This window comes from Haemorhous mexicanus, chromosome Z (genome assembly GCF_027477595.1).
Source record: "Haemorhous mexicanus isolate bHaeMex1 chromosome Z, bHaeMex1.pri, whole genome shotgun sequence".
In the NCBI taxonomy this organism is placed as follows: domain Eukaryota; kingdom Metazoa; phylum Chordata; class Aves; order Passeriformes; family Fringillidae; genus Haemorhous; species Haemorhous mexicanus.
The window spans coordinates 34,832,307-34,976,485 of NC_082381.1; the positions used below are offsets into that span (position 1 = coordinate 34,832,307).

A 144,179-nucleotide genomic window follows, 5' to 3' on the forward strand; every position below is an offset into this window, starting at 1 on the left:
CTTGAAGGATATATATAAAAACCAGAACTGCTCAGCTAGGTTTGTACACTCATTTTGCACTTCAAAAGTGAGCACATTTGCCTTAGGAGCACTGCTCCTGAATCAGAGAATCAGAGACTCACAGAATAACCCGAGGTGAAGGGACTCCTAAGGATCATCAGATCCAGCTCTTCCTTGAAGGCAAACACATTTTGGCTTTCAACACAGCTGCTACAAAAAATCACACTACACCTTCCAAACCAGCCTACTTATAACCAGTCCAAAGCAAGGAGGGATATTAAAATAAGTGAACTTTAAAAATGGTGGACAAATTACTGAAACAAAGGATCCAACACTTTTAGTAGGATTTCAAAGCACTGAATAAGCACAGAGGCTTGTGTTGTTCTATCCACTGATGTAAGCATATGAAGACTCTGCTTTGTGGAGAAGCTCATCCAGCAGCAGTTTGTTCCTTTTTTAATACTTAAGTCTACTTTTTTTGCCTTATCTGAAGTATATAGTTAATTCTGTAAAAATGATGGCTCTGACTTGTGAAACACCAAATTAATTTTAGAGATTTTGCAGGTAGAACCTTTTATTTTACAAGTTAAAATGAATTAATGCTTGGGTTCTTTAAGAAATGCTTTGTCTCATTGAAAAAATATTTTCCTTACACAGAGTCTTAATTTTAAACTATTTCAGTTTAAAACCATTATCCCTTGCCTTAATGCTACAGGCCCTATTAAAAAGTCTGTCCCCATCTTTACAATAACTCCCCTTTACAGAAAGGTAAATGCCAGGGAGATGCCTTTGGCCAAAAACCTACTTCCTTCCTTAGGAAATCTTTTCAGTGGTGTTTTCAAGGTTTTCCCTAAGACTGACAACTAAAAATATTTTTAGGATGACAGGTAAAAGTTACATGAAACCATGAAACCAAGAACATAAACTGCCAGCCAAAGCAGTATTATGAAACTTCCATATATGAGATTTGAGAAGGACATGCAGATGTGTCACATTATTTGATTGCAATCTACATCCATGACACAATACTGGCGTCACAGGGAGGATTTAATCTGCCTCAGGGTTGTTCAGTTTTTCCTATCTTTTTGACATGCATGCACCATGTATTAAACCTGCTCATTATTCATCATCACATCATTACATTTTCAAATTCTTATGTATTCCAGTCGATTTTTTAAAAAGAATTTTTATTCATGTTTGTTTGATCTTTTGTTGTTACTCTCTGAGCAGATATGAGGGAAAATATTTTCTAGTACATACAGCTTTATATAATTTTGGTATTTTTTAAAAATCAACAAAAAATCCCCACAATATCTATCAGCTTACTTCTTTCCCTATGAAAGGTACATAAATACCAAAACAACAACAACAACAACAAAACAAACAAAACAAATAAACAAACAAACAAAAATCCAAGGCCTTCAATTACAGAAGAAAACATCAATTCAATATTTTCAAATGTTACTGGATGGAATATATTAAAGAAACTATAAAATATTTCTGAGGATCAATAACCTAGAATATAGAGAGTTTTGACAGTTCTGGTGCATGAGCCTAGACATACAGAATATAGCACTGGTGTCTAAACAATTGATTTGAGCTTAATAAGAAATGAGACTAATTTGCTCCACACTCAATTAGTAGAAGCATTTAAAAAAAGAAAGAAACCAGAATCCACAGTTCCATGTAATTTATTCCTCATTTTCATTTCTAAGATTTCTAGTGTACCTAGCAATAAAAATTTGAAGTGGATAAGATGGTAATTAGGTTTTGTATGGATTTTCTTTATCTAAGAGTATTGGAAAGCTACACTGCCAGCTGATGGGATACTACAGATTACGCATAAGGTGCACAATGGGAAGAAAGTGATCATTGTGAAAAGTGATCACATTTATTTGCTTCATGCCTGATTTAAACAAAAGATCCTACTCATTGCTTTCTGGAACATAATAGACTGTAGTACAGCATGGCAGACTTTAGTCTGGCAGAGGAAGCAACAAATGAATCCAGGGTTTTTTGTGTTAATAATTGCTGGTTTCCAGCAAGAGATTCTCTTAGACACCTCACTGCCAGTAATAATAAACTGTGCATTTAGTCCTTGTTTAGGTTTATGGCAAAATTTTACTTCTAAAGCAATGTAAAAGAAAACATATACCTCATCAAATTAGTCTGCCTTGCTATTTAACATCATCTGTAACAATCTTCTGAGAATCTGACTGAAAGCCTGGAGTTTCTCTACATGATGTCCCTTGAAAAACATCACAGAATTCCTGCCGTGCAAAATTAGGCTTAATCTTAATTATCTTACTGTCTTTTTCCTGAGCTTAATTAACTTTTATGAGTGCTTTTCTACAGTGCAATGAATACTAAAAGCATTCCATCTTATTCAGCATTTCATAATTTCTTTTCCTTCAGTTCTAGGACAAGAAAAAGCTCAGGTATGAAATCTGAAAGAGAGCTCTAGCGAAAAATTTAAGAATTTTCAGCCATGCATGCAAATAGAAGGGGAGAAATCTGCAAATGTTGAGAGATAATCCATCCTATCCTCTCTTTGACTGACTTTAAATATTTAATTATCTTGTTAAGTAAATTCAGATTATAATATTCAAATCCTAGTCATTGCAGGTCATGAGGCTGCTTTAGGTGAAGAACAAATTGTCTACAGTGCACACAGCTCAAATAATTTTAGAATAATATAGCAGCTAATTTGCATGACCAAGCCTTCTCCCTTAGTGCTTATTCAAATTTTTGTATGATCTGGACCCTTTTATCACAAGAGAGAACAACACTGAGAAGACTGAGCATGTATTGTAGCATGTCACTTTCCTTCTGCTTGAATTTCACTTTGTTTCTCTCAGATTATAAAAACCATTTCTATTCTTTGGGGAAAGAAGACACAAAGGCTGTTTACTCCATTTTTTTTGCCCATTCATGAGAAAAAAGATGAATTTTATTTAAACTGGCTGTCTAAAAATCCAATAGATTTTTCTTAATTAAAAGAATACTTTCTTCCAAGATCAGACAATGTCCATTAGCCCTTACAGAGCATTAACTACAGATTGCTCTCTTCACCTCTACCATACCAGCCACCCAAGAAGCAGGGTGGCTTTGTCTCTAGGTATGATCAGATCAGGTACTCTGTGAATGACTGGCTGATATGCAGATGTTCAAGTAAGCTGCTTTTTAATAACACCAAAGGCAGAACAGACAAATGAAAATCTAGTGAGGGCACCAGGCACCCTCTATTTAAAGGTCTAAGGGCTACCATATTTTTCAGAATATTTGTTTGACTTCTTAGGATTTAATTCTGACACTAGTTGTCAGCATCAAAGACAGATTCAGATACTTAAAATAACCAACACCAGAGAAAAAGTAATTAGTATCCATCCAGAAAACAGGGAAAATCTAAACTATGCTTTGCATTTCCACTTTACCCATGGCAGACACAAAAAACAACAAAAGAGCTTAGCAATAACTTCATCAAAGTGAGCAAGAAAGGTTGATTATCATAAATAACTAACTGAAAGTTAGTTCATGATGGGGTAATCACTCTGTGCACTTGGTCATCTCCTCTGTTAACCTGGACACAAAGTACCCTTTATACAAAAAACTAATGCACTCCATGAAAAATGAAGAGAGCCAAAGTTCAGGACATTTCACTTCATGAATTTGTTTCCATTTGTATTTCAGTCTTTTTCATAAATCAAAGTCTCCTGCTTGTGAGCTGAGAAGTCACACTGGGCACTTTCAGTGTTTATGGACCACTTCCAAGCAATGCTGTCCCAAGCTGTCCATGTTTTTTTGTGGCAGCATTCAGAAGGAAGATACAATGAGGGTATCTCGATGTCCTGAACAACTTGTACTCTTTCCTTCAGCATCAGGGAGAGAAATTAGGCACGAACATTGTAACTCCGCACTGTCACACAGGATGCACACAGTACAGATCATCAGTACAGCCCACGAGTGTGCAATTGCACAGCTGCAACATCTCACCTACTCCTTGAACTTCTTGCTAATGCTTTCCTACACACTTTCAGGTATTCTATCTTTCTTGATAAGAAAGGAGCAAACTGAGTTACCAACCAGAATGCTTGCAAAAGCCGGTCAAAAAAAGAGTGATAATACAACCCATTATAATAAACAACAAAATAAAGAAAAAAAACACCTAGACGTCTACTAGAGTAAGTTTTACTTATATTTTCCACGTCAGCTTCTACTAACATCAATACTTAAACAACGGGTAACCAGTCTATATCATCACTAAGTTCCCCATTTTACTCTCCCTCCTCCAAAACACCAGAAAAGAAGGGCAATGGCTACTTAACAGAACCAAAGAGCAACCCCAGCTGGGCAAACAACCTCAGAAGCAAGAAAACCAGGCTCCCAGGACTGGCACCAACACACCCAACTCTGACACCTGGGCAGTATATGCAAGAGGAAGGCCCACCAGGAAAGGAAGCAACAATTGCTGTTCCCTCTTGTGAGATGGCCCCGGAGCTGAAGCTAAAAATAGCTTTGAGCGACCTGTTATGCCTGTGTCACTGGTCCATGGCAAATGGGCAGTTTCAACATGTGGCCTATAAATTTAGGAAGGTTGGCCATCTTACTTTTCAAGCTTCAAGCACAGTCTAAACTGGAACAGTTTAATCTGATTGCTTTGGAAATGGAAGTGCCTTTTCCTTCAAGGCAAATCCCTCTTAGATTTGAAGAACCAAATCTAAGAGCCCAGAGCTCAGAATAACTTACTGGTCACCAGTTCTAAAAGGTTCTGTTAAGCCAGGGCTGCTCACACTGCTGTGACCTCTTTTGTGTCAATACAGAAACACCAAAACTTTGAATTTTAGGGCAGCAGAAAGGACTTATTTCTATTTAAGTGACAAGCTGGAGGTGAAAGGCTGACCACATGAAGTTCAAAAGGAAAAGCAACAACCTTCTTAAGTGGTTTAAGATTTGACTCACAGTTTCACCAGCTTGTGGACTTATAAATTTTTCAGCTCACAGAACAATTGTATTAATTTCCACTAAACCAGATGTCATTTTTATTAAAAGATCAACCAAAACATTTCTCATTTCCTAGCCTTCTAGCACTAGTGAAACGGTCTAAGAAACTACTGCCGAGGCAAAAGGTCTGTAAACTTATCACCTTAGTGTATCTATTGTCTTTTGAAGTGAGCAACGTGCTCTGTAATTCAGCTCTCATTGACAGATACAGAGAAACATATCCCCGCGCAAACACTCTCAATGTCTATTTTAAAATTATGAGGGAGGGAATTTTGTATATACCTAGCTATTTTGAAATTAAGAGTCTGAACAGCCAGAAAAATTCTATGCACAGATTCATATCCTCATTCAGTTATGGAGAGCAATTGGCAAATAAATGAAGTGGAAGAAATCATAGATATTCAACAGGTTGCCTTTGCTCAAAGACAAAAAGTGGCTGCATGTTAGAAGTGAGAATGTGGGTTTCACACCCATGCATGCTCATGTACAAAGCAGTATGTAATTTTCTGCTGTTTCTCTGTATGAAGCAGGTGATTAAGAGTGAACAGATTGAGAGACAACTGTCATGTAGGCTAAGTGTTAAAAGAAAGCAAGCTCATGTTATCCCAACTGCACCACCATAACACTTTCAACTACTACTTGCTTGCTAAAATGAAGCAAAATGAACAACTAGAGAAACAAACAAGAACTGAAATAAACTCTCATAGGTAACCCTTGGTAACAGAAACTCAAAGATCTTTTAACTAAAAAAAAGTTTCTAGCAAGTTAGAAAAAATCTGCTCATGTCTTGAAATGCAGTGAGTTTCTAGGCATGCTTCATGATGACTAGAAAATATATTAGTTTTATTTGATCTAGATGAATGGGGGAAAAAAAAAAATCCCTTCATCTGCTGAAGCCACTAAAAGCTTATTGATAGGTTCAACTGAGCCACTTCCATATTTTCTCTACTTTGCTTAATATATATCTTGGCAGTCAGCAGACATGACAAAATACAGTTTTAGAGAAGGCAGGGAAAAGCCAATACACTGCTAAAGAAAAACATACATCAGCACTTCAGTCAGCCTATTTTCTGAGCTTTTGCTTCTTCCTCAGTGAGTGTCCTGACGATTTTCTAGTTGTGTCTTTATGAAAGCCATCATTCAAATTAGTATGAATTTAACATATTAACATATGTACACACTTTGCTGCTCTAGCAATTCCCAGATTTCTTCCTGTTTTTTAAGGGGGTTTGAGATTACAGTTCCCAGAAGACACAGAAGCACTCCTTGACACAAACATGAATGTAATGCACAAACACATCCATGCATAATACACATAATACAAATGTCCATTCCTTTATTCTTCCCTTCCCACCTTGCCTCCATTGCTGCACAAGTGAATAACATTACAGATTTCAATACACTTTTGCATACAGCAGTTTCATGTAAAGATATTCCAATGGTTTCACAAGAAATTAAAAAATATCCAAACCAGGAAAGTTATTAGAAGGACATGTTTCTATAAAAAAAGCATTCTCTCTGAATTCTAACACCTGTGGGGTTTTTTAAGATGGCTTTGTATCCAGACCCTGGGTATAAAGAGCAAAGTCACTAATACAAATCAAATGCAGGACCGTTTTTTCATGTAGTCAAGATAAACATGTATATTTTTATATATACATAAATTTATTTATATCTGTATATATCCCGATTATATTAAAAAACAGTGCTGTCTATAATTTATATAGATTAGTTTGCTATGTAGTAGATAGCAAGGACAGAGGGGCTTCTGTGCTTCATGTTTTAAATACTTTTATTTCCAGCCACTCTGACTTCTGTAGCCATAGGGACAGGCTTACCACATCTTTGTCTGGGAGAGCACTGGGCTTTCCAAACTCTGCAAATTATACTCCTGCACTTGATAACAGTAGCTGAATTCAAAATCATGAAGTGAACAGCTGAATATTCTTTTATTTCTTTTTCATTGCTTGTGTGGAATTTGCAGGAAACATGAATACCTATTTTTCTGCCCTTCTTACTCCACAGCAATAACAAGATATCCTTTAAACACATTTTACACAAACAAGGAAATAATTCAGTCATATATTCGCCTTTTTCCAGTGCAATATTCTTTAGTACTCTGTTACAAACAGATTTGACATTGGGCCCTGAAAAAATAAAAGGACAATTCTATTTATATTATGTGAAAAATAAACACAATGGTATAGAACGCTACTGTATAGATTATGACTTGATACCTGCTGGATGGGAAATCTAGTACAATATGTCTCTTTTTTTTAGAAAAAAACACCAATAAAAATTGGAGCTTTATAATATCACAAATATGCATACTTGCTTTACATCCAAATTATGGAACAGGCCAAGTAACCAAAAAGTGCTAAATAATACAAGCTAAAAACAAAAAAGATGATGCCAAAAAAATTTAATATTCATTTGGCTGGCAAGGTCAAAGTTCACACTGCTAGTTGTCACAGTGCTTTCTGTGACCACTAGCAGTGTCACCCAGGCACAAATATGATGATAGTGTGCAATTTCCATGTTTAACTGTAGAAAAGAGCAGGATATAGGCTAGGTCTTCCCAAACAAAGCTGGGGGGGGGGGGGGGGGGGGGGGAATTTAAATACAAATATGAGAAAGAAACTGTTTCAAAGTGACAGAGAATAAAGGTGGAAAGTGACAAAGCGACTTAGATGAAGATAAAAATAACATTTCTGGTTCTTAGGAAGGAAGGCATGGGAAAAAATCAATAGCCTTTAGGTAAGCAGACTTCTATAACTTTACAGCATGGCTGCTGAGCTCTAGCGGGATGGATGTCTAGATAAGAGAAGGGAATGAGTAGAGCTGGTGACCTTTAAAGGGCATGGGTGCAAATTATCACAGTTCAGTGGAAAGACAAGTAAGGCTTGGGAAACATCAACTTGGTTACTTCAGTTTTTCAGTGATTTCAAAAAGACAACCCACAGTAGAAATTAGCTTATATTATTCCTTATTACCACTAGTAATTTAAAAGAGACAAAAAGAGAAGAAAATATAGAAAGGTCATTCTTTGAAGATTTAAGGATAAATTAAACTTATTTGGTAAGTAATTCAATACAAAGACAAGCACCAAAAGAGCTGCCTTTATATACAGTGAAAAGGAAGAACCGCTCTGCAGTTCTCAGTGACTGACATATTCAATACCAATTTGCCTCCTTCCTCACTTGGGGAAGGGTTTAACATGACCAGTGTTTAACATGACCAATCCAAGTGACAGAAAGGTAAAAACTCCAGCAGGGCAAAGAGCATGTTGGATGTTTTGAAGCTGGCAGTGCTGCTGAAATACACTATTGCACAGACTGAGGCCAGTGTCTCTGTGAATAGTGGAGCCAACCTCACAGACCACTCAAGCTGAGGGCAGAGGAGAGGAACCTGCCTCCTTGCCAGCAATGGGCAGCTTATTGGCCCACCTTGCAGTCCTAAAACAAGTGTTTGTAAAAGGCCAAAGGAAGCAATTCAAGAACAAGTCAAAAGTTATGCTTCAGGTTTCTAAAACACCTGGACAAGCTCTAAAAACTGACAAGACAACAGAAAAAACACTTGGTGACAACTTTTAAACAGGAGAAAAGAGAGGGTGGAGTTTACCTCTGAAAAAAAAAGAACAAAAGAACAACAAAGCTCAAACACCACAGAGGTGCAAATAGCATCACATTATTTGCACTTCTCTTCCTTTCAGGGCATAGATCCTCCTGAATGGGGAGTAAAGTATGTGTTAATACCTTGACTTTAAGCTTTGATTACAAAGCCGTTCCAGATTATTTTCTTGTAAGAATTAAAAAAGCAAGTTAAGAGAAAGCGGGATGTGGGACAAGTTGAATAGCAGAAGTATCAGCAGATTATTGACAAGCCGGATCAGGGTATGGAGTGAGGTTTTACAAGAGTCTATCCCAAGCCCAAAACTATTCCATATTTCTTTACCAACCTTGTTGAAAGAAACAATAGGTATGGTAACAAAATTTATTACAGGTAATATCAATAAGGAGCAGAGTTAGAATTCCAAATCATAGTTAACTGAATTCTTACTGACTGCAACAGAAATAAGGCACTGCTCAATAACGGCAAATGCCAAGCTATACATTTAGAGGTAATCCATTCAGACACAGGAAAACATATTACTCTATGCATAGCTGGAGCTGCAGAAAGAGATCTAGGGGTTAACCAGTGTATTTTGTGACCCAAGAGGAAATGCATAATTGGAATAGATTTTGTCAACTGTGTGAACTTCTTCATTAATTTAAGTGACTGAGTTGCCCTCAGCTAGAGAGTCATGCCCAGTTCTGGGCACTCATTCAAGAAAGAATGTGAACCAGCTGGAAAAGGCAATAAGAATAATAAAAGGCTTGTAATATTCAGTCTAGAAGGATGAAGAAGAAAGTGGCCAAAAAACCCCAAATGTACATCAGAAGAAACAGATGCCACTGTCAACAGAAAAGAGTGGTCCTAGAGGTTTAAAGCTCTACTTACATGCCAACAAAAAAATCTTAACATCCTAGACTTTTAGAATGCAAGACAGCACCTAGAACCATTCTAATTTGACAGCAGACTGGGCACTACCCTATAGCAGACAGGTAGTAAGAGGATCACATTGATCCCCTAATTAAATCCAAAATAATATAATCTAGTAAAAAGAGTCGGAATTGGGAGTAGAGGTGAGTATCTGTCCTACAGAAAGTGTTATATGAATTATTTTAATTACATTTTGTTTGGTTGGCATGGCTACCAAGGTTTTGGTAGCAGGACTGTAGAGGCGTGGTTTCTGTGAGAGGCTGTGAGCAGCTGCTAGGAGCTCCACATATATCCAACAAAATTGGTTCCAGCTTGCTATAAGACAGCCACTGTCACTGCACCACTGGCAAAGGACAAGTCCAACAGCTGCAATGGTAACACCACTGCAATAATGTAGTGGAAAGAGGCGCAAAATGCTTCTCAATAGCAGCTGGGAAAGAAAACTGAGAATATCTGAGAGAAAAAAATCTTTCAGCCACCAAGGTCAGTGAGTGGGATGAGATGCTTCAGGGGACAGAGCAGGTTCCCCAAGACTGTGGTGAGTCAGGCTGTGCCCTGCAGCCCTTGGAAGTTCATGGGGGAGCAGAGATCAACCTGCGGCAGAGATCAACCTGGAGGAGCCCAAGTCAGAGCAGTTAGATGCCTAAAGAGGCTGTGACCCTGCACTGGAGCAGGGTCCTGGCAGCACCTCTGGTCTCATAAGGAGAGGAGTTCATGCTGGAGCAGGTGAGCTGGCAGGACTTGTCACCCAGTGGAGCAATCTGTTTCTGAAGGGCTACACCATGTGGAAAGGGACCCACACTGGAGCAGTTCATGAAGAACTGCAGCCTGTGGGAAGGACCCACACTGGAAAAGTTCATGGATGTTCATACATCTTCCCCCACACCAGAGGAGGGGGAAAATGTGAGGAGTACTCAACCCCCTCTGCAGAGGAAGGAGCAGCAGAGATAACTGTGATGAACTGCAGTCTCCATTTCCTACACCTCTGCAGTCTCCATTTCCTACACAACTGGAGGGGAAAAGGTAGAGATAATTGAGATTAAAATTTAGCCCAGGATGAAGGGAGTATTGTGGGGGAAGGTGTTTTACAATTTAGTTTTTATTTCTCATTACTATACTGATTTGCTTGGCAAGAATTTATATCAATCTCCTCAAGTCGCTTTTGCCTGTGATGGTAATTGCTGAGTGATATCTCCTTGTTCTTATCTGAACACACAAGCCTTTTATTACTTTTTCCCTGCCTTGTTCAACTGAGGAGGGGAGTGACAGAGCTGCTTGGTGGGAGTCTGGTAACCAGTCACAGTCAAAAGCACCACAACAGTCAAAACGTCTCATACTGCAGGGAACCCTCTTTTCCTTTCCGATTTTCAGTGACTTCTCCGTCCAAAAAGTGTTTTGCTAACATTTAAGTCTCAGTAGACTACCAATTTATGGCACATATTCTTTGCAAATTGGATATAACCTCTGTTTTCTGGAGCTGAATCATGAAAAGAAGGAAAGACATGATGCAGTTCCATGTTAGCATTTGTAAACTTTGCCATTAGAGGACAGTATTAAAGAAACAGAAGACACCTGATCAGTGTCTCGCTTAAAGCTACACATCATTTGAAGCACAACAATTCTGTCTCATGCCAGGCCATTATCTTTGCTAGAATACTATGTATTGCTCGTGGTGGTATTTCTCACTTAGGCAGAATATTCAAATGTGATGCCAGAAATGCAGCAGTAGATGGCACAATTACACAGTGATCTGGGGGAAATTTCAGGTTCCTTCATCTCTTTGGCTAAGTCAAGCAGACCAAATATTAAAAAAATTTAAAATGCCCTATAAATAAAATAAGCGAAAATGCCCCCTAAATAAAATGCCCTATACCTAAAACATTTTGTTCTCCAACTGAGGAATGATGAAGGTGGCTGACCAACTGTAAGAGCAGAAACAACACAGAGGAAACTGGAACTGTGTTTTCTTGTAAGAAAGTTGAGCTCTAGGCCCAAGTTCCTGTAATAGTGTCAGAATCAAGCTGGAATTCAGTGTTTACATTCCCTTCTTTAAACTGAAAGCAATAAAAATTTCAGAAAAGAAGTCCATTGAGTTCTTATGTAGTTATGTAGATAATGTGGTTGACATTACTTACTCTTGCTTTAAGACTATTTTCCTCCATATTTTAAGAGAAGGCTGGTTGGATGTTACAGCTTTGCTGTTTTTTAAGGAATCATAAATCAATTTTTAATTAACTGTATAACAGAATTTTTCCCTTGGACTTCACAGCTATCACAGATTTTCAATAATTTCATGTGAAGCTATATTAAGTTACAGTAAAATCCCTCACTGCATTTCAGGCTACGATTTCAAAGTGATAAGTAGATATTAAAGCATGTGAAAAATGACAACATAAACAACCTAATATAACAGCTTCTGAGCCACAGGCAACAGTAAAACCAAATTTCTGCTACCAGTAGGGGTTAGCAGTACCCTAAACATAACTGAATTGCATGGTGCCTGTTTCCTTCATCCTTACAAATGTTTCAAGGTGCTTGCTGTCTTGCAAAACACTTTGATTTTTCTATAGTGCAGAATAAACTGCCAAGTAGATATCAGCATTATCTTGCTCATATATAGTTCTCATTCACTGAATTGCAATCTCAGAAGGAATCAAAACATGTAAAGAAAATATCCTCAAAAAGCTGTAGCATCAGTGTAGCTAATGGTTCTAATATATGACCTGGAGTGCTAATATAGCTCTAATATAGCACCTGGAGTGCTCCAGAGACAACATCAATCTGTGTTAGTAACCTAGATTCCCTCCTCGGGATCACCATGTCTTGCCTTTCTTCAGCTATCTTTACTGCTGCTTTTCCTCATTCAGAGAAATAACACTGAAAGACATATTGTCTAGCAACTTTTCTATAATTCATATGTAAGTTTTGAAGACTGTGAAATAATATGACATTCTTACAGTCAGGTTAGGCAGAGACAAATATCAGCACCTCCTCCCTATTTCACTGTATCTCCTATCTCTTGCAAGCAGGAATAATTGCACTCAGAATTTGGGTTCTCTTCCTTGTGGCACACTGGGTACACACACTTTTCCTATCCCAGAGAGATTGCTGCAGTCTCCCAGGAGTTCCTCTGTCTTGTGGAAGAGCCTTTTATAGCACCTTTAGCCAAAAATGCCCGTAACAGTGGAAAGAGTTGGATCTCCTTATCTAAGACTTCACTAAGGAGGATTCAAGACTTGGCAAAAGAAAATATTCTTCCAGTTCCCCATATCTGTTCATGTTTTTGCTTATTTCAGTTGTGATAGAAGCAAAGATGCTCAGGTGGACAAGTTTTTTCTAGCTTGTGAGCAGCAGTAGCCTTGATTACAGAATCAAATTTCTTTCTATAAGACAATCATTTAAGTGGCTTGGGATGCTGATGCTCATTGAATAGAAAGTACTCAGCACTATAATGTTGCTCTTACTACTCAGCACAGACTTACATTTTAGTATATTACTCACATTTTATTCTGAATACTGATCCTGAAATCAGCTCAGCTTGTTAGACCCTGGTGCTAAAATCATGGTTGTGGGTACAGCTGTGCGTCCCTGAATGGGACAAGAGTGGGACTTGATGGTCCTCATTGGTCAATTCCAACACAATATTCTGTGATGCTGTGGCCTGCTAATGTCTGTGTGAAACTCAGGTGTTTGTCACCCATTGCATTGTCCTAGTGTGCTCCTCCAAACACTCCACAAGGTAAAGGAGCATTATGATTCACTTGCTTTTACTGATGATAAATGAAAGCATGGAAGTCAAAGTTAACATTATGATGACAAACTTGTTCAAGTCAGTACAATGTGATTTTTCAAGTCTTTGGGACAGAATTTCCATTTACTATAGCTTAATTGTGAAATCTCAAGTATGGCAACTGGAATGCTCAGGGTTAGAAGTACCATGCAAATAATTAATTAAGGTTTTGGCTTGGAGCTCTGGTTTTTGGATTGTTCTGTTTGGTTTGTTTGCAGGAGTTCGGCTTGAGTGACCTATAAAAATTTCAGTAACTTTGTGCAATGAAAATTAAATTCTCAAGGACAAGTTTCATCTGTCTTAGTTTTAAGACCTCTCTTCTCTACGTCAGTCATCAAATACTCCTTTCTACATATCATTCAGTCTCCACAAGCCTTTGGAAGCTTTGATCTCATACTCCAAATGTTTATTACAATTTTCTTGTTAACTGCTGTTCAGTACACTGTGCAAGCAGACTGACTGTTCAAAATACAGTAGGAAGAGGACCCTCTGAGAGACTGTCCACTTACTTACACATGAAGATGTGTTATATCATGCTGGAAACTGTAGTATTTCCAAATCATCTTTTAAGAGTGCTTGGGAATAATTCACCTACCCCCTTATGCTACTTTACAGCATAAGCCTTTGTACTGCATGTTAGAAATTATGAAATGAACAGTTCCCCTGCATTTGTCTCCCAGCCTCAAACTATTTCAAATGCATATATCCAAACAGACTAAATTAATTATTCCTAAACAATTGAGGGCATGATCACAGTGAACAGCACTACTGCTGCTGGAGGAGGAAAATTCAGTGTGGCATGATTGCAAGGGACCCCAGACCCTGCAGATTCTATGCTTATACTCAAGTCAAATCAAGTGGCACCTTTCAAGGATCCAAGTTTTTTAAAGAAAACAGCCTGCTTTGGAAAAAATGTTTCACAACAGAAATGTGTTGTGTGAGTGTTTCTGTCCTTTGTCCTCCATCACCACTGTTTATCCTGTAAGTTGAAAGAAGTTTCCTAAATAAAAGAAAAATTCATAATTAAGCTCTCTTCTCACAATTATTTTCCTTTGCAGGAGATGGAAACTGGACAAGTTTTATTCCACACATAATGAGGATACTATGGCCTTCTCCCACACTCTTGCAGTATTTTTTCTTGGAGAATCCATTCTAGTTAGTGGGATTTTCTGCTGTTTTATTGGGGGGGGGAGTTTGGTTTGGTTTGTGTTTAGGTTTTTTTAAAAAACTGAAGCCACCTAGCTTTTAGCTTTTGTACTTTGATTTCTGTTACTGCCCTGGCTGAATTCTTCTTTACCAAAGGCAGATGTTATCAGGCTGTGTCTTACAAGTGTTCTCTGAAAGTTGTCAGGCACATTTACATATTTATCTAGTAACAGGTGTTATCTTGCCTAAGGTTTTTTCTTGTAACATCTGTCCCAATTCCCTACTTGATCGTAAGAGTTAAGTCCTGCTTGCCTCACAAGTTATAAAATTGCTCTCTGGAAACAAATAAACTTTTCTTTTGTGGCAGTGGATTCCCACAATATTACTAAAACTACTGTTCTGTCAGGACACTGGACAATGCACAGCTGATATTGAAACAAAAACAAAAACCAACCAACTAAAACCCCAAACAAACAAACAAAAATGTTAAAAACTCTGCACATTACACACCACATTAAGCCTGAGGAATTCTCATTACATTTAAGAGTAACCTTATGACAGTTGTATTGGAGTCCCTGATTTTTTTCCATACTAGGTAAACTCAGCTAAGGTTTGCAAATGTAAGTACTGATGTAAGCTTTTTCCACCCTATAAGTAAGAGTGTGTCTCTTTCGCTAATTGTAAGGCCCAACAAAATTTTTTTCTGGACAACAGCTTAGATCTCCACGTGTTTATACACTACAATTTCATGGACTGTAGCATTCCACATCCTCAAATCTCTACAGTTTCAGGCACTATCTACTTTCAGAAATGGACCAAACCCACTATCTGCCAAGTTGTAGCTGTTTTGTAAAGCACACATGGCTTTTCAGAGTTTCGATTCAGTATCTTTTCTTTTCTTGAATACATGTTGCAAATGAAATCAACTGCTTTAATCTCACTGCAGCTCCATCTGATCGGTAAAATTATATCCTCCAAGTTTAATTTCAGAAAAGAACACCAAATTTTTCAAGTTTCTATGTTTACATACAAAGCTGGCTCTACAGAACAGATCCTTTCATGTACCTGAAAGCCATTTCAGAATAGGAAGCCCCTCAGATATATCATGTCACCACAGCAAATGCTTCCTGAAAACCTGCAATACCACTTGCTACTTATATTTTCAGGGTCAAAAATTATTATTATTATTATTATTATCATCATCATCATCATCACCACATGTCTTAGCACACTACCAGGTGCGCTATGCAGTAATTATTCAGAAATAAGATGGTTCATGCAGTTCTGATTTCAGACACTTCTAAGGTAGGAAAAGCAAGCTTTCACACCTCAGATGCCGATGATCTGCACCTCTACTGAAGCAGCAGTCAAAGAATCAGCCTGCAAATACTCAAGAAGGAATACAAACCACTCCTGAGGAGAGGACTGCCTCCCCAGAAAGCAAGACAGTGGAGCTACTACTATTCATGTCTTTCATTTTTGAAAACCTGCTAATTGAGTATTGTGCCACTCAATAAAGAGATATAGAAACACATGCTGTGAACATGATAGGCCTTTTTCTGTCTCAGGTTTTGTGGCACCTGCAGTTTTAAAAGCCCTTGAATATCATGATCAAGATTAATTCAACTGGTGCTTCATAAATGCAAGGGAACAATTCCTTCATACTTTTGCAACAAACTGTAGCTCTCCCGTTTTGGAGCCCAACTTTTCATCTTCACTTTCTTGTGATATTTTTTGACTCCATTACAAAAAACTAGCATAAAAATTAAGTTTTAAAATCACTTTATTGAATGAAGAGTTTGTTGTTACAGTACTAATTTGGGAAAAGGATTTGAAAATACTCCGCAGCAAACAGACACTTCACAGAATAATGAAATAATATAATACAGATGCAATACCATTAGCAGATCAGTTCAGAGCTACTGAAGCTTAATATGGTTATTAAAATTATATTATCATTATGAAGTAGTAAGTTTCAATACAGCATTAGGACTTGTTCATCAAGTAGCAGCTGCAGAAAAAAGACTTCAAGATTGTGGCAGAGTGTACAGGTGCGCTTCTGCATGTGTGAATGGTCCAAAATATAACATTCACAAATTGAGTTCTCCTGTTGGAAGTGCTTAATTTAGAATGTTTATAAGACATAAAAGATTTTGTCAACTTGCTTTCTGAATTTTAAATATAAAATGAAAGCATAGGATTAATCCCATGCAAAGAAACTGGAGGCAGACACTGCATTCCTCTCATTTGGATTGTTTGCAAAATGCACTTAATGCTTTAATTCCAGTTGTTCCTACAGAGTAGATATGGGGAGGCTGCTGAAATCTGGAAGCATCACAGGACTAAAGGAATGCTATTGAAATCACAGAACTCTTGAAAGGCTCAAAGGAGAAGGAACAGGAGACATCATAGCTGAGTCCTCACACCTTTCTACACCTGCAGTCAGGCACAGCAGATCTGCAAGCCTCTGGGCCTCTTCTACCTCCCTTCAGGCACACATTCCTCCCCATGGTTGTCCGTTCTGGCAGCAGCTCCTGCTTTGGCAATGCCAGGGCCACTGCATGCCCAAATCCCAGATGTTCCTCCTAGCCTGACTTGCCCATACAGCATAAATACCAATGTCCAGGCCAAGAGTCACCCCACAACTCTAGCAGGCTGAGCACTGGCTGAAGACCTGTTCATCACAGCTCTTACTCAGTAGGTTCTCAAGCAGGACCTTCAAAGCCACCACTTCAGCAAAAATGACAAGGACATTTCTGCATAGGGAGAAGGTGCCCAACTGGTTAACTTTCACAGTGGGGCACTTGAGACCTAATGCTGCAGTCTTCCCTCTTTGTCCCTGGCCAACATCTCTAACAGTCAACAGGACTCTGCACTGCCCTGATATGGCCTACAGCATTTCACAGCAGTTGGATTTACTGCTCAGCTCCTGAGTCCAAACACCTGCAGCTCAGGAAATGAAAAGTGATAACTGCTATTTATCATTTTCCCCTCTTGCTGCTGCAGCAAGCCAGGACACAAGCTCCAGGCTGCAATGTCACCACCACGGAGCATCATGGTGACATTTGAGAACTTCCCTTTGGAACCTGCAGCCAGCCAGTGCCAGCTCCTTGGCATTTGCTGTCTGGCAGGACCAAGCCCAGCTGCCTAGGGAAATGCCTATGGCTAGGAATCACTCTGCTCTAATGCTGACAAGAGAGTTTGAACGGGAGCCATCTCCAGGAGAAACATGATCTGCTTCTGCCCAGGATGAGTCCTTCAGCTGAAAGAGCTAGCTTCTCCTGTCCTTCCAGAATGTGACAAGAAAGCACCTTGTAAAGCTGGTCTAGCATCCCTCAAGGAAGAAGAGCATTTCCAAACATGCACTGATAACCAAAGTACCAACAGAATTCATCCCCTTTATTAAAGAGGAGTGCTCTGCTGAAGCTGATGATTTTACCTTTCCAAACAGAGACATACATACACACACAACCCCCTTCCTAGATTCATATGCATACACACATTTGTGGGTTCCCCAGGAACTAGCATGGACCCTCTTATCTCACATACAGACTCACAGAATATTCTGAGTTGAAAGGGACCCTGCAAGGATCATCAAGTCCAGCTTGCAAGTAAATATACAGGGATTGCATCCACAAACCTTGATGTTATTAACACCATGTTCTGACCAAATGAGCTGATCTCCTCTCTGTATCCCTTCATAGATGTCAGCCTTCTTTTAATCCTGCATCACCTGAGGCACAAGGTGAAGTGTCTGGAAGTTGCAGCTCTGATGTGGCACAACTGCAGCCCTGTAACTGGTGCCCAAGGGGGCCCAACCTCTTGCCCTCATACTTTCCCAACAGTGCACCAAGGCATGGGGCTAACAGACTTTTAGGATCTCAGCATCTTTTTGCAACAGTCATTTCCTTTGCATGTTTACAAGCACAGCCCCCCATCCTGTGACCCTACCTAAAGCAACATGCTCAAAGTTACAGCACTTGGGCATCTGATTAAGTCAACCTGGAAATTTTCTGATTGTTCTGTGATTTAGGGTGTGAAAGTATATGTGTTCTCCTTCTATCTCCTTTTATTTTGTTGAAATCTTATCCTAGAAATATGAAGATTCAAGAATGAGAACAGTACTTTGCTAGCAAGCCTCCACTGTTTGTGCCCTAATTTCTAATAATTGCAAAAAATTAAATCCCATCCCTGATCATCCAAGGTATAGAACTATTTGATGAGGAAAACAAATGTATTTCAATTACACAATCCATACATTTTTGTACACTGTTGAAAAACCTTCTTCTTTTAAATTCTTTATCTTTTCTTTGTCAGTATTAGCTGTATTTTCAGATACAGAAACATTTGACAGGTGTTGCCAGCCATTAGTTCAGTTTAGAACAGCATTTCGAACTCTATATGTGAAATTGAAGAGACTATTGCTCTGTTAATTACAGCAAGAGCAAAGAACTAAAACAACTATACAGAGACTGAATGAGAAATCAAAAATAAAAGCTGAAGCCTCACAGGATAGGCACGCATTTTTGATACTGCGTAGCCCAAAAAGCAACACAGGACTCAGTGCAGCCTTTGCTGTGTACTCTCCTCATAAGCAACACAGGCCAGGACAGCTTTGCTTTCTTCACTACACTCCTTGCACATTTCACCAGAACACTCTTCAACCTTTTAAAGACTAGGTGTTCTGAACCCTGGAATAACAGCAAGGCATCATGAATTTCACATACCAGCCGAAGCTCCTCTGAGGATAAGTGAACACAGGCATGTTCAGCTAGCAGTTTTATCTAGCTTTATAACAGGCCTTGGAGATTACACATCACCATCTGTGCACTTTGGATTGAATTTCCATGGTTTGGGATGAGCTGAAAGACCAATTTGCCAATGGCATACAATTGCCTGAATTTTGATTGACTGGCAGATGAGGGAAGAGTTTTGTATTTACTACAACAAAGTACATTCAATAAGTAACATTGGTAGCATTACCAAAATTAATAGTTCCATCTTGCCAATGGTACTCTTGCTGAAAAAAGTGTGCTGACACCCTTCTGCCTTCCTGCACACAAAGGCTTCATACAACAAATTCAAACATAATAGGAAATCAAAACACCTCCAAGTCCTTCTTAGCACACACTAACTCATCTAGTTGTTACCATAACAACAACAATGAAAGATACACTGGGTGAGACTTTACTTTTAACACTGAAATATCTGAAGAACTACTTTCCACGGGAAAAAATCAAGAGGATACTAGATATTCTCCTCTTCAGTGGCAAAAGGACTGCAACCTCTCACAAGCTGAAAAGCTGCTTGAAGAAAGAAACCTACAAGATGCAATTTAACAGAGGAAAAGAATATTCTAACAGTCAGATTTGGAAAATTTGAAGCAAAGCTTCTTCTTCTAGCTGTGTCAAGGTCAAAGGAGCTGTGACAGAACATATAATGTCCACTAAAAAGATACTTAGTCCTGTATTTTTATGTAAATAAATAATGAGATTTAGCATATGATGAAAGAGACCTTAAGCACACTCACTCTTTGTTTTAATTTCTGCAATACTGTTTCTCAAGACCACAAAGTTTGTTCATACAAGCAAAAGCACAAAATGTGTAGTTTAAATATAATGTGTAGTTTAAATATGATGTAAATACAGGCAATCAGCTATTCTAGCTATCCAGAACCCTGACTGTGGACTTTGTGGCTACTTGAAGGGAAGAGGCAAAACTACTCACTGTGTAGAGAAATTGGGCAGAAAACTTTAGTTTTCTGATTAGAAAATAAAGTCAAACACTGTAGAAGCCTTCAAAAGTCATGAGTTCAGAAACAGATAGATGTAGGTGAAAAGCAGGTAACACATTCAGCTCATTTAATGGAAAAAATTATATTTCTATTTTTTCTACCTCTTCTATCCATCTCCTTCAAGGAAGTGTAATTTATAAGTTTTTTTCAGATACTTTTGGTCCTAAAGAATCTAAAAGTGAGTTTGGGGTTCTTTTTAGCCAAGGGGTGAGGAGTTCTTTTGAAAATGCAAAAGCCAAAATAGAAAATCACACAAACATTTTTCCCTCCCATAAAGAATTCTAACGAAGAATGAATGAATTCATTCTTGCAATGAATTTTCAGAATTTTTACATGTAGTCATGTCCCCATATAATTTCAAGTACCCAATTAGTAGCCCTTGCTATCACCAACCAGCACAATATGTACCTCTATGTCAGCTTTAGGACTGTGTGTGCTGGTTTCAGCTGGGTTAATTCCCTTTCCTTCACAGTGGCTGGTGTGAGGCTGCATTTTGAATTTGATCTGAACACAGGGTTAATAATACAGAAATATTTTTTTTTTTTTTACTGCTGAGCAGGACTTACACAAAAAGCCAAGGCCTTTTCTACTGTTTGTACTTCCACTGACCGGGAAGTTGGGGGTGCACGGGAGGTTGGAAAGAGACAGCTGGGACAGGTGATCCCTTTCTAGAGGGACCAAAGGGATTTCCAGGCCTTCGTGCTCAGTACATAAGGCTGGAGGGAAGAAACAAAAGGGGGGAACATTTTTCTACCCAAGCAAGTGTTACACATGATGGGGCCCTGCTCTCCCAGAGATGGCTGAACACCTGCCTGCCATGGGAAGCAGTGAAATAACTTCTTTTTTTGCTTTTTTGGTGAATGTGGATTTTGTTTTCCCGAATAAACCATTTTTATATCAAGTCACAAGTTTTCTCACCTTTGTCTTTCTGATTCTCTCTCCACTGTCTGGTGGGGGATGAGTATGTGGCTGGCTGGGGTAAAACCACAACACTGTGATACTCCTCCTTCTCCAGCTTCAAGCGAGGTTTCACTTAGTTACACAAGCTCTATGTTTCCAGCTGAATATTGCTGTTAAGATTTTTATGCAAGTTTGCATCCAGAGGTTCAGTCTGTCAACATGTTCTTCCACTACCATACTCCTTCGTCTTTAGTACTAAGGGGAGCTACAAAGGAAAGAAGCAATATCAAAACTAATGCATCTGCGCATTTGAAGAAATCTGAGACAGATATTTAATAACAGGTTAACAGGTAATAACAGGTTAAGAGCTTCACACTACTAAGTATATCGGTTCTTAAGTAAGAAATTCTTTACTGTGTCGTGGCAAGGCACTGGAACAGATTGCCTAGAGAGGATGTGAATGCCCCATCCCCAGAAGTGTCCAAGACCAGGTTGAAATGGGGTCCTAAGCAACCTGATCTTGTGGAAGATGCCCTGCCTGTGATGGGAGGGTTGGAAACAGATGGTCTTTAAGGCCCCTTTCAACTTTTCAATGATTCTGATTCTATAAATTCTTCATCTTAACTTTTGTAACCTCCCTCATAAATAACAAATGACAAACATCCTGATCACAAAATAAGATACAAGTTATGTATCAGGATCTCACAAATATTCATGCCTATATATTATCTGTTATCCAATAATCACAAATGTAGAAAACACAATATTGACACATGACACAGACAACATTGAGTAAAAAGCCACATAATAAACATGCTTTTTCTAGAAAGGAAAAATTTATGAAACTTCCTTCTGTTTATATAAGTTTCTTGATTTTGCACTAAAACTAACAAATGACACACAAAAAGTAAACTATTAAGCACCTCTTTTGACACCTGCCTGCCTTTGGATCTCAACTTTCTTGTTTGTTTCATCATTCTTGACTCAACCACTTAAAGTAGCTTTAACTTAAATTCTTGCTAGAATAATCTACATTTAAGGCACTTTATGAGAGTCAGAAGGGTGAATGACTCGCAGTGGAAAAAGTTTTTTTTTTGAAAGAAAGACCATTGGTGAAGAGCTCTGTTAATACTCATAAATGCACTGCAAAGATAATCAAGAGCATTCTCAAGGAGGGAACATTTCAAAAGGGTGTTTCTAACTGTTATCTGAATAGGTTTTTTTGACAATTAAATTAATCAATGAATTCTTAAAGATCCTGAACTCACCCCAAGCTGTAGAAAGTCATGCACTAAATTTCTGCAGAATGCATTCCAAATTCACTGCAGGATCCGGAGCCTATCCTTTGCATCAGGCCCCATCCCAGGCAGGTGGGAACTGGTAGCTGCAGCACCAGCCAGAAGGGTGCGGGTGGGGCGGGGGTCCATGACTGCGGCTCCTCGAGAAGAGAAAAACAAATGCCCCCGGCACAGGCCACCAGGGTGGTACGACCCGCTAGATGGTGCTGTTTGACCACATATTTTTGTACCTTTGTCTGAAAAAAAAAAAAAAAAAAAAAAAAAAAAGGACAGGAAAAAAATCATGTAGGGCTACAATTTTTTGTAAAAAAAAAAAAAAAAAAAAAGAAAAAAAGAAAATAGCATAAAGTTTCAGGAAAAAAAAATTAATCAGCTTTGTCCTCATCATTCATGTGAATGGTACTGATCTCCATCAAATCTCTTTCTTTAGGCAACATTAGATCAGAAATCTAAACTTCCTAGTGGGCTTAGAGACATATTCTCTCTTTTTTAACTGTTGTTGTCTAAAATAATGCAATTCATAGGTTGCTCTAGTGATAATGTGTATTATTCAACCATATATTAAATTATAGCCTGTAAAAGACTTCCATTTTATTAATTCAAAGAAATAGTAGGTTTAGAAATAAATAAAAAGCAAAACCTTTAAAGGAAAAGAAAAACCTAGATTGTAGGAAACAGAGCATGACCTTCTGTTTTCCTCAACCTTTTCCAGTGTGCTCACTGACAAATATCGTAAGTTCACTGCACAGAAAGACCAAGTTTAGTTTTTCCAAATGGCTTATTCCACTTTATCTACACTTCAAAATAACAGTCTATAATAGTCTAACAGTTCCATAAACGTTGAGTCCCATAAAGCCTGCCAGGAAGGGGGCAGGGGGGGAATCATGTAATATCTTCAGGAAATTTTGGTGTAAAAATGGCAGCTAACCCACAAAGGATGGTAATTTTCTCTTGGAAAAATAAAGTTATACACACACACACACAAAACTTGTGACATGTAGGATAAGGAGGCAAGAAAAATGGGTTGAGCCAAAAGGAAATTTTACTGAAGGGGGCAGGGACAAAGTATGTAAAGCACTAAGCCATTAATATACAGCACACTGTAAAAGAAGAATAAGAGTGATAATGGGGACAGTGAAAGTGTAATCACTAGCAGATTCAATAGAATTTAGAAAATAGGTTGCTTATTGCTGGAGGCCTAAATAAAGTTCACAGAGTAGCATTCAAGGATCACATTACAATTTACTTTTCCTGGTTTCTCATGAAAAGCTCAGAAACAAGGCTGAACTCAAAAGTTAGCTTCAACATCTTAGATAAATAACAAATCCACTGCTTACCTGAGTAACAATACACAGGAAACAAATATGCTGGTGAAAACTGCTTATATATGCAAAGTCACCATCATGCCTCTGGAACCTAGTATAAAACAGTGACTTTTAGAGCATTTTTAAAGACATTGTTTTAGAGACAAGACAAGAGGACACAGCCTTAAGCTTTGCCAGAGGAGGTTCAGGATGGACATGAGGAAGAAGTTTTTCACTGAAGGGGTTTTTAAGCATTGTAGTGGACTGACCAGGGAGGCAGGGGAGTCATGGTCCCTGGAAGTGTTCAAGAAGAGACTGGACATGGCGCTCAGTGCCACGGTTTATTTGTTGTGGTAATGTTCAGGCACAGGCTAGACCTGATGATCTTGGAGGTCTTTTCCACTGTCATGATTCTATGATTCTATCACACAGGATTTACATAGCCTTAGAATGGTGGGCACAAAACACAAGCTTAAACTATGCAACATTTTGTTTATAATTCTGATTATAAACCAAAATTGATTCAAAGTGTGACTGCAGAGGATTAATTTAGTCTTTCAGATATAAAGCTGACAATAATGTTAAAGTTACCCAGAAAACTAGGAACTGAGAAAATGTTTTTGATATTTTCTTTCATTAGCACAAACAACTTACTATCAGATTAGATTATTCAGCAAATTAATTGGCATTATTTATTATAATTTTTAATTTCTAGTCATTAAAACAAACATCAGTGAAGTTAAAGATGTTAAAAGACTTGAAGCATTGTTTCCAGTTTTACTGGAACACTGGGCTATGTCTTGTATTTAAGCATAGCCTTTGTTCTCTGCTATACTACCAGTAACAAATTGATAGCTTGGCGTAGCAAACTGACCTACAAAACATAGGTTTCAACATAAAAGATTTTTCTGCACAAATCAACGACTTCTTATGCTATTAGTTTACCAGGTAGCCTGCCACATATTTTATTGTTCACTGTCGAATACAGTGAGTACAGAGAGTAATGAGCTGATGAAAATTTCAATTCCTCTAATTTTTAACAATAAACTATGTTACCACTGAAAGGTAAAAAAGGATTGCTATGTAATGCTAGATCTAGTAAAGATTTTAAAAGTGCTTCTTTATATTTTCAAACATATATCTTGATATACTAATTACTGATAAAAATTTCTAGGTATACTAATACTGATAAAAAGTTGTCAACTTTGCTGCACTAATCCGTTTTAAATTTGTTCACCCTCATTCAAGGGTTAGGAAAAATTGCTGTAAGAACATTAAAAAAGATTTGTAAAAAAGGTTGCTAAAAACCAAAACCAGTTAACCTAAACCCATCTGAGGAATGCATGCAGGCACACACACAGACTAAAATTACCATGTTTCAGTTCCTTGAAGTGATACTATCTACTGCAAACTGATCCAAAGCATAGCTTTATGTAATTCATCTAAAGTGGAATGGTTTTCAAGGACACAGTCCTTTATTGCTGGTCAAATTGAAGAGATGAAGTTTTGAAGGCTCTCCCTACCCCACTTATTTGAATGACATGGGCTGCTTGAATAGGCTTTTTAAACACTCAGCATTAATTGGTAACAGAGACTAGATTGAAATCAGTCGAGTTCTTTTAACCTTTCCCAAATACCCTCACATCTTCAAGTTTCACTTAATGTAATTGTAAAAACAGGTCTACTGTTACTCAACTCTCAAGGGTGGCATTAACTTCATTAGGTGCTGTTTGTACAATGTGTTAAGCTCCTCATTAGAACATTCACAGAGGTATTTTAGACTAATGAGGCTCTATTGTTATAACCTATCCCTGCTTAATTGCAATTTCTTTATAAGTAGCTGATGTGGTGCAAACTCTCTTAAATGGCAAATACTGGTACAACAATCAGTTTTAATTGATGTGTACATTAAAATAAATCTTCCCATTAGGCTGCAGGCTGTATGCCTATTAGCCTCAGAGAATAAAAAAGTATTTTTTAAAGAGAAAAAAATACGTGTGTCCAACCATGGACTTCACCCATTTGCAGAAGGGTGCTGCAGACTCCTTCCTTCTCTACAGCCCTACACAGCATCACCAGATGGGCCCTACAGCTACCAGTGAGATAAAAACATGGAATCATTTAGACTGGAAAAAACCTCTAAGACCACTGAGGCCAGCACTGCCAAGTCCACCACTAAACTATGTTCTCAAATGCCACATCCATGAGTCTTTTAAATACCTCCAGGAATGACAGATTTCAGCTCACCACATCTGTATTTTACAGCAGCAGCCTTCATCATCACTCTCAGTTCAGTTGATTCACTGCCTTCTATCACACTAGAAGAGATACAAACCCAGAGGTCAGGATAGACATTCTCTCACAGGACCTAAACTGTGGTATGGGAACTGTGCTTATGGTGATAAAAGGGACAGATGAAATCACTCAGCTTGCAAATGCCTCAAAAAATGCTCCACACAGGACAAGTATATGCAACAAATCACTTGGAATGAAATAAATTAAGCAAATCAAGGCAAAAACAAAAGCAAAATCAAATAAAGCAATATGCAGGCTGCAAGTAAGAATTCTCTTTCTGAACAATGCCAGTTCTGTGGTCTTCTGTCCTCTTCATGCAGGAAGGATGTCAGGCCTAAGTAAATTTAAATCATGACAAATATAAAACCTCCAAGGGAAAAGAAATACACCTAAGTTTTAGTTCTTTTGCACTGGCAAAACTCCTTCAAATTATAATTTCTGGGCAAAAAAGTCTTTTGATTTTAACACAGAGAAAGACAATAGTTAAAGCTATGTCTGTGTATACAGGGATAGAAATTAACCTCTGAAAAGGCATGAAAACGGAAAATGTATCTTTTAAAACCAAATATGTCTTTTTATTTCACTTTCAGGAAGCACTCTACTGCACAATCACATAAGATTAATCTTGTATCTCTAATCCTTCCACCTATTGTTTGTGTTAAATAAAAATATATGGTAAGAGGTAGGAAGGGACCAAATAAACAAGTGGGGGCAAATTCTGCATGGGACTACATGAAGGCAGTAAACCACCACTTTTCTTATAGAGAACAGACAAACAGGTTTGAAGTGCTTAAATTTCATGGATCTGTTTACTTTCCTCCTGGTCTAGTCTAATCACTTCCTAAGAAAATCAAAGCAACCAAATCCATGAGTTGTTCAGATCATCTTTATGATTACTGTAGGCAAGTTTCTATCCAGTGAGGGTTTTCCATATTCCTACCTGCAAATTAAGTTCAGTGTTGCAGCACAGGGATGTCTGACCCTGTGACTGGATCAGAATTCTGATGACACTTCCATTCACCTAGGTGAGGTTTTGTACAATACCTCAAATGCCATTCCTGTTTTAATTATTTGCTGCATGGATACATTAATAAAGCTGTCCCTGTTGGCTTCCTATAACCATGTTGTTGCTTTGCTGACAGCTGTATTACCAGGTGCTATCTCTTTAATGTTATTAGGGTCTTATGCATCTTCTTGGTGCTGCTACTCTAGCTGAACATTGCTGGAATTTCCTATTTTATTTGCTAATGTCTTTGCCCATGCACAGCTTGAGAGGGGGTGTCACTATACAGTCAGCAATGACATTTCACATGATACATACAAATATCTCATTTACCAAATGAAATGTTTAATAAAGCAGAGGTCTAGCCAGGAGGCAGCTAGCTCACCACAAAGATGACAATAGTATGGATAAGCAGAAATTTCCATCATTTCACAATGCTATTCATTGAATTGATTTCTGCCTTTCATGTCAGCGGACACCAGCTTAGAAAAATAGTTACTTCTCACTCCTAGCAACATTTTACTCTAGGTCTGTCAGTAATCTTCATCATTAATACAGAAAATTTGAATACATGACCTGGACAAACTCATCAGATTTAGCTGTGCAAATAAAGATATTAACATTAGTATTACAGTACGGAAGAGACTAGATCAATTCACAATTTTTAGTGGACTGATAACACAGCAAGAGTCTAGATACCATTTAGAGAATGGAGAACACAGTCATTTACAAAGCTGAATTTATTTAACATTTTAAAGCATATCCTAAAAAGTGCCAGTCCTTATTAATAGGAATGGTATTTCAGTCAATCAAATGAAGTGGTTTTTTTCTTCTTAATAACAAACTCAAGTCTCTCACACAGAGCAACAAACTCGGGGTTTTTGTCTCAGACACTTTTTGTCTTACTTCTCCTTATCAGCCTCAGGTGCTCAAGATTTAAGGCTTGAATTTGTAGATTTCAGTGTTTCCTTCTGTTGAAAGAAAATTTGGCAAAGTCTCATCTTCTAAGGTAAAGTTGCCTTTCATAACCCCACCACATCAGACTGTCTTCTCCACCCCAGTGGCTTTCTCCCATATTTGTTGGGGGAGGGTTTGTTTCTTTAAAAAGCTTTTGCTGCCTGGAAGTAGAGGCTTCCAAACACAAATACAGACCTCCAAAACTTGAGCATATGGGAGTTCCAGGATGAGAAAGGAAACTGGACATTCATGCAGTGGAGTAACTGAAACAGCATCTACTAAGGTGACCACCATGAGAGGGAGCAGAAAAGACATAGTTGAAAGAGCATGTTCTAACAACAAGATTTTTGAAGAGTAAAACAGTCACTGGCTTCCACAAATATGAACACCGCACCATTGGTTTAATTCCTGTGTACCTCTAGGCATAATTCTTCAATGCTACATGTTCTTCTATAATCCTCACTCCACCTGACCACCAGTTTTCTGTCCCCTTGCTCCACAAACTTGTCTGTGATTCTACACATGAGTTCTGTCCCGTGAAGCATTTAGAGTAGCACAGGAGGAGGCACAGCAATTCTACATATCTGTCTGTAGCATCCTACATTCTCAACACAGCATTTGTGTAAGTTCAAGCAGGAACAGGCACAACTGAAAACCCACTACATGCAAACTGAGTGTCACTATTGCAAATAAATCACATATTAGAACAGATTAAACCCCAGTTCAAAAGGGAAACCAAGAAATCTAAAATCAGAAAAAGGAATGGAATATTGGAAACTAGATATAAAACTTACCTAAAAATGTCCAAACTGATTTTAGAGTGACCAACATAGAACCCATATTTCTTTCTGGAATTATTTGTGGGAAGGTGCACTTTTCATATGTCAAATTAAGAGGAAAAAAATATTAGTTTTTGAATAGACTTGGTCCAAGCAGGGAAAAAAATAAGACAATCCTAACCACGAAAGACAATGTTGGCTTTGAATCAGAGCAGCTGCTTCTGTATATAGTCCAGAAAACAAAAATTATGAGAGCTAAACCCATAAAGCAAGAACTCACCTCCCCATTATTCTAGGCATCAAAACAGACTAATTATGCAGTCCAATTTACAGGCCAGTAAATTCTGAAACTTAGAACAAACTGATAAAATGACCATTCATTGATTCCCTACTCCTTATTAAAAAATCTATAAGCTTCTGTGGCCACATTCCAGCCAAGACATAAGCTCTTATAAGATTGTAGATAATAACATTCACTACCATCTCAAGTCTCTCGTATGACCTTCAGCCACAAGTTCAGCAGCTTGTTTATTGCTCATTTGGTTCATCCCTCGATAGTAATAAAATAGAATGTTTTGCTCAAAATATATTTCCTGACATCTCTTTACAAACTCTGTCTAACAGTATCTCCCTGTGTGATCACTTCACCTTGCAAAATCTAGGCAGTTTTTTTAGCAGTCACCTATCACAAGTCCTTCCTAGCATAAATGAAATCTCTTGCTCTGAATGCCCAGATTTCACCACTTTTTTCTTCCTATCCCATAACAGGAGACCATTTAGTACAGACAAAAGAACTTAAAATGTGTGAAACAAAATTGGCATTGTTAATATATTTTGGAATATCTCTATTTTCAAAAGAAATACTCCAGGGACTGAGAAAGCAAGAATAATCTACCATTTGTTTTCTTGAAGTATTTCACTTCATTTTGACAGGAAAAAAAAAAAGGAAAAAAAAAAAAAAAAAAAAAAAAAAAACAAAAAAAAAACACCACGGTAGTCATGAGTACCAAAAAAAAAGTACACTTTTCCAGACAATTTCTAACCTTTTAGTGACAACTGCAGCAGACTGAAAATAAAATTGTATGAGGTTCAAGGACACCAGCCACATTTTTTTCCTCCCTGCCTGCCTATCAGAAATAATTGCAACAGTCCTAGACTCCACAAGATATAGTCTAGCAGATAAGCGATAACAGAGTGTCAGTGACAAAGGTTAGAATTAAAGGGTATAGTTTGATTATTGAGAAAAATAAGGATACACTTGGGGCAATATGAATATAGAGTTCAAGAAAAGTAGATTAAAGGAAGAGGAATTCAAGAAATGAAGGGGAAAAGTTGTTTTAAAGTTGTTTTCATTGTATGAGACAGCAAGAGATAGAGCAAAAAAAATTTACTGAAGCTTACAAGCTACTGAGCTACCAGTTTCTTCAGAACATGAAGAACAATTCTCTGGGGAGAAGTCCATGTAGAGCAGATAGCCACACCATCAGGAGTATCAACTTCTTCCCACACCTGATCCATCGCATCAGAAAGAGAAAAGATACTGGTGTCTGTTAACTACTGCTAAGAGATCTGAAGTGAGCAGCTACAGAAAGTAAGTTCTGTATCTGCCCCACATCTCTATCGGTGACATTTCTGTAGGTATGTAGACCTCCCCTGAAAATAGTTATGAATATCAGAAAGACATGGAGTGATTAACTGCTTTTAAATTTGCCTAGTGGTTATAAACTACATGGTTTTCATATCCTTGCATCAAAATAGGGCATTCCCAAAGATTACAATACAGCATAGATCCACACGGAATAAAAATTGCATGAATCCAAGTCTTATCATTTATACAGGTACCATCAGGTCAGCCCTTCTGGCCCCCTAACTACAATCAACCATCTACTATTGTTCAGCCCTAAAACGATCTCCAAAACAGCTCAAGATCACAGTTGTGCAACGCACTAGAAATCAGTTTGTGTGGGCCTGATAATAAGGAGAGAAAATAATCTCTTGAGCATATGGTGACAGCAGTACCATCACTGTACCTTCCTGTTCCCACTAGAATTGCATCTAGTAGGCCTGCTCCTTTTCACCAATCCAGGGAACAATCTGCACAAAGACCTTGCTGCAACAATCAAGGCAAAGACCTTATTAAGACCTCTTAAGCAAGAGCCATGAGAGTCTCAGGGCACAGTCACACAAACCTGTTTTTCTTCACATGGCCATACATAACACTGATTGTCACTGCAACAAAGCTCTGAGGTGGAATTAGCTGTGTTAGGTTTATGGATGGACCTCATTCATATGATTCTGTAATTCTGTGTAGTCCGGCCTCAGCTGACCTAAACTATCTCAGTAACACCAGCTGTGTAGGCAGGGGCATTTAACTTCCCAGCCTAGTCCTTGACCTGGTTAGCATTGCACTAGCATGGCAAACCTAGAAGCCCTTCAGCACAGGCATATGCAAGTAGCCGTATAATTACAGGCTGGAAAACACACACTTAGCACTTACTATTGTGGTATAGGATGGAAAACAGTAGTTTAGAAGCAGGAACAGTACCCTGCACGAAACTGCAAAACTTGACTGTTTTGTAGAACAGCAAAGATGCATAAAATTGGAGGAAGGAATAATGTCATAGTTTTTCCTTGCTAAGAATGTTCCTGCAATTACTCATTTACTCACTGTACTTGCTCTTTAACATAGAGAAAGAGCACAGTTGACATTCTGACTCTTAATGAAGGGATTTCATTACATTTTACTGTACAAATAGATTGCTTTCAAAGATAAATACATCATATTAATGATTTACAAGCTCACTATGTCACTTAAGTTTTCTAAACAGTTTTAAGAATGTTTCTTTCTTTGAAAAAAATAAAGACTTCCTATCCTAAGTGAATAGGTATGAACAACACAACAGAGTCAAAGCAAATTCTTCTTGTGATTAGAGAAGGAAAAGCTTTTGTATTTGTTGAAGGTTATATCACTTGTTTTATGGAAGAGTAATAAAGTACAGAGACTTTGCCTAGTTAGGCAGCCCCATGTTTGCAGCCTATGATCATACAGGATCAAGAACAGAGTAACAAAAAGGCCTAGATAGCAGGAAATCAAACGAGTACAGCATAGTCACTCAAGGAGGCATTAATTCAGAATCTAAGTAGCTTAAATACAGCTCCTTAAGTACAGGTTTCACAGGGAATACTTAAAGATGATGAAAAGCATATATTTTATTTCTTTTCTGGTTTTTTTATTCAAACTCTTCTCACATTTATTTGGAATTTTTGCTCCAAGGAAGCAGTTGTTTCATCTTTACCTTTCTTAGCTATTATGCTAATCACATATTTCAATAGTCACTGTTTCACACATTCATAGATTTCATTACAATTTGCTTAATACTGATCACAAGCAAATTTTATATTAAAAAAAAGGTCTAAGCATTTAGTTATGCAAAGAAACCAGAAACAAAAGAAATTAAAAAAGAGAAAAAACACATTAGTTTGATTAAATGTCTTTGCATTTACAAATAAATCTTGTGAATAATCAAAATGGATTTGTACTGTTTCACAAGCTGTTTATAGATGCTGAGAACAGAAAGAGTGTATTACATTAAACATCTTGGGTCAGTCTCATAGACAAAACTCCATTACCATGCAGGTCCAAGATGAAGTTTAACAGAATTTCTAAATGCTTTGAATGTTAAATCAGTACTATAAGAGGATTTGCAATATAAAGATTTCTGATTATTTCACTCCCCAACCAAATCATTATAGTAATCTTCAACAAACAGAAAACCATGTAAGTTTGTAGTTAATGTTTGCCAGTTTATGGAAAAACTGGTTAGACAAACTGATTTTGTCCAGTTGGGTTCCTGTGCATTGAGAATTAAATGACTACCTGTATTTAAATTGAGCTGCAAAGATTTGACTTTTATAGCACCTACACGCACACATGTGGACCAACTTGTCACTGGAGAAGTGCAATATAATAATTTTGGCATGCATGAATATACACAAATTTGTTATTCAAACTTGGACACTTAGAGATCACAAAGTAAAATAGATCACAAAGTAGAATTTATGACAGAATATGTTTCAGCTTTAGGTACCAACCTGAAAACAAAACATAACTTGAAACAGAGTTCATGTTTTACACTCCTCAATTCATCCAAATGAGTTATTGTTATTTATAATTAAATTTCAAAGACACAGTCCACCTAGATTTGATAATTTTTGTTCTCAAGTAAACTTCTGAAGTGCTGCAGATAAAAAAGAAAACTCCCTTATGATGTCACAACACTACGTTACTCATTAACTGATCCTTAAACCTAGTTTGAGCTGGACTCACACCAAGACAGCACTTCCTACAGCAGAGAAAGGCTGTGTGTTTCACGGATCGCTCCAGAATTGAACTTACCTAAGTCTGCAGTTAGCTCCATTAAAATGCTGAAAAAAGGAAGCTCCTTGGAGGACTCAGTTTTTCTTTCTGAAAGTCAGAACAGCTTCCGAAAATCAAGTAATGACACCCCAGCCAGTCCTGCGGAGAGTGTTGGATCAGTATTTATAAGGTAAATCCCAATATAATTGAATATTTTGCATGTGCTCGATGATGGGGGAAGAGGGCAGCAACACAGGAGGGCACTGGGACAAGTGCACTAACAAAAACACCTAGATAAGGAAGCCTAATATGAAAAGGAAATGCTCACAGGTAGTAATTTCATGTATGCTACTGATTGAACTGGGAAGGGGAGCACCACTGTAAAGGAGAAACTTGTGATGGAGGACAGAAGGGTACTTTTTTCTCCTTCCTTATCTATTGACACTGAAAAAGGGCTTTGAATGTGTATAACACTATATACAAATAAAACTCAAGTTTTAAAGTGGCCTCTATGGGGTCACCCAAATATCTGTTATATTTGATCTCTGTACAAAACAAATGCAAATTTTGTTAGATCGAGGAGTTTAACAAAATATTTTCATGTGTGTTTTGGCCTAAAGGAACTTCATAATGTTTATTAAACTAATTTTCAAGAAAAGTGCCACCTTATTCACTAAAAATATTCAAGGAAGTAGAAAACTTGCTGAATGAATACTGGTAAAGGGTTTCCTGATAAAACATTGCAAAAAAAAAAAAAAATTAGGGGAAAATATGCTTTCTTACTTTGGAAGAGTGGATTTGTTGAATTGCAAATTCCCTCCATGGTGGAATTCATTGCAACGCAGAGTTCTGGATAAATCATGCACATTTTAGACAGCACATAAAAAAATGAGGGAAGGCAATGTCAGAGGGCTACTGGCACTTAGTGTTTATCCTTCATAATCTACTGCAGGAGCAGGACAAGTAAACACCCACAGTACTTATGTTAACCCATCATGAATAAAATAGCTTAAAAAGCTATTCAAAATACCATTAGACATTTATTGGTTCTTCATCTGCTTGAAAATTCTTTGCCAAGGGCTGGTCCTTAATTGTGCATGGTGCCAAACAACCCTGAAGAGTCATTTGGAACCTCTACATAGTCTTTGTGTGGCTGAATTACATTTCTTTGTGGCTGTGCACAAATTCTTTTTATGGGATGACAGATCTTATCACTAATTGGGTCACCCCTATAAAAGAGCCTGTTGGCCTAATTTTTCTCTTTTGAAATATTATTTGGGCTTTTTAATATTATATCTGCATATCAGCCTTTCTTCCAACTCAAATGTCAGAGAGATAATGTCCAACAGTTTGAACAGATAATAGAGAATCAGAACTTTTAAGTTTTAATTAGAGATTTCAAAAACTCTTATCTAGAACTAATCACTTTGAGCTCGTTTTAAAAAAAAAATTCACACGATTTTTCATATGCCTCTTGATCTCATTTTCTAATTAGGCATGGGACATAAGTAACATACAGAGGTATTCAGAGGGTGACAATACAAATTGGTGATTTTTACCGACTTCCTAAATTGGACAATATAAATTCTGTCCTTCTTTCTGTGTCCTGTCCAGAACACTGAGCAGACAGATCTACCTACTTTTTTATTTACCATTAAATAACCAGTACACAAAAAGCTGCTATATATGCTGCGGGGGCAATGTGACCAGGCCTTACAAAGAACAGGCCCTTTACCCCAGATTTCTCAATAATCAACCTGCCTGCCAAGTACTGAGTGTTAGGAGCAGACCTTCTAGAAAACCAGTTTACTCAGTTGCTGGTTCAGTAAGGACAATATGACTATAAAACCCTGCTGTGAAACCATACCTCTATCAATAGCCAAGATGGAGTAGCAGGCTGCAAATACTAGACAATCCTATAAGGAGGATGCACAATAGCACACAATGAACTAGATGGACTGAGCTCTCACCAAACTTGCTTTTCATGTATTTGTCACTGTCATGACACATTTATTGAAAATGACCCACATGAAAAATCACAGAAAATGCTTTTGGAAAAAGTAAATGAATTTTTAGGTACTATTTTCATACAGTTTTATTTATTTGGAGCATATTTTCTATATATGATTCACCCACAGAGAAAATTTACTATATTAATGATCCTTCTTGTTCATTCTAATTATTCATGCCTGAGGAGAAAAACTGACTATACGCCTAAGTTTTTATATACATCTGTTTCCACCGACTGTAATTGGCATGTGGATGAGCATGAATTTGGCAGAAACCAGGGAGTTATTAACATTTCATAAAGGGGAGCTCACAGTTTATCGCCATGGCAGCATGTTGTTCCTGACACAGAGCAAAACTGATTTCAGAGGGAAATTATAACTCTGGAGCTAAAGCTGAGGTTTCAGCCACACATTATCGATCAGAAATTTGTATTGATAAAAGTACTGGCCACTTGCCTTTGCAGCATTTTATCAGCATGAATGTATAGAGTTGTTCTGACATCAGAACAAAATATAGGCTAAAAAAACAGAGATCTCAAGCTCCCATTTGGAGCCAATCCCTATAATATGAGTCAATACCCTGTATCCACTTCTCCTAAAATTTAAGAAGATCTTAAGGCTTTTGGTTTTGAACAATCCCCTGAGTGACTCTAGAAAAAAAAACCCAAACACAGTGAACACAAGAAAATTAGTTTTTTCAGCAATTTAGACCACCAGTTCTGTGAATGTCATAACACTATGTAAGTTTACAGCAATCTTAGCAAAAATCACATTGCAGGTTATACATTAAATGCTTTAAAAATAAATCAGCATTGGTCAGTAACATTGATAATAGGTGAGAGTTATAAACAATTTTTTTTTAATTACAAAACAATGTTTTTAAAATTACAGAACATGGAGAAGTTTGTTTTCTAAATTTCTGATCAAAATAGAAATCAAAAGGGTTTTCGACTCCAGTCCTGCCATGGCAGCTCATTTGGTGCACTACAATACACAAATACAGTAAATACAGCACTCACATTTTGCATCTGTGATCTGGCATTAATATTTACCCATCTTTTGCTAACGACAAAATAACAGAAAAACTCCTGAGACACCAGTAACATAAACTTTAAAGATGGCTTTGTTACAGACAGGTTTTTGTTTGGACACAAAAGGAACCCTTCATCCAGATTTCGTCTATGAAGATTTTTTGACAGAAAGCTTTTTTAACAGAAATTCTGCATTGAAATTATATCCCTCAGAATCTTCCAGCATACCACTGTAAGACTGAGGCTTAGCTCAGACTAATATAAGAAGTCATGTTAAAAGGATAGGCACATACCACCATCAAAAAGGTGTGCTGTTTGTACAGCTCAGTTATGAGCACCTGAAACACTGGCAACCACCTGACTTCTCAATGGCTTGTATCTGGGCTTTGGCATTCACCCTTACTGGCCTGAATATGAGGACATATTTACACTTGTTTTGGTTTCTTTTTCCCCCAGAGTAATATGATTATATTACTAGTTCTAAATGAGACAAAACAGTAACTGTATAAGCACAGTCAACTAGCTTATTATTCACAACCCTATCTGATGTAAAGACTGTGAGAAAACTGATAGTATGATTAATTCTTTCACATTATCTTGTGTTCCTCACTTTAACCTTCCTCTTCTAAAGGTAAGGACAAACCTTTCCTAAGCTTCTGGAAAGTCTGAGCATTCTATTTTCTTGTGGAATATTCAATTTATCCTCAAACAAGACAGTTTTCATTTTTTTACATACTTAACGTACCATACTGCTGCACTTCAGAGACTGCCAGATGACTAAAGATTTTTTCAACAAAATGAGCATCGTATTTACACATATCATGAATGTTTGCATGCACTTGGGCATATGTGGTTCCACACAGGACCTACACGTATTCATTTACAATACACAGATTGAGTAATTATATACATGCATGCACCTTATTCATTAGATATACATCATCTGTGTGTATCTAATGAATAATAACATACAGCTGTAGCTGGATTGAAATTTTTTTTGTCCAAGTCATTTCTATACAGAGAGACTTGGATATTGTCCAGGATTTCCGTGGACACTTATAATCAGAGGATGACAAACCAAGCTAATGTGACCCACCAGAGTAGAACAAGCAATACTTACATTTGTCTTTTTTAGCACAGCTGGACAATATATAAAATGAGAACATATATCTCTTTTATTAAAAATGGAAATATCTTTTTAAAATTATAAATAGAGAAAGTGGAGTTTGCTGCCATGAGATTTCATACAATCATTTTAAATGACAAGATCTAGACATCACAGTATTCTAATATGTTAGCATTGGCATTCATGAAGCATCCAGGCCAATATACTGCATGAAAACATGCCACAACTGCTCTTTTTTTTTTTTTTAATCATGAGCTAAGAGGAGACAGTGATGTGTTTTTCAGCAAACTGCCAACTGGCTGAGTGCTTTCTCACAGCTGGCAAAACCAAACTGTTAACACGTTGCAAGGTTGCTTTTTCCAGTATGTAAGAAAGTTGCCACAAACAATTTGGAGTGAGATGAACATTTCTTTCTGTCAACGTTTGTACTGTGATTTTCAATTAACCCTCCATCCCATACTGTTCTTTTGATCACCATGGCAAGGTATGACACAGTGGTGAGGCTCACAGCATGTAGTGTGTCTTCTGTGACTCTATACGAGTCATTTAAAGGTCATTGGTCCTAAAACGGCAGTAAATGTGCTGACGAGTACCTGTGCAAAGAGTTACATGCTCACTGAGAGGTGGGCTGACACCAGATTACTGATCCCCCAGGAGTTTTGGGTGGCAGTCTCTCCCTTTTGTCCTGCTGGGTGTTACAGCACGAGTGTAGGACAGTCTTGTTCACCCAACTATTTCAGCATGGAGCCCCAAGGAACAGCCCTGGCATGCTCCACCACTTGTGATAAACTCTCCAACTAGCTTTCAGCCCAGCTTACTTCATCTGCCCCATGCACTACCCAGTCCAAAGGGGGGTTCAACCAATACAGTAATCCAGGCTACTTTAAACAAAAAACAGGAAGAGATAGATAAGACTTCCAGTAAACAGCTCAGAAGAAAAATATCACCTGATATGGGTATCTATAAAGTAATCTCAAGCTTGTAAAAGCAAATAAATTATTAAATTCTTAATCCAGGTAAGGAACAAGACTCAACTGGCCAAAACTTCTTTTCACTTATTACAAAATTGCACCATTCACTGTGTTCTGGCCCTAGTTATTTTCCAGACTATTTTGGACCTTTGCTCCACCTATTTTGAGCATACTTCAGATATGCTGAGTAACTTGAACACTGTTTTTGAACATTCCGGCTTGAAGTCAGGAGTATCATAAACACCAGCTCAGATTAGGTATGGCTTTGTCTAGCTGGGTCTTGTACCCTCCAAAGAGAGTCTGTAGCCTCTCTGGGCAACCTCTTCCAGTGCTGCACCACCTTTTTAGTCCAGTTGTTTTGTGGTTTTTTGTAGTGTGTATCTCACAAGTTGGCTTCTCTCTGAATTGTGGATGATTTGTGTGAATTCTAGAAATTAGAATTTTTTTCCCTGTTTCAACATCCTTCTAAATTAGTTTGTGTCTCATATTATCAGAGTTCCTATTTCTATAGTATCTAGCATAAGACCCCTTCACTATCACCTTTCAACTATAAGGACTTATCAGGTCTTCCAACACTTAATGCAAGACATTTGCATAGCTTTCACAGAATCCTACCAATGCAGAACATCCTAAAGAAAACTAAAGACAAGATATATACAATGACCTATTAGGCAAAAGTACTTGTATTCAGGAACTATTGAGGCTGTAGCTATTAATACAATTTTACACCTGCAAAGACATACAGAAGAATTTTCTACAGAAGAGAAATGTGCTCAAAGCACACAGAATGCATGTAACCGCTTTATTAATTTTCTGCTTTGTTTTGTTCCAAGGAAGTTTCCTCATATTCAGGCATACTGATACTTGCCAGATAAACTGAAAAATACTTTATGAACCGCCACAATGACTGCACTGAAATAAACCTTGTTGATTAAGACAACCTCTAATGCTGTCTATTTCCAGCTAGATTGCCTTTTTCATCACTCAACAGCAAAGTCCTAGCCATGAATCTCTAGGCATGGGTAGCAGTCCCACTGCTTTTTACACTGATCTCTCTGGTGTGTCTCATTAGGCTCTTTTACTGTTTCTTGCTTCATGTCCTTCAAGATATTATTCATATCTATTCTGATAAATTGAGAAAACAGATTGGAAAGGGAAAAAAAACAAAAAAGAGCAAAATGCACAAAGGATATCTAGATGGTCATACTTAATCAACTCTTACAATTTGCTGCCGATGTACTAGAGGACAGCGTCTCCGCTGACGATTATAAAAGCTTCATTAAGTCATAGTGCTTGAATACTAAACCTGAGCCAGCCTCACCTGTTGTGAAACACAAACACCTTACCACAAAATATGACCAGTGGTACTGTGTATAGGAAAGATAAAGTAATCTTTTAAACTCCTCTTTATACAACCTTTAGAAAACTACTGGTGTTGAGTCTGGGCGATCACGGTTCAGAAAATATCTGTATCTACAAGAGGCAGTTCATGGAAAAAAAAGAAAAAAAAAAAAAGAAATCCAAAGCCACAATTTATATGTTTTATCTGAGACTAAAGATAAAATTAAAATGAGGAGAAACAATAGACAGGTTTTCACTGTTCTTCATATTTCATAAATTAAGAAGTAATGGCTTTAGATTTTAGCAACAATGATTCAAGACCATGTTGTGGATTGAGGACATCCCCTGGACGATAGCAAACACTGGAACTGGTGGCCTGGGCACACTTAGGACTTTTAAGAACAACTTAAACAGCAGTCTTGCAAGGAGTGACACAGGAATAGCAGGCCTGAACTTAACTCAGGACAGGAAATTAACTCAATGACTCAGCAAGTCTCACCCCATTCTGCTTTTCTGTGATTTCATATGTATGTTAAATCTTTTTATTTTGCAATGAAAGTTTTTCCAACTCTTCCATCCCTAATCTTTTATCCTTTGCTGTGTTACACATAATGTTGAAGGTACTAATTACTGAAAACCTTGGATCCCGTCTAAGGTTTAATATACTCTTCAGAGCAGGAACATGTGAATTTTAGTCTATAGAGCATCACCAGTACGGCACGCACTAAAAAGCAATCACCAACTTTACAGTACACTACTTTCTGTCCCGAATCTGCCCTTCAGCACAGTTAGAGAAAAACACAGTCCAGATTTTCTCATGAGTCTGTTGGTGACAGCTTGATCTTCAAATACTTGCTTTACTGTATCTGTACATGAGCAATTATCACATTACAGTAAAAGATCCTTTGTGCTTTTTCTTTTTATGTAAGACTTGATCATAATAAAAACATATAGTTGTCAAGCATATTCCACTCACAAGAGCAGTTGCACATTTGCTTCTTTAATATAAGGTACTCCTCCCTGAATATTCCTGAGAATCCTGGTATTCAGGGCTTTTATCACTCAGGAGAGTCCCCTCTCACTCTGGAGCTGCTGCGCCATGCGCAGTTTGACAGAGCTTGGCCACAGAGTTTCTTTTTCAAATCCTCACAAAACCCCCACAAGCTATAGTCCTGGTTCACTGCCTATTACTTCCACTGTCATTATCAGATAAGAGCAAACTGGACTAAGGACACATCTACCACAGTCTGCCAGAACCAAGTCTCTGACAAGAGTTAAGATATCATTATATGGAAGAAATAACTAAGCAAGGATTCCTTTTTTTTAGTGTTGAGGTTTTAGGCATCAATTTATTTTAATGTAAGTTTCTTCTGCACTAAATGACAGATTTATTTAAATCAGAGAGCTGTGCATACCTTGAGAACGGAGCCAGATGAAACTACAAGAGAGCAAGAGAGACTGAGCTCCAGGACCAAGCAACTCCTTTCTAGTTCTTGCACCACTGTGCTAAAGACCGGAACTTCTGGCAATGAATGAACAGAACAGTCAGTGGAAGTGTTCATCTCCTAAAGAGGTGGCTACACCTGACAGACTGAAAATCTCAGCACTCAAAAGAAAACAAATTTTATTTATGCAAATATCTAGAAGTCACATTCTCACCTACCAAAACCAGCATTTCTGCTGAACTACATATAGTTCCACAGGAATTATTCAACCACAAGTCTGCCTCAAAATTAGGACTAAATTAGAAAATACATTTTTAGTGCAATGAGAAGCCTCCAAAAACAAGATCAGGGATAGGCAGTCACTTTTCCTACTGATTCCAAACCCCCTGTGCATGCCTTGTTAATGCACACTTACACAATCCCCAGGGTACGTAAAACCACACACAGGTTTCTACACCCAACAAAAGGGGCTGAACAGACACATGATGCCTTCCCCAGGCCTTTCAGTGCCAGCTCTATTCATTGTCCAGGCAGCTGAAATGGCTCCTGTTCTGTTATTTTTCAATAAACAAAATGCTGTTATGTTGCCACAGGTTGTGTTTGGTGTTAGGAGGTGGGAGAGGCTCTGCACAGCAGTGCCAAGTGCACTCAGGGGCTCCACAAGGAATAATAGCAGCAATCAATGTTTCACATGTACAGGGCCTAACAGGCTGAATAATCTCCCTTATAAATCAAATCTCATTTCTTTTCCACATGTGCCTTGACATTTATGGTAAATACTACATGAACATTAGTTAATGGTGTCTCCCAGAACAGCCATTTTAAATGTCTTCCATTCTATACATCTTAGCACATAGTCTTTAAATTTTCCCGTACTGGAGCCAATTAAACGCACACGGTCTAGCAAAAATCATACAGCAATCTCACATTTTTTGCAGGATCTCTGTGCCCAAGCGGCTATGGCAGTCTTGAGGCATTTCACCATTAACTCCTCTTTTCTATCACTGATTTCCTGAAAGTATTGCAACAATACCTAAAACTTTTTTCTTATGTCTCCTAAAGACTAAATATTCAAAGGTGATTAATTTGCTTCATACACTTTTCAATCTGAAATGTATATTAGTATCTATCTCCTATACAGATATTCACTAAAAGAAACCTCTCTTACTGTACATATTCTCCCTTTAGCTCATGTGAATAGTCAGCTGTTAGGAAGTTATTCTATTAATAATTTTATTAAAACATGAAAACAGACCTTTGCCTAGACATGTTACTTTGAACTCTCATCCCAGGATTTTCTCTCCTTTGATCGTGTACTTACAACCACAGAGCCCATTTAAGCTTTATTAAAACAGAATTCCTCCAAACTGAAACCTAACTTACTTAACCAAGTAGTGAAGACATTTTTCATAGTGCCTGCCATGCAAAATGACCTGTGCCAAGTGCCGATAAATCTAACCTTCCTGAGGGCACTCAAATTGCCCCACAGCTCTGCCAGCACAGGCCCAAGGAAGGCCAGGAGTAAGCCAGCTTGCTGGTTTTTTACACTTCATTAGATAATTTTGTCAGAGTTAGTAGACGGGCATGAGGTATGAGACAAGGGCAAGGCCCACCTGGAATAAAATTTGAAAAAAGATGTCAAAAACAAGAATAAGAATGTCTTTAAAATACATCAATAACAAAAGGAAAAGATGCAAAAAAGGCAAAGCTACTGAATGCCACCTTTCCTTTGGTCTTCAAGACCAGCCCTCAGGAATCTCTGACCCAGGAGACCTCAGTATAGGAAGCTGGAACCAAGACTTTTCCTTGGTCAAGAAGGATGGGGTTAGAGAATACCTAGGCAAATTCGACATACACAAGTCCATGGTCTTGACATACCCAAAAGAGAGAGCTGATGGATACCATAGCTATGCTCCTTATGTTCATCTTTGAAAGGAAATGGAGATCAGGACTAGTGCCTGTGGACTGAAGGAAGCAAATGTCTTCAGAAGTCTTCAAACAGGGCAAGCAGGAGGATGCAGGGAACTATCAGCCAGTCAGGGAAGAAAAGGTGATCAGGAGTAGTCAGCATGGATTCATTAAAGGCAAATCATGCTGACCAACCTGATTGCCTTCCACAATGAAACAACAACCTGGATGGATGAGGGGAGAGCAGCAGATCTTGTCTACCTCAACTTCAAGGCTTTTGACACTGTCTCTAACAGGCAAACTCAGGAAGAGTGGACTGAATAAGAGGACAGGGATTGAGAACTGGCTGAACAGCAGATCCCAGAGTCATAATCAGCGGCACAGGCTCTAGTTGGAGGCCTATCTCTGGCAGTGTCTCTCAAAGTTCAGTGCTTGGCCCAATCTTGTTTAAATCCATCAGTGACTTGGGTGAAGGGGCAGAGGCCTCCTCAGCACTTTCACTGACACACGAAGCTGGGAGGAGTGGCCGATAGCCCAGAGGGCTGTGCAGCCCTTCAGAAGGACCTCAGCAGCCTGGAGAGATGGGCACTGAGGAACCTCCTGAAATTCAGCAAAGGCAAGTGCAGGGTCCTGCCCCTGGGGAAAAATAATTCAGTTCAGCAGCACAGGTTGGAGGCTGACCTGCTGGAAAGCAGCTCTGAGGAGAAGGACCTGGGAGTCCTTGTAGACAACAAGCTCTTCAGAGCCAGCAGTGAGTCCTTGCAGCCAAGCAGGCTGATTGTATCTGGGCTGCATTAAGAGGAGCAGTGCCAGCAGGTTGGAGGATGTGATCCTCCTCCTCCTCCTCCTCTATTTGGCCCTGGTGAGGCGTCATCTGGAGTGCTCTGTCCAGTACAGGGCTCCTCAATACAAGACTAGGAACTCCTGAAGATGTCCAGCAGGAAGGATCAGGAATCTGGAGCATCTCTCATCTGAGGAAAGGCTGAGGGAGCTAGGCACCTTCAGACTCCAGAAAGTACGACTGAGTGAGGACCTCATCAATGCCAAGGGGACAGAGCCAGGCTCTTTTCAGCGGCACCCGGCAATAGGAAAGGCAGTGGGCAGAAACTGATGCAAAGGAAGTTCCACTTGAACATGAGGAAGAATTTTTTTCTCTGCAGGTGACCACACACTGGAACAGGTTGCCCAAAGAGGTTGTGGAGTCTCCCTTGCAGGAACCGTCGGGACAAAATCCTGTGCCATATACTCTTGGATAATCCTGCCTGAGCCAGAATGCTGGACCCACTGGTCCCTTCCAACATTACCTATTCTGTGGTTTTGTGATTTTTCTGTGCTAAGCAGCGTGGAGTGCTGCTGCTGAGAAAGGAAGCATAACCATCTACTTGTCTCCTCAAGATGTAAAGCCACAGATGGAAATACCAGCTAATCATTTCAGAAATTCACCTTAGTGGAGCAGTCCTGAGCGCAGTATCAGTATTTGGACTACTGCCTGCTTCCACGAGTCACCGGGGAAGCGCGCTGACAGAAAACAGGGCCCCGGCCACCGCCGGGACTGCGTCTGTATCAAACCGCGTATCACCCGTACCACCGTATAAAACATTAAGGATGGCTTTTGTTGGAGCCGGCGTCTCACGCGACAGCGTCCCGACTGAATAATTTAAAGCTCGTAAGGGATCGGCCTCACGAAGAGCGAGGCGCCGCATCCCTCACAAGCTCCGCGGCGCGGGCGGCGCCGGGCCCGGCCGGGCGGGCTCAACCGGTTTGTGGCGGCTCCGGCTCCTGCCGGCCCGAGCGGTGGCGGCGGCGGCGGGTCCGCCCCGGGGCGGGGCGTCGAGGGCGGAGCGGGCGGAGCGGGCAGCCCGGCCCGGCCCGGCCCTGCCCGCCGGCGGCGGAGTCCCTTGCGGCGGCGGGGCGAGTCGTGCTGCCCGTGCCGATGGTGCTCATGACCGAGCCGCGGTGCGATGCGGAGGAGCCGAGGGCAGCGCGGGCCGCCGGCCGGCGGGAGAGCAGGGGCGCTCCGCGGCTGTGAGTAGTGCCCGCGCCGGGAGAGGGGCTCCGCGCGGGGCTGTGCCCGGGCCGAGCGCCGGGGCCGCGGGGAGCTGCGGGCGGGGGCGGCGAGGGAGCCCCCGAGCGCCGGGGCCGCGCTGTCGGGGGCGTCGGCCTGGAAGTTCCCGGAGAAGAGTCCCCAGGGGGGCTCCGCCTCCAGGCTTAAATTGAGCGGGAACACCCCCGCTCAGGCTAGACCCGCGCTCGAGTTCAGCTTTGAACTCCGAAGTTACAGTTAAAGGAGCAAGGCGTATAAATACTGCTTCTAGTAGTTTCACCCAACAGCCTGAGAATCTTTCTGAGTCGTGGCACTTAAATACAGTAATTGTGCTTTATCGCTTATGTTAAAGTGCTTGGGCTCCTGTGGGCTTCCTGTGATCCTTTCCTCTGGATGCCAGGAAAACCCAGAACTTTGTCGAAAGTTCGCAAAGTCTGATACAGGCAAGAGACATTAAAATAGGAGTTCATTCTGATGTCACAGAAAGCGGAGGATGTCCCTTCTCAGGAGGAGGATGGTGGTCGCCTGCCGGTCCTGGCACGGTTCCCTGCGGGGCCATACCCATATTCACGCTTCTGCTTTTTAACCAGAGAAGTACCGTAAAAATTAGGCAGGTGAAGAGGTCGGAAATATTCTTCATGAGGAAGGGGAGGCCCTGCGGACCGGTAAAGGCTGTCTGTTTGGACTAACTGACTGAAGGTAGGGAAGTCAGAGGGGTGGGAGAACTCCCCTGAGGCTGCTGACCTTCCAGGCCTCTGGTGATGACTGGAAACATGCGGAGTTAAAGTCTTGTTCCTGCTTTGGTCTCTTGCTTTCTGCAGAGATCTCAAGTTGCTTAGGTGCTTGTGAGCCATGGCAATGACCATCACATGAAAATGTTGCTGAAATTAAGCAGCTGTCTGTTTCCATACCAGGCTCCCAATTCACATGGGTCTTGGCAGTCCCAAGGACAGTTTTTGAGAAGTTAAGCATCTGTGAAACTAGAAACTAAAACATGTGGAGCTTTCTCATCAAAAGAAATTAATAAGAGTTAACTTTCTCCTAAACTGAGATTCATCTTCCCAAAGAGAAGAGGAATCTTCACAAATATTTAACCTTAAACAGCTTCCAGGAGAAAGAGCTAGCTGCTGGCAACTTATTTGCCTTTCTCTTGAAAGAAATTCTGAGAAAGTCTGTGTTGGTTTTTGGGTTTTTTCCCCCTAGCTGTTGTATGCATGATGTCTAAGCAGGTGTATTCCTAAACTATGTATCGCAGTGAAATCTGTTGCCAGAAATAACCTGCTTATTAAAGAGCACTGGGAATCAAAGTGTCTTCTAAGTGTCCTTTGTCCTGTATGGTGTAATCACATCAGTGACTTCACACTACAAATGAAACATAATTCCCAGACCTTCTCTAGAGTCTTCTGACTTCAAGCCTTGGATCTTGATCCTTGCTCAGAATTATGCCAGTGAACCTGATGAAATTTTTCAGGTATGCAAGATCTATATCTGATTTTTCTCTTGAAAACAGAACTAGGAGTCCCAGATAGTATATGGAGAGCTTGATCTCAGAGGCATTGAACATGTACAGGTAACTGACCATCTGTTTTGCCCCCAGGTGTTTAATCTTCAGTCCTTGTCAGTTAACAGTTTTAGACGCAAGGTCAGTCTTAGCCAGTGTGATAAACAGAGAAGTCTTACTCACTATGACTCTCTAGTTTTTTTTAGCTACCAATTTTTGCTGTTCAGTAGGTGCCATGCAGGAAAGAGCTAGGCGGTCTGTTACACTTTAAGATACAGTGTTCAGCAATAGTAGCCTGACAGCAGGAGTGTGAAAAGACCAGGAGAGAAAAAAAACAACTTGAAAAGGTTGTCTTAAATTAGAAAATTGTTGAAACATTTGCTTTTTGGAAACAAAGTTGGAATTTCTTTTCCAGACCCATTTTACTAAGAAACTTATCTGAGAAACTCTTGTGTTCATTTGATTGGGAGTTAACCTCACAAGCCATGTATCTTTGGTTTGACTAATGTGAAATTACAGAGGAGATTGTTCAGCTCAAGAACGGAAGTGTGGCTTTAATTCAGCTAGAAATGGGATTGCTAGAAATTGAATTGTTGAAGGTTTGGTATTAGAAGATGTTGTACATAAGTGTATGTGGATTTGGTGTAGTTTCATTCCCTCATGTACTTCTAGGGAAGTAACAGAGCTCATGATGACCTCTATTTGAAAAAAATATTAGCCGGGTTATAGAGGTTTATGCAATCTTTAGTGTTTTCCAAAGCTCAGCGGGGAGAGAGATTCATGTGTGTGAAGAGATTTATGTGTATACAGTAACCTGTACTTCCTGGAGGTACGCTTACAATGTTCAGTTTAGAGATGAACTTCATAGCTTAATATGCTGCTGGTGCCATAAAGACTCCCTGGGGGATAGGTGCATCTGAAGGACTGAAGCTGTAAAAGTATTTTGGGTTCTTTTGGTTTTTTGGGGTTTTTTTCAGGGTTTTTTTGGATTCGTTTTTCTTAAGTGTTTCAAGATTAGAAACTTCAAAGTTCATATTTATCCAACAGTGATTCAGAAGAGTTAAGTACTTTCATACTGATTCAGAAAATGGGCTACTCTGGCATTTTTAGTGATACCTATATATTTGCAAAGTTTCCAGAAGAGCTCTGTGAGTTGTAACCCCAGAGATAACACTGTGTGGAAGATGGGCACTGTTATTATGCAGACCCAAAATAGTGGTGCGCCAAAAGTTTGTCATTATGTGGAGCTCCTTCCAAGCAAATAAAAAATTTGTGGACAGGAAAAACCTTCCAAGTGGAGCTCCCTAACCATTACCTCCTGATGTGGCCTTGGACCAAAAAGGAATTAACCCTTGCACTGTGTTAGAGAAATTTTTTTTTTTGACTAGGAAGTGGGGTGTGTTTTATTTGTGGTGGCACTGGACCTCCGGTAGAAGCTGTCAGCCTTACTTCAGGGATAGCAGGTGGAACTGATGTTAGAAAATTGAGCATTGAAAGTAAGAGTGTGGCACATTAAGGAGAAATGGCAGAGGAGTAATAGCAAGTAGTTCTCATGCTTTGTCAGCATCCCTCTGCTTTTATCCATGCTTACTTCTAATGAAGTCCATGTATCACTTTCTGGTGCCACTAGTAATATTTGTTCTTGTATGATTCAATCTGTCTGTATAAGTGTAATGTGATGGATTACAGTATGGCATGATTCTGCTAACATTAAGTGGCACATTCTGTCCCCTTATGGTTTACAGAATCAGGTAATGTCGGCTTAGTGAGTGTAACTTAAAGAAATGAAGGGACTGGGATTTAAAAATCTGAAATATGTGGAAGGTTTTAAATTTTTATTTCTTTTCTTTTTAGCAAAAATGCATTGCAGGTACTGGGCAAAATATGCTACTGCAAGGAGTTGAAAATGCTTGCAAGCGTATTGGCTACTTCTGGGCACGGAGAATGTGATTTTTATGGTTTGTTTGTCTGGCATATTATTCTGCCGTAACAGATGTTTCTTAATAACTGTTTATCAGTTGATAAATTAAAACAGAATTAATTGAGTGACTTTGTTTAATCAAAATTCACATTTTTTTGAAGTCTCCTACTTGAGAAAAACACAAAGTGCAGAGAAAAAAAGGGAAGTCATTTATTACCGACTTAAAGTTTTATTTCAACTTTGATCTAGGTTAACTCCTTTCCAGTAGCCAAACTTTTACTGTGGGGTTTTTTTGGTTTTTTTTTGTTTTTGTTTTTGTTTTTGTTTTTGTTTTTGTTTGTTTTGTTTTGTTTGCAGTGGTTTTTTTGGGGTTTTTTTGGTTTCTTATTTTTTGCAAAGAGGAAAAGTGTATGTACTTTCAGGGGATGAAAATGCAAGTATCACATTTTTTAATTCTTCCCTAGTAGTTCTTCCTTACTTTTATTGCAAAAGTTGTAACATATGATCTCCAAAGAAGGAGAGGCTTGTAAATGAAACATTTATATTTATATGTGTGAAAAGAGTTTTCCAGTCTAGGTTTGAATGTTTGAACCTTCCTTTGTTCATTATGATGTTTTTTGATCACTTCTGTTCTTTCCCTTCTCCCTGCCATTCCTATGGTGTTCACTTCATGTGCATGCTTAAGTTATAAAAGCAGATTTTTAAAAATAATTTTTCCATTGTAAAAGCATGCATGCTTAAGTTATAAAAGCAGATTTTTAAAAATAATTTTTCCATGTGTAAATGCATGGTATGGATCTAAAGAGTTTTTTCTTTCCACCCAGGTGCCTCCTGTGGCTAATGTATTTACTAGTTATATGCAATGAGAAATTTACTAGTTATATGCATATGAGAAATGCTTGTCAGGCAACATAATAACTACAGCTTTGGGCAGCAGGATTTGTTGTTGGTATTTGACAGGTGATGCATAAACATCCCATCACAGTATTGTCTTCTTACTTCCATCTCCATAACTGTTGCAGTCATGTGGTTAGAAATTGTGTGCTTATCTAATAAGGCCACTGCTGAGACTAATGATCTGTATGCTGTTGCCAAGTCCACGTATATCCTTTCCAATGGATTTTTTCAGACCTATGTTACTTCAACTGAACTTCTACTTGGCACTGTCTTTCTTTGCCTCTGTCCTTGAAAAATAGCACGCTAAGGTTAGGGAGGTTAATAAGCTCCAGAAAGAGTGACAGGAAATAGTATGTAGGCTGCAGATAGACAGCAGACAATTTCAGCGGAACAGAGAACATAGAGGCAGACTGAAGCCTTCACCTTCTGTGGACAGAAGAGGGAAACCTAGTTATCTGACTATGGAACAGAAGTTCTGTACATTCCCCATAAAACCAGCCATACCCTAGCATGTCCTGCACATGCCTCAGTTTGGCCCTCTGGCTATAGTTTCAGTCTGTTTGTGAAAGATAGACCACCTAGGTGAGAGACTGTCAATGTTCTTTTGTAGCTGCCATCTATGCTATACTAGTTCAAGAAGAGCTGCTTAGATTCACTCAACAGGAGCAGAAGTTTATTTTACAAAAGTCCAGTAAATAACGGGTTTATATATATTCCTATTTGGTTTTGAGAAATTTTAAAACATGTGTAAATGTGCTATGGCCAGCAAGTGTGTTTTGCCATGGAGGACAGCTTGTTGCCTGTGGAAAGGCTCAGACTGAAGAAGCAGGCTTTGAGAACATTCAGACTCCGTGTTGTGGTGACATAGAAAAATAGATAAAAAATGGTGAAAATAGAAAATCCAGTTGTACTTAGCAGGTGTCCGGCTACCATATGTCACATCTGATCCCAATAAGACTACCTTTTTCCATGACTCTGGAAGGAAAACAGTTCCTTATATTCGGTGTCACAGTCAAAAGCACTGTTGTGACTGTTGTTGGTTAGACCCATTGTTGGGAGCTAGTATTTCCTAGTGTGAAATAGTAGCTTTTGTATTCAATTATCCACATTGTTCTGGTCTTTTCCATGAACACATGAGCGGGTCTGTAAGAGTAGTCATAAGTTGAAAAGATAATAATGGGAAATTCAGCATTGTCAGATCCTTGGTGAATGGTTCACTTCTGTCCTTGGTGAAATGCGTGGTGAAACATCAAAAATATACTCCGGTATTCTTTGAAACTTCTTATTTGGTCTCCTTGATTAGTTGTATTTTTAACTAGGAAAGAATGATAAAGCACACTAGATAGAAGCAATGAGAAATTCATTTTCATCTCATTGTTTTTCATTTGGCTTTGTTGTGCAATATTCTTGCTGGGGAGCCTCACAGAAAATGTAAATAAGATATTTAGGAGCAGAATCCAGCACACTTTAAATAGGTAAATCTTATCAATGATTTTGGATTATCTTTTATCAATGCCAGTTTTCAAAGACACTGCTTCATTAGAAAATCCAGTCCTCCTTCTCTTTGTATATAACCTGTCAGAAGAATAGGGGTTTTTTTTCTCATGTACATTGATTAAAACACTTTTTGTGCAGCATAGTAAGTCATTGTTTCTAAACTTACCATAGAACAGAATCTGCTGGTCAAGGGTTTCATGGCAACTTTACTTTTTAACAGCAGAGAATGGAATAAAAGTATTGATAAGATTATTCCCAGACCTCTGATTTCTAACTGCGTTCTTAATAACAGTTGTTAATATAATTGTAGGTGTCTGATTTTTTTCTTTTTTTTTTTTTTTGCATTTTGTTTTTTGGGCTTTTTTAGCAATTTTGGGGCTTTTGTTTTGTTCTGTTTTTTAAGTATTTGAGTCTGATGTAACCACTTAGTTTTTTTCAAAAGCAAAATTAATGCTGGAAAATTGGCATCCAATTCTTGCAGTGTGCTGAGGTATGTTTCTCTGGAGTTCCTCTTCCAGAAACCATAGGTGCAGCTTCAGGCAATGAGGCCAAACCTTTATGATTATTCTATGGTGATAAGGCCTTATGTGTGAAGATGCTTTTATTTTTTCTGATAGGTACATATTGTTTCTGCCTGAGTTAAGGAAAAGCTCTGGCTGATAGATGTTTATGTGGTGGTATTGAACATAAAAAATTGTATATAGATGCAGTATTTATCTTTCTAATTGAATTTGGTATTGAACAATTAGTAGACCTGGAACTTAAGTGCCTTTTTTCTCTTTTTTGCACCCTGAACAGGTCATAAATAAGGAATTTTTTTCTTTTCCCTTTCTCCTGCCACCTCTGAAAGCTAAAGATAAAAACCTGAGTTAAGACTGTACACTGCCTTTACAGTATGAATTGTGATTCTCTTTTTGTCTTGCTTTGGGTTAAAAGATTAGGTAGACTAGAATTAAGGAGATATGAAAACATTTTCTCCTAAAGGATGCAAGCAGATTGAAGAATGAGAAATAGATATGCTCCTATCCAAAGCAGAGGTAAATGAGTGTATTTTGCTTAATTTTCTTTTTTTTTATTCCCCCAGAAATGTGTCTGTCAAAAATTTCTGTTTTGTGCTAGTTTTGACTATGCCTATGTTGAGATAAATGGTTGTTGGTCATCTACTGAAACTCCTATGGAAGCTGCATGATGGGAATCTCATGGAGTTGAGCGAAGATACATATGAAAGGGCTTTTGCTTTTTGAAGTAGATATATGAAACGGAAACTCTTGAGAAGACAAGAGAGCTAAATGGCTTGTGTTCTTGTTCTAGTGTTAACTTAGTAAAATATCTTGTTATAGTGTCTCTGGTTTCAGAGCGCAGGGAATTCTTCTGTGGTTGTTTTTTTTTTTTTTTCTATGGAACTTGATAGCAGTCTGGTTTTGATTAGACAGGGAATACAGACAGTTAATAATAGATGGTATTTAGAGCAGAGAATTTACATACTTGCTAATGACGTCTGTGGTGTCACAGTGATCTTGCTGATGTCCAAGTGGTAAGGCAGTGTGAAACTTGATCTAGTTATTATGTGAAATGTCTATTCAGTTGAGGAGAAAAACCTGGCTTTCTCCTTCCTTAACACTGTTGGAGGGTTTTCTATTCAGTACTAACTCCAAAATTTCATTGACATTTTTAATAAACACATTGCAACACAAACATATGAAACTATTCACAGGAGAGTAATTGTTTTCTAAGAGATAGATGTGGTATAGAACACAGTAAGCATTTCTCCAATTAATTAGCTTGATATATAAAATTAGTTTCAGATTTTGAGGAAGTCCTGAACAATTGGTTTCCTTTCTCTTTTGGTGCCATCTGACATCAAGGTTCCAGCTGTGCCTACAGGTGTGCTTCTTCCTAGAAATGCCTAGAGATGCACATGGTGTATGTGCAAGCGTGCCCATTCATATGCGTGTTTTCCACAGTTAATGTGCAGCTGTGTAACTCCATTATGAGGTGTTTGACTCTGATCTCATGAGAAGACAATTAACCTGCTCCTTGAACAACCTGAGGAAGTTAAATCTCAGTCTGCTTCATACCTATTTATATTGGCAAACTGACCTTCTCTGTCATGCAGGGTTTCACATCTCCACACCATCATTAATGAATTGCTGCTCTCTGTATTTGGTATGAATACATCTGCTGGCTGTGGATTAACTGTGTATACAAAATATGTACAAAATCGTGCACTTCACAATCAGCTGCTTTCTTACCTTCAGATTTCAGCCTTAAGTACAATCTATGTACTAAGTATATGGAATTATTCAAATACCAAATGGATACATTATGTCAATCTAACATCTATTATAGCAGTTGTTAAACAGCTTTCACCCCCTTTGTGATTAGAGTAGTTGTAGCTCATTTTCTGCTTGTTTTGATAATTTGGGAGTCTTAGTGATAGTCAATGTTTGGTTGTCCATTTGCATGGTAAGAATGGAATGTGGTCTTTAAAGTGGATTGTCACAACATTTTGAGAAATTGTTTCTGGGATATGTGTTATCCCATATAAACAGTGCTGTGTGCCACATAACACAAGCATAGCTGTAGGGCTACAGGAGGCATTTTGCTTTTGAGTGACCAGACTGTACTGACAACACCTAAATCCTCAATTTGTGTACTGTTGATAATTTTTCCAGGATGGAGAGGACAGCAGGAGAGTTTACAGTGGAAAGGTATTTGCTTCAGTCGAGGTATGAAGTGATTGAACTGTGTACAGTATGAATGCAAGCTCATCAGGTAAAGCACTCCACAATCTGATTACACATGCAAAAAAGGTTTGTTCAGACCGGTGTAGCATAGAAAAAATAGCTAGTAGAATGATGGCCCATCTCTTCTGAAAGAAAACCTCAAGACTTTAGTCCTAGTTAAAGGTAGTTGGAGATGATTGCTTTGCTAGCACATGATAGGTCAAGGAAACTAAGTGCTTAGAAGGAGACCTGGTGATCTGCAGCGTGATGAACAATGTCCTTCCAAGCATTGGTACATTCCATCTTAGCCTCTTGTAGTCATCTCTGCTTGAAGCATGTTGCTGTTTATGTCTTTTGGATAATGCCTAGATAAATCTCTTCATCCTGCTCCATATTCTCTGCTTTTAAAAACCTGCCAAAGTCTGTCATCTTTATTTGGGATCCTTAAACATTTGGATTCTCTCCCTTTGACTTCAACTTTTTGTAAAAGTGACACAGTCTTTTACCTTCATAGAATCATGTAAGAGAGTAAGAATATCTTAAATAACACAATCTCTTAGCATTAGGACTGTTCACACTACTTTGATTCCTTTGTCAAATCCTGTCAGTCTGCCAACAGCTACCCAATTAATCAAACAGAACCAAAAGATACAGAATGCCATTGTATTTATGATGGATATTTTCTCATGGGTTGTACCAAGCCTGGTTGTGAACATTTGGGGTAAAATTATTACTATCTTGAGCTGATCATTTACAGTAACACAGCAATCTTATTGCTGTTGTAAAATTAATCCTTATAGTATAACACAACTGAAACTGGACCAACAGGGCTTCTAATGATGACCTAATATGTATGCTCCATCCCCAGAAGGAGTGTTGCGCTGAGTCACATTAAACCCTAGAGAAATATGCTTTGACTCCAGTTTTGCAAACAAATGAAGATATACCTAACATCTCTGATTATTCAACAGGTCTTTTCTCTTCCTACATAACTGATCTGCAATTTGTGGACTGGCAGACGGGTTTGTCGCAACTTCTTGTGGTTTCTGAAATTCTAGAGCAGTTATCAGGCAGATCCAGTAGCACGGGTGTCCTGAGGAAGTTTTTTAGAAGGATTCATGTGGTTGCGGGAATTGAAGACGGTAACCACCATATAGTTCTGGAATTTTGGTCTCTCTTGTATATGACTGAGAAGTGTTTGTGTCTGGTTCAGTACTGGGGTTGTCAAAGACTGCAGTTGTTCCTTGAGGTTCACTTTCCAAACTCAGGCTTATTACCACTTCTCCCTCTCATTGTTTTTCTTCAATGTTTCTTACTCAAACTATATTTGAAGGGAACAGAGGGAAAAGTGCTATTTTAGATTAATGTATTTAATCTTTTTTCTCTTGAAAAATTTCCATTAATGTGGTACAGTAATGTGATAACTTACACAGGGAGTCTGAATTTTTCAGGTCCTGGTGAAGGTTAATGCCAAACAAGAAAGTTCAGAGAATTTTATGCAATACAAGGAACTTGACATATGTCTGCAACAAAGTTTTGTTTTCCCAGAAACCGTTCAGATCAGAAGAGGTGAAGTTCCTCTAGCTTTTAAAATTTATTGATGAATAATGTATTTCTGAACTACATTAGAAAGGGACTTAGCCCACTGCCTTGTTTTATGTATTTCATAGCACTTTCCCTTAAGCACAACTAATGTTTATGTTAATTAGATTAGATGCAATGTATCATCCCGCTGTAAGTGCAGGACTTGGCTTTGACAATACTCCCTATGACAATTGTTCTTTATTTGAAAACTAGAGACAGCTTCTTTTCTTTTAGCTATTATTTTAATCGGCTTGATGGTAGTACCAAATATATGTGGTTTGGGTTTGGTTTTTTTCATTTCAATGGTCACAAAGTTCATTTGGTTTGCCCTGACATTTGCAAATCCAGGCTTTTTTTTTAATATATATCTTCTCCCGACAGTTGTCATGCGAATCACTACAATGATTTTAAGTGCTCTTAATCTAATTTGTTGTTGTTGCTGTTCCTGACTTTTGTGCTCTTTTTACAAAGCATTTATGAGTACTGACTCGCTCATGAGAATGTGAGGAATGCTTTAATTTACTTGTGATGAAGGGAAGAAAAGGGAAAGGGAAGGGGAAGGGAAGGTTCTTCTGATACTTAGAAAATACCTGCTGTGCGGAGCTGTAATTATCAGAAATATGAGGACAAATCCATCTGTAGTTTTTCATTATGTAAAGGGGGCATAAGGACATAGGGTGAAGGATAGACATGGTGAAACTGTATCAGCTAGTAGGAATACATCCTATTGCTAGTGTCAGTGTCATGTATTACATGGGTGAGTTTCCTCTCACCTGTGCTGCTGATCTCAGGAGGCATACTGGAGAGGTGAGCAGGCTGGCAGAAGTTAGCTCAGCATTCCCACACACAGCTATCAGGATTAGCATATTGGGATGCCTGAGCTCTCTGTCACCTGAAAGCAGCTGGATGGAATGGGTTCAGAGGCTAGAGATTCAGAAGTAGTAGAAGTCAGTAGAGAAGACAGAAAGAATGAGTGAGGGAATTGGAGTTTGAATTGTAAGTAAAAAAAGCAGCAGCAAAGCATCTAACCATGCTGACAGATGTAAATGAGCCTGTGTTATAGGTTTTTTTTAAGGATACTTGTACTATAGAGGCATGAGACAGGCCTCCTTGATCAGTTGGTAGCATTCCATGTGAGAATAGAAGGCTGACCCAAGGCAGTGATGGACACCAGTCAGGCTTCAGGCTCAAGCAAATAATCTTAAAAACAATGCTGTGATACCTAGATCTGTTCATTTGGGAGTTTCCATGCTAAACTGCTTTTTTTGAACCTGGCAATTTTGCCTCGCCCTGTTCCTTATCCCACTCATTTCTGGTATTCTCTGGCCATTCTTGGAGTCCAAAGCTTTGGGTAATAGAAATATAGCAAGACTGTGAATAAGAGGTTTTCAGGATTTACAGACTTTTGGAATGCAAACTCCTCAATGATTGCAGGGAGCACTTTGAGTAGGTAGTCTGTTTGTATGTTTGTTTAAAATCTCAAACAGCATAAAGCTACTTATTTGGGTTTTTCAGGCAGATTGGGTTCCACTTGGATCTCATTAATTGCCTATTTCATTGTCATTTATGTCAACTGAAAATAAAAGCTTATGATGTGTGGTCAATGCGGAGGTGATCCAAGAGTGAAGTTATGGGGAAATAATACGGTTTTTTTCCTCATTGGATTTGTGTATAATTGAAAAGATTGAAAGTCACAGTAATAGTGTGTGACTTAGGGAGTAGGAATTCAGTGCCTCTGTGATGGGGAGTGCTAAGGGTGCTGAGGAAGGCTTAGATATGGAAATAACTGCTCTGTGTGAATATAAGATGTCTTGAGAATCCTGGCATTTGTCCTGTGACATAAGTTCTAGTTTAGCTGTGAGGTAGGATAACACCTCATTAGGTGAGGCATATCTTCTGATCTTACTCATCAAAGTGTAATAAAAGCAAAAGATCTTTTTGTGCCCTTCCTTAAAGAAGATTAAATTAGTTTGAAAACCTCTGTTAACAAAATTTTTGCCTTAGTAAGGAAAACGCTCTTCATATAAAGACAGTGTCACATGATGCCTGTAGTCTTGCTGTAAAATAGCATAAATTAAATATTCTAATGGAAAGCTTCTGTGAATGGAGTCATTGAGGCCAGGCTCTAATTTAGTGGGCGACATGGTTTGGCTTTCCTCTTTAATCCTAAGAGCATCCTATAGTATTTGTAAAGCTTCAGGTTTCTTCAGGCAGGTGTGTGTATATATTTGTCATGTCATTTTAAAATATCATCATTCTTCACATCCTGTTATTAATAATAGCTCTTTTTCTCCAAGTTTTCTGGGTTTTCATTTTGTTGGAAAGTTATGGAAAGGGAAGCCAGGGGAGGCTCTAATGGTACATTGCTTAGCCTTCAGACTCTGGGTCCACAACACACATTTCTGAAGCAGTGTCACATGCTGTGAAAAGACAATGCACTGTGGTGGCAGTGCTGCTTTTTAAAATAAAAACTTTTTGTACTTTGAGAGAAACGTTTATTGTGAAGATACTACATGTGGACTCACACAGAAGATGGGAAGCAAGAGGCAAAATAGGACCCATCTTCCTTCCTCTTGCAATATTGAGCCAGAAATAATCTGCTAAGCACCAAGTGCTGTCATGCAAGATGTTTTTCTCATGGCCTGCCAATCAGATTCATTTCCATTAGTCATCTGAGTCTGAGTACTGAACATGGAATGCATTTTTCCTAAACGAGATGTTCTCTTCAGAACGGAAGCTAGAGCTACAAATTTTATGAGTGCTGAAATATCCATGGCAGTCTTTCAATTTTCTGCTTTACATTGCTGAAATTCCAGTACTGGAGCTCAGATGTATAGTACTGTTGAGTCAGCAGACAAAGATTTTTTTTTTTAGGATCTCAGAAGAAATGTCAGTTACAATTTTGTTCTTTAATACATGCTGTATTGTCAACATGTTGCAGTGCCATTCGACATTACTGTGAATCCTGTAATACACACTTCTATTTCTTCGGTTCTTTTTTTGTTTGGTTATTTTTTTATTTATTTTTTCCCCCTACAGTTCAGATGGAGAAAATGGAACTGATGAAAAAAGAAAGGCTGGAAAATCACCCACTGTGTTGCTTCAGACCCCTACCAGTGAAATGGAGTATTTTGATGACCGGAAAAAGGTTGATCTTGATAGGTAATGTCAGAAATACTGTCAATTTTCTTCTAGTAAGATAATTAGAATGACTGCAACCCACTCCAGAAGCTAGACTGAGTAGCAATATTTATCAGATATCCTAGGGTTAGCTTGCCCACTATGCAAGTGGATTGGACTCCAGGCACTTTCCTTGGTTGCTGTGTTACCCATTGCAAGCAGGCACAATAGAATTTAGACTCTGAGCTGGCTTAGTTCCCCTGTTCTAGGAGAAAATATATTGCACTGTTTGGTGCCACTGCTGGTTGCATTCCTTTCATAATCAATTTGACAGGCAGTCAAACAGAGCTGCAGTTTTAGTCCTGGCCTGTTTCCAGAACACTTTCATGCTGGAGTATTGATTTTCCATGGTAAAACTATGACATAAGTTTTAATTTTGGACTCTGTGCCATATATTGCAGCATATTTTTCTAATGTCCACACAAAGATACTCATTCTTCTGTTGCTGGAGATCTGAAATGCATTTTAAGTGCTTCTAAAGCTAAAATCCCACATGGATGGCCTGAACTTTTGCATCCCTTTCACTTTGTCAGCTGAACAGTCAGTGCAAAAGTCAGTGGTCAGCCTGACACTGTTGTTTTGGTCACAAGGCAAATATTTTAAAAAACATAATTTAATTTCATTAAGCATCTTTGAGGAAAAGGTACTTGAAGGAATATGTTTTCAGTTTTTTTCCCCCAAAACATTGCAGTCTTACCTGTCATATGCTGTAATTGACTACTTTTGGTGAAGGCTAAATAAAAGATTTTTGTCAGGCTTGCAATTTGTTTCAGTTTGACCTGTACTTTACATAAGCACACAAATACATGTACTCACATATTTTAGAGTTTTCTTCTGTGAGGGACTGCCTGAGATATGCAGCTGTTTTCTCTGCTAAGTCGGTGTCTAAGTCAGATTGCTATAAAATCTCTTTCCTGCTGTGTCTCCATAACACTTAGGGTTTTTCTTCCTCTCACTCATATGGTGCAGTAATGGAAACTTCTGTAGCACCTTTATTTCCCTGCTGTATCTTTAGCACAACATATTTTTCAGTTCATTCAGTATGAGTTATGTGATGTGTTTTTTTCTTCTGCTGTTCAGTTTGCATCTGAAGGCCTCTGAAAAAGAGCTACCTGATTTTTATAGTATGTTAATATGCATTTATTCTGTGCCACATAGATCTCAGAGAGAGTGCACCCTTCTTTCTGATTTATGAAACAGTTGTCCCACTTCTCTGTTTCTTTTTCTGAAGAATCCATGCCATTAATTCCTCCTGTATAAAACAGCTGATTTTTTGAAAACTGATTTTTTCCCAGCCATCCGCAGATAATTTGATCAGTACTTGGTTTCTTTTTTTTTTTTAAGCTGTTTGAGGTTTTGAGGCTTTGTCTGGATTCCCAGTATAAATGGCTGGAGCTGCACAAGTGTAGCTACCTATACAACTAGTATAGGTAGCTATACTTGTATACCATTTCATTTCCTGTAGGGTTGCCAGTTGTCTTAATGATTTCATTACACTACACTACACAGTTCATAGCCATCCTCTGACTTGTGCACCTATTCTTCTTTGTTGCACTTTTCAAATGACCTTGCAGCTTCTGTTACAAGTCATAGCTTTCTGTACACTGCCTTCCACTTCAACTACTAGGCTTTATATAATTTTATCTTGAATTAGTAAGGAATGTGCTTGCTTAGTATTGGTATTTCACATGTTGCCCAGAAACGATGGTGAAGCTAAGCAATGTGATAATTCATGAAGCTGGAAAAATATTTTTAACTTTTTGTATTTCCTTACCAACTAGTCAGTTATTTAGAAAAGCTCTTCTAAATTAAAAAGCGACCTTCATCAGACTGTCATAGTCAGCAGTTCAAGAAAAGATACACTCCTCTTTATCTCTGCATAATCCTTAATGATTTAGATAAGTTATCTAAAGGATTATTATGTTCCAAGGAAAAGCACATCCTGTTGGTAACTTACCAAGACCAATGCCAGGTTTACATCAAATGCTTTAAATCTTCAGGACCAAGAGCAGCACAGATAGTCCAGTCCTGACAATCAAGAGTGACTCCAAGATTGAAAGGAAAAAACGTGCCTCAAATCAGGTAAGGCAGAGACTCTACTTGTTTACTTACATAGAGTAAAAGTAAACAGGCACATAACTACCATGACAGGGCTTTTGTTCAGCAGTACTGTAGTTCATGGTTGTATAAGGACACAGGTTCCTTTGTCATCAGTGTGTTAGAGTCGGGGTAAGGCACAATATAGAATTAATAGCCACATAGAAAAAAATGAGGAGTTCTTGTAAAACAAGTGGGCAGAATGGGAAGGTGTGTGGAGGACAGGAATTGGAGCAGGTCACTTGGTTCTCAGACTGTCTAATAAAGCGTGTGTGGTTTTGTTGTCGGGCTTTTTGTTTTTTAGCTGAAGGCAAACGCACACTTTCATAAGCTGTTTCTAGATGTTCCCATTGATGAGCCACTGAAACAAAGTAAGTATTAATCCCTGTATTGTTGTTGGCTGTGGATCCTAGATAATGTTGTTACCCAAAAAATGTGGTGATGTACAAGAGGAGCTACCTAAATTTTAAAAACTTTTAACAACAGTTACTTAGAGCTACAGGGCCTTGATCCACGTGCAATGGGCATTTTGCTGTAATCTTGGAAAACTTAAATCTCTACATGTTTGGTATATTTGGAAATTGCAGCCCACTTTGCCATTCCTGGAGAGTAGCCTAATCTAATGCAGAATTTTTTGGTACTGAATATTTCTTAATAAAGGCATTACTTGAGACAGCATTGATCAAGTGATTAGCTTGAGTTTATGCTGTTGATGATATTTTAATGTTGTAATACTTATAAGAAGGGAATTGTACATAGACATGTATAGCAAATGTTTCTTGGAAGGAATGCAGGGAAGGTGGTTCATGAGCAAGAAATGGTTTCTCAATGTCTGTGAAGTAAAAGCAGTATTACTTTTCATGTGTTGTATCTCTATTAGACATCTATTTTAGACAACGGCTGTAGAGCTGGAAGTTTAAAGATAAAACCTTTCATTAAATTCTTCACATTTAACTAATGCAGTTACCTAGAAGTTAGTAAAAAGTTTATAGGAAGCTACATCACATTCTCTCAGAAAAGATTTTTGACCTTTGGAGGCTAGCTGCATGTTGTAATTCATTTTATTCATTTCAGTTGTTGTCCTTCAAATACTTTGAGTCTAAACTTAGGCCTGTGAGATTTTCTGAGCTTGTCAGTATTAGTTAAATTTACTGAAAATTTTGAGGTTTGACAATGTTAATCAAAAGGTATAAACCTAAACATATCATAGCTTTGTAAAAAAAACAGAAGCCAAATTGGCTTGGCTTGGGTTGTGATTACATTCAAGATTATAGAATTTCTATTTGTTTCAGGCTTTACCTGTGCTCTGCAGAAAGAAATTCTGTACCAAGGAAAATTATTCCTTTCTGAAAACTGGATTTGCTTCCATTCCAAGGTTTTTGGTAAAGACACTAAGGTTAGTAAAATGTTTTTATATAGAGTAGTAATACTATTCTTAACAATTTTTTTCATCACCAGAAGTTCAAATTATTGTGCAAGACTGGAATAGTAATACTTTCAAGTTTTATTGAATACAGTAATTTTTAGTGATGTTTGAAATACAGTCTAGAACTGAACACTATTATTAGAAATTGAATCTTTTGTTTAAGGACTTCATGTCTGAAAGAAACAGATGAAAGGAAACGATCTGACCAGCAGCAGTGAGGGCATTGTCAAAACCATGTAACACAAATTGCAAAAATGTTTCTCATGGGTTGAGTACATAAAAGAGGAAGAGGAGGAGCTGGAGGAAGGAAGACTGAAAAATATTAAGGGCTTCAAGGCTATAGTTGGGGCACTGGAGAGAAGGATCAAGCATATTAAGGCATTTAGAAAGGAAGAACTAAAACTGGCTTCTGACTTCAGTAGCAAAGCTCTCTGAAGGATTCTACTAGCAGTCATGTTTTGCATAAACAAAAAGCAGGATAAAAGAAAAACAAGTTGGCAGGGTTTTTATTTGTGAGCCCAGTGTGCAGATCAGAACTGAGATGTGAACTGTTGGGAAGATCATAAATTAGTCTTTCTTGGTGATCCACCTAAAGCTTAGTACCCCTGAGGTGAATGATATGCATACAATAAAAACAAAGACTTGGATCTGTTGATTTGGAGCTTTTGGAGTGCACTTTGTTTACATAAACTGCTTTGGTTTTGACCACTTCTGGGAAAACAGATCAAAATGCTTCACTGATTTCTTTGGCTTCTTCTTTCAGGTGTATTTTTGAACAAAGCTTCTGGTTAGATCCAGTGATCTAGGAGTTGATATGGGGTTGAGATTATCTCATTTTTCTGGGGTCAACTGTTCTGATGATGTACCATCAGTTGTTGAAGGGCTTTTTATAAAGTGTAATAAGTTTAAAGATTGTTTAATATTATTGATAGCTCATTGTCCATAGTGACCTTATGGGTTACTGTGTTCCACCACTTGGCCCAGGACTATTGTTGATTTCTAGTTAATGGATTCTGCTAGTCACAGACAGTACGTTAATGTGGATGGTGTGTATGTTGGTGAAAGCTGTATGAAACAAAGTAAAAAGCAGGTTGACTACTGTCATTCGATATTAGTAACAGCTATCTTTGCAATTTATTAAAATTTAAGCTGCTGTACTAACAATCTGTGGTTCACCATGAAGAATTGCAACTTCTTCAAACTATGGAACAGCTTTTGAATGTCAACTAAGCTAAATGTATACAAGAATATGGTAGAACTTTACTGAGTAGAAAAACTGATGCAGAATGATGATGATGATGTAATACTAGGAAATTATTTATCAACAAGGTTTTAAATTCAGGAACATATACATACTTATGTATATGCTGAAAAGTGAAAACATTTTACAAGATAGGGTAGAATAAACACTGGAAATGTAATTATAGCAATATTGCAAATTATTCAGTTCTGGGTCTTATTTTCAGAAAACATCGTGGGGAAAATTAAAATTGAAGGAGATAGTCATCATATATTTACAGCTCCATTCTGCTTTTAGGAATACCATCCAGAAAAAAAGCTTGAAAATCAGGGATACAGTGAAAAATGATGTCAAGGGAAAGGAAGGAGGAAATCAAGCTGGACAGGAAGGGGAACATTCTTAGCAGTCAGATACACCGACAAAGTTTTCCAGACGCAAACCTTCTATTGCTTAAAACTTGTGAAACTATATAAGCTTAGGGATAAAGTGTTTTCTTGTGAGAAACATCAGATCTACACATTCCAGTTAATTTTTGATAAGAGTTCTACCTGTAGGATTTTTTTTTTTTTTTACTCAAAGCTTTCATGCAAGGAACAGCTATGCAGTTCAGGAGTTTTGAATATGCAGTGTGTATATTCAAAAGTAAAAGATTGTTTCTGTAGGATTGAATAGGCATTGAACAACTTTTTTTCCAGGTAGCACTCATTTGGCTATATATGTTGGCCTTGAGCATTTCTTGTATTTAGACATTGTTTTACTCTTGGAAATTACTTTCTGTGTTGCCTGCAGGTAAACCTTTTATTCTGAAATAATTATTGTTCCAGATAAAAGTATTTGTGATCAGTGATTCCACCCTAATGTGGGAACAATGCAGTAAGCAAGTGCTGAATGGATGCATTAGTTTTGATTACAGTAATGTTATCCATCTAAACTACACAAAGTAGAATACTGTTTACATCTCTGATATAAAGGTCTTTAAGGTGAATTGTGAACTGAACCAACTAAAACAAATTATGGACACTTTTAACCTTGCTTCCATATATCTCAGGTTGGTCTGAGAGCCTGTGTCAAAGATGTTTTTAACAGGATCTCTTTCTTAATCATGGATGTTATTATCCAGGATTATTATATTATATACATATCCAGGATTATTATATTTGCCTAACTCATTAAATCTCTAGGCTTTTCAACTCACTGTCTCCAACCAGGTTTTTTTACCATTGTAAATTGGAATTTACAGGAAGAACCCATGCAGAATATCTGAAGCTAAATAGTCTGAAACTTAGCAGATGTTATGCTAATGGTGTTGGATGTAAACATAAAGGAGGAAGAAAAATCAAGAACTTTTCAATGTAAATGTAGACTGCCTCCTTGGCACACACAGGAATCAGTTGAAGTCAGCAGGTGTGTCAGTACTGGGTCTTTCAACCTTGCTGAAGGATGAGCTGTTTACTCACCTGCTTGTTGCAGATCTGTAAGTGGTGAGAAGACTTTTATGCGCATTACTCAACAGGCTTTTCTTGTCTGATATGTTCTGAAATATTTGGTTTCTAAACAAAGAAGCATAGCTTTCAGATTGGTTCATTTTGCTGATCTGCAGTGCACTAAGCCCATAGTCTTGTGAGAGCCGGAACGGATCAGGAAAGGAAGACACAAACAACCTGTATTAGCATTTTATAAAAACAGAAGTAAAAGTAGTTAGGTATGGTTTCAGATTATTTCTGTTTCTTATTTTACATGAAATAATAGTAATCAGAAGGGCAGTGGAGACATCCTTAAATGGTGAGTGTTAAAGGTCTGACTTATCCCAGTAGCTGGGCTGGCTCCTCAGGAGAGAGTGTGGTGCAGATTTGTATGCGAATATTGAGATTCCAATGCTACATTGATCTTGTTTCAGATTAGTATACCTGTGCTGTCAGTGACACTTCTGAAGAAAACCAAAACTGCCCTTCTGGTGCCAAATGCTCTGATCATAGCGACAGTGACAGATAGGGTAAGTACTAGTTAGAGGACAAGGTATTCCAGTGAGAAAATAAAGAACAGAATCTATGTTTGCCATATGGTCTCTGTAATCGTTCATTCCCTGTTTTCCAAGAATTCATAGCACCAGAGGAACTGAAAAAGGTGAGTCAGGAGGTGCTTGCACAGAGGGTTACCTTCTTTGTTAGCAGCTCTGTCAGTGTTCTTCCATTTACTTGTATCTCTTACCTAACTAGTCATACCTTAGACACACAAAAATCTTTTGCTTACAGTGATATTCAGGAATTGTAATTGCATCAATCACTACAAAATGTGATTATCCTATGAGCAGCTTCAGAAACAACGCATTTTCATTGCACAAATATTCTGTGGGTGCCGGAGACAGTACATAAAAGCAAGTTTGGGGTTTTGTTTGTTTGGAGTTTTTTTAAGGGGTAGGTAAAACATAGCATGAAAAGTGTTTTTAAAAGAAAGAACAGATCTTGATTATGCTCTTGTTCCTGCAGCAGAATATGGTAACTTTTATCTGCCTGTTCTGTGTTCATGTGATAAACATCAGGTCGTAAGCTTAGAAGGACCACAGCTTTTTGCTGCCATACTAAGGTTCTTGAAAATTGTTACTTGATTAGCAATAAATCTAGTTTTATTTAGATAAGAGAGACTGTATGTCTTTTGCAAACAGTTATGGAACTCTTATTTTGCAGTACATGTTTGTCTCACTACTCTCCAGAGATACCACCTACAAGCTATTAAAATCTATCTGTACACATCTTGACGTAAGTACTAGTGGCAGTGAAGATGGTATGTGGCTTTGTGTTCATTATTACTGCTGTCTTTCTGTGAAGTGGTACTTTCTGCTTGTGTTCCTTGTTGACAGTGCTGTTTTTTTTCAGGATACAAGCGTGGGCAACAGTCCAAATCCCTCTTCTGCAGAAAACAGCTTCAGGGCTGATCGCCCTAGAACCCTGCCCCTGGTAAATGGCTTAGAAGTTTATTCTTTTGTTGCGTGGCATCTTTCATTGCAAGTACTGTTTATAATGCCTGAAGAAAGGAAACTGGAGAAAATCATGATATCTGTTTCTAAAATTTCCATGAGTCTTTAACACTGAAAAGCAGTTGGAATAATTAGTATAATTGTATGTGTCATGCAGTTTGTATACATGCGTACGCTTTGGATTTATTCAAGGTCTGTGTGTTCTTCATATCTCTGTCTAGCACTCAGATTTCAGTGTACTGACGTAAAGTCTACCATGGACAGTTTTTGCAGTGTTTCTAGTAGCAAACTTTCCTCTGTAAAACAGTTCAGTCATCTGAAAGAGCTGTGAAGCTGCATGTGATGACCGGTCTAAGTGTATGGACTTGTCCTGAACTTCACAACTTGTCTAACTTAACAGTCCTTCTTGTGGACAAGGCAGGAGATGAAGCTTGAATTCTGATGATCTTATGGAGCTTTTTTTTAGTTTGATCTCCTCATGTTGCTATCAGAGATTGTTCCTGGTTTAACAGTTCTAGAGCTTTGATCTTTGGTTCAGATTCTAGAGGAAATTAGATTGTTTTGATTTAGAACAGGGCTGAGCCTTTTTGTGATTCATTCTCCCCATCAGGATTTCAATGAAGATTATTCTGATCTGGATGGAATAGTGCAGCAGCGAAGACAAGAGATGGAAGAGTCCAGCAGCACAGGCTCACAGACACCAGAGCTGGAGTGCTTCCAAGGTGAGTGGGATCATGGAGCTCCAAGAGAAGGAGAATGGACTAGCTCTCAGTTTTGCTTCTGTATCCCCTTCTGATGTGGAATCCAGATTCGCCACAGTCCTTGAGAATTATGTGGATTTTGAGATCTTCCTCAAGGCCCCAGAATCTACATTTCTGTTACTATGGCCCTCTGCAATCCAGGCTCAGGCAATGACTTTGTCATCAGCAGATCTAAATTGTCGCTGCTGGTTCCAGTTGCTTAGCCATGTGAACAGAGATAGAATGGAGGAGCTGTTCATGCTTTAAAACATGAAGGAAAAACAAACAATCAAAACTCATTCTAAAGTAGTTCAAGTCACAGTGCAACTTCTGATCTATGCAAATAATACTTTGTACCATGGTGACTTTTGGTCATCAGGGTTATTTTTGTCATGTTTTTTGTGGGGTTTTTTAAACATTCGTTTTATTCTTTGCAGCTATTAAGATATTTGAAGATACCATCCAAAGTTGTTCTTTCTTTACCACACTCTTTGTAATCTTGTCTCAAGTTCTTCACCTAACTAGCAGCTCTTCTGATTGAAATTCACTTCATAACTCGTACTTCAAAACTTCATGAGTACAGCAATACTTGTTTTGTGTAGCTCATGCTGAATGTTCTTACGAAAACCTAGAGTATTCTCTTGTACAATTAATGTATATTAAAATATTAATGTGTTGTTATGCTGTCAGTACTCTGGATTCCATCTTGACTGTAATTTTTGTAAGAAACTGCTGAAAGATACTGTCATTTTTTATAGCAATTCTCTGTTGCATTATTTTTTATTAACTCTCCTTTTTGCTCTGTGTCTTTTGTTCATCCGAACGATTTGGAGTTATTTGCTTTCATTGGTATTTTACATTTGCTGTGCGTCTGACTTTAATTGTGTAGTGCTGTTGATTAACTTGTGGCGTCATCACAGGCCACAGAAGTGCTTTTAAATAATGTTTTAACTTGCTGTCTTACTTCCTGATGGCTAGTAACTGCTTCAAACCATTTCTTTTTCCACAAATGAAAGCCAATATCCAGGCAAAGAGCCATCCTTGGAAAGGAGTTGAAAGCGGGGGTGAAAGGTAGCACGTCTGTCACTCGTGGTTGTTTTTTGTGCGTCATTACAGCAAGTCCAGGGTAAACAGGCAGAGCGTAAAACTAAGTGTGATTAGATTTTTCTGTTCCATTTCTTTCAAGATACCACTGGCATTTTTAAACAGGAGGGAGTTTTAATGTCCTTTTTAAAGTAACAATGCACTCTCCCTATTTGAGGTTGCAGTTAAAGTAATTTGGAATCATTAGTAAATTCAGGCCTTTTGAGACTATAATCTTCTGCCTGGAAATTCAGTAGTAGCTTTGAAGATTTTTATGGGTTGCTATCTTTTAAAAGATCTGGAATATAAATGCAACATATATAATCTTCTTGCAATCCAAGTGCTTCTTTTTATTTTGTGTTGATGTGAAATTAGTATGTAAACTGTTTCAAGGATACTAAACTAACTTCTGCTTTTTACCCAAAAGTACAGAAATGCACCTTTTAAAATTCTCCTCTTCCTCTCTTTCTTGACCAAAATTAACTATCGACAATATCACCTCTATTAAAATTCTTTCTTTTGACAGATTATCACGTTGTTGAAACAGAGACTCATTTGAAAGTTTCCAAGCCCGAGGCCAAGTCTGTTCGTTCAGATGCACATAGTAAACGTGGGCCTGATGGAAAAGCCCGAAACAGTCCTCGAAATGGTAAGAAATCAAGGTCTGCAGCTGGAATAACTTGACATAAGTTTGCATAAGTACATCGGTTCACATTATACGGAAGATGTCATTCTTGTTTCTCCCTCTACATTATCTGTTGCATTCTTCAAAACACTGTTTATATTCTGTGGTCTGCTCAGCTCAAAGTAAGACTTGGTTCCTTCACTTGCAGGACATTCTGAAGCCTTCAGGTTCCTGCACAAAGTGAAGTCCCAGAAGCTCTTATCTCTGAACCATGTACTCGTATTTTATGCAATTCTGTAAGTTAGCAATAACAAGATTGTCAAAAACTAGGATTTTCTTATGTTTACATGATTGATATAATGTAAGCGTGATTGAAGTAATCTAAGCTTTACTTGAGGAAAGGAAATTATTGGAAATTGTGGCCTTTACACTTCCCAGAAATGTGTATATGCATACATGCATATATATATGTATGTACATATATCTATATAAGCCTGCTGCGACAGGCTTTTTCTTAAGTGGCCATTTACTTTTAAAAGCAAAGGGTCTTTTGATTCAGAAAATGTTAAAAGTGTTTAAGTACTTGCAGAAGTTCCTTTTGCATGTCACTTAGCAAACACATACTCAGGTTTGAGATTTTCATAACTGTCTAAATGCCATTGATGCTATTCCTGAAATGTTTCCAAGAACAATACCTTTATTTTTGAACATGTGCAAGTAACAATTTAAATGGCTTTTAACAACGAACTGCTAAAGTTTCCTTAACTGATATACTTTATTTTTCTCTCTTACAGTGTTTGTGTTTTAATACTTTCTACCTTCTACATGAGATATAAAATCAGTGTCCTGGAGGAACGCCTTATGTCCATGACAGCCTTTGATTCACATATTAAGGAGTAAGATAAACTCTGGAAAAGTATTGGGGATTTTAAATCTTTTTCCAGAGCAATGATTCCATGAAGAAGGTGTAACTTCTGTTGTCAGTCTTAGTGTAATTTGATTAGTATGTTAGAAACATGCTCTTTGAGCTAATATATCTGTCTTGCTTATGCAAGGCTTTGTGTTGTCTATTTAGAAACTGATATGCTGTCTTTCTGAAATAAAAACCCCACACCACAAAACCAAACTGAAGCAAAATCCAAACACACCAAGGGACAGGTGTCTGTGTATTTGAAGAGGAACTAGGGAAAGGGACCATAGTTATAGAAGTAATTCCTTTCTGTAGCTGGAGTCTTGGCTGTCATCTGCTCCTGCAGTTAGTTTTTGTGGAGTTGTTTGTTTTTTTTTTTTGTCTCCATGTTGCATAGATGGAAAATATGCAAACATTAAATGGAGAGGCAGTGCAGAGGTATGTGGGTTTTTTCCACAGTAGTTTGCCTCTATAAGTTGTATTGGCTCCCTCCTCTTGTCTTAGGAAGTTAAACTGGATACTGCTGAGAATACTAATCAGTTCATTGAGCATTAGATTTTGCATTAACTCTTCTCCCCTTCTTGTAACAGACTTTTTTCCCTGAGCTGCTCTGAAAAATATGGCTTTGAAAGTCATTTATAAACTCAGCAAAACCTGCAGCCACATGTAACATGGGTGGAAATGATGACAGCTGGAGAAGCACCACGTGAAAAAGAGAAGGGAAAAATAAAATTCAAGACAGAGCTGACTCAGGCGTGGTGGAACTGTTTGCAAAGTGGTTCAAATTTAGCAAGCCCTTGCATAAGCGTGCCTTTAAATTCAGCTTTTTTTGATTACCCATCCATGACAAAACAGGTCACTCTGACATTGCACTTGTGGTCATATCAAACAATGACTGTGCTGTTTATGATCCAACTGGTCTCAGCTGTCATTTGTGGAAAGCAGTAGGACTTGTATGCATATGTCAGAAGACAGAGCCAGGTTCTTCATAATAAAAGGGATAGGAAGGAAATGGTGCTCTATCTATGCAGCCTTACATTTATGTTTTACCATTTTATAATGCAAGAAGTGGGGTAAACCTGTCCCACATAGTAAGCAATGTCAGAAGCCTTTTTTCTCACTTCTGGCATATTTTTATTAGCAGGATACTCTGTCCCTCTTCAAAAACACTAACACAAGAAAGTCTCCTGATTCTGTTGCTCTGATCCTAAACAGTACAAGATGCAGGAAGGAAGATCTAAGGTGCACTTCTGCAGTGTCAAGGGCTTGGGCTTTCCGATTTCCTCCAAGTCGCAGGATGTGGAATTTACAGAACTTTTCAGGGGAAATAGCTCTAAAGTGTTCTATCCAAACTTCTGGAGAATGAGATTTCTGTAAACTAGTACAGTTTCCAATTCTGGCACTGTTGCCATCTACATGTGTATCCAGTTTTGTTTTCCTTATTTTTTGAGTCTGTCACACTTAACTTTTTCATTCTATTTGACAGGCATCAAGTGCACCAAGATTTGGGATCTCACCTGCAAATTAATGCTGATGCCCTTTGTGATGAGTTAACTGCTAATCTTAGAAAATTGGAAAAGGTAACATCATATGATGTAATGCAAATGCTGATAGACCAGTCAGGTTCTTGATGTGTTTGTATGATCTTTTGTCTTGAAAAATGTTGAATTATACCCAGATTTGATACCAAAAGAGGGCATGTTTTTCTAGACAAAGGACTAGTTTTTGGACTATAAATTAACCCTAGTATAAACATTGGTATGTGTAAAAGCTTTGCCTTGAGCTGAAGCTTATAACCAGGCCAAGTGTCCCTGAGGCAGACACTTCAGGGGTGATTATTGCATTATGTAGTGATCTCAACTTTGTTTTTCTTTTTTTTTTTAGTCCATCAGGGCTAAGGATTTTAAACTCAACCTTTATTGGTATTTGATTAATTTTTCTGTTTGGGGCTTTTGTTGGAGTTTTGGGTTTTTAATAAAGAAGAATGGTGCTTGCTTACATATGTAGTCAGCTTCTTAACACAGAGTGGCTGAGATGTGCTTGTTTCACTTCAGTAACACAAATGCTGCTGCACCTGTTATGCAATTCCCTGTACCTGACCCTTGCTTTTTACCATTCTCTAATTGGAAAGCTAAACATATTTGGTGATTTAAATTGCAAGCCTATGCAAAACAAGTGGGTGTGCAGACCTTATTTCCTTATTTGGTGTTTTTCCCCTTTCTAAAACACTTTACCAGAGACTCCACTGCTCTCTTGGCTGTGCCCTGTGCTGGGTCTGCTGGATGCTGTTGGAATGGCTGTGTCCAGCACAGGGCAGCCCCTGGCCCTGGCACACTGCTGCTGCCCCTGCAGACCTTGCCCCACCTGCCCCCAAACCTTGACAAAAGCACCCAGTACAGGTGGGTGAAAAGCTGTGTGTTGGGTACACATACACAGGCTGAGCATGACAAAAGCACTAGTGGAACAAAACCAAAAGTTACTTGAATTCCTTTGTGCTTAAGTCACATGGGATATTTTTGCCTCTGTTTCTAAGACTGAGTCTGTGCCAAGGTCTTTCAAAACCTTTTTATTCCCCAAACCAAATTTCTCAAATAGCATGAAGCTAAGAACATATAACAACACTGTTTACATGTGTGGCATAGGTTTTAGAAATACTGCCAAAAAGGGGTTTCTTCCCCCACATCATCTCCCTCTTGGCTATAGAAATCTAGAGTAATGCTGGCTTAACACCTCTGTATTTTCTGGATAATAACAGTGTGAATACAAGGGGAAAATGCTTGCCAGATACAGTCTTCAGCCAAATTAGGTCATTTAGGAGGTTACTGCTTTCTGGCTGCCTGGGACAGGCTGGCAAGATGGTTCATAGGAGACCTCATTTCAGTGGGAAGCCGGCCAGCCAGCCCTTTGCAGCAAAGCTGGGCAGTGTCCTACTCCCTTATATAGTCTCTGCTTGGAGACAGTAATGGACAGCTGGATGGTTAGGTCATTCAGCTGTTCCCAGAGAAGTGACCTTCTGTCCTGAATTAGAGACTTAAGTGGTGTGCGTTTTTTGTTTGGTGTCTTGCTTTCTTTGTTTGGTGTCTACAGGACTGGAGCCTTAAAGACTTTATCTGCCAGATATTCAGGGTGATGAAGTGCTCTGCATACAAGCTAAATCAGAATTGCCTGTAGCTGCATATTGCCACATCCTGTTCTAATCTAGATGAGTAGTGGTTAGAAATCTAACAGCTTTTTGTTAGAAAAAAGCTGAGCAAAGTTACTGCAGTTGTTTAACAGTTTCATATGCCTTAGTGAAAAGTGCTGGTAACTGGCTGCAGCAGCAAAGGTAGCATACATGTTCTAGTATAACTTGTCATGTTTCCCCTTACTTTCCCCATGACCACTGTAAACTGGAGCATGGAAATTATCTAAAATTATTATCTAAAATTATTTATCTTATTATTAAAACTAAAAATTACTCTGCAATTAAAAATTGGTGCACAAATATGTTGCAATGACTTTTTCTGTGCAACCTTGTGATTTTTACAAGTTCTCCTTCACATTTGGCGTCAAGGAACTGCCATTGTTTAGCAAAATTCTGCTAACTTGGCTTTTAATTGCATTTAGCAGCTTGTTAAAATGCACTGTGTCTATCATAGGATAAAGCATTATTAAATTGTGGGAGGGAAAATGTGGCCTAATATTACTCATTCCCTTACACTAACTTACCAAGCTAAAAGGAAATTCCTGTTTACCTGTGAAGCAGCTCTCATAAAATTAGGTGCTTCTTACTGTTTCCCTTTCCTCAAAATGTCTTTCTTGAGAAAGGTGTGCATCTGGGATAGAAATCATGACACAGAACTGAAAAGTGGAATCTTTGAACAGGAGGTACAGTGGCTCCTCAAATTAAAGCCTGACAGTAGCTGTGACTAAATCTGTTACCAGTGCTGGCAAAGTTACTAAGATACTGAGATATTGAGAACATGTGTGTCTGGGGATGTGACCTACTCTATTCCCTCATCTCTGCTTTTAAGGACAAGGAGATGAAAAGTGGATAAATAGGCTGTGTAAAAATAGATCTGTTCAAATTATTCTCGAGGATGCAACTGGCTGACATTACTTTAATTGCAGCTAAAGGAAGACAGCCCACAATCAATTCACTAAATCTGGTAAATGGGACATGTCTGCTAATGATTACAAGACTATACTTTGCTGTGCACATATCATGGCTGAAGCTGTTCCAAAACTACTTGAATTATCCATTTAGCCATAGAGCTATGACTTGGAGGTTTGAGGCAAGGTGAAAATAATTCAGTTTCTTGTCCCATTGCTTCTAGCTCTGATTTTTATTTCTGTCTTATGACTAATGGAGGAGACAATATATAGGAGAAAATTTCAGGGGATATTAATTATATGAAACTTGCTATTTAATTGTCTAGGTGTTACATTTGATGCACTTACATTACACTGATAATAAGGGAAGCATTTAACAGGAATACTATAGGTATGAAAAGGTGTAACAGAATTAACATAAAAAGTATGTCTTGATTTTATTTTTTATTTAAAATGCAGTGTAACACTTCTTGCCTCACAACTCTTTCGCTCTCTTTTTCTAAGATACAGAACAACTTACAAAAACTACTTGAAGATGGTGAATGAAACATCAATGTTCTTAGACTGCTTCAGACCTCATTCTTCTATCTTGACAAACTGTTCCAAAGGAGCTCTGCTGGCCAGAGTTCAAGCTTCTTTATTTTCAGTCCAAGCCAAGCTTAAACTACTGTAAAGCTCATGTCATAATGCAAAAAAGTCAGTTGATTCTTCAGCGTGTATCTATATATTTTGCAAACATATATCGTTTGGTCTACGTGTATCTATGTTTTAAAAATGTGGGGATTTTTCTTTCTCTTTCGTGTGTGAATTAATGGATTTTATAGCTTGCTTGATTTTAGAGTTGCTTTCACCAGTGCAAACCTGGTGCATATCCTTTTACCTCAACATGTATTTTATGCCTATTGTCATACAAATATATACGCGGAGAACGTCAGTCATGATTCATGTACTGAAGTGTTGTGTGAATGAGCAGGTATCTGTTTTAGCTGTGATTATGGATTGGTGCTGTACTCTTCATTTGTACTTAATTCTCTGCACCCTTACATCCCAAAGATCAGAAAACAGATGCCTCTCTGTTTGGGTATGCTAAATCATGAATGTCTGAGGTCTGCTCAGTTCTCCAGCGCTGTAAAAAGGCTTAATTCCACTTTTTGTGACACTGTATCATTGCTGAGGGTAAGGTCTGTTTCTACTGGGCATTCAAGGTCTATTGAAGTCAAACCTGAAATCTGTATGGACTTGCCAATTTGCAATCAAGTTGCTTATGAATTGCAATATGGGTGTGACGCACCCGCAGAACTTAGAAAAACTGCTAGTTTTCTGTCCAATCATAGGGTCTCTGTCCTTCACGTTAATCAGCGTGAAGATCCTCAGTCAGCTTTCCTTGGAGTTGCATGGGGTTTTGGTTGGCTGAGCAACTGCAATTTGTAGTCCAGAAAATGGAAATCTCATCTTCGTATGTGACTCCAGAGACTGGGAATTTCCACATAATGAGAACTGGCAAATTAATGGTGCAGCAATACAAACAATCAGTAGAGTGAATGAAAAAGTGGACACCTGCTTCATTATATCACATACTGTTTTTTTTTCCCAGAGTGCCTAAGATGGGGATTTTTAGCTTTCTGATTCACCAAGCAGGCTCATTAGTTTTTAAAAAGCAATATTTAGGACAATAACTACTGTCTGTGAAGTAACAGTATTGTTTATAATATGCTATGCATTTTATAACCATTTCTGTGAAATGTACCTACTTTGTTTAAATAAACTTTTTTAAAACCAGTGACTCAATACTATAATTTGGATAAACCCAAGTCTATCCATCAGTTTTAGTCAAATGTGATGTTCATGAGGCTTGTACCTCATGGTACAGTTTGTGCAAAACCCACCACAAGGGGTTAGGAACTGCATCCTGCTGCAGTCCTTCCTCCGACTCTGTTGTGTGTGACTTCTTTCTGGATCTCAATGACAAGAGCAAATAATATCTCAATGATAAGGGCAAGTTTGGCCTCCAGAGTTTTGGGGACATGTTAGTAGTTTTCTCAAGTTCCCCAGATTTCCTCCCTGGAGGTTATTGGATGGGTATCAGAATGCTGAGGCAGCTTAGGGGGCTCTGAGGGCTCTAACATGCCTGCCTGGCTCAAGATTCCACATGAGGACAGTATGTAAGAAATTTTTGAGATTTGATTGTTCTCCCTATTGAAATATCTGCCTTTGCTTCCTCAGCTATTGTTACTGTATTGGAAAACTTAGCTTCACAAGAAAACTGTTGAAATAAGTTATTTTTTAATTTTTTTCCATTTTTCCCCTGCTTTCCTCCACAGTTGCACAGCTTATGTAATGTTTTGGACTCTTACCTCATCCTCTACCCTCTCTTCTTCCCTCCCTTTAATTCTGTATCAGAAGTCTCTACCTCTGTGGTTGAAAAATTGATGCCATGAGTCAGTTTTATCAAAAAAACTACAAGAAGACTTGGTTATATCCAGCAGCTGAACTGAGTTAGCCTTTTACTTACCTTACATTGTCAAGTCTGTGCTTCTCTACAGGAGAACAGGGAGAGCAATAATATTTGATAGGTGCCTTAAGTAAATCAGGCAGGCTAAGGCCTTATCATTAGCCATACAGAACAAAATAATTACTGTATGGAATGAGCAATCAGAGGTGGATGTGTGCCCTTTAGCCTGCTGCAGCAGCATGCCAGGGGAGGCGAGTCTGGACAAAGGTGTAACAGCATTCTTCTAACACAGGAAAGTGAACTATGCTCCAGAGAAAGGATTGGCTTGTGACAATTCAGTCACAGCGGCCCCACGAGCCCTCTGGCACAGTTCAGGGTGACCTCTGCCCTACCCCTCAGATGCTACCCTCACTCCCCCTTTTCCTAGAGGGAGGAGGAGGATGTCTCAGGATGTCACACTCTTCAGGCATCAGGACAGAGGTGGGCAGTGTGCAGTATTCTGGTACTCCAGGGAGCTGCAAGGCCCCACGTGGAGAAAGCTTAGAAGGGAGTGGGCTGATTTAAATTCTGTGATTCAAGCTTGCAGCTGGGGTGGAGGGGGCTTGCCCCAGTGTTTGGGAGGGAAGTGCTAGCAGCAGGGATTAGCAAGGAAAAGCTGCTTCCCCCAAGGCTGGGAGTCTGTTAAAGAGCAGGGAGACTTATTCCAGTGTGTGTGGCAGGTAGTGCATACAAAGGCTACGAGGAGGGGTTTGGCCTTATGGCAACAGCGCGAGTTTGCAGAAGTAGATGGGAAAGATGTGTGACTTTGGGGATGTCAAAAATGCACACAAAATTCTTAGCACGCACTCTTAGTAACAATCATTCATAATTTGCTTCATAGACTGCTTAGAAACCTACTTTAAAAGGACAATTTTAAATTTTCTCGTGTGGTTTTTTTTTTCCAGTTTTGTCTATCTTTTGTCCTTGACAGCACAGAGGCTGAAAACTAAGAAGAAAAACAAACAAGAAAAACAGCTGAGTTCTACCAGCCATGTAGGACTAGTAGTTAGTAGTGCCAGGTTCTGAAAGGATGCTTTGAATTTGCAGGTGAAAGGCAAGAGGGGCACATCACTTGTGTTTTCTCTAGTTGTAGTTAGTGAAAAAAGGAATGAGGATTTGTAATGACTGTTTGGATTGAGGAGTTGTTGAATTAGTTTTCTGTCAAGGTATCAAAGTGTCAAGTTTATGGTGCTGTTGGTGTGAAGGATGCAGCTAGCACTCTAGGCAGGAAGTATTATCAGCTGAAAGCCTCCCTCTCAACAGAACATCAAAGCTTGTAGCTCCCATTAGCATTTGCAGGAAAGACAAACAGTTTTGTGTGTGTTTTTGTCTGAGTATATCTGAACTCAATATTATTAACTGCTTTCACGTGAACCTTTGTACAGGTGTGTGGTAATGCTTTCTGCTTCCTGCTACGTCTGCACTTTCATTTCCATGTTTCCACCTCATGGTCAGTTGACAAATACTAAAGAAATATCCAGGTTGGTGATATCCAGGCCTTTGTAGGCTATTGCTCCACTGGTTCAGCTAAAACTGCTAGTGAGGTGTTATTCCCAAATACATAGGAGATTTTGCATTTACAGGGCAGGTGTGACATGCAGTAATGATCAGAAAAAGCTGGCTATTTAGACAGAAAACTGAGCAAACAGTTGCACTGAGCAAACAGGTTTTTTTGTGTTCAGTGCCTGCGTGTGTGCTTCTATAAACAGCAGAGGAATAATGTAATTTGAAAGGATTTTACCAGCACCTGCTTTTCAGTTTCCCTGGTGAGACTATCTGAGTCTGACAGGCAAATTTGCTCAAAAGGGAAAATTGAATCACCTCATTTGACGCTTCCAGGTTTATGGTTTGAACCCAGTGGACCATTCTGCTAAACATGGTTGCATGTAATGAGACTTTACAAAAGGAATGGGTTTTTTGCCTTCTTGGGTTTTATAATCGGTGTAGTATCATTTTATGAATGTAGAACCTCATAATATCCTGTTGTTCACTGAACAGCCACAAGAATGTATGTCAGTAAATTTCATTTAAATATTTCTAAAGTTATTCCCTGTTTATCACAAGCCAGCCTGGATTTTACCAAAATATCAGTCAAATGGGAACAATAAAACAATGTACAATCTACAGTAAATCCACAACACTTGTGAGAGTTTATTCCCTGAGCTTCATGGAATGTTGTGATGCCTATTGCTATTCCTGTCCAAAATAGAGGCATTTCACTTACACTGTTGTTGTTTCAGACCATCTGGTCTTCTGCCTGGTGGCACCTGCTTACCCTCAAGTTTCCATTTAGTCCAACTGGCCAGTGAGACTATGCCTACTCATCTTGGGTTAAATCTCAAATTATTTGGGTGACAAGGCCTAGATCTAGTGTTGATAAGACCATGATTACACCTGCTATTGGTAGTACCCTCAAAGGGATGATCCTAAGAAGGAACTGATTAGAAGTGTGCTATGAGAGGATACTAGCCGGGTCAGTATGATAATCAGAAGCAGCTTTTTTTCTCCTGTACCTAGTTTCTTTTCTATTATAATTTACAAACAAGGGGTCAGGATGCAGCATCTTAGTAAAGCCTTTCCCAAGACTGTGTTTTACATCCAAAATAATATTCCAGTTATCCCCTACTGAAATGAAAAATGCTTTGCTTGAATCACTTTGTCTATTTTCCCCACACTGAGCAGTATTTGTGCCAAAAATCCATTCTGAGTTGGATGTCTGTTCACTAAGTAAGCACCTGTGCTAAAAAACTTGGAAATTAGTTTAATTTCCTGAAGAGAGTTGTTGTAGAAAAGATTGCCCTCCCAGCCTCCACAAGTTCAGTCTGGATAGGTCTTCCCTCTGATTGTTTTTTTTTAAATTTATCTGCTGTGGGTAGAGCTTCTGCCGATGTATTTTACTGTCTATGTGACTTTCTTATTTTTCCAGTTTCTGTACTACGTCCATTTGGAAACTGCTTAAATGTTCATGATGTTCTTAAATTTGAAAAAATACCTTTCCCTGGCTTTACATAAACAGCAAACTCATGTCATGATGATGTAGTAGCTGCATCATGTTCTGGAGGTGTGACATTCTACATTAAGCTTCATAACAAGGGTTTTATAGTCTTTGGCAATGCAGGTACTTTGGACTGTACAATAAAGGCTCCTTCAACTCCTGTTCTCACTTAATGGTATTGATAAGGTAATTTTCCACTGACTAGGCATTTTAGCAGTGCTTACCAGGAGATTAAAGGAAAATCATTCCAGTGTGCTGTCAAGTACTAAATTAAAAATCAGCTCTTCACACTATCTATAGGTAGACAGATAAAGGCTCCCTCCAAGAAGAAAAGGTAATGAGTGACTTAATTATAACCTTACATGCTGGATCTGGCATGCAGGGCTAAAAACAGCTCTGAATTCTTCCTGCACTTAGAGCTTGCTATCGTGGCAATGTGCACACATGGGCTCATTCCAGAGCAAGGGCAAGGTGGGAAGAAAGTCAGCTTGTACTAACAGCTGTTTCCACAGCATATATAAAGAATTACAGACCTTCTCTGACAAATGGATCATGAAACATAAACATGCCTCAGCACTGGCTTATGGTACTTGCATGAAGAGATGTCCTTCTATGTTTTTCCCAAAAGTTGTTCAAGGGATGCCACTGACAACACACATAAAGAGAACAATATGATCTACATTTGCTGACTTGAAATGGTCACACTTCCAAAGACTTTGATCAATAGTAAAGGCTGTAGGGAAGAATGCTGTGTGAAAGCCCAAGTTTGTGATTGTATGAACACACACTTCTCTTCCAAGTCTCTTAGTGGATTTCTGATTCTGCAATCACTCTTTCACCATCACAGTAAATGCTACCACAAAAACATTTGGGTTGGAGTCTAATTGAACTAAGAAAGTACAAGATTTGTGTTAGGTTTAGGATTAAGGATATGAGACTGCTTGTAGCTAAATATTGAGAGCTCTAGTAATTAGCTACTCCCTTCTTCTCTTTATAGACCATCCTCTGCCTCCATTTCCCATGTTGTTCTACCAGATGTAGCCTGGATCCAGAAGCTGATCTTCTTAATAGTAACCCATCCAAAACCAGTCAATTTTCTGCCAGAGATATGGATAAGAGTCTGTAAAAGAGCCCAATATCAAATGCAGGCATATTGAGCAATGCCTAAAATAATGTTTTAGGTGCTTTGCTGAAAGTGCAACTTTTTCCCTCAATTGTTTGTGTAATTGTATTCCATGTAATGTGAAGCAACATTGGAAACTGCAAGAATATTCTGAGACAAGTTCTCTGCAGACCTGCCCTGTACCTCTGTGCTTCCCAGGAAGCCACAGCCACAGACAATGGACCAGATCCATCAGCAGCAGTAAGTTAGGCTTCTACACAACTCTGGTGTCTTTCCTGAGATAAAAAATTAATGTAAAGAAATCAGCACTGCCTGATCCTTAAGGTTTTGGTCATGCATGTGCCTGAGTCACTTCAGATTCTTGCACATGTCCATCCCCTCTGCCATTAAGCACTTAAGTGAAGCTAGTTGTGACTGTTCTCCAACCTGCCAGCAGCTGCTTTCCTTACAAACCAGTATTACTGTCACCCTACCATCACTACCTTCCTGGTCATGTGCTGCTGCTTCCCATCCCTACTAGTCCACCTGTGGTGCAGTATCCCTTATTTTCTTCCAGGAAAATCAGCTGGAATTATTTTGTACAAAGTCCACATTGCAAAGGTATGTTGCATCACATTTGCTGCATCAGCTTTGCTAAACAGATTAGAACATCTGAGTAATCAGTTTGGTGAAGGAATGTGGAACTAGAAAGGATGAGTCTGGGGTAATAATACATTCATGTCTTATCGGTAAATGTGAAAGATGCTGCTTTAGGTGTCTATTTCCCTTTTAGCAGCACATTCCTATGCTTTGGCCAAGGTTGGGTAGGACCAACATACACATCCCTGGACAAAAAAGAAAACAGTTACAGCTAAGTTTTGCTAAATTTCCTGTCCTAGCTCAGAGAAAACTTACCAAATCAGGCTGACAAATGCTTCAGGACAGCACCAGATGCAGATTTTTTGGTGGGCCACAGAGAGAACAGAATTGCTTCAGAGGGGAGAGCATGCTCTGTGTGGGAAACAGCAGGATGAGGTAGCAGGGTAACCAAGATCCTGGTCAGCTTCTGATTCAATGGACAAGCCACAGTCTTACTTTGCAACGCTCTGACCACATCTGTGTAATGGAACTCTCTTCATATTGAAATCTGTCACTGCACTGTGTGGCTGTGGAGCAATAAAAATTCCTCTGGAAATCTTGTAGGCAGGAGCAGGCCCCACTCAGCCCAAGGTGTTCCTGGATTGCTCTCTCCCGGCAGCCAGGATATGCTGCAGTCAAACCATCACATTTGTGGCTCATGCAGTGTGAGGCCTTTTTTGGTAACTCTGATCCCTGGCAGTCAGCCCTGCTGACGAGAAATTGTGAGGGAACCCCAGCTGGGAGGATGTAGGCTTCCACAGTGAAAGGTAGCAGGAAATCACAGACAGCTTTTTTCTTGGATGAGTAGGCCAGCAGAAAAGCATATTGGAGAAAAATACAGCTTTTTGCAGCCACTCTCCTGGGAAAGAGCTGAAAAGGAAATGTTCAGAACAGATTGGGAAGAACCAGATTTTTGTATGTTGGCTTGCACTCATCTTGCCTGGGTGGAAGAGAGCAAAAATTAATATGTTGAGTTTTAGTCAAGTGGCGGGTAGATCCAGATTCTCTATCCCCAGCAAATACAAATCTAGAGTAATTAGAGAGAATTATGCAAACAGAAACAGTACAACTTCAGAAGAAGAAAGAGCACAAATATATTTGGCTCTGCTCTCCTGATTTACTGAACCATTACAAAAGTTAACTAATCCCTCAGTTCCAAGGAATGAGAAGCTACAGAATGACAAAACAGATTTTAAAAAAATTTAAATAGCGAGTTCATGGAGATGCTATAGAGACCATTATGTCAGTCTACAGGTATCAAGGGGAAAAATTAACTGTTTTGACTTGGATAATGTCTGCTATATTTCTACAACAGAACTTGGTCCCATTTCCAGCATGCAAATGGTGAAAGACCATGGCTTCCATGTTTTAACCCACATTGCAGAAAAAGCTTTCTTAGCAGGTTAAATACAGAATTCAAAATATGTTTTCTGAGTAGCTGAAAGGCATTGAAAACAAAAAAAAAATTCATTTTTGCATATTTAGCAGGCTCCAAAATATCAATGTCTTATCCCAGTTTCAAAAAAAATCCCAAAGAAACAAGCTAAACTCTGAGGAATTACAATCTTCTCAATTAATTAGGAAATTTGTGGTGTGAAGAACTCAAAAAAGAATTGTGCGAAGTATTCTTCAAATTTACTGTCTCCCATAGGAATGACACAGCATGGAATAGCACAGACTAGGTACAAGGAAGAGTTACCCTTTCTGTGAACTTTCAGCATTTGTTCATAAAGAAGAAGGCAGTGAACAGCCGGAAGAGAAAATGATATGATCAGCGTGCAAGCCAGAGTACTTAGACAAACAATGGCTGACATAAATCTGACAGAGATTTGAAATGCAGGGTTTGCAGCATCAGAGATGATTTTTGAAAACACAGAACAAAGAGACTGATGTGGTGTTTTGGCTTGGGTTTTTTTTTTCACAAAGCATGCTTCATGACAATGGGACAATTTTTACAGCAGAGCACATTAAGAGCAATACAACTGTCAAAATAATGTTTCTTCCGTTCTGAGATTACTTCCTTTGTCTTCTTGGTGGTTTTTGTTTCCTTAATTACAATAGATAGTTTTGACAGCCTGTTAGATTCACGCTTCAATCAATGAATTCTGAACAGATTTGGAGGTTTGGGGTGATACTGTACCTTAGTGAATATGTCTAAATCTATGTCTCGTCTGCCATATGTGTTAGCTTAAAGTACATCTGGCTCCTTTCCCTGTATTTTCCTTATCCAGTAATCCTCTTATCCTTTTATATATTCAAAACTGCACTCTTTCAATTTATCCTATTTTGTGCACTCTGCCCCACCTCCCACTTGAAATAGTCTGATCTTTCCCAGTATTCCAAATGTATTATCCAGCAGTTAAAATCCTGGTACTGGTTTTATCTGCCTACAATCCTGCTTGTGCCTTTCACACTGGCTTCCCCATTATCAGCATCTCAAAATCTTTTCTGGTGATTTTGAATTCCTCATCCTCACTTTCAGGACCCTTTCATTTTCTACAGCCAGCAATGAGTTGGTGTCTTCTGGCACATTCTCCAGCAAAACTAAGGCGCTTTTCAGAATTTGCAGGGAGTCACTTCAGCATTTCATTGGCAGGGCAAAAATAAATAAATCAGTAACACTGCTAACTAAAAAAATATGTGAAGAAAACAAGCAGCCAAACAGAGTCACAGCAGCTAGTGCTGGTTAAGCCAAACTAAAGTCCTAATACTAGGTTACTAACATACAAGGACTCACTGCAACAGCAAATCTTCAGAGGATAGTTTGACTTATACTGTTTCATGGAACATCACCATAACTTCTGCTATTTGTTCTGCTTTAAACCAACACCATAAATCAACTGTTGTCTAGGTCAAACTGAGAAGAGGAATGTGGCAAACAGATAGCCCTCATCTCTCCCACACATTATCACAAGCACACACAGTTGTAAGTGAATACAGTCAACCAGGATCTAGGAAGAGGTTTATAGTCTTGGATTCTACAGGAATCCTGAACTTCTTGCGGTACATGTGTTAATAAAAGTATCAGCAGTTGTGGTTAAAAACATAGTTAGACAAACTACAACTCAAGGAGGGGTATGTGCTACACTTTTTAGATATGTTTCTAGTACAGCTGCCACATTGGCCTGAGCCATTTGTATTATAGGTCACTTTAATCAGGCCATTGACTGAGTAGCCTTATAAAATCCACAGAGGACAGGAGGCAATCTCACTTAGTAGCAGTTTGTGGATTAACTAAAATCCTTAGAAGCATGAGAGCTGATATTTATCCTGTTCCTCCTGAATCTCCCTTTTTTAAGCTCACATGCTGCCATTCCATCACCTCTGTAACACTCTGCTCAGTGAGCGAGCAAGTGATGTTAGCTTCACAATCACAGCTGAGGAGGTTTGGGACACCTGTAAGGAGGGTGTCAGGGAAGCATGAAACACAATTGCCATACACTTCCCAGCTTTTCAGACTTTAATATAATGAAAGAATGTGCCTTCTTCTGAAATTCAGAGATCTAACTTTAGCTGTTTGTTCCTTGTAAGTCCACCTTGAAATCAGGGTGCAGGAAAAGAGCTATAATGCCAGAGAACACCAGCATACTGGGTAAAGTAAGTATCAAACCATTTGTTCTTCCTGGCTGAAACACTATTATTTTTAACCTTTGGCTTTTGGAGTTAATGTTTTATATAACAATTGCACTAATCAACTGAGGCTTCTGCAGAATTGAGTGTATTTAATTACTAGCTTAGAGGCAGCAGTCCCAGATGTACTGGAACATAAAAGGCATTCAGACAAAGAGGTCTGTGTCCTACACAGCTGCCTAGCAAATGCAAAGGCTGCCCTTGGGCAGGCTTTAGCCTGACCAACAGCGACACCGGGAGGAACACAAAGGTTTTTAAAAAGGCTCTGCTATGCAACTCCCTGTCCAAAATGCATATACATTTTCTTATTATTTGGAGGAAAGTAATCAGCTGTATGGAAAATCAGTGCTAATAATTTAGCAGAAATGAAAGTCTGCTAACCAGTATTTACCTTTGTACCAGCTATCTGTAGGGCAACCATGTTCAAAATGTGAGCCAAAACGCTTCTCACTTCAAGCAACAGTTCAGTGGCAGCAGATGTTTGCACACTGAATCCAATTAACCCATTAGTTTTCAAACACCAAGCATGTACCACACGACAGCACAGCTGCTGATTAAGGAATACCAAAGAGAAGACACTAAAAAAATCCTTACTAAGTGACTGGTTTTTACTCAAGAATTTGATTCTGTGTGATTAAGTCATTTTACCCCTGTATTATAAGCCTTAATTCTTTTCTGCTTCCACCCAGGAAAATAAGAGGACGCACTTGTGCAATACATGACCAACACATTAGTGCAGAACCAAAATAGGCAGAGATTCAAAAGAATATCCAGGCAAAGTCTCCTGTAATTTACACTTTTTCACATAGTTACTAATGAAATTAATGCAGAGACACGAATGGGTTAGTACACCTAATGAGTCTTAAATGCAGCCCCTAAACACGATTCCTCATACAGACACAGAGATGCCACAAATCAAATGTTCTGGCAGCCATGTGGTTTTGAACTCATCCAGCAACAATACAAACAGAATGATGAAAACAACAGATGAAAAGAACATGACACAGCATGAATGGGCTGGTGTATTACTGCCGAAAAAAAAAGGTGAACACTCTCCCAGTTGTTTTAAATTCAGCACTGCAGGACCGCTTTTTGCAAAATCCCAAGCTGAGACCCACTACTGGCAAGTAGTGTTCTTGGTTCCTGAAAATCGTCACCTCTGCCAGAAGCTGATAGGGCACAACAGGATAGAAGAAAAGCAGCCTATAGCTTCCATTCTCACATTTCATTAGAAAATCAATTTCTCTGTTCATCAGCAAAAATATTAATAGAATTTTCATCTTTCTTCAGGTAATAATATGGCAAAAAAAAGGAAGTTACTTGTAAGACAGTTCCCATCAAGGTCATTTCACAGTAAGCAATACTGTGCTAACAAATGAATTATTGATCACGTGTCATTTAACACTTGTTATTCACTGGTGTTACACACTCAGTGGTAATTAAGTTTATGCAACAGTGGAAGACGCTGATAGAATTTTTATTAAAACTGCAAGTCCATTATGTTGAACATACCAGTAGCTCCAAGACACATTTTATGAATTCTCAGAATTGCTTTCCTTGGATGAGATAACCCACTGACAGCTAATGCAGTTTACAATCTCCTGAGTGGACTTTCCAAATTAAAGCAGAAATTGAGAAACTGTGTGCTTATAGTATCTTTAAACCTCCTTAGTTCATTACTCCAACATAACGATAGCTACTTATAGGCACCTGCATGCCTGCCAAAGCACATTACAGTCTGCAGCAGTCTCTAAAAGATGTCCTTCCCAGAGCCACTTCACAGGAAGTCATTCAGAAAGCCAATTCTAGTAGGATTGCTCATCACCACGTGTAAGGAATTCCAAGCTGTCTGGAAAGAGAAGCAGCACTATGATTACCTGCTCTGATGCCATGCTTGCAGTCCAGTGACAGCACAGATAACAGATCTTTGGAATAGTAATTACCATACTTAGCAAAAGAGGGGCTGAGTTTGTTACCTACTTACAGAGAGCCCATTCTCTGCCCATACAGCATGGATCTAACCCACTTACTCCTAACACACAGTAGCAGTTACACAAGTACTTCATGCTGAGTCCCCTGTAAGGCTACCCTTACAAAAGTTTGTATTGAAGAAGGAATTACAGATGAAGATGTCAAGTTAGCCTTCAGAAGTTTAGCGTGCTTGCTATGCAGCCACCTCTTGATCATATTTGTGCATTTATTCCATTTATATTAGTTTTCACATGAAGATTTGAAGTCCAGGCAAACATTAGACTCACCATATCAGTTTTGTTTTGTTTATGAGCTAACCTCCCATGTCTAAAGCCAGATGGCAGAATCAACCTTATTTCTCTAAATTAAACAACTAGTCTTGGGAGATTATTTTACCCTAAGAAGAGCTTCTATTTTCAAGAGAAAATCAGATGTGACATGAGGCTATCAGAAAACTATGATAAGCAGCAAGAAAAGAGAATTCTTAAACTAATTTTCCATTGTTAAGAGTTTCATAGTAACATTCAGTACCACAGAATAACATTAAAGAGTACAACTCCTATGAATTGGTGCTATTTGCTGAGCAATTATATTTGGGAATTGGATTGTTTCTCTGCCATATCTGCTAATGTTTATCTGCCTGTTTAGAGTATGCCAGTTCTGTGTGTTAATGTACAACATTCTTTAATGAAATGGCCAGACACAAAGAACTAGAGGAGAGGACACTCCGAGCAGTAAGAGATTCAGTAAGAAATAAAGCTTTGGCTGACTAATGTTTGATTTACAGAATGTGACACCCAAAATACCTTGTATAACACAGATGTAAAAATCTAAACATTATGCATTTTAAAATTAAAAACAAAGCTAAAAGCAGACCAGCTAGCATTATGGTATGGTGGACTTTCAACCCACTTTGAATGGCATTGCCATCAAAACAACATCAAAATAAATCAATAATCAAATCAGATTCCTAGAATCTGAGCCCATAATAAACAGTTCTGCCACGTTCAGAGACAGTGGAAATTTGGTATATGACATTGAGAAGAAATCCTCAGAAATAATACATTAAGAATCTCGGAAATTCCTCTGCGGAAAGCTAAAATCAGTGTAGTAGCACTGTGTCTTTTCTCATCCTGAGTCCTGAGCAAGGCTCCTAAATGAGCTGTTGTTGCCTGTAGTCTCCAGTGGCCAAAAGAAACTCCCAGTTGTGGTGAAACACAAGTAAACAATATGTCTTTCTCTAGAAAAGTATTTCCTCTGACTGCATCTCCAGTTCTCATCTCCAGCCAGTCTGCTCGTAGGGTATCACAAAAGCTGTGACAACCTGAATTGTCTGTAACCCCTTCAAGAGTTAAATGAGATTACAAGACACTGCAGTAGACCTCTATCTCCCAACATATGCTGAAAGTCTCCTTTCTGAAGGAGAGGCAGGAAAACTAAAGCAGCGCTTTTAGGCCAATGATTCTGTTCCCAGCGAGCAACTCAGCGTGAGTGAGATATGAAAATGGATAATCCTCTGAACATTCCTGCTCAAAACCAGTGAATAAAACAAATGAGAAGCCCAAGATATTTCACAAAATGTACCTTTATTTATTCATTGAAAAATAGCCCTATACTGCAGCCCAAATATCCCCCACAGCACCAGTTAGCTGCAGGAAACTTGGCACACAGTTTGAAATGTGGACATCATAGCTGGAAATATCAGCAAAAGGTGGGGAGGGGATAGAGGCAGTGTTAGTACTGAAAGACAGTGTTAAGGCAACAGGTTATCCAGGCCACCTGAACCCAAGGTGGTTAGCTTTAGTCACCCTCCCTTCCTCCCAAAGACAACAGACTTCTCATTTGAAGACTAAATTAGTAAATATATACATATTAAGTGAAGCAATTTAAGAGTAGCTGATTTTCTGACAGAATTGGTTTCACATAATTAATTTTTATCCCCATGATGCTTAGGAGCTGCTTGATTCAGAAATTCTAGGATGGTTCATAGCACAGCCATTCATAACGTGGTTACTGAAACTTGATTCCTTGAGCCAAGGGCAAATCTTTGCTGTAGTTGATTGTACTGAAAGAGAAACAACAATTTAGAGACCAGACTTAATTACTGAGACAGATAATGCAGTCCACTTCCTATGTACAAAATGCTGATTCCTGTCACATCTAAACAACATTTCTCTAAAGCAGTTTGCCTACTTAAAATCATGAACTAACTTTACTCCAGTTTTCAATATAGTAACCATGTACAGGAAAAGACCACATTTGCCATTAACTCTTCCTTTATGAAGGATCTTATTTCTTTATATCTATTTAATCTCTTACTAGAACATCCAGATAGAAAAATCAAGGTGGGATTTCTCATGTTCGTAAGTCCTTGCATGGAAAAAAAAGAGAGCACAGGTAAAAGCTATGGAAGTCAGCAGAGACTACCAATGCTCCTTCACTATTGGCTGTCAGGAGATTTGTGGATACATACCACCACATAGCTGAATCACCTACCAGAGGCAATAGTGGTGCCCTCATGGTCCCCTCACTGTGGTTGCAACTCAGTGTACTTCCTGACAAGTCTGAGTAATTTTAAAGTTGAGTTTAATTAATTAATTAATTTTCAGTTGATTTTAAAATCAATCAAGGGTGGGGGAAAACCCCAAAACCACCTTATTTTTTTTTCCTTTGGAAAGTTAAAATGTCTTTATAAAAACCCTTCAAATCTTTTTCTGCTATGAATGTGAAGAAAAGGCAATTACACTTATAGATGGTTATCTCATATTCAGTAAAGATAGTAGCCTTGTAGTCAAAGATTTATATGTTTTGAACTTTTGGAAGTTCATCTGTAATTTAAATTTATTTGGTCTGTCTTACCAAGTAGACCGCCTCATATAAAGTTTCCATGAATCACTTCCAGATTCTCTTCCCCCACCTGTATGCTTTTCACCACCTGTAGCAAAAACATTATAAATTAAAACCTATTTTTGGACATGGGAATCTGGACTAATTCCAGGAGGTAAGACATTTTTATATAAATACATGGGAAAAACTATTCCTTTCCCTTGTCATCTGAACTAAATTACCACCCCACACAACACACACAGCTAGCTCTCTCCTCATGCTTGATCCAAAAAAATATCTCCCTGGAGTTCAAAGTCTCATCGTGGTAGCACCAGAAGACCTTGTTATAAAAACATTTGTCTTAGCACAAGACAAGAGTACAAGAATGTGCTGGTTCTTGTACTGTTTAAATGGTAAGGTTAATACTTCTTCCACCCCTCAGTTCCTTAAGTATATAAAAAAAGAAAAATAAAGGCAAAAATTTTTATTTAAAGATTTTCTCACAAAAATGCTACATGCCATACATCTTATATAAACTTGCCAATATACAAAGAATTGCCCAAGATTATTTTAATGAAAACTTTACACAGTTTTCCACCTGGCCATATCTTCAAATATCTCCAGAATATATCTCTGAGTAACATCCCCTGGATGGAGGGGAGGAGAAGGAAATACTACATGTAATTTTTAAAAACCTAATACAGCCATTTTTAAAAGTTTAAATCTAACTACTGCTAGTCAATATCTGTCTTCTGCTAAAGTAGTATGATTCAAAATTAATTTTCATTTCATCACATTTAGTCATTTAAATGGACTGATTAAAACTGACAAAGCACAAGTAACATACCAAAAGCACCTCCAATCTCAGCTCCACTGGTTGGGATGTTAACATTCACAATGCCACAGTCAGATCCCTTTGGCCTAAAAAAAAGATAAGGCACAATTCCTCCTTAGGATCAGGAAAGGTTCCCTCCTTAAAATGAGGCTGTAAAATGCTCAACTAGCATTATGCAGAGGTTTACAAAAGATATGAAAGACCGATCTTATGTACCTCAAGAAAGTATAAAAATAACTTAAACTGTACCCTAGCCAGCGGAAAATCCTTCCCAAATCCTTGGTAAAGATACTGCTGGAAAGACCTTGTTTTACTTCATTATTCCAGGCAAAAACCTCCTCTTCCTCCTAGAAGAAGCATGTGTCATTGGTTAAGCCATGACTACCCAAAGCAAAGCAGTTACAAAGAAGCTCTGAGAGAAAAAACCCAATATACCCCATCCATAATGCAAATGTACAGAATGGCACTGGGCAAATTCACATGTACCACGTCAGCAATACCTCCACTGCTGAACGAAACACAGTCTGCTTTTGAACAGATGTGAACAGTATCAACCATGAACACTAACAACAGGAATCTGTTCCTGTACAGATTCTCATTGTAACTCCAGCTCTTCATATAAATGTATCTACACAGTGAGTTGAACAGTGGTTACCTCACAGTGCAGAACAAGAGCCACCACTTCCTGAAGCACTGGGACAACTGCACAGATGTGACACGTCTGAGATCTCTCTCGTGACTCTACTGTTACCGTCCTTGACACTTGTTTCACCATTGTTATTTTACCTTAAATTTCAGCACATACAATATGGGGGCAAATGTCTCAGTGTGGACAATGGGCGCGTTATGAGGAAGGCCAGTCACAATGGTTGGTTCAACATAGTTCCCAGGGCGATTTATAACCTTCAAAATAAACAAAAAATAACCAAGTAAGTTCCAATCAGCATCCTGCTTAGTATTAGTGTAGGAAAGGAATCTTTCATGGCCTGACCACTACAGTTGAGAAATCAGAAACAGAAGGCCAGGTAGGATGAGTAACTTAAATTTTACTTATTTAAGTATTTAAAATATAGAACCACAACTTCTGTCCAATAAGGATATAATTAAATTGTAAAGTCTAGCAGCTGAAACTTCCTTCCTCCTATTTGTAAGCTACTTAGAATTTTAAAGTATATAGAAGCTGCCAATGAAAGACAAGAAGCCCCAGAACAATAAGTCAATGAGAATAAAACATTCTGTATGACAAAGATGTACAAGTGGTTGTCTTGTATCTCCAGTATTTCCTCAATTTACATAATGGAGATACAAGACTACCACTTGCCTTTACCCTGAAGACAGGATTCCAATTCAAATAATTCTCAGTCTGACCAACTGAACATCCTGTAGTGGCTGACAGGACAAGCTGAGGTACAAGGCCATCATGTTACTGTATTTTTTCTCCTAGAGCACAAAGTGTAGCAGGGAAAATAAAAGTTAAGTCACCTTTCCACCACAGACCACAGAGCCACCTTGTTGTTTTGCCTGTTCTACTGCGTCAAGGAACATTTTCACTGCTTCTTTGGTATGAAGAGGCCCATACAGAGTGTCAGCTAAAAAAAGATTCAGAAACATACTTTCATCAAAACTGTATTTTTGCAAATATTCTTATCACAACATCTTAGAATTAACTGTTTAATCTGCCCAGGATGAGCAGTATTAACCAGAATCTTCATCTTTCAGAGTCTATATTCTAAATGAAACCAGCTATTTCCACCCCCTGGTAAATTGCCAAACTCAGATCATTTGGATCTATAATCACTTCAGAATTTAAACAGAAAGAAACCAACAGCAACTAGTTTCCTAAATCCATGAGATGGAAATAGCTACTTACAGTCCCATGGATCACCGATGCGGACCTGGGCATAGGCCTTGGCAAGCTTTGCCACCACCTCATCATGGATGCTTTCATGGAGAAACTAAAACAGAAAGTTGTAAGACAGAGCAGCCTATGTAACTACTCCTGAAGTACTACTGCACTCTGAAGGGGGCTGAATGAAGAATGGAAATACTGTTGTTCATATTCAGCAAATCTCAAAATTAAAAAGGGACAGAGGCCAAGGCCTCTGAAACAGCACTAACACCAGAAAATTATGTAAAATCTTCATCATAAAGACTTAAAACATGCCAAGAAACAAAAATCTGTTTTAATTTTACCTCATCTCAGATCAGTGCAATCTATGTGCTCTGTAAACATTTCAGTTTAGTGTTCTAGAACAAACACTCCGGAAATTTTATTGCTCCAGTTTGAGGAATCACTGCCCATCCAATACTCCTGAATCAATTAACCCACATCCATTTTGCCCAACATCTACTGAACCAACCCAACTGTGACAAGACAGACACTGACACTATAACACTGTTGAACTTGTTGAAAATGATTGGTTAAGAATTAATAACAAAGTAGGTAACACACACACCCTTGCTTTGCTGCAATATAAACATTGAATCAAAATTTGTAGCAGTCACAAGCAAAGCTCTGGCAATGAAAACAGAAATACAGAACTTTGCCAAGTGCTATCTCCCTGACTTAAAGCACATTTAGAAATACATACAAAGAAACTGTTTGGAGCTAGAATTACACTGGAATGAAATGATGTTCTTATTTTCCCACCATACTTTTTTTGACAAATATGTGTTTCAAATATTATTTGTTGCTCTTCACAGTATTAGGAATTGTTAGGCATTTTCTGAGCCAATCTGGAATTAAGTTAAAATTCAGAGGTACCCAAACCAGACAATACACATTTACTCACCAGCCTTCTAGCAGTTGTACACCTCTGACCTGCTGTTCCCACAGCAGCAAATAGAGCAGAAGGAATGACAAGGTTCAGATCTGCGTCTTCAAACACTTTAGAAAAATTAAAATATGAGCATGTTACTGGAGTAAACAGGCAATTCACAGGACTTAAGATGCTAAATAATATTAGAAACTGACAGGTAGGTCAAGAATCTTTAGGAATAGTTTCACTAGCACAGCATGGTAAGATACAGAGAAACACCTTGAAACTCCTACTATTTCTCCACAGCTGGAATTAGACACATGCAATTTGACATAACTATAGATTTGAACTACTGAAGAGAGCCTTTTGCAATAAAGTTTGCAAATAATTCCAGCTTCCTTTTAATTCAGGAAGCTATAAGTAATTTCCTACTATTTCTCAACCTTGTCTGTCTCTCACTGAGAAGTTTATCAGCATAAAGCAGCAATCATAAAGTGTATACACACGGCCTTGCAAAAAGCACAGCTAAAACACACAGGTGCACAGTAATATAAAATGTACAATGAGCTGAACAAATCCATCTGACTAGAAGACATTGAGATGTTTTATAAAGCTCAAAGGATCCTCAAAGTACCACTCGGCTTAACCAGTCCCAAAAATCTCTTAAGCATCAAAAAGCATTATGAAGTTTAGGATGAAGTCCAGGAAAACAATGATCATTGTGATCATTCAAAGTCAATTCCAGAAAAAGTAGAACTTTAACATTAAAAAACAAACAATTTTCAAAGCATAAAACAAGTTTATACTGCTGCGTACAAACCAGCATAGGAAAAAAGAAGGAGCTGCTCAAATGTGATTAAAAGAATAGATGATGTAGCATCATGTTTGTACTTCAACAGTGTGTATTTGTAAACAAGCACATTTGTCCAGAATATGAGAAAGGTGACACAAAAGGCAACAGCACAATAGGACAGCAATTTAGGTATTTATTGAGCTTATACATTCTTTCCGCCATGTTGCTCAGCTTTATAGTATTTATGTTGTTTTTCTAGGAACTGGATCATACCCTAAGGTACTTAAACCTGAAAAATGTGCTACTGAAATAAATACCTTTATGCTTTTCTTTCAAGTATCCTAAGTATCTTAGACTTTATATATATGTACTTATACTCTAAAATGCTAAAAGATTATATATAAAAGTGCAGTCAGGCATTTCCCAGGGAAATGGTGGAGTCATTATGGATGGAAGCATCCAGAGGGTATGAGAATGAGGCACTTGGGGACATGGTTTTAGTGATGAATAGGCTGTTGCTGGGTTAAGAGCAAAAGTCAATCTTAAAGGTCTTTCCCATCCTTAAAGATTCTACAACTAAAACTATCCTAAAATCAAACTTACTTAGCTTATCATTGTTCACAACCCATTACTGAAGCTTACTGCTTCTCTCATTCCATTCTCCTCTTCAACACTGATTACTTAAAACACCTTGGAATCACACTTTTTGTGTTAAAACACTGCTCCCTCCACAATACCAAAGACAGAAAACCCCTCCAACATTCTATTATTCTACATGAACTAGATGTACTTTTAAAAGCCCAGTTGCAGGGGGTGGGGAGGGCGGAACAAATAAAAGAAACAGAAAAAAAGGAAAAAAAGTGACAATTAGCTACGAATATTTGCATACTAGCTTCTAAATATCATCTATGGGACTAAATTTCTACAGCGTATATTACCAATAATGGCATTGTTTCCTCCCAATTCCAGCAGGCTTCGACCTAATGAAAAACACAAAATAAGTTATGCCACGGCCACATGTATTCATGGTACCTTAATGAGACTACCTCTAACTAGAGCTAAGCTTCATGAAACTTATTTTTAAGGATAAACAAAATGTCTTAGAGATCACAGTCTAGCCAAAGGAGAAAATGACACCAAATACTACATCTATCGCATGGCGTGAAGATACCTGCACCGCAGTTATGGCACAAAGAAGTTTAAAAAGATAGGCAAAAAATAGCACTGGAAAGAAAAAAATTAAACCAGGAAAAAGTTGCAGCATAAATAGTATGACATGGATATAGGATAAGGTCCTACAAAGACCAAAATGCACACAAAATTTAACTAAGCTCATTTATTCCCCTAGCAACTCTTTATCCACAACCTGAGACCAAAAAATCACAACCTGTATCTGAGTGAATATTTGCTATCTGTTCTGGTTTCTGGGAGGCTTTTTTACACTTCCATGAACTTCAAATGTATAAAACAAACAAAAAAAAAAAGTTTGCAAGGTGTTGTTCACAAACTAAGAAGTAAGAATCCAGAAGCTGAGATTCTTGCCTGTACACTTTTAAATATTTGCAACAAAAACAGCACCTCAAAAGTCATCACTATATTTATCAGGAGTAAAAGGTGAGGGGGGAGGTATTCACATATTCTATTCACATTGGCAAAAGACCACAAGCTCTGCTTGTTCACCCTAACAATCTTCATACAATTAAACACTAATGGACACCACCACACCTCTCCCTTCTCCCCAAATTAATTGTAGGACTATGGATTTGTGGATAAAAATAATAAAACAAACAAAACAAAAACAAAAACAAACAAACCAACGAAAAACAAAACAAACAAAAAAAAAGAGGTAACACAGCTGAAAACTGTGTTACTGTTATTTTAAAATCTTACAGGGCACTGCTTCCTTCACCAAACATGGAAAGAAACAGAGAAGAACCCACACACTCACCAAATCTCTCCTGAACCATAAGTGCTACTTGTTTGCCCACTTTTGTGCTGCCAGTGAAGGACAAGAGGTCCATTCTCTCATCTCTCGCCATTGCTGTCCTGCACAATGGGACACAAAGCACTGTGCTCAACAAAAGACACACACAGAAAAGCAGCTTGCACCTTCCACATACATCAGCTTCAATCAGGGAGAGCTTTAAAGCCAGAGCCATTTCTTTGAAACATTAGACGACTGAGCTAACGGCAGAAAAGTTTCTCCTTAGCCAGAAAAAAGGAACAAGACTGTTTCCATCCACCTTTTCAGGCCAAAAAAGCATCATCTGTAGCAACACTGACATTCAGTCTACAGTATATTGTGAGATTAGTCCAATTGTTATGATCCACAAGAAAACATGCAAATCTAATACTTTTTTTAATGTCTGCCATATGTTTTGCCTTCTCTTAAAATACTCAAAAGATAGATCTGAATATACATTTGCACTGGGGATTTCCTCATTGTAAAAATCAAACAAAGTGATTTGGATTGTGCAAGCACAGGTATACCTCTGCGAGCAAGTGCAGAGTTCTGCACGAGCATGGAAAAGGGAAGTTATTTTCCTCCACAACTAATCCAAAAGGCATTATACACTGAAAACTCAAGAACATGGTAAGGGGAACCTAATATTAGCTGTACTCTTTGGGTGTAAGCATATGCAGAAGTAGAATATAAACTTAGTCATGCCTCTTCATTAAATATCCAACAAGTTCTTTGCAGCTGATCTCACAAAAGCAAGTAGACATACATATTATATTTAACGCAGGGCCAGAGTTTCAGACCAGCTGATAAAAATCATGGCAACGTGTGCATTCCTAGGGACTAGAATAACTTCACAAGAAGTACCTCAAAGAATATTTTTTTACCTTTTATCAAGGCTCACGAAACACAAGAAATATTACCTACCCAATGTCTGCTCCACCACAAACCAGAGAGCAGATTGCTCCAGGCAACTTGTTATCCTCCAAGACTTTGGCAATTATCCTGGAATCAAGGAAGTAAAAATGTTAGAGATTTCTTACAAGTGCAAATAGGGAATGAACCATTAGAACTGTCTGGGGGTTTTGGGGTAGTAGTGGTTTGGGGTAATTTTTCTCAGGAGTTAATATTAGATCTACAAGACTTAGTAATTACCTATTTTAAGGAGCCTACTTTTATTTAGTATTTTAAAATAAGTGTTATTGGTAATGCACAATAAGTATTTAAAATGTTAATATAAAGTAACAATAAACCTAAAGGAAGTATCACTATGAAATTTATTCTTTGGAGAAATTTTCCTTTTTATTGAGATGAAGACCAAAGAAACCAGAACTCACTTTGTAACAGCAACACTAACAAGGGATGTTGTAGGAGCACCTTTCCTAGAAAGAGAAAAAAAATATTTACATTATCTTCCTATTCTTTCCAATTCTTTAAGAATTAGAAATAATTCAAATAAGTAATTTTTAGGGTCTCTGATCTATAGCATGCTTTGGTTAGGTGGTTTTCAGGTACAAATTAAGACAGGAACTCAAGCATTTCCTTCTTCAGCTGAGCATTCAGAACTTCTGCTGAAATCCATGTGGACAACGTCTAGGCCAGACTTTAAAGTGAAGGAGGTAGATGAAAGCAAAGTAGGAGATAGGAGAGAAAGTAAAGCTACTTATTTCGATTTTTAGTCTTAGCTGTACCAACTTGGAATATATTAACTACCACAGCTGCAAGCCCTCGCCCTGGGTTCTTTATTCACAGGCCATTTGGCTAAGTCCTGGATGGATCTGTACCACAGTACCTCAAAAAAGAGGTTACCAAAAATTTTTAAAAAGTTCTGATTAAAAATAAAGAGAATTTAAGCTAACATTAGATAGAATCAAATAACCAGAAACACCTGACACATAACCAGAAACACCTGACACTCAATAGCAATTTCATGCTTAGGTTAATAGCTTTCCAACTTAAAAATACTGTTAGCAAGGTGGACAGCTACATCTTACCAGAGGCAAGCATTTCCACAGATCATTGCAATCGCACTGTTCCACCCATAAACTGCCACGGGGAAGTTGAAGGCTGTGATGACTCCCACCAGCCCAACAGGATTCCACTGCTCTATAAGGGCATGGCCAGGTCCTGAAAGCAAAGCCACAACATAATGCAGTTTTCATCCATTTAATGTTTGGGGGTTTTCTAAAAAGGGAAAATAAGAAAGCAAGATATCTAGCATCACTCTTCAGTCCACCACAGCCTTAGCTTGCAAAGAGCTCTGTTATTTGTGTTTTGCAGCTTACCTGGATCAAGGTTAGCTAGATTGTGCACAAAGCTAATGATCTGACAACATAAAGTTCTATTATTTTAGCTATTCAGTTAACATAATGATGACTTGGGGTAATCAATAACTGACAAGGAGGTCTCTCCTTTCTAAGTACACTTCAAAACTGTTTACATATTTTTCTCTACCACCTTTCATCAATAAAGAAATCAAAAAGTATCTAATGCTTCAAAGAACAGAGAAAATGGATGGATTGACATGCTTATCTGTCACTTCATTAGGTACTTCAATAGCTGGCACTACTGCCCAGCACATCTATTCCTAAAGCTCCTTAAATAACACACAGAACAGAGATCTTGATGCACTACTAGACCGTATATTTAAGACACACCTCCATATCTTAATTTCTTTAAAGAAAAAAAAAAAACAAACAAAAAAAGATCAATAAACAAAAAACTCCACAAACAAATCCAAAAAAATTACACATACTTACTTTCTGAAGGCAAAATAGGTCCACCAATCATTCGGGACAAACCAACAGCATAGTCACAGACATCAACATACTCCTGCACTTCCCCAACACCCTCGACAAAAATCTTTCCCATTTCTAAAGACACCTGAAAAAATTCAGAGTAAGACAAACTTTTTTACAAAATTTCCTTGGATCCCTAATATATTTTAATGACACCCTTAGTGACAGGTGTATCTACTCACCAAGTAAGATTTTAACACACATTTTTTCATTACAAGAGATTCACCTCTTTCCCAGTTATTCAAAACTTAAAGAAACAACACACTAAACAACTGGACAAGGGTCATATCCCAATACAATAGGAAGAAATTAGAAAAGGAAATTAATGGAAAAAAATGTTAAAAAAATTAATGAAAGGAGGGTCCAGCACTAAAGAGGTTCATATGATTAGATCAACAACATCAGCAGGCTTGCCTACATTGAGGGCTAGGCAAAGAACAAGCTGGAAAGGAAGTTTTGCTCCAGCAAAACAGCCACTTACATTTTTCATAAGCAAACTATTCATTTTACAACATCTCAAAGCAAATTTGAGAGATTTCATTTGCAGACACTGCTGAAAATGCTTATACACATGTAGTAGTTTAGTAACCTGGGATGTTTAGGATCAATTTATTGAAGTTGATCTTAAACTACATCTTTCTCTTAAAATTATGTTAGATTTCCTCAGTTGAAATACATCAGTGAGAATAAGCTGGTTATTTGAAGATCTCATCACCCAAAAATGACAAAATTTGAAAATTTGGGAACTCAGAAATCACCTACTTATTTCCACTCAGTTTTGTGGTCATGCTCTGACAGCTAAGTGTGGAATTCATGCAGACATCACCTGCCACTTTACACTGATGACTGTACTTTAAAAAGACTGTTAAATGAGGAATCAGATTCAAATGATTTCCACAAGATTTTTCTCTCCATGTGAAAGTTAACATAAAGATGACTAACTGTATTTCTATGAGGCTTGTGGTCATCTCAAGACAGAAGGAACAGTCCCTATCTGTGACTAAAAACAGAGGAGCATCAGACATATTTACTAAAAAATACAGCAGTGGGTCTGTAAATGCAGCAGAAACACCTGGATACTTCACCAGGGCATGGCAGAGTGAGGCTGGAAATTTCCTACAGCATATGAGAAAGATGAGTTTCTATACAGTTCCTTTACACATATCCTAAAGCCAGGCAAAGTCTTATAACCTGAATACCTACTGCACTTCTTTCACCCTAAAATTCATCCCCAATCCTAGCAGAGTTGAACACACATATTATCTGTTTGGGAAAACTAAGAAAATATGGTAAGAAGCCGTAAGTTTTGGTCAAGGAATAGAGAACAAACTTCTGTCTGTCCACACTCATCAGGGAAGCTCTACTGTTTTTGAATACAGAAGTACGTTGGCACTCTAATTCCACAACAGGAACTGTGCTGAGGAGACAACATCAAGGGAAACAGCAGAACAAAGTTTTGAAGGTTAACAATATGGGCTTGACTACACATGGAGTTATTCACTGACAGCTGTTTCTGAACAGCAGCACAGACAGGCAAGCCTCGCAAAAAGAAAGTGGAAGTTCCCCACTTGACTCCTTTTCTTCCCTAGCAAGAAAAGGAGTAAAGCAAGAGTTTTAAAGGAGTGGTCCTTCAGCCTTTATGTCCTGCACAGCACTGCAAGATCATCTCATTAAGACCATCTCAACTTCTGAAGCCTCATATTTCCACATGTCACTTGGCAAAATCCTGCCGATCACCAGAAAGAGCTCAAAGTTAAAAGCTCTGTATTAGAGGAAGGACTTTTTCAAGATACTTTTAGTATGACAAAGTGCCCTATCTGATAGACAGGAGGGAAAATAGCAGGACAACAGTTCTACCACTCTGCCCAGAGAGGCCCATAATAAATTTTCTTTTCCTATTATAAATTGTCAATTCACAGAATCACAGATTATCATGAGCTCAAAGAGATCCACAGGGATCAAGCCCAGCTCCTGGCCCAGCACTCTCTCCAGGAATCACACCATGTGCCTGAGAGCATTGCCCAAATGCCTCTTGAACTCTGTCAGGCTGGGTGCTGTGACCACTTCCCCAGGGAGCCTGTTCAGTGCCCAATCACCCTCTGGGTGAAGAACCTTTTCTTAACAAGTAACCAAACTCTCAGCTGACACAGCTTCATGCCATTTCTATGTCATAATAATTTTTAACTTTTTTCTTCTTTTTAAAATTAAAACTTAATTAGGGAAGCTAATGGAACTAACAGCAACTACTTAACAATTACTAAGGTTAGTATTGCAGAGAGAACTTAGTATTACTGAAAAAAACCACCAGTTTTGACACACGCCTCACCCTCATTCCCCAATTCCCCCCCCCCCCCAAAAAAAAATGTAGGCTACTTCTTAAAATACCTTACCAAGCTTCCTAGAACTTTGATTTTTTGTCTCAGGGCATCACCAATCTGTCGCACTACTTCTCCACGTTTAGGTGCAGGGATCTAGTCAAAACAAAACAGAAGAATCTATGTGAGATTGAAAATCTCTAACTCCTGCTGTATATATACCGCTAGTTTTCTGTCCTTGTAGTAAGCAATCACTGATTGCTGCGTTTTTTGGTTTATCTTCCCAAGACACTGTTGCTTGTTCCTTTTTATCATGTGCACTGCTTTACAAGAAACTGTTTTCTGCCTCAGAGACTGATAATAGTACAAATATTTTGTCCATTCAAAACTTCAGTTTCACTAAATATTGCCAAAAGCATTCAAATTGTTAATTCTCTTACTTCTGTTCAACTACATCACCCCCAATGCAACCAATCAGCTGCACCTCAAGAAACAAGCATTTTTCATAAAAGTGAACTTACTGGTTTCTGAGCCTTGAAATGAACTTAATACCACACTTTCAAATTTTCTTTTAGTATGATATTTACTTTGTTAGCAGAAATTAAGACACATAGAAACCTCAATCATGAAAATATTAAGCTCATACACCAATTCTTAATATTTTTTTCATGTGGTACCAGTATAGTAAATAATATTCAATAGCCAAGATCAATTTGCAAGCCATATGCAAGCAGCTCTCTGTAAAAACAAGACTAAGGAGAAATGCATAAATCATGCAAGTATATCTCTTTACAGGCAATATCTTCCATATAAGCTCATTACAAACAACACAATTCACAAATTTATAACAAATACCTTTGAGGAAAAGCCTTCAAGAAACATTTGATGTGTTGGTTCTTTATCTGTTAGATTGCTTTCAGATTATTTCCAAACATGTTATGAGTTACCAACATTATACTCCCAAATTGTAACAAAAGACCACATACTAACATATCATGAGGAAGCTGTTTTGTTCATCCTAAACTTTGTTGTCTTCAGACAACGTAAACTACGCTGCTGGCTAAAACACAGAGTGCACATCACCTTTTGAAATCCAGGTTTCAGTTTCTACCAAAGAAACAACAGGTAGCTCTGAGACCTAAGCCTGGCACAGTCATCAACAGAATGGGTGCTGGCTGGACAAAGCAGGTAGAGTGGCGTGGGGAACTACAGCTTGCTAAGGAAAAATAGCCCAGCTATTATATACAACATAACAGTAACGCTTTTGAACCACAAAGCTGTTCTGTGAAATATCAAGACAGCAGGTGAACCAAAAACCTTCATGTTTATAACCAACAGTCTTCCTCACACCAGGAGGACAAGAAGATCAACACAAGTTACACCACCAAATACTCCACAGAGCTCTCTCAGAAGAGGCAGCGACAGGAAGTTAAACATGCACAGGGATAGTTTACTTGCTACAAGGTTTCTGAACTTCACCAGACCTGTTGGCAACAGCTCACAGGTACAAGCCTGGGTAAATCTGCCAGAGTTTTCAAAACAAACATACCCCACAAGTCAATGTCCTCATCTTTGTACCCCAATGGTATCACACAGAAACTACCTGTGTTTGTTTCTTGAGGTCTCCATTGCAGGTTTTTGCCCTAATGCACCACACACAGTATGAACACATTTTTACACCTTCACCTTATCGGGCAATTTAATAGCTGGTCTCTGACAGAGATCTGTACTAAAAGAGAAGTCCCCATTAACTTACGTCAGCCCAGACCTTCCATGCCTCTTTAGCCTTCTTTACTGTTTCTTCATAATCTTCCAAATTACCCTACGTGAAGAAGCACATCAAAGTTAGGAAAATCACACACCCAAAAGAAATGCCACAAAAAAGCTTCTGCATCCAATTCAACATATTTTTATAGAGTACATGCACTACAGAATTTCACTTTTATAGGATGCTTGTAACTTGACACAATTTGGATAAAATATTACAAGTCATCTGACGCCACTGTCAATGAAAAGCACATGTGGCATCTAAATTAAATAACAAAAAAAAAAAAAAAACCCAAACAAACAAAAAAAAAGGAAAAAAAAGAAAGAAAGAAAAAAAAAACACTAGCAGAAATTTTAATTTGGATGTTAGAGGAAGCTCCATATAGAATAACGGTTTCATATATGTTTGTATATATACATACATACACACATATATAATTCCATCAGCATCACTGGGCATCAAGGGCTAATTGAGTCCTAATGCACAAAAGGAGTAGGTTACTACAACAGTGTCATTCTTACAGTAAAAACAGTCACAAATTTACTACCTAATCACGTTGCTCTCCTTCCTACTTCCTCCCAGGCCACTCATCCCTACTAAATAGGCACAACCTGCCCCTATTCTGCAACTTCCCTAAGAACAAACGAAATGGGAAGGGAGGAGCCCTCGCTCTTCCCTACAATGCTTGCAAGAGTGAGAGGCGGAGGGCTGGGGAGACAAGAATTCAAAAAAAAAAAAAAAAAAAAAAAAAAAAAAAAAAAAAAAGCAAACAGGCTGTTTTTCCTCCCAGGAAAGCAAAGCCGCAGGCATATTGCCAGCAGTAGGCCCTGGCTGCGGCGAGTGCCAGCGACCGCCCCGGACTGAACATCCCCTGGACCCTGACGTGGTATCGGGAGTTTCGTGCCCTTCGCCACCCGGTTGGCGGACAGGGGCAGCGCCCAAACCAAGGCTCCAGGACGCCTCGCTCCGGTGACAGGGCCCGCGGTGCTGCTCCCGCCCCGTGCCCGCCGCGCCGGTGGTGCCCCGGCCGCGCTCACCTGCCGGACGCTGGCGATGGGCTCGTTGTTGGCGGGGCAGTACGTGGTCACCACCTAGAGCAGGACGGGAGCGGTCAGCGGCAGGGCCCCTTCACCCGGGGAAAGGGGCGCGACACCCCAGGCCCTGCCGCCCGCCACCCCCGCGCCCCCCGCACCTGCCCGCGGCCGCCCCAGCGCCCGTTGTACACGCCCGGGTTCTCCTCCTGCAGCCCCAGCTCCCGCAGCCACGCGTAGCGCTCCTGGCTGATCAGCAGCGTGGACATGGCGGCGGCCGGCGGCGACCCTGCCCTCGGCAGCGGCAGCAGCGCAGCGAAGGCGCGGCGGAGCCCCAGCATGGCCGGCGACCGCCAGCGCGGGGGGACGAGGCAATGGCGGCCGCGCCCCGCCCGCCCGCGGCCATTGGCGGCGCCGCGCTCGCGCCCCCCGCCCCGCCCCGCCTGGCCCCGGCCCTGGCCCCGCTGGCCGGACTGGCCGTGCCGGGCCCCCTGACCTGGCCCCCCTGACCGAGCCCCCGTGACCGAGCCCCCCTGACCTGGCCTCAGTGACCCCCCCCTGACCGAGCCCCCGTGACCGAGCCCCTCTGACCTGGCGCCCCTGACCGTGCCTGACCGACCCCCCCTGGCCGAGCCCCCCTGATCGAATCCCCCTGACCCCACCTAGCCGGGGCCCTCGTCCGGGCCTCCCCCGTCCCGCTCTGGCAGCGCAGCTCAGCCCGTGTGCTGTCCGAAATCTACCCACACTCTGCTTCTTTTCAAGAAGGGACGACTGAGATGGGACCTCATCAATGTCTATGACTATCTGAATGGAGGGTAGCAAGAGGACAGAGCCAGGCTCTGGTCAGTGGTGCCAAGCAAGAGGATAAGAGGCAACAGGCAGAAACTGGTGATCGAGAAGTTCCACTTGAACATGAGGAAGTGCGGCTGACTAAATCCTGGAACAGATTGCCCAGAAAGAGTTGGAGTCTCTCTCGCTAGAGATACTCAATTGCCATCTGGATGCAAATCAGTGCTATGTGCCCTGGGATGACCCCACTTAAACAGTCAGGTTGGACCAGATGACCCACTGTGCTCCCTTACAACACCGTCCATTCTGTGATTCTGTGTGATTCCATATGCCCTTCCAGAGCTCCATCGGCAGAGGCATCCCCAAGTCAGGTGCTTCTAATTGCTGCAGAAAATAAGAACAGGGGACATCAAAACAAGGAAAAAAGCATGTAGCTGTCCTTATGTCCTTACAAATAGTAATACGTGGGAGTATGCACAATTCTTTCCGTTCTCCAATACCATGCTTGAATGTCAGTTAAAAATCTCAGTGTCTTTGGCTTCTGAGCCAGCCACTTTATCTACATGCCAGTTTGTGAAATTACAACATTTTTCTTTCCCATATGCAGGACTAACACACTTACTTGATATGCACTCACCTTGCAAAACTGGAAGTGATTTCTATCCCATATTTTTACTGTAGTTATGCTTTAGTGGCTTTGAAAATTTAGATGACTCACTGTGATAATGAAATATTGTTTGTTTTCAGGAATCCAATATTTTCTGAATGACCAAATCAATAAAGAATAAACCTCAATACTAAGATTTAAATGTCTCAGCACATACTTATAGGATAGAAAAGAAATGCCACTGCTCTCAAGAATGCCATTGCTTATTTTTTGGTTTTCCACAGCTACACACTTTTCCTTAATGTGAATTGCATTAACTACAAATAATAATTTGCTCTTTAAGAAATGGTTGTTCAAGTAATTTTTTCAAATGAAAAATATTTTTGGATGATGTAAACAGATTAGGAGTAAAAAAATAGTCTTGGCAAGGTTCAGGAGCTGGCTTTGCCTTTGGCTTTGTTGCATGCAAAATCAAATTGTCTCTTTTACTTGGAAAATGTATTTGGGCGCTATAAAACTTGTATCAAAAAGATCGCAATGTTTTCTTTCTGCAGACCTTTACCTTTTTTGGCTTTATATACCTTTACATGATCAAACAGGTGTTTCACAACGACATAGCTGCAACCCATGCATTGTGTTCTAGCAAGAAGGTGGGACTCTCAAGGTCCCAGGGGCTGAGGCATGGGAACTGAGTTTCAGTTCCACAGTCTCTTCTCATCACCATAAGCAGGCAGTTCTCTAGCAACAGCAGCACACAGCTATTGGTGCAGTAGCCACTGGTTTAGCCACAGAGAAAATCTGAAACCCTGGCACTGTGCCTGACTTGGCTTCACTCATACTTTTTGCTCTAGAGCATCCAAGCAGATGAAAATATCACTGTCATAGGTGGTGCCAAAGTCCTTTCTGGAGGGACTGGGGCCAACTTGTCTGCAAGCAGCCAGTGATCATGATGCCGGGCTAACTGTGCGATTCACATGGGAATTAACCATCCACTGCATGAAGATGTGCTTAGATCTTCATTAAGCCTTAGTGAGAGGCCCAAGCTTTTTTTCTTCCTGCTGTGCTTAGTCCAGGTCCACATCTAAATCTAGGTATATCTCCAGAAGTTGCATGCATAACAGGGATGTGAATTCAGGCCAGTGTCTGAAATGAAGAACAAACACAATGTGTGCTCTGTCCCACAACTGCAGAGCAAGGCTAATCACAGGGGAGTTTGCAGGATATAAAAACACTGTGCAACAGCCAGATACATGGAGGTGGGAGTGGGAGGAGAAGCCCCACATCACACTACTGTATGTAAGTTTTTTCTGTTTGTTCTACATGGGCATCCTGAGCTTGACATTTTTAATCTTTATTAGTCAGAGTTTAAGAGAGAAATTATCTGTCTATGGTAAATTTAATTTGCTTTGTGATCATGCTAACATGACAATTTGCATTCTCCCTGACTTAGATGTGTTGTATCCACCACTGAGCGCACATCTTGAAATTTGTGATATTTAAAACTGGTCATGAAATATTATTCTGCCATAAGGTTATAATTAAGGTTGCTAAAATGTTCACTTCAAACAAAGCATTCAAACAACATGAAAAGATTAATTTCAGTAATGCTTGTGAAAGTTGGTAAAAATACGTCCTCATCTTGTCCATCAAAATTTCCTTCTTTCCAGATCTGATCAGCTGAGCATTGTCACCGGAGTTCTTGGCTCCAGCTTAGGGTAAGAAACATTGTAGTCAAAGGGCCTTGGAAAGGGAGGTGGTTCATCAATATCCCAGTCATGAGACAGACTTTGAATCCTATGAAGCTGTGCTCTTGGTTTCTGGATTCACTTCAGATGTAGTTCTTCTTTCTTCTTTGCTTATTTTCTCATCTGTGGGAAAAGGATATTGCATCTTTAAAGCAATATCCAAAGAGCAGTACCTGGATACAATGAGGGTGGAGACCAAATGTCCATGTTCAGGAGGTCTCAGAACCTTTACACTTTTGTGAATATAGAACAGCTTCAACATAGTACAAGCAATTCAAACAAGAGGAGTGTGGAGGAAAAGGAGGAAAGCTTCCAAAAACATGCTTAAAATTTTACTTCCTTTCACATACTTTTACAGCATGACAGAGCCTTGCCTCAGAGCAGCAGGCTCCTCTGTCCTGTTCACATGACTGTGATTTCAGTTTATTTTCAGAAGGAACTGTGTATTTTTCTCAGTAGTAGTACATAAAGAATTCAAAGAACTATAGTGATTCATGCTTTCAAAATAGTCAAATCTACAGGGGGAAAAGCAAACAACAAAATGTCTCTCTTGACCTGAGATATTTCAAATCAGTGCTTTCACTTTTGTAGTTTGTCAGTTACTCATATTTTGACGTTTCCTATTTATACTGCACTGAAAGTGAAAACTGCCAGAAATCACTTCAATCCTAAGAAATATGTTGTATATCCCATAAAGACAAAATGGTTTGAGGTTTTAGGAAACAACAACAACAAACCCAACAAGGTATTTTGTCATGTGCACAATGCATCATGGAATTTAGTGTGCTTAAAAACAGATTTTGCATATTTAGCTCCAAGTCACAGTGCAACGGGCAACATTATACCATCTGGCAACAATCAGCAATGACTCAATACAAGAAGTGATCAAGTGATCAGAAGATCACTTCAGTGGGATCTGGTGCTGAAAAGGAAATTATTTCAGCAACAACCTCTGCACTGTGGCTTGTCCTCTTTCCATGTTGTCCATGCACTGGTAACCAGAGAGTTGCAGTTATTCCATTTAAAATGAAAGCATCCTTGGGTGCAGCTTGATGACCTATACCAAAACAAGTTCCTCTACCTTTTATATACCACTTTTACCAGAAGGCAGTTTAGAAAGTAAGTGACTATCAGTAGAACTATTTCATCTCTAAGGAAATGGAAATCCAGATAAGTTGCTTCACACACTAATGAGGGAAATCCCTTTGGATTTAATTTTCAGCCTGGTATTTAGCCTTCAGGCCTTGCTACTGTATCATTATCAGTGTCCCATTGTGTTACAGCTCTAGAGTTCTCATATAGACTGCAACCGTACTAAAAGCAATTTCTTCTTTGCAAATAAGACGGCTCTTAGTAATGTAAAAACAACTAGCAAACCCATCTTGCACACACTTGGCTTCTCATGGAAGCTGTGTATATCTTTACACTGCTGGGTGGAATAAATGGTGATCAATTATGTATTTTACTCAGGCTAGCTGCCTGTCCCTGGTGGGCTCTGCCAAGGATCAATACTGAATTCCACACTATTCAACATCTCCATAAACTGTCTGATGATGGGATTGAAAGCACCTTCTCTAACTTCACTGCTGATGCCAAATTGGGTGATGAGGTGAATCCATCAGAAGGGAGACCCATCTTAGAGAGAAACCCTGACAGGCTGAAGGAGTGGGCAGGAGAGGACAGAGTGAAGACAAGTGTAAAGTCCTGCACTGAGGAGATAATCAAAGAACTCAGGACAGGATAGGATCTGTGTGGTGGGGGAAAAGCCTTGCTGAAAGGGATCAGAGGGTCCTGAGGGACAGCATGCCAGACATGATTCAGCTGTGCACTGCAGCAGTGACAGTCGCAAAAGGCTAGAGAACCTGCCCCATGAAGACTGAAGGAGTTAGGCCTCTTCTTCAGGGAGAAGAGAAGGTTCAGAGGGGACCTAATCACTTTATTTGAGTACTTCTGGGGCATCTACAAAGAAGATGGAGGCTCTCTTCGCAAAGAACTACATGTAGAAGACAAAGGTAAGAAGGTTCTTTCTTACATTGGAACAACCTCCCTAGGGACTTGGTAGAGTTCCCATTGCTGGTGGCTTTCAAGGTGCAATCAGATGAGGTGCTAAGTAATCTCTTGTAGGTTCTCTTTCCTACAAAAGGACTTAAAGATTTTCCAAAGTCCCTTCCATGATTCTCTGGCATATGTGGTGTGTGTTGTTCTAGAGAATATATGAGCAATGGAGAGAAGCACAAGGAGAGGTGCAAAAGAATTTAGAACTTATTTGAAAAATTCTGATGGATTTGAAGTACATTTTGAATGATGCTGAGAACTAGACCATATGGGAGGGGTAAAAAAAGGGCAGTGTTTAATATATACATGTGGATTTTGGAACAACTTTGTTATCATCACAGGGCTAGACTGTCACTATAAAGTAGGCATCCTAGAAAGAGTTTAATTGCCAATTTTTATGTTACCACATGAAAAAAACAAACCAACCAACCAACCAACAAAAAAAAAAACCAAACAAAAACCAAACCAACATAAAACCCACATAAAAAAACCCTGAAAACCCCCCAAAAAACCAAAACAAAAAACCCAAATAAACAACAAAAAACCCAAAAAGCAAAACACAAACCAAAAAAGCCAAAAAAACCAAACGAATCAAAAAAACCCAAAACGATAACAACAACAACAACAACAACAAACCTGAACCAAAACCAACCAAACAAAAAAACCCCAAAAAATCCCAGAATACCAGATCATGAACTACTTGTAAAGGTGGGACTTAAAAAACAAGAGAAAAAAAATCCCTGTATGTTTAAAGGGGCTTACCTGGAAGTTTAAACAGCCAGTGAAAACTTTTGTGCTGCTAATAGTGCTGGGGCCATGAGCTGTGCATTACATCCACCTGTTGATTAGCAGTTGAGGATAGGAAGCAACAGGCCAATCACACTCAACATTTTTCCCATGCTGATAACTTGTGTCTCTTCTCCTGTAGTATTTATGATAGAACCCTGACTATGAAGGAAGTTTAAAAAACGGATGTTTGTGAAGCCATCATAACAATTTTTGCAAAGGTTTCTTTCAAGTGTAACTTAGCAGCTCAATGACTAAGTGGGTGGTAAAGTTGCTGTGAAAATAGCAATTCCCCTCTGGGAATGTAATTATTCAGTGATTTGCAGATTTGCATTTCTTGGTCTTTCAGTTGCATTGCTTGACGAGAAAGGTTGGCTGTGCAGATGATACAAGCATTAGGCAGAGTTCTCTGTGATACATGAAGAAAATGGCTACAAGGACATTAAGAAATGCAAAACAAAAAAAAAGAATCATTCAAATGTTAGCTAACATGAATATAGATTTCATTATGATAACTTGCATATTAGATTAACAGGGGTGAGAGAGTTAGGGAAGAGAACTGACAAGAATGAAATTAGCAGATATTTGACAATACCTGTCTGTTACAGAGGCATCATATCCTTTCATATCTTTGAGATACATATTTAAGTTTAAGCCCAGGAATATGTACAGATAGCAGAAAAAAAAATTAAACATTTCTTTATGCTTCACTATCCAGTTCAATCAAAGCATGCAACCCCTGGAGACTTGGCACAAGATCAAAAGAGAAAGGAATTCAAGAGCTCAAATTCCATCTGAAGCTCCACAGGTTTTGAAGGGCAAAGATCACCTTCCCAGGAAACATGGCTCAGCAGCATTCCTCCTTCTGGATAACATTCCCATGAATATTACAGATTTAGGGCAGAATGGGCCATTTCTAGAAGAGCTTGAGGCTTATTGGTATGGAATAGTTCAGTGTTATTTCTTAATTCCAATCTAGAAAAAAACCCTTCCTGTCTTGATAGAGAGGTGAGGAGTTGCCCTTGATCCAGTCAGCATCCTTAGACCAAATGGACCTGGAAAGCCTAGTCCCATGTATAAGTACAGTGGTTACTGATCTTTCTAGGCTGAGAAAAGTATTGCCAGGACTCACCTCTTTTTCCAAAATGGAGGGCAATTATTTAACCTAATTTTTGAAGCTGTTCAGTTGTGCAATACTTTCTTCTTCTAACATACAAGCCCTCAAAAAGAAAATATCCACTTCTGTACAATTATACCAGTCAAAGTAATTTTTCATTCTGATTTCAGCAAAACATCCAGGAATAACTAACATTTCATGGCAACTCTGAAATACCTTAAAATTGCTGCCAGCATAGAACTGAAAACACCACTCAGACCACCCAAACACATTTTAAATATATCATTACCCTGATCAGTGTATTCCACATTATTGGTTACTGTGTAATGAAGTCCACTTAGTACAAACTGTCTGCAACTTAGTTTTATACACAGTGTCAGTTTGTTCAATTCCAACTACTGCAGCTGTAACACACCTTCCATTTGGAATTCTAACAAAGTCAGGGGGCAGTCTTAATGGATCAGTGCTGAAATTATACGAGAGTTGAGGAATCTGAACTTCCTAGGAAGAACTGTGAAACAGACTGCCAAAATCAATCAGATCTGTGAGAAATCAGGTTTGAAGGTAAGGCCCAGTGACCAGCAGAGATATTTTGGAGTATTTCATACCTGATGGGAGCAGTTGCTTGCTCTGTCTTGGACTGCCACTTTCTCCTCTTGATGCCTATATAACTTAGATCAAAGTTACAAGGTGCTTATAATACTTGAGTTATAAGACATCAATATAACCTGATATATCTATATAACCTGATACCAGTATAACCTGAATCATTACTTTCTATGTGTAAGTAACCTGAATCATAGCCTTTTATACCTATATAACCTGAATCCTAACTTTTTATACCTATATAACCTGATAAAAAGTAACTTTCTATACAATGTAATGGCTAGTATGTGGTTAACTAGCTGCTTAATGCTGAATAGACAAAAAAGAAGAAAAAACACACCCGGTGGATAGCTTCAGAGACAGATAAGTGTAGCACTATGAGAAATTGGCAAATGTGCTGTCAATTAGCCATAAAACAAAGAATTTAGGCTGGCTGGGACCAGACAGACCAAGGAGCACCATAACTGTGCATACTCTGAAGACAAAGCTGAGAAGTTCAGACGTGAAGAAGACCTTGGAAGCCTTCATCAAAGACCCCTGACGACCCCCAAACTGGGGAGGGACAAGCACAGTGCAGAAGAGCTTTTTATTACCATGAGATCATACCATGTAAATTAGTTCTGGCATGTATGTGATGATGTTGTAGTGACATAGTGACACGAAGTAATACTTACTGTGTAAATATACCACAGCACTTGACAAGGGTGGGTGAGTTAGGTGATCTCTCCTCGCCACCAGGGTTGCAATAAGCAAATACATGCTCCACAGACACAGGTCTGTAGGGATTTATTTCCAGCCTATCTTTCAGGCATCACTCTCCTGCAGCCTCATCTCCAGCCTGTGGTGCTGGTGAGCAGGCTTGCGAGCGCAGCTGATGGGTATTTTGCCATCTGGTGGCAGTTCACAGGGAAAAGATCTTTGTCACCAACACTCGCTGTCCCGGAGGAACATAACCAGTGTGTGCTTGTAGCAGCTGCAAAATGGTTTTCAGAAGATTCATGGCTGCACAGAACTACCCAACCCCTGTAGAGACCATTATCTGCCCACCTGCATCTCTTGAATGTTTTTTGCATGCCTGTGGAGGCACGTGAAATTAAAACAGAGAAGCTCACCAGATCTATTTCTAGAATGCTGTAGCTACTGTGGGCTACGTGGAAAAAACATTTAAAGAAGAAGAAAGGAGGAGAGAGGAGAGAGGGAAAGGGAAAGGGAAAGGGAAAGGGAAAGGGAAAGGGAAAGGGAAAGGGAAAGGGAAAGGGAAAGGGAAAGGGAAAGGGAAAGGGAAAGGGAAAGGGAAAGGGAAAGGGAAAGAAGACCCCCTTCCCCAAACTCTGAACTTAAAGGCTTGACTCTTCTGATGCCTTCCTTCCTCAGAGGTGCTGTCACTTCCATGTGTGAGAGGGCCTCCTTCCCAGTCCATGGCTTTCTGCTCCCAGCCTGTGCCCAGGTTACCCTCTGTAAGGCACTCCATGGGGCTGCTGCTGGCCTTGTCATGGGGAGGGATGGGGTAAGATTCAGTTCTCACATCTCCACAGGGATCTGAGATTTGCTGTGGTGGGATGTCTCACTCAGAGAAGGGACATCAGGTACAAGGTCTCAGTGGCAATGGTCCTGGTGTCCCCCTGCTGTGTAACATATGTTTGTGTCATGCAACAGCAGGGAGGAGTGATGTCACATCTGATGCCAGAGTGAGCCAGGGAGAGGGATGGGGTGGCTTCCCCATAAGAACTGCAGGTCCCAGTGCCAATAGCTCAGGCACTGCCAGTGCTGTGGCTGCTTCTCAGCAGGGTACCAGAGCAAAGATCCTCTGTGCCCTCCCCACGGAAAGCTGCCATTGGGCAAAACCACATTGTAGTGAGGAATTCCAAATGACATGATAGCTCAGGGGAAGCAGATGCCTGCTTCCAAAGGTGAAGGCTCTTCCCCAGCTCAACTAATTTTTTGGGTGGGGTGAGGTGGGACTGGTCTGTGTGGATTGTGAGAGAGGAGTTCTAGGGCTTCTTCCTTTCCCAGCTCTGTGGAGAAACATATCCCAAAAAAGATCTCTTTAGCTTCCAGACTTGCTTCTTTTCAACTCAGAAGTGAAAATCATTATATGTAGGAGATTTGTAGCCAGCTTTTGATGGCCCAGGTCACTTGTGATGAGCATTGGTAAGCATACACTTGCCAGTTTTAGCACAGATTCAGTTGGTTTGTATGGAATATCTCTCAAGTGATATCAGCAGGATGATATCACATATCCAAGGGTGTACTGCCAGGAGCCTTTGAAAATCCCAGGCTCCCTTTTATTGATCCTTTGGCCTGGCTTCTGCCTCCAGGTCTACTTGTGTGCTTAGTAAATGTCTGCAATAAACCAAAGATTTTCTTTCAGCGCTGATGCCTACTTGTGAGAGCACATACACCGATGAGTGACTGGAGGTAAAGAGCTCTTTGCACAATGGTCCCACCCCTGGGACAAAGCCAAGGATTCTGTGGAGGTCTGGACCATGAAGTCCTCATGAAGAACTGGACAGTTTGCTCTTCCCTCTTCTGGAGGCACTGATTGTACGTGAGCTTCCTCCTGGCTCATGCTTGAGTGTCCGTGTTCTCAATCTGAACCAGAAGAACACGGACATGGGGTGTGAGACCCAAATCATAAAAGCACTAGTGAGTGAAAACCAGCAGCAAATTAACATGAAAACATGTCCCTAAGTAAACCAGACGGAACTGAGACCAGGGGCCACACATGTGCAGCTGAAAAAGAAAGTGCAAGGAGAGGCAGGGCTACATCCTCCTATGTATCTCACAGAATCACAGCATGGGTTAAACTGGAAGAGACCATGGTGGGTTAGCAGCTCCAGCTTCCTGTTCAAACAGGGTCATCCTCAAGCACACTGTTAAAGATTAAGTCCAAATGGATCTTGATTCTGTCTTGGGGGAAGAGTTGGTGTTGGCTTACTGAGCAATATTATCTCAACTACAAGCGGAAAATAGAAGGAATACATTCTTCAAATATAGAAAATTATAATTTTCCTTGGATTTTTTTCTTATTTTTATCTTAAACACTGTTTTGAAATATTTTATGGACATATTTCTCATACTCTGAGACTACTGGATGGATTTCATAATGGGAATATAAAAACATCCTTTTGAGAAATCTTTAAAGTTATGCACCACTAATTCTCTATCATCTTAATTTTTCAGAAATGTTGAGTGTAGAATATGATACATATTCTTTTCCTGGGGAATCAAACTAACAGGATCTGCTGGCAAGCCTCCTTGGCAGTGTCACTTGAAATGGTGGTCTCTTTGGATGCTTGAGGAAGGATGACCTGGAGGAAGGCAGCTGACTGGAGAATATTTGCATTTGTGCTCCTTGGTCAAGGATTTGTGTCAACATGATCTTGTTGGCAGAAGAATGTTCTTAAAATTGAAACCATTACTATCCAGAAAGAATATGATGGAATGTTTCCTCTGTGAGAGAACCTTGATTATCTGAAAAGGTAATATGTGTTTTCTTATGCATAAGTGAGATATTGAACATGCCAGACTCAGAAGATTTGCATGTAGAAAAGTATTCCTCACTGGATAGTCAGAAAGCTGTTTGTTTGCAGCCTTCTAGAGTATGAATGACCTGTGTGCATGGCCTGTGAACACATGGGGTCAAAGCAAGATACATGAGCATACAGAGATTTGATAACCAACTGCTACGTGCCTTGCATTTCTTTATCTGCAAAGAAGATCCTGAATGACACGGACTCCTCTTCTTGAAACTAGAGCTGGCAGAAGACTTGTCATGAAAAGCAGATTTCATATTTGCTATAAAGGATTACTGCTGTTCACAGGATTCAGTTTCTTTTGGCCTTTTTGACACTGATAACAAAAGATACATATACGTGTACTGCAGATGGAAATCTATAGAGAAGCAATTGAGGTCTTCAAAGTCTGCTCAAATATTGTGCGAGGGACTGAAAAGGAAAAATCATTCTTCTATAGAAACTTGCTTTTGTGGAGGGAGAAGGGACAGCTAGCTGGTAGATGCTCACAATAATGTATAGGAAAGGATGATGTTTCTTGGTAACAGGCACATCACCCAAATCAGTTCTACTTCTCTCCCACACTGAGTCAATGAACCATAGAGAAGAGAGGAAATCTGATTTCTTAGATGCAATTAATTCTTTCTCCAATGCGTATAAATATGCAAATGTTTTCTTTTTCTTTGGTACAAAACTCCTTCATTTCTCTGAGTCAGTTTGCTTTGATACTTTGTTCTCGACAGAAGCTTAGGTTTTCTCTCCTGGAGGCTGGTTACGTTGCCAAGAGGGGGCAGCAAACAAGCACAGAAACTTCATGTCTGGCCCTATATTAGGTCACATGGGAATACAAGGAATCATTAGGACAGGAGGTCTCTGCCTTACTATAATTACTGCCCGCTGCACTTAACCTGCTGTGAGTTTGTTCTTACTGCGAAAGCAAACCTCTGAATTTCACCATTTTCTTTCTGTTTTCTTTCAAATAAAATAAGTAAGCCCAAACTTCTGTGAAACACTTGAAAATAAGTCTTGTGCCATGGAGAGCGTGGCTGGACAAACAGCGCACACTTCTCTGGAGATGCTGTGTAGAAGGCATGAATCCCACACCAGCCTTTTCGTGGTTTTTCAGAGGACTAAATGTGTGCAACAAAGTGCACAGCTACACTATATCTTTGTTTCCATGTGTAATACATATCATTGTTCATGTTGTCAGCTCCCTGCTGCAGGCCTCATTACACATGACACAGGCTCTGATCTTCAACAGGCAGCACTTTCTTTCAAGTCCATAATTCTTTTAATATCCAGAACTGTGGGAGCTCAGCACATCACTCCTGATGTCCAGAGCTACCGAGAGAACCCTTGGGGAGCTCAAGAGCCCTAGAATGTTGCCAAAAGCACTTAGTGGCTTGATTTTGATCCATCTAGAGATGTGCCACCGATGTATGAAAAAATAGAACATGCGAGAACCACTCAAGTGTAAATAGTGAAGAGAAAATATTATTATAGAGTGAATTACAAATTTTAGAGTTTCAGTACAAAAGAGTAGTAGAGACAAGATAGAAGAATCAGAGTGTGCCACCAAGCTTTTCCTTCTTCTTCCTGTCTTCCATCTTCTGGAGTGGTGTTAACACCTGTAGATTAGTCTGAGATGAAGGTGTACTTAGTGACGAAGATAATAAGTATTGGAGAAAAAATGTAAATATGATATACGTAGTTTTTGTTATAAAAAATACGGCCGCCTTAAGGGTGGGCAGAGTGCCTTTGGCTGCCGTGTTAGTCAAATCCTTCAAGCAAAAAAAAAGACTTTTTAGATAAGAGATAATAAACAAACTGAAGACCGAAAAAACCTAGCGTCCAGTCTCATCCTTTAAAGCCCAGCGTGCAAGAACCATCCTAAGCGTGTCTGGGGGCAGAGACAAACAGCCAAGCCCCCAGACAGAACCAACTCCTTCATGTGTACTGCTACACAAACAGATCACCACATAGCCTTAAGGAGATGTTATAACGGTATTTATTGAATTGATCTGTGCTGAACCTGCTTTATTAAAAAACAAAATGACCTCATCGGTTTCACTACAGGTAATTATTTTTACCCCAAAAGGGCCTGCAGTGTTTTGACCCCTGTCTCTGGAGGCAGTTAATTCTACTGCCCATATTTTTGAGATTGCATTAAAACATAACATTCACAGAAGATTTTCACCTAATGAGAAAAATGTAATGGCCTGACACATAAAATTGACGTAGAAAGGGAAGGTCCATGGGGGCTTTGTGTTACTGCAGGACAAGCTGCTGTTGCTCTCTCAGGTTCTGCTCTTCTAGGGTCAAACATCATTGCTGGCTTTTTACCCATTAATTGGAAAACACCTGAAGCTCTACTGATAAAATGAAACTAATATTTAAGGACTGGAGCACACTGCTCTAGCACAAGGCTAGAGTTGTGGGAAAACACAAAGCAGTGGATGAATCCTGCCACCTGTTCTATACTTAGATCTGAACACATTAATGCCAGCTTAACCTTGTGTACAAAAAAAGAAAAGCCTTGGGTCAGACCAAGACCTAGCTGTGGAAGACCTTGTCAGGCTTCTCAGAGCAGGAGGTGCTGAGAGAGCATCAACCCCACAGGAAGGTATCCAGACAATTCCAGACACAGAATGCCTCCTGTCAGAAATTTTTCTGGCGAAGGGGAAAAACAATGATCCCATCAGCGACCCTGCTGATTTCTCCTCAGCCAGGATATTGTGCATGAACCATTTAAAGGGGAAAAAAAGGAAAGAGAGGAGGGGAAGGACAGGGAATGGGAGTGGTGGTGTTATGGCAGGCAAACACTCTTCCCTTTGTAGGTACCACGACTCATATGTGCATGACCTGATTCTGCCTTGATTGTCCTCTGTAACCTGTACAAGAGCACTGGAGTCCAGATTAATTTAAAGGCCAAATCTGTTGTATGAATTCCCTGGAGGGTGTGAGCCTTGGCTGCACTTTCATGCTACAACTAAATTGGTTTGGCAGCTGCTGAAAGTGGCAGAACCCCTTCTGCTCCAGTCTCCCCTATGGATCTGTGAGCAGCCTTAGCTGAATTAAAAACTGCAGTTCCTCCATCACCTTTGCAGAAAGGGAGAAAAATCCTGTAAGTTCAGTTTGAACTCTACAAACAATGATTAAAGAAATAAACAGGAATGAGATAGTGATAGAAAGACTGACAGTTTGGTTTCTGCAGGTGGTGCACTCGCTTATCAACCCCCTGTGAGCTGAGCATTGGCTTCATAGTGTTGTCAGCAGCTGAACTGACCCTCTGTCTGAGTGTCACTGATTTCATTCGAGTGAGAGCACAGATCATATTGGGGATGGATAAGCTTACACCCTGCCATCTCTATGCCAACATCTTCAACACAGTACCTCCCTTTACATCACACAAATTACAAGAACAGCTCTGTTCCCCTGGACTTTGCTACTGGTGGTGGCTGATAGGTCTTTGTGGTAAGTGCTTGTCCCTCTTGCAGGCCAGAGAGCTCAGCATTGAGTTCACCAGTGAAACAGTCTGGGAAATATAACTATCAATTTTTCTTTCTGCATTTCTGCTTTCTTTCATTAGCATTTAGGCTTTCTTTCATTTCTGCATGTCTTTCATCCAGTTGGTTGTTTAAAGAAAAGCAAAGAATTCCTGTTTCCACAAAAACATTTTTATCACAGAATTACAGAATCACAGAATAAGCTGGTTTGGAAGGGACTCATAAGGATCATTAAATCCAGCTCCTGGCCCTGCATAGCACCATCCCCAAGAATTACACCATGTGCCTGAGAGTGTTGTCCAACACCTCTTGAGCTCCATGAAGCTGGTGCTGCGACCACTTCCCTGGGGAGCCTGTTCCAGTGACCAACCACCCTCTGGGTGAAGAACTTTTCCTGACATCCAACCTAAACCTTCCCTGATACAAATTCAGGGAAGGTCCTGTCACTGTCACCAGAGAGAAGAGATCAGTGCCTGTCTCTCCTCTTCCCCTCACAAGAAGTTGTACCTGCAGTGAGGTCTGCCCTCAGTTTTCCCCAGGCTGAACAGACCAAGTGACCTCAGCCACTCCTCACACAGCTTCACCCCAAGGTCCTTCATCATCTTCATGGCCTCCTTTGAACACTCTCTAACAGCTCAATGTCTTTTATTGCAGTGACCAAAACCACACACACTATGCAAGGTGAGGCCACCCCAGTGAAGAGCAGAGTGGGATTATGTGTGTGTCCTTTCTGTAATGGGCAGTAGTAACTCCAGATATAACACTCACAGCAGAGAGCAGCAGAAGGCTAATGACTTCAGTACAGGTCTGGGAGGCTCCAAGCCAATTAACAAACTATGGGGCTTCTCTGCTGAAATTGCCATGCCTCAAAAGCAGCATTTCAAAACTTTGCAGCAGGAATAAGACTATGAGCGTTTGCTTTAAGTTTGGGATTCTACATGCTGATGATGATGCAGATGGACCCATCAACAGTCATAATCTGCTGCAGAGTAAATTTTGTGCTAAATCAGGAATAATCTTTGCAGCGCTGCCTTGTAATGAACCTGTCTTGGAAAACTTAGGTAATATTGTGAATGACTCAGCACGGACTATTATGCTATCAACAAAATTTTCTGAATTAATCCTGTTATGTGTTTAAGTCCTTCACCTCCCTTGTCATGCTTTTAACTGTATAAATTATAACTCTTATGAGGCCATTAAGCAGCCTGCTTACCCAGAAACATTTTTGTTTTGCAGGCTGTTAATGTACTGTAAGAGGATAGCCCTGACCTTGCAAAACAAGGGGAAAAAATTTTCCATGACTCTACATACAGGCAACAGTGAGAGATAGGGAGGAAAGGATGAAATAGAAACTATAGCATTTGTCATGGTGGAAAACTGTTAAAGCAGACCATGTTTAGAATAAAGCAGAAGTGATATTCATGGCTATTCATTTATGAAGGAAGGTAAACCCTTCACTTAACAAAACTAATGGTAAAGTTCTCTGTTTGTTAAGGCTTGTTAATTAAGTACTGCTGAGTGCTTGCCATTGACGTAGGCATGCCTGTCACTGTGTCTGCTAAGAGGCACAAGTTGCTGCCAAACTGAAACTTTAGCTATGTTTGGCTTTATCTGTGAGCTCTGGCAGACATGTACTGTTTTCCATTAACAATATACAGCTTTGCACATCATGTAGCTGATACTGAAAAACATTAATAGAAGTGGAACTCTTGTCATCAAAATGAAATCAATGCATTATAAAAGGCATTATATGAAATATCTTCTGCTTTGAGAAACAGGCCTTTCAAGGATATTTTGGTTTTGTTACATTTGAAGGGTTTTTTTTCTATAAAAAAGCATTTGCTGATGTGTTTTCTTATATCAAGAAATATTTTCTGGGATCATTTTGACTAAACCTACTTTGGCACATTCTTTACAGAAAATATTAGCCATTATGTTGTAGACAATAGTGAGAGAGAATGTATTCATCTGCAATGCAAGTGTTTTGATCTGAGGCTGGGAAAAGAAAATGAAAGAAACAACATCCATTTGAAACACTTTTTTTTTTTTTTTTTTTTTGCATTTCATGTATGCTAGTTCTCAAGCATATTTGAACAGATTTAAGATGGTTCTTCAGTGGTTTTTTCTCCTTGTGTACTTGATAGGACTGCTAGCAGTGAGTCAGTAAGCCAGCTTGCATTAGGCATCACCATAGTTTTGTGTTGGTTATATGAAATGTAAATGTAAAACAGCACCCGAAACCTTTGTTTTTTCTCGTGGCAATGAAATCAAACATGATTATTTATTATTTTCTGAATACTGAAAACTGGCTGTTCCAAATGCAGCTCAGTTAGCTCTGAGCAACAATTAGTTCCTTGCTGAGAAGGCAGTAAGAGGGGCTTTAGTGTCTGGATCAGCATCTATAATGATGCTTATGTTGTTCAGCACCATGCTTGTAGGAGGTACCTGGTGTGCTAGCTGTGACAGTTCTTGCATGTGGTGTGATTTTTCATACAATGCTTTGTGCTCTGACTGTTCCTTTTTCTGCAAATTAGGAGAATAACATCTGTGTATCTCTGTCTCAAGAATTTAGGCCAAGGATCATTTATGGACACACCATGTGCTTCAGCTACAAGCAGGCTATGCTCTTGTGCTGCAGGAAAGTAAGTTTGTGGAGTCAAGGGGCTGCTGGGTGTCCACAGCCCTTGCAAAGCATCCTCAGTGAAGCCAGACTTTGGATGGCAGAAAGACCTGAGCAGAGTGAGAGGGTTTATCAGTTAACCACTCTCAGTGTCCCCAGGGCTGTGAGTGGTATCTATCAACAACAGGAAAACTGCCTGCAGCAGTGCAGGGTCATTGTAAGCAGGGTGGGCTGGGCCTCTGCTCTTCACTGCTCTTCTCTGCTCCTTTTGCCACCGTGGGGTGGCCAGAGCCACCTAAGCTCCTTGAGGAGAGCCACAAGCACTGTGAGCAAGGGTGAAGAGTTTCAGCTGTGGGAGGCTTTTGGCATTCCTCTGCCAGTGCTGATTCACTAAAGTGCTGTCTACAGTATTTATAACCTTTTTTATTTTTTCCCTGCAGTGTAAATGTACTTTTTTCCTGTGATATTTAAAATGCTAGATAAAAGAAAACATGTCTATGGCACAGTCTATAAATTACTAATAGGGGGATTATGCAAAGAAAACAAGGAAAAGAAAATGGGAATATGTCTAATAGAAATAGGGGTAGATGCGGTCTGTCCTGAAATCTTATGCAGACAAATGTTTACAAAATAAAAAAACAGGCTTGGCCCAAACCTCAGCAACCCAGAGACTCCTGTTCTTGGGCTCCGGACCTGTTGCATGGTTGTTGCTAGATATTTCTTCCACCTCTATAAAATCATTCCTTCTGTGTGATCCCAGAAAGTACCAGTTTCTTTTCTGGTGAGAGGTCCATACCTGCAGGTAGTGTCCTACTGTGTAGCTCTCAGCCAATCTTTTACAGTTAAAGCCCTCAGGTAATTTACACTTCAGTATTGTTCTCTTTCAATAGCTAGTTCAGAAAAAAGTGTTCCCACAAGTGTTACTGTCTGCTCATATTGCTGCATAGTGCCTTCAAGAACCACACAGACAACTATCTTGAACAGTAAGAGCCTGCAAACAAAAACTACCATCTCATTTCATTGCTGAGGTGTGTTTCTTGTCATTACTTACCACTGCCCATCTGCCTGCCACACTTACCAGGATGCTTCGTGTGCTGACCTGCTGGCTGACTACTGCTGCAACTCCAGCCAAAAATGAAGCTCCTGTTACCTGTCTGAGGCTGTACCCACTGCAGACTGCAGCTCTGCTGTACCTCTCCCAGGCAGCTGCCTTCATGCTACGTGCAGAGTTTCCTGAGCACTGCAGCAGAATGCAGCACTCAAAAGGGTATGCAGGGATACTCTGGCAAAGGGTGGAAATTTGTATCCTTCCGTAGAGAAGTCTAAGAAAGGAGCATTTCATCCAGCTGTGACCTGATCCTGCTCGTGTAGTCATTGATGCTAGTGCTGGAAAAATAAGCTAAGCAACCCTCCCCTGCATTTGGAATGGTAAAAGAAAAAGTGTTCCAGAGTTTTGACGACAAATCAAATATATGGAATTATGTCTAAAGCTGAATTACTGCTCTGCAGGAAAACTGAAGAAAACCGTTGCCATGGCTATTGCATTTGCAAAGGAGACTCCTGCCTCTCAGAGTACTCTGCAACCAGCAGCCTATGCATTGTCTACTCTCTCTGGAGGTTCCAAATTCTACCTTGATAACACCTGTCCCCTTTATATCCTCGTGAGAGTGAACAAAGGGTCAAAGATGGGGAGAGACCTTGGGGATACTGAGCATCATGTAGACTTGAGTGAAAGGATACTGACCTGGGTGGCACAGGCAAGGCTTGATGTTCACCTGGTTTAACAGCAGTGTTTGAAGCAGGTGCTTTATTAACGGCTGTAAATCCAAAGTGCACAAACAGAGGAGGAAAGGTAGTGGTGAGGCCAAAAGGGCTAGGCAAGCAAGGTAACATACTGGAAAAATGCTCTCTGGCATCAGCCTCAGCCCCTCTCCCCAGAGCAGCTTAAGTGTTCAGAGATGTCTTCATGCTTTGCTATGCTTAACTTTTAAATTAAGACAATGATCTTTGTGTCATAGAAGGCTACACGTATTTTATTTTAAAGTCTTGTAGACATTGTACAATGGAAAGCAGAGCTAACACACTCTATATGAGTAACGGCTTATTTGGCTTTCTTTGCAGATGAATATTTGTGATTTTAAATTTTCCTTTGTTCTGCCTCAAGGCCTGTAAGGATTTCTGCACAAATGATGAGACATATCGATTAGAATAAGCCATTTTCTGGGATTTTTTTTCTCTTAAATGTACAATCCTATTACAAAATTTCTGGCTTTCATTTTACATGTTTCTCTATCAACTTGACGCGTGGAAACTGTGAAGTCTTGCAGCTGCCACCTCGCCCCACATTGTATTTATCCCTTAGAGAAGGGGCAAAGTAAAAGCAGCCACTCTTCCATCTCAGAAAGCCATCAATCTCATTTGGTGTAAGCACTAAATGGCAGGGAAAAAAGCAAAACCCAAAGCAGAGATAAGGCAGATTTCAGTGCTGAGGATGGTCTGCCTGCACTCTCTGGCTGATAGCCAGAGTTCAGGGGTACCCAAGGTACCAAGGACAGTACCTGGGTACCCAAGGTACTAGTGGCATATATTCCAGAGATTATTATTCTTAAATAAAATAAGGCAATCTGTGGAGAACAACTATAATGAGGTCAGCACAGTTAGCATTAAAAGCTAAGCAAACTTCTCCACTCTGCTCTGACTGAATCTTCTGAGGCATGCTTGCAAGAGGCCCCAGTAAAATGTATCCAGTTTGCAGAAGAAAATGGAACAGATGCTTATACCCTGCAGCAGTGGAGCTGGCAACCTAGATGAGGAAGGAATTGGGTATGTGTCTCTTGTAGACTAACACAGAAATGTGAAACCCATTGTCAAAGGCAAGTGCTAAGAGCTTGTGGACTTTCCTCAAGCAGCCTGGCTGTCTGGACAGGAGGATGTGGGACAATGCCAAGGGAATGGCCGGGATCAACAGCAGCTCCTCAAAGAGAAGAACTACTGCTGAAATGAGACTAATCTTACCAGAAAATCACCAGACAGGCAGGGACACCTCTGCACAAGGGAACTGAGAAACTCAGTAGTTGGACCCCATGTCATTTTAAAAAAACCACCAACCCTCTGCCTCCTAATGTAGACTTAAGCCAGATTTGGAAATAGTTTTTCTGTTAGTCAATGCCCTGTCTTTCTTCAGGGTCAAGCTAAAGCCAGCAGTCAGAGACAGACAAAAGAAAGAGTCCCTAGTAATGATTTAGTAGGAAGCAACCTCCAGAGAATTCTTCACTAAAAGGCCACACTCTTGACTCTGACCAGCTGCTTATGGAAATGGTTAGAAAACAGAAAACGAGATCAGAACTTTCCAAAGCATGCAAGCATGTGACAACGTGCATGCATACTCACACACACACCCACGTGGCCAGAAACCACTGGGAATGGGATTCCTTCTGGCAGACAGAATGGTTTCAGGATATATAAGGCAGTGTAAAAGGTCATGGCTCGCCTGAACAGCTCGATGCCTCTGCAGACTTCCAGTGACAGTTACAGCTGCAGCTGACTGGAATGTAGGGATGCTTACAGCTCTTGCATCTGAAGCCAAGGACTGAAATACTACCCGCCTGCTCCCAGCCACTCAGCAGCTTCTGTGAGAGCTGCAGCATGTGGCGCGCTGCAACCCAGACCGTTGCCTAGCACTCATACTCTGTTTTGTTTGCTCTCTCTGATTGTGCTGGTTGAGGCTTAAGCTAAATGGAGTATTCATCCAATTACCCCTGGGCACCCCTTTCTACTGCCATCTATTTGAGGAAAAGTAGCTTTACCACATGGATGTTTACTTCCAACTTTTTTGAACTCCCTGGAGCCTTTAGAACATTCTGTTCACCCAGAGTGTTCTCTAGCTGATCAGCTCTGTTGTTTTTCTCTGCAATTAATTAGCAGAGAGGTCTGTGCAAATGCCTGGAAGTTGAATATGCATACTTCCAAGTATCATGATTAGCCTAGTAGGTTTCACTGTAGGTGAAATAATCTGTTCTATACTTGGAAAGCAGAGGATGTAATGTATATTTTATTCCACCCACAGTGGAAATCTTGCGAATTCAATAGCTAAAATTCTGTTTATCAACACTGTTGGGCCCATCTTTTCCTTGGCCTGGGAGCTAAAAAAGGAAAGTAACAGCGGAATAATTTGTGTAGTTTCAAAAAAGGCAGCAGGGGAGACTGTGAGGAGTCTGTTCTGAAAGTTTCACATCTATAATATACCACAATGGGTACAGACTTAGGGACGCTGGAGGCTTCTGGTGTCAGAAGGGCATAACCAGAAGTTTAACAGAGCATAAGTATTAGTCAAACCAATCAACTGTAAACAAAATCACATTCCCAACATGTCTCTCATAGATCACAACATGGCAGAGCACTGTTCAATCCCAGCATGACTAGCAAAATGAACACACCTGGCTTTACCAAATAATAGCACAGCTAAAGTACCACAAGCTAAGCCAGCTAATTTGTAAAGCTAAGCTATTTTTTGTGCCTTTTTAAAAAAATCTCTATCTTAGACAATTGTCAACTTTAAACCACTGTTCTTGTGAATCTGTGACTATCTCATATTTTGCAAATGTTGCTTTGGTAGTAAAATTTACTCTGGTAGTTGATTTTGCTACATTTAAATCTTACCTTGAAAATTTACAAGTCTTACTGCTCAGGATCTGCTATGGAGCCTAGGACAGTTTCTACCAGAATACCATACTGAAGAGGCAATATATGGTCATGCACTGGCTACCAGCAATGTCTTAGGGTATATGAATTCAGACCTACAGGGAATGAATGCCAGGAGAGGGAGAAAATTTTGTTTTCTAGAAGTGAAATTCGGCTTTCACAAGCCTGGAAAATACTGCCTTAAAAGCTAGGTGCACAACTGCTGCTGATTTTAAAAACAGAAATGTTGAACATTGGAAAATTGCAATCTCTGTCAATGTACTTTCAACCTCTTGAAATTACACCAGGGCAATGGAGAGAGGAAAGGAAATTTTCAGCTTGCACATCAAACACTAAAATAATGTGGAAAGCTTTAGGTTAATTAGGATGTATAAAACCTTAGAATTCCTTTAAAATTGTTTTATTTATGCCTGTTAGAATCCTTGCATCATGTGGAATAGCATCTGTGTCCTGTAGCATATTTCCACTACTGTACATATTTCAGACTGTACATATTTCAAATTACTGCAAGTATTTGAGGGAAGTTAATCTATAAATTATTTCCATTATATGAGAAAATATACATACAGGCATACAGCTATACAAATGTATAATTTAATAGCTATAAAATTAATATTATCTGTAAAACTTTTTACATATTGTAAACAAACTTAGATCATTATCTCCTTATTTCCCTGGTTTCATAATACAGAAAAGATCAGAGAGCCAAATACTATTATGGATAGTTGAGACAAAACCCTGACTCCCCTGGAAACAAAATGTCATCCTTACACCCCAGGGTGAATAGGCAGAAATGCTTATTTCCTCATAAGAAAAGAGGAACCTCCTGAGACCAGACTTGTCTGTCTCAGCCTGTGTCCACTGGCAAACTGCAGACAGTTTCTGCTGTCAGCTGTGAGTTAAACACCAAGGTACAAGGAAAGCTCACAGTTTGCAAGGGGTCAGCAAACATTCCAAAACTTTTCAGATCCTGATGACTCACATCTCCAGCCATCTCATAATTTCTCACGATTTTAACACCAATTTGCACAAGTCTGTTTGTTTATATAACAACTAATGATTCAACTCCCAGAATTTTATTGTGAGGATGATAGAAAGAAGAGTTTCCAGTTAAAGGAAGAAACTTGTCCAGAGTGCACTTCCATATGAAGGGCTGGGGTTTTAGACCAGATGTTGAACATATACATCATTGATGTCACCTAATGTTGAGCAAAAACAGTTCAGGGGACTAAGCCTATATTTGCAACAACCTCATGTGTACAATCTCCCCAACCTGAGGGTGTGTCTACAGCACATGGCGCTTGCGGTGCTGAGAGAGAGGCGGGTATTTTGTGATGCAGCACACACAGACACTGCTCAGGCTTAGCCAAGGTGAGAAGGTTCCTTGAGCCTTCCTCCTGACCCTGGTCCAAGGGTGCAGGTTTGCATCCCTGGCCAGCCAACGCAGAGGTCTCCTCCCAGTGTCGGAGCCCCCAGCAACAGATATTTCCAGCACAGGTGTCCCTGCCCTCACAAAGCTCTTGTGCTTTTTATGAGATTACACAAATATTCATGGTTAAGAGCAAGTTTCAGTGATTGCATGTAGCATCAGTGGTGGTATCTGTGATACCACTGGGGCTGCCAGAGGTGTGGGCAAGTACTGGCCACCAGGAAGGAGCTTTACTAAGGTAAGCTTGGCAGTAGTTGACAGCAGTTTGCTGTCCCTCCCAGTAGTCAATGTACCTCAGGGAAGACCTAGGATTCAGGCTATGCTTGAACAGGTGTTTCAATTTATTGCATAATTTAGCCTTAGCTCACAGGCAGGCAGTTGCACAAATGCTTTATGCATCTGTCTGCTCAGCTTGCCATTTGCTCTAGATCCCCTTTCTGGAAGCCTACTTGATATAATATCCTATATTGCCTTCCTGACCTGACTCTCAGCCAGGTCTGTGTAGGCAGCTGGGTGCCAGTTTAGGGAAGACACAGACTGCAGACATAACACAGAGCAGCTGGAGTGCTTGTCCACCTTGCAAAATGTAACACAGATTTTTCTGAGTTAGCTTGGGGCCTGACAGAAGTATCGTTATGCTGGGGATACCACACATTGCATTAACAAAAGTGGGATAAAGAATTTGAATAAATCACTGTATTAATGAATATATATGTCTTCTACTGCCAAAGCTAACAACTGAGATGAGGATTAGATTAGATTTGGCTTTGCTGTATTGCTGAGCATAGTTTGCCTTGAAGATGAAGAGACCTCTGCACCTTGTGTCATAGGGATAAGAAAATGAAGGGTTGAAACTGAATACAGCACTTTACAACCACATCTCTTGCTGAAGTCAGAATCTGGAATCAGACTTCCAAAATATTATCAATGGCAATCTTGAAAACCCTTCAGCTGGTTCATACCAAGCACTGTCAAGAACTATCTAGTGACCTTTGACTTCTTCCTTATGGTATTACCATTTGTACACCAAATTAATATAAATTCTTCAATCTAGAATGTGTGATGTGAATGTAAAAGAAAAGCACTGGTGTATGAGACACAGTGCTACAGAGCTGTGACCCAGACACAAAGGGGTCAACTGCTCCACACAACACCAAAGGTGTCTGCAAGGTGGGTAGCACATTAGTCCCTCATGTATGTGACAAATCCCTGCTGCCGTCTGCTGTGAACAGCTGTGAGGACAAGAATACCCTGAGTGAGAACTAAGTAATCGCAACACTATTATTTCACTTAACACCATTCTCCATTCACAGCTTTCAAAACCAGAGTGTTTTGAAACACTCTTTGGTGGTGCCACAAACACTTTGGTGTTTGTGGCACCACCAAAGATCCCAGCCTGACATCAACATCCCTCTTCCCCATGGGCACGGGGCCATTTTTCCTACATGAAGCATGGGGCCAAAGAGGGGGAGGTAAGACAAATTAAATGGTTCTGGCAGTGTACCCATGGCAGGTTGACTAGCTATGAATGATTGAAGTTGAAACCTTAAAGCCTGGATTGGTATCTCTTATTTTTCATGGTGCTTCTGGTACACTGGGTGAAAATATTTGCTTTTTACCTATGGGAAATAGGGCTTAGGTTCATTCTGGAAACCAGACAATAACTGCAGTAGGGAAGTGCAGGCTGGGACCATGCCATGCTGGCTCTCAGTGCCCCCAGAGCCAGGTACTGCCAAGTGCTTCCTCCACAAGGCAGTATCAAAGTGTGAAATTCATAGAACAGAGGTCAGGAGGCAGTCACATAGTCAGATCTCTTCAAGTCCACTTACATCATGAGAATGGCCTTCTTAAAATATAAATGATTCTTGAAGATGTATGCATAATAAGATACGAAAGAGAAAAGTGCATCAGGGCACTTAGAGAAGTATAACTCCTCTAAAATTTTCTTTAATAATTAATTTCTTTGCTTAATTCATAGATGACTACATATAGTTACTCTAAGATAGATTTTGGAAATATCAAGGCAGACTTATTATTTGCCACAGGAATAAGATATTTTTATATAAAGAAGAAGCCCAGTGGTCTGACAGGCAGTGTCAAAAATCCCCATCAGTATGCCTTGTGGTTGCATGCAAGGGTTTATCTTCTGCCATGGTCCAAGCATTACATCTCTGCAGAAGCCATTCCTGTTCCCCTCTGGCCTACCTGACCAATATTCCTCCCCTGGACCTTGTCCCAGGACCTTGGCCTAATTCAGAGCTGGGAGGGGCGTGAGAACAGGCTGTGTTTGACACCCACAGATGCATTACTGCACCCACTGCCCTGCAGTTTGCAAGCCCATCAAGTGCTGACTGCACTGCTTACTGCCTGCCCTGAAACTCCAGCGACTGAAGGAGGAAGGCCAGTCTGGTTATCATCTCCATGTTCCTTCCAGCACAGAACTGCTCCCTACAACACCTTATTTACCCATGCTATGATTTACACAGCCCACCATGACTATCAATTAGCTCCCACAACTTTCAAATTATTTTTCTGGCTTGGCAGAGCCTCCCTACCAGCATATTATTTTTGATGCTAAGTATGCCCTTTCATCTGTTAATTTTGTTTCCAATTGCTGTTGACTACACCTGGCAAGTCTTTTCAAATAAATCCTCCACTCCACTGACATTTCTTGAAAATGTTCTCTTTTCTTCTTTTCCCCACTTCCTTTTAATTTAGCATTTTCACACAGTTAGGTCTTTTAATGCATCTCCACAAATCAATACCACCACTTCCTTAACAATTTTAATGGCTTTACTCTAATTTCCCATCGGTTTCTTATGGTCTTCTTCTGAGTCTTGCAGACAAAACAACCAGCAGCCTGTGCATCATATTCATCATATTGCCAGCACTGGGTACAAAGGGACAAAGGGCCACCCAGACTCTGATACATTGCTTTTGTACATAAAATTACAAATTGAACTGTTTTCTCTCTCCCCTCCCCACACTTTCTTTTTTAAGAACTTACAGGCCTTCTCTGAATTTTTTTCTGCATGTGGCTTCTTTCTGAGACTTCTAGGTAACATATTCAATTGTGACAGAATTAACATTCTTTTTAGGAGTTTTCTCTCTATTATCATAGGAACACAATAAATGCCACATCCTAAGCGCGTAGCAAGCCATGTGCAATCGCAGTCGAGAAAAGCAAATTTTGCACCAGACAGCAACATTGTCCAGAAGCACATCCTTCTCTATGCTGCAAAAACTGGACTTTTAATCCATTTTTTTAAATTCGTGTGGCATATATGTACAGAATCACAGAATCATAAAATAGTTATGGAAGTGATCTCTGGAGACCTTCCTCTCCAATCCCCCCACCAAAGCAGGTCATCTCCAGCAGGTTACACAGGAATGCATCCAGGTGGGTTCTGAATGTCTCCAGAGCAGGAGACTCCACAACCTCTCTAGGCAGCCTGTTCCAGCGCTCAGCCATTCTCAGTGTAAAGTTCTTCCTCAGGATGAGGTGGAATTTCTTGTGTTGTAGTTTATGGCTATTACTCCTCGTACTACCGCCGGGCACTACTGAAACGAATCTGGCACCATCCTCCTGGCACGTGGCTTTGAGATATTTGTATGCATTAATGAGACCCGCTCTCAGTCTTCCCCGAACTACACAAGCCCAGCTCCCGCAGTGTCTCCTCGTACGAGAGATGCTCCTGATCCCAAATCATCGGCGTGGTCTCTGCCGACCCGCTCCCAAAACGCCTTGTTTCCCTTGCGCTGCGGAGCACAGGACGGGACCCAGCAGTGCCGGTATACAGTACAGATGTGCCCGTACAAAGCCCACGGCGTGTCTATGAGGTGTATTCCCGAAGTACCTCTGAGGGATCCTGCGGGATCCTGAGGGACCTTCGCGCCCCCCGCTCACCGGGCCCCGCGCTGCTCCTCCCGGCGCCCCCTAGCGGCCGGCCGTGCCCTCACGCCGCCCTCGAGCGGCGGCGTAGTCCCGCCCCCGGGCGCGCAGGGCGTGGCTCTGATTGGCCGCGGCGGGACCGCCCCGCCCCCTGCGCAGGGCCGGCCCTGGCGGCGGGGCCCGGCTGTCATGGAGGCGCCGGACGGAGCGCGGGCAGCGGCTGCGGGCGCGTCCCTCTGAGGACGGCGGCGGCGGCAGCGGGAGGCGGTCCGGGCCGGACCGGACCGGACCGGACTGGACTGGACTGGGAAGGTAGCGTGAGGCCTGGCGGGCCTTTCCGGCCGGCTCCGAGCACGGCGGCCGCCGGGGTTTGGGTGCCGTGTGGGAAAGGAGGGAGGGGGATGGGGCCGCCGGGCTATGGGCGCAGCGGGTCCGGTCTTGAGGCGAGGGAAGGGCTCGGGCTCTCCCCGCGGTCCGGGGCTTGGCCGAAATGCGGCCGTCGCCTTCCCCGCCCGGCTGCCTTGGAGGTGCGTGTCTGCGGGTCTTCTGGCGGGAGCCGGGGGCTCTGTTCTCGGGATACGCCCCGAAACGAGTCCGGGGTGCAGCTGACGGAGGCATGAGAGAGAAGAGGATCTTTCTGTGTGTGGTGTGGATAACGCACTGGTAGGATCAGCCTCCTCCTCCCGGTAGCTTTCCTCAGGGGCCACCGCGCGGCTCGGGAGAGTCCCAAGGAATGCAGCTGGACCCCGGCGCGCCACAGCAGCGACTTGTTTGGGTGTAGCTGTGGGAAAATACAATGAGGTTGCTTGTTCGCGAAGTAGGAGGTGAAAACATCGAGAATTCTCCTTTTGCAGATTTGTGATAAGCACAGCCTGCGCTTCGTCAGGACCCTGTTTGGAGTCTCCATGTTGTCCTATCTGTATGAAACTGAGAAGAAGCTGGGGACATTCTGTTCGGGCTAAGCACTTTCAATAAACTCTTGACTGAAAAATTCAGGTGTGTATCCATCAGGACGAGAGAGGTACAGGCTAAATGGATCTAAAGACAGCAGTCTTCAACGCAGCTCGTGATGGCAAACTGCGGCTCCTTTCCAAGCTACTGGCAAGCAAAACAAGGGAAGAGGTGGCCCAACTGATGTCAGAAAAAACCAATGGTGCCACACCACTTCTGATGGCAGCCCGCTATGGTCACCTCGACATGGTGGAATATTTGTTGGACCATTGCTCTGCCTCGATAGAGGTTGGTGGCTCGGTGAATTTTGATGGCGAGACCATCGAGGGAGCTCCGCCGTTGTGGGCAGCATCAGCCGCCGGCCACTTGAAGGTTGTTCAGTGTCTGTTGGATCATGGTGCGTCTGTCAACAACACAACGCTGACAAATTCAACGCCTCTTAGAGCTGCCTGTTTTGATGGTCACCTGGAAATAGTCAAGTACCTTGTGGAGCACAAAGCAGACCTGGAAGTATCAAATCGTCACGGGCATACGTGCTTGATGATCTCATGTTACAAAGGCCACAAGGAAATAGCTCAGTATTTACTCGAAAAAGGAGCTGATGTGAACAGAAAAAGTGTTAAAGGTAAGTTAGTTTTTTCACTTTCATTGTGGGAAATAGAGGTAAACTTACTAATTTACTTCTTAAAGAGCCTGACAATAATAAAAAAAATTCTGTTCTCATAAAGCGTAATATATAAAGCATTCATAGCTATATTTTTACTTTTTTCAATTTACTGGTTTTTAACGTGGATTATAACATTTTTTGTTGATACATTTTAATCTTAAATCCCTAATTCTTAAAAGGCTTAGTCATATGAGGTGTCACATTTATGCATGTGTTAAGAGCTAATAAAATTGCTGAGAACCACTCTTTGTAGGAGGCTGGTCTAGCATCATACTCAAAACCATGAGCATGTGTTCTTGGTTTTCATAGTAATTCTTAACAAATCAAGTATGCTGTACATAAAACTGATCTGTGCCAGTAAGGCTGGTCTAAGGAACTACGCATAAAGGAGAAAAATTACTTTCTGCATTGGAAAATTAATAACCACTTTGCTCTTCATAAAGGAGAAAAATTACTTTCTGCATTGGAAAATTAATAACCACTTTGCTCTTCACCCACTCTCTCCAAATTACTGAGTAATTTTGTACCTTATTCAGTGTTAGTAAACAAAAATATATCTTAGGATCAAAGAAATGGAGATGCAGGTGACTGTGATCTCAGCAGGAGGACTTGCAGTGGCTCACAGATCTCAAACCCTTTTGCCCCTGTTTACAATTGCTCTGGTGTTACCATGCAAAGTAAAAATTTCTGGCTATTTTTCCTGTGATCATAATTCATTGAACATATAAATTTTCTTGTATTTAGTTGTGATATAAGCCTGAAAAACACACTAGCTACTTCAATTTACAGCTAATTTTTTTATCTCACTGAGCCAGGATTATGTTTCAGCCAGTTTGGGGGTTTTTAATATATATCAATATATATATAAACTAATCTGCTAGCAGTTCTTTTTGTAGCATAATACTTCTGCTGCCTTTTTCAGGCTAATTATATTTGTAACTGTATAGTGTACCTTTCAGTTATTGGTGTTAAAATATCCTTTGTGTCTAGATTGTTGTATGATACTGGTAAATTCCAAATGTGAGAGTAATCTTTAGAAAAGCTGCTTGGTTAAATATGCCTTTTCTCAGCAAATCATGCAAATATGTGGGTTTAGTGTAAAGAAAGCTAAACTACAGATTTGTCATGGAGGTGGGCAGAGCAAAATAAATCTTCCTTTGTAAGGGTTTGAGGTTGCTCATGAATCATCATGGACTTGTGGTAGGATAAAAATGTCATTTTTCTAAATAACATTCTGGGAATAGCAGACTAAATATAAAGTGTGTAAGCAACTGAAAACTTGGGTTTTGTTTTAAATCTATCCCTTTATATGATAGGTGTGAACCAAGCAATGCTCTTAAATATTTGATTTAATAGGGAAAAAGATGTAAGTCTGCAACTTTTTCTCCCTCATTTTGTGTTGGTGGAGTAGGCCTTACCTTACTCATCCTTCTTATTCATTTATTAGTGAATTAGCATTATTTGTCTTTATTTAAATGATGGAGGATTTTCTCAGTGCTGTCAATTATCTTAATTCCTTTCTACTTCCTTTAGTTTCTGTGTGACTTGCACCTAGGCATATAAGCAAAGGTACTTAAAGTAGATAAATGATCCTTAATTTAAAAAGTTTGATTGGATATGGTTCAGCTCATTAAAACTCACTTTATTTTTGAAACTGTCACGTATACAATTGGACGTGTGTACCTAATCTATCTATCTGTTGGTAATGTGTGGAAATCCCCTCTGGTAGGACAGGAGCATACTTTTTGGTATCTTTAAGAAGTCTTATCTCTGAAGTTACTGAATAAGTAGTGGTGAGGTAAAGTAAGCGAGAAAGAAAGTACTATAAACCCTGAAAGTCATCTGTGGAAGGGCAGAAGAACTGAGGAAAATTGGTAGCTGCAAGTATTGTTACAGTGGCAGAAATTCAGCAGGTAACCTCCTCAGTTTTGTTTGCAGAAATGCTATTGATTTTAAAATTAGTCAAACAGTATTAATTCTGCATTGTCACCCTCCCACTCAAAGAATCTCATGTATTACTTTCAGTTTGTACTCCTCCCTGCTGTGTACTAAATAGCTGACAGTGTGTCCTGTGCTTGTAGCAGGAAGATAACAGAGCGTCTGAATGTTCTGATCCTGAGTAGTAAGAGCTGCTGCCCTTGTATGTGAGTTCTATTTAGACAGGCCCCTTCCTGGGCCATGTATAGAGAAGTCTATTCTTCCCTGAAAGATGTAAAAAAAAAAAATTGTTGTGTTTAAAATTGCAATGCTCCTTATAAGAGCAGAACTATGTCAACTCTACTTCAGTAGAGTTGCTGTTGTGGGGGATTTCTGTAGATCTTTTTTCAGATACTACTCTTGGAGCTTGTGGGGGGTGGGGGGGCAGAGTTACTTGACCTATGTCTTGTGGTTTTCCACTGGATTTTCATATTGCAAAATATAACTTAATACAGATATTAAACTTCCTGAAAGTATAGATAGGAAAATGTTTCAAAGTGTTGAGAGTTCCAGGGAAAAATCGGAATACTTTGATAGGAAAAAATAGGTACATTCACATGCATTTAAATGTATGAAAACATGAGGTGAAATCTTGCTTCTAAAATGCAGAATCCCACAGCTGTGTTTTGGACCATGGAAATTCAGAGTTAAGAGGTTCTTGAAAAAGTTACGAAAGTATGGAAGTACAGCCAGGAAATTAAGATGTTCATAAAGATTTCAGAGTGTGTCAGGTAAGATTCTGTGCTGAGGTGAATGAGGTGAAGTGTAGGTCTGGCAGTGTTGCATGGTAGATGGTGCTGAAGAAGGATGTTTTGGTAGATGACTCCTCAACGGTGAAAGATGACCAATGGTTCTGAATTTAAAGTACTAGCCTTTGATGGTATTTGTTTCTACTGTTTTCTACAGTAGCAGATCTGAACTTTCTCATAGTTTCCCTGGACTTCTATGTAGGATTTAGGCAGCAGAACTGTAAAAGAAGTATTAAAAGAACTATTACTACTTAAAATAAGTATTTTAGTTTACATGAACAGTGTAAGTGATGGGGACAAGCTGATAGGTGGGGCAAGAAGGGTGGATGGGTTTTAATTTTTTGTAATTGTGGAAAACAGCAAAGATATCTGTAGATAGGAAGCAGCCTAAGCAATACTTCACAAAGTGAATTAATTTACCACTGTCTCTGATTTATAGCTTTCACCAGTGTTCTCCTGTCATGGTTTAATGCCAGCCAGCAGTCAAGCCCCAGGCAGCCACTTGCTCACTTCCCCACCAGTGAGACCAGGAACAGAATACTCGTGGCTTGAGATATAGACAGTTTTAATAGGGAAAACAAAAGCAGTGTACACAAGCAAAGCAAATCAAGGAATTAACTCACCACTTCCCATGGGTAGGCAGGTGTTCAGCCTCTCCACGAGAGCAGGGTCCTGTCATGTGTGACACTTACCTGAGAAGACAAACATCATCACTCCAATGGTCCACCTTTTCTCTTTCTTCCCCTCAACTTTATGTACTGAGCATGACGGCACATGGTCTGGAAATCCTTTTGGTCAGTTGGGGGCAGGTGTCCCAGCTATGTCTCCTCCCAATCTCCCAGGCACCACCAACTTCCTCACCAGCATGGACGTACAAACAGCAGAAAAGGCCTGGGATCTGTGTAAGCCCTGCTGAGCAATAACAAGAACATCTCTGTATTATCAACCCTGTGTTCAGCACAAATCCAAAACACAGTCTCATACCGCCTACTGTGAAGAAAATTAACTCTACCCCAGCTGAAACCAGCAGAACTCCTCCTCGTTTAAGAAGCTGCAAACAAAAATAACGTTTAATGAGTTTCACTTGTAGTTAATGATCTCTCAGATGGTGAGTTTTTATGCTGTTCCTAAAAGTAGGAAGAGTGTGGATAAAGTTAGAGTAGCAGAAACACAATTTTTTTCAGAAAGTGAAATCCTAGAACTAAAACCTCAAATGAAGCACAGTTTTGTCTCTGTGCCAGATGAGGAGCATGTTCTGTGTCAGCTGCTGTTTTCTGTTCTGCTGCATTAGGAAGCCTGCCAGTGATTTGTTACTAGAGTGGTGCTACCTTACTATTACCTTCAGAACAGACCACTGCATTCTCAAAGACAGTGTTTCACTGATGTGCACAGTATTCATTTGGTGATGTGTAGGTAGGGAAATGTTTGCTCTCTTAATACAAGTGTCAGTCATTTTAAGGGTTCCAGATTACAGTTTTGGGCTCTTTGGGACTGTCTTTTTTGTTTATTTAAGGTACAATATTTCATGTAAGTTCCCCAATAGAAATATTTTTCATTCAGACTGATTGCAAAGAAATCTTATACTTCTGCTTCAATTCCAGTCAGGACAATTAAGATCTTGCATTTTGAAAATTTGCAGTGCACATTTTGATTGTTTGAGTTATACTTTATTCTCCTCTGCCAGATTTGCAGAAAGGAAGGAAAAAAATCCATTATTGCAGCAATTAGTGAGTTAGATTAGAGATTAAATATGCATGTGCTGGTAGCCAGGATGGGCCAAATGCAAGAGAATTGTAACCTTTTTTCAAAATACATGTTTGAGAGGCAGGTGTTTTACCTGAACATAGCTGGTAAGTCTTTCCATTGCTCTGTGGCCTCATATCTGGTCTCTCTTTTCAAAGAGCTTTCTGTGGTTTTGTTAGTGGTTTTCACAAACTCTGCCTGCCTTCTGTAGTTAACAGACTGATCAGCTAGCCTAAAGACTGGTTTTTCTCCTCCAGAGTATTAGAAAATACTCCTCCAGAGTATTAGAAAACAAGAATTTTGTTTACTAGGCATTCTCTTAGTTGTTGCTTGAGATATGCACAGGAGTGTTTGATTGAATTAAAAAAAAAGAATACTGTGATTCTTCAATTCCACTGGCACAGTATTTAATATTTTTGTAAAATAGTCTGGTAAACAAGGTTTGTTGACTTGGGGCTTTGTTTCCTCATTTTGGGAAGTATAGTAGCATAGAAACTTCTGTCTCTATTGGTACTGTATCAAGGGCTAGTGCTATTTCAGTATTGTTTTTAGTAAGGGGTGTGACACACAAACCTGCTGGTAAGGGAAAAAATCTTTTATAGCAGACCCAGAAGTAGGGGAATTATGGAGAATCATGCTATTTCCTTTATGGCAAGTGTGATCTAGTATGTGTTAAAAATAATTAATTTTCTTATGCTATAAACATTAAGGAGTCTTGACAGGTTTGTTTCTTTCTGAGGGTGTTTGTCTTCTTTGGTTGCCAAGGTTCATAGAATCACTGAGGGAGCTGGGACGGGATAAAAAAATCCCAAAACAAGGGTCCTTGGGTTTTATTTCCACTTCTTGTTGTTGCTTTTTTTGGCTATCTTTTTTTTTATTCTCCCTGTGAATAAACACTTCCTCTAAAAATGTGCTGTGTCTTTTTTATTTTGGGGGGGGGGGGGGGGGGGTGTGTGTGATCTTTTTTCCCTTTTTTGGTAGGTGTTACATGGTACAGGGCTCTGAAACTTGTAGATATTTTGTTTGTGATTTTGTGTGGAAACTGAACTTCAGGAGGAATGTTGAAGTTAAATAAGGAAGATAAAGATACAATTTAAGTTTAATTCTAACTAAAAAGTTTTTGTTTAAATTAAATCATTCACAGTAAGCTGTTATTCATTTACTAATTAATAATCTTCATAATACAAGTTCTCTTGAAGTATTTCAGTGAGCAAGACAGCAATTATTCCCTTACATCATATGGAAATTAGATTAAAATAAATTGTTGAGATTAGCAGTTCTTTGCATTTTTTAATTAGTTTCTTGAAGGAAAAACATTTAGTTTTTATTCACTATGCTCACTAAATGTTAGGATGTATAACAGTTTTCTTATGTACTGTCCATGTTTGTATCTATCTGGCAGTACTTTTGTTTTAAATCAGTAGAGACTCTTGGAAGACTGAATTACCTCAAGTGCTGTGGTAGAAAAAGAATGGTACATGAAAAATTTCACTTTATAAAAGTGATCAATTCATTACTAAGGCTGCAAAAATATATACAGGTGGTTAATGTACCCACTGGTCAGTCATTTAAATTAAATACTTTTATTTCTTTTGTTTTTAATGATCTTGGATAGAAATTCAAATTGGTCTGAAGTTTTAATGTAAGTTTTACAATGTGGAAATTTGATAAAGCATTTTGGAAGTATTAGGAAGCAGATGCACTTAATTGGTTGCAAATCAAGTCAAATCACTTTCTGTGTCATGGCTTCATTTTCTTCCATTCCCTTGTTACAAACTATCAGCCTATTTTGGGAATTACTTGCTTCTGACATAGAAAGGCCTGTCCTCCTTATGAATTCGAATACCTCCCCCCACTCCAGTAAGCTTTTGGAAGCACTGGGTAGTTAGTTTTGTGATATGTGAAGTGTTTCTGAAATGTTTGTAACTCCTTTTAAAGGAGTGCTGCTAACAAAAGAGTAAAGTGTGAAGATGCAATGCCAACTAGCCATACCTTTTTCTGTACCTTGTATCTGCAAGATTTAGAAGGGCTGGAGTTGGGGTTATTCTGTTTTTTTTTGCTATTTTTAATAGGGAAGTTACTTGGTAATCTGAATAGTAAAGTTTTATATAGATAGAAGCAGTCTGGAAGCACTATTAACAATACAATATAGTGATAATTAATATTTAGCAGAGAAGTATCGGGATTAGCCAAATCATCTGCAGTCCAGTTTTTTTGTCTGTGCAAGGAGGAGCCTTTTATGTTATGGTAACAAGAGCTATCTTTGATATGTCATTAAATTCCTGCCAGTTATTTTACAATATAAAATTAATTGAAAGAAATAGATGAATCCTACTTTACAATAATCATTCCCATCTTAAAAAAATTACTTTAGTTTGATGAAACCCATCATATGTGTCTCTTTGAAAATTACTTGTCAAAGAGAATGACTTTCAAATTATTTTTGCTTTTTTTTGGCCTTTTTCCTTCTTAATACGGCAATAGATATAACATTGTTTTTAGTTTGTTACTGAATAGGTGAAGATACAGAAATGGAATTAACTTCTGCGTTGTGTTCAGCCACTGTTTATCACTATAGATGATATGGTCGCTATAGTGGCACTATAGACAGTGTAATGTTTTGAAATGGATGAGTTAATTCACAGAATAGTGGTTAATTTGCTGTGTTTATTTGAGCTGTTCAATTCATGGTCAATTTGTGGCCAATATAGCTTTTGATTTACACATTAGGGCTTCTCTCATGTTTTCTTTCAAATTCTTCCTCTAAGATAGCAGTTGATACTTGCTAGGTATAGATGGCTGTCAGTGTTATTTCTTAAGGCTGGGATTTATGTCTGGGATTTTTTTTAAATTAGCAACTCTCAACTATCTTTTCCTTGTAGGCAATTTTCTATGGAAACTTATGTTTCTTGCAAAGTATTCTTCCCACTGCTGTATCTGAACCATCCAACCAAATTTCTGTGAGGTGCAGCCACTGCATAAAAATTAGTGGTGATGGCCTCGTATTATTAGTTTATACATGGCATAATTTAAGCTGTGGTTATTTTCATTCTAAGGGCTACCGCAGTATAAACAACTGGAAAATTACACTACTTCTGATAAACTGTTAAACTGAAATCAGTAATTGTAATACCAACAAAAAAACCTAAATTGTTTTAAATTTAGAGCATCCAGCTGGAAAGAGCAGTGAAATTCCTTGGAGTCTTCAGCATATTCCCACATGTTCTACATAACTGCATTGTAAATTAATGGCATACAGACTGCTGCATTTAGTTTACATCGACAATGGCCAAGCTTATTTGTGTGGATTTTTTTCAGTCACAGTGTATATGCCTCTTGATTGATAAAATAGTGTGGTGATGGATCTGCATCTGTAGGTAATATGCATAGCAGGCACTGTTGTGGCTGTCAAAAGTAGCAAAATATATATTAATAGTTGTGAAACAAAAGTAAGGACTTAGATGTTGCTGATATATTTTGGCTTATTTGTCTGTAATATGCTTTTTTGTTACTATTTTTAAAATATATTAAAAATATTTATTTGAAGGTAGAAACTGCTGCCAGTTGCAGACCTCTGCCATGAAGGATAGTGTATGGAGTTGAGTACACCCTGAAACAGCTGTGTTAACTGCTGGCTCACCCAACACTCATGGGCATCTGGTTTTGCCTTTACCAGTAAATACAGAACTGAGGATGGACTGAGGTACCAGCCATTCTTTAGTTCTGAATTAACTGCTGTAGTTTCATTTTAACTAGACTTTCAGCAGCATAGCAAAGAATAATGTATGTGTATTGGTAAGTTTGTATATAGATTCGCATTTGACATCTTCCTCTCTTAGGAATGTCAAGGTCTTGTCCTTTCTCAGATGTCATATTGACATTTTTCTAAAGACAGAGAGAATTGTAGTTGATAAGCTATGTATGTCAAATTCACCAGCTTTCAGTCCACCTAAATTTGCTTAAATCTCTGCTCCTGCAATTGAAAATTTTGTTAGTCTAGGTAGAGATTGTAGTGTGGCCAGACCTAAAACTTACTTAGTACCATTAATGTTAAAAATTGCCTGAGGTATTAGAAAGGTGGAAAATCACTTCCCTTTTTATGAACTGGATTTAACTTTATGAGTCTTGGTTTAACAGGTAGTTTCATGTGCCACTTTGTGTTGGAATGTCTTCTTCAGTTTACCTGTTAGTAAATGGTTGTAAAATCACTGACCACTATTCAGAAGTGTTTCAGAAAAAGACAATTTTGAAAGTGAAGTTCACTGTCAATAAATGAAGCAATTAGTGGTTTTTTATGTTTTTTTTTCCTTAAAATGTTTGAATTTTGCTCCTAAAATTTGATTCGGGGGACAAAGTATGTTTGTACCTCTGGTATAATTGCAAAAACTTGCGTCATAAGCTTTAGAAAATAACTTTTTAGTCATGTTTTATATGAATTTGATTAATATGTCAGCCAAGTTGATAGCCCCATTCACTGCAATCCTTTGAGCTGTGTCCTTCAGACAGTTCTACACCTAGTGCACCATGGCCCTACTCATCCCGCACTTGGATAACTTGTCCAGAAGGATGTTGTGGGGACAATATAAAAGCCAAAAAAGGCAAAACTCACTAAAAGGCAAAAATCCCACATCCACTATCTTTCCTTCATCTGATGGATGGGTGACCTTATACTAGAAGCATATCAAATTAGTTAAAACAGGACTTTTTCCTTGTCAACCCAAGTTGATAGTACCTAATGATGGCATTGTCCTTTAAATGCCTTACAGTAGCATTCAGTATAATCTTCTCCATAATTTTTCTGAGCGTTGAGGTGAGACTAACAGGTCTGTAGGTTCCTGGGTAATCCCTCTTTCCCTTCTTATAAAATGAAATAACATTGGTTAGCTTCTCTTCCCAGACTCCCAAGACATTTGGTAGCTGGTGGGGGGGAGTGGTGCAGTAACAAACATCAACTACTTCAGTACTTAGGTAAATCCCATCAGATCCCATGGACTTGTGAAGTGCTACAGCTAGTTCCTGAGAAGTGTCTAAACAAATGGGAAGTCACTATTCCTGAAGTCATCCTCTAAATCCAGGGCAGATGGCAGTTTATCTGTATTATTAAAGATTGAGGTAAAGGCAAGCATTAAGTGTCTCCACACTTCTTCACCCTTAATAGTCGGATGACCATATTCAATAAGTATCAGTTTTGTATTTTCTTTAGACCTCCTCTTGCCACTAGTGTGCTTTAAAAACCCTTCTTGTTATCTGACACAATGCTGGTCAGTTTCAACTCTGAGCTTTGGCCTTTTGCATCTTGTCCCCTGCATATATGAACCACAGCTCTGTCAACTTCCTGCAAACCCTAACCTTGTTTCCAGACAGCATACAATTTCTTTTTCCTCCTGAGCTCCAAGAGGAGTTCTCTGTCCAATCAAACTGGTCTCCTGTCCTGTTTGCTTGACTTTTGATTCGCTTTTATGTAGCGAAGAATTCCATTTTATGGAATTGGGTTTTTTCCTTAAACCTGTTTAATTTTTTCAGATAAAAATATCAAACATTTTGGTTTTATAACTGCCTGGTAGCCTTGCTTTCATAGTACCTAAATGGGGAAAAAAAGCTATTTTACAACCATTAATATTTGGAGGTTTTTAACTTTTTATTTTTTTAACTATTAGCAGGGTGAGATTTGGACTGTAATTTGATATGATTTGTGTAATTGTGTTTGTTCTCTTGCAGGAAATACAGCACTACATGACTGTGCAGAATCTGGAAGTTTGGAGATCATGAAGATGCTTCTCAAGTATTGTGCTAAAATGGAAAAGGATGGTTATGGAATGACTCCCCTTCTCTCAGCCAGTGTGACAGGCCACACAAATATAGTGGACTTTCTGACCCAGCATGTACAGACTAGTAAGGCTGAGCGCATAAATGCCCTGGAACTTCTAGGAGCAACATTTGTGGACAAAAAGAGAGATCTGCTTGGTGCTTTGAAATACTGGAAAAGAGCTATGGAAATGAGATACAGTGATAGGACTAATATCCTCAGCAAACCTGTGCCACAAACACTAATTATGGCTTATGATTATGCTAAAGAGGTAAACAGCTCAGAAGAGCTAGAAAATCTTATTGCAGACCCAGATGAAATGAGAATGCAAGCATTATTAATTAGAGAACGTATTCTTGGCCCTTCGCACCCAGACACATCCTACTATATTAGATACAGAGGTGCTGTGTATGCAGACTCTGGAAACTTCAAGCGTTGCATCAATTTATGGAAGTATGCTTTGGACATGCAGCAGAGCAATCTTGATCCTCTAAGCCCTATGACAGCCAGCAGTTTGCTGTCATTTGCTGAACTTTTCTCCTTCATGCTTCAGGATAGGGCAAAAGGCCTGCTAGGCACTACTGTCACTTTTGATGATCTGATGGGTATACTGTGCAAAAGCGTTCTTGAAATAGAACGGGCCATGAAACAAACCCAGTGTCTTCCTGATCCAGTCCAGCTGAACAAAGCTCTTTCCATCATTTTGCATTTAATTTGCTTGTTAGAGAAAGTACCTTGCAGCTCAGAACAGGAACATTTTAAGAAACAAACTATTTACAAGTTTCTTAAGCTTCAGCCTAGAGGAAAGAATAACTTCAGTCCACTTCACCTTGCTGTGGACAATAATACTACGTGTGTTGGTCGCTACCCAGTTTGTAAATTCCCGTCTCTTCAAGTTACTGCTATCCTGGTGGAATGTGGTGCTGATGTAAATGTCAGAGACTCTGATAACAACAGTCCATTACACATTGCTGCACTGAACAACCATCCAGACATCATGAATCTTCTTATCAAGTCAGGTTCACATTTCGATGCCACAAACTCATGTAAACAAACAGCTAGTGATTTGCTGGATGAGAAGGAAATAGCAAAGAATTTAATCCAGCCCATAAATCATACTACTTTGCAGTGTCTTGCTGCTCGTGTAATAGTGAATCATAACATATCCTATGCAGGGCATATCCCTGAAAAACTAGAGAACTTCGTTTTGCTCCATAGATGATAGTGTGGCGTTCCAGAGTACTGTTTTTGAAGCACGACATGGTGATATTTTCCTTGAGCACTGTTGTGATACACCAGCGTTCCCTTAGCTTGCTCCATTTTGCTCTCATTGCCTAGTGTTGTTAGCATCAGATCTGCAGAGTTGGTTACCCAGTATTTAATATGAATATGCCATATAATATATTTTGTGGATTATTTAGAAATGTAATGCCATATTTAGACTTTAAATTGTCTGCCAAAGGCTTGTCGT

At 39.5% G+C, this 144,179-nt stretch overlaps 3 protein-coding genes across 6 annotated transcripts in view; 2 read left to right on the top strand and 1 right to left on the bottom strand.

Moving 5' to 3' along the window:
• The first annotated feature begins 33,212 nt into the window (after positions 1-33,212).
• GRAMD2B (GRAM domain containing 2B) lies at positions 33,213-75,313 on the top strand. Of its 4 annotated transcripts, none has more exons than XM_059873915.1 (15): positions 33,213-33,356; positions 58,207-58,329; positions 60,348-60,429; positions 60,749-60,815; positions 61,737-61,840; positions 65,008-65,103; positions 65,795-65,866; positions 65,984-66,064; positions 66,695-66,806; positions 68,434-68,556; positions 68,741-68,828; positions 69,327-69,428; positions 70,929-71,022; positions 71,680-71,841; positions 74,039-75,313. In XM_059873915.1, exons 1-14 carry the CDS (start codon positions 33,232-33,234, stop codon positions 71,821-71,823), a joined length of 1,413 nt encoding a protein of 470 aa, XP_059729898.1. In that variant the 5' UTR covers positions 33,213-33,231; the 3' UTR covers positions 71,824-71,841; positions 74,039-75,313. The 4 variants fall into 4 exon arrangements, with proteins under 4 accessions (XP_059729898.1, XP_059729901.1, XP_059729900.1 ...); XM_059873916.1 differs by lacking the exon at positions 33,213-33,356 and adding an exon at positions 44,869-45,022; XM_059873918.1 differs by lacking the exon at positions 71,680-71,841 and having other exon boundaries at positions 33,215-33,356; positions 74,045-75,313.
• A 12,616-nt stretch (positions 75,314-87,929) lies between these two features.
• ALDH7A1 (aldehyde dehydrogenase 7 family member A1) lies at positions 87,930-103,816 on the bottom strand. Its single transcript, XM_059873816.1, has 18 exons — positions 103,609-103,816; positions 103,454-103,507; positions 102,405-102,470; positions 100,724-100,804; positions 98,295-98,418; positions 97,530-97,662; positions 96,873-96,917; positions 96,463-96,540; positions 95,524-95,621; positions 94,514-94,555; positions 92,816-92,910; positions 91,894-91,978; positions 91,506-91,612; positions 90,810-90,926; positions 90,273-90,370; positions 90,036-90,109; positions 89,222-89,297; positions 87,930-88,427 (listed from the first exon to the last, which is right to left on the bottom strand). The coding sequence occupies exons 1-18, from the start codon at positions 103,786-103,788 to the stop codon at positions 88,373-88,375; spliced, it is 1,608 nt and encodes a 535-aa protein (XP_059729799.1). The 5' UTR covers positions 103,789-103,816; the 3' UTR covers positions 87,930-88,372.
• Positions 103,817-130,986: 27,170 nt separating this feature from the next.
• FEM1C (fem-1 homolog C) overlaps positions 130,987-144,179 on the top strand; it is a 17,803-nt gene continuing 4,610 nt past the window's right edge. Inside the window, exons 1-3 of the mRNA XM_059836918.1 lie at positions 130,987-131,127; positions 131,670-132,391; positions 142,621-144,179. The exon at positions 142,621-144,179 is cut by the window's right edge and continues 4,610 nt beyond it. Of these exons, the coding sequence (XP_059692901.1) occupies positions 131,848-132,391; positions 142,621-143,930 (1,854 nt within the window). The 5' untranslated portion in view covers positions 130,987-131,127; positions 131,670-131,847 and the 3' untranslated portion in view covers positions 143,931-144,179. The remainder of the gene's footprint in view (positions 131,128-131,669; positions 132,392-142,620) is intronic.

Coding starts and splice junctions, on each gene's coding strand:
- GRAMD2B (XM_059873915.1), top strand. CDS start 33,232: ATGCTGAAAAAAGGAAGCTCCTTGGAGGACTCAGTTTTTCTTTCTGAA. Junction 33,357..58,206: donor GTTGGATCAGTATTTATAAG/GTAAATCCCAAT, acceptor TTCCCCCTACAG/TTCAGATGGAGAAAATGGAA. Junction 58,330..60,347: donor AAAAAGGTTGATCTTGATAG/GTAATGTCAGAA, acceptor TTAAATCTTCAG/GACCAAGAGCAGCACAGATA.
- ALDH7A1 (XM_059873816.1), bottom strand. CDS start 103,788: ATGCTGGGGCTCCGCCGCGCCTTCGCTGCGCTGCTGCCGCTGCCGAGG. Junction 90,927..91,505: donor CTGTGGTCTGTGGTGGAAAG/GTGACTTAACTT, acceptor TTTATTTTGAAG/GTTATAAATCGCCCTGGGAA. Junction 88,428..89,221: donor TATATGAGGCGGTCTACTTG/GTAAGACAGACC, acceptor TTTCTCTTTCAG/TACAATCAACTACAGCAAAG.